Source organism: Ruditapes philippinarum, unplaced genomic scaffold (assembly GCF_026571515.1).
Source record: "Ruditapes philippinarum isolate M1 unplaced genomic scaffold, ASM2657151v2 ctg5645_1_1_1_1, whole genome shotgun sequence".
NCBI lineage: Eukaryota > Metazoa > Mollusca > Bivalvia > Venerida > Veneridae > Ruditapes > Ruditapes philippinarum.
In genome coordinates, this window is record NW_026853584.1 from 27,004 (window position 1) to 167,971 (window position 140,968).

General features: G+C 31.8%; 4 protein-coding genes across 4 annotated transcripts; 1 reads left to right on the forward strand and 3 right to left on the reverse strand.

Moving 5' to 3' along the window:
- Positions 1-50,801: 50,801 nt before the first annotated feature.
- On the reverse strand, positions 50,802-54,541 carry LOC132737262 (adhesion G-protein coupled receptor D1-like). Its single transcript, XM_060724521.1, has 6 exons — positions 54,421-54,541; positions 53,138-53,179; positions 52,889-52,957; positions 52,033-52,075; positions 51,667-51,737; positions 50,802-51,387 (listed from the first exon to the last, which is right to left on the reverse strand). Exons 1-6 carry the CDS (start codon positions 54,508-54,510, stop codon positions 51,232-51,234), a joined length of 471 nt encoding a protein of 156 aa, XP_060580504.1. The 5' UTR covers positions 54,511-54,541; the 3' UTR covers positions 50,802-51,231.
- Positions 54,542-54,939: 398 nt separating this feature from the next.
- LOC132737264 (uncharacterized) lies at positions 54,940-81,930 on the reverse strand. Its single transcript, XM_060724523.1, has 33 exons — positions 81,894-81,930; positions 81,548-81,721; positions 81,184-81,357; positions 80,791-80,964; positions 79,995-80,171; positions 79,658-79,759; positions 76,380-76,471; positions 75,871-76,074; positions 72,561-72,632; positions 72,306-72,420; positions 71,899-72,030; positions 69,725-69,794; positions 69,462-69,564; positions 68,989-69,035; positions 68,612-68,724; positions 68,169-68,345; positions 67,870-68,043; positions 65,544-65,654; positions 65,091-65,182; positions 64,475-64,678; positions 63,982-64,053; positions 63,497-63,617; positions 61,821-61,961; positions 61,048-61,135; positions 60,478-60,589; positions 59,620-59,663; positions 59,187-59,313; positions 58,731-58,834; positions 58,176-58,278; positions 57,046-57,196; positions 56,360-56,429; positions 56,095-56,161; positions 54,940-55,056 (listed from the first exon to the last, which is right to left on the reverse strand). Exons 1-33 carry the CDS (start codon positions 81,928-81,930, stop codon positions 54,940-54,942), a joined length of 3,861 nt encoding a protein of 1,286 aa, XP_060580506.1.
- A 3,518-nt stretch (positions 81,931-85,448) lies between these two features.
- Positions 85,449-120,985, reverse strand: LOC132737261 (sushi, von Willebrand factor type A, EGF and pentraxin domain-containing protein 1-like). Its single transcript, XM_060724520.1, has 20 exons — positions 120,832-120,985; positions 105,288-105,476; positions 103,686-103,865; positions 102,784-102,957; positions 100,857-101,045; positions 99,249-99,428; positions 98,481-98,654; positions 97,604-97,777; positions 95,153-95,326; positions 94,489-94,662; positions 92,312-92,485; positions 91,849-92,022; positions 90,718-90,891; positions 90,207-90,380; positions 89,935-90,108; positions 87,508-87,681; positions 87,142-87,315; positions 86,281-86,454; positions 85,755-85,928; positions 85,449-85,630 (listed from the first exon to the last, which is right to left on the reverse strand). The coding sequence occupies exons 1-20, from the start codon at positions 120,983-120,985 to the stop codon at positions 85,449-85,451; spliced, it is 3,510 nt and encodes a 1,169-aa protein (XP_060580503.1).
- Positions 120,986-125,965: 4,980 nt separating this feature from the next.
- LOC132737263 (adhesion G-protein coupled receptor D1-like) lies at positions 125,966-128,745 on the forward strand. The gene is made up of 4 exons (XM_060724522.1): positions 125,966-126,122; positions 127,373-127,414; positions 127,981-128,061; positions 128,457-128,745. The coding sequence occupies exons 1-4, from the start codon at positions 125,994-125,996 to the stop codon at positions 128,481-128,483; spliced, it is 279 nt and encodes a 92-aa protein (XP_060580505.1). The 5' UTR covers positions 125,966-125,993; the 3' UTR covers positions 128,484-128,745.
- Positions 128,746-140,968: the final 12,223 nt, after the last annotated feature.

Here is a 140,968-nt window from a genome sequence, read left to right on the forward strand (position 1 = left end):
GACATCGGCTGCTGGTCTCAAGTGTTAGGAGAAGTAGAGTACGGGTTAGTTTAGAGTTGTTCCGCCCACTGAGCCACAACTCTTCTGCCGATGTCCTGTGCCTTCTCAACGACGTGCACGTACCTAGGAGATTTTAGAACACCGGTTCTTCTTATTGTACTGCTCCAGAATCATCTCACTGGAAATATAATTTGATTGGCTCATAATATCAAAACGTCTTTTGAAGCATTTTCACACTTAAAATTATAAGCGTCTGCTGCCTAAAATTATTTCTCTTGCAAACAATTGTGAGTAATTAACCCAAAATCGCATGAGCATTTTGTAGAAATGGCTGTTATCATTAAAAGCCTCCAGTTAAAAGTTCAAATTGCTATGAAACTGTCAAAAGTGCTTTAATACTGATCAATCTTGGCAAAAATGTTGACAAGACCTTGCAAAAGCAATATATTTAAGCTATATATTTAAGAAGCGACATGATTTAAAGATATGTATGTTATAAAAGCGTATTGCGCAAAACAGAGGGACATAACATAATATTCAATTAAAATTATCATTTATTTTAAATAGCTTTAACGTTTTCCACAATATATTTCAAATATACAAGACATAAAAGTGCTTCTAGTTAAAGTAATTATAATAATATAATGATAACGTCGCTTTTCACCTGGTATTTGCGATGTTTATACTTGTATAAATTATTTATATGGCTGCTGTCAATTTTGAAGTAATTTCGTTTTGTTTTTCTCTTATAAAAGATGTTTTTTATTTCCTTGTAAAAACTCTTTACAAGCTATATGATCGTATATTTACCGTTATTTGCAACCTAGCGGCGCGAATATACTGTTTATGTAGGGGCCATATAACCTGTCAAAAATCTTATTATATAAACAGCATGAAAAAAGAAAACATACACGTCTTAATACATAAAGTAACTTACATAGTTCTTATCTGAACAGACAAATTACCAAAACAGAAATAAATATAGATATAATGTAAAGCTGTATCATATTTTCATTTTATAAGCAACCATTATACCATTATATTGTTTACTGTTAAACGATATTATATACAGGTATTTTTATCAGATACTTTCCTAACGGCATATATGTATATGGTATAGTATACAAAGTGTTTAAGCCGATCAAAATTTGCATTATTAAAATTATATATATTTATTCAAACATGGAATGATAGTTAAGATTTTAACCATTTTCTAGGAAATATAATATTTGAATGATGCCTTTTTGGGGAGATAACGTACGTGTATTTTCCTCAAAAGAAAAAGCCTCTTTGATAAAAAAAATGCGATTTTGTTATTTTAAATTGATCACATTTTTAACGTTAAGAGTATTTTTGCTTGGAGATCGTAAAATAAAGCATCAATAACCAGATAGTGGCGTAACTTATTAATGTTTAATTTGTGATATAAATGTGGCTTATTTTGTTCCTGTTGTTACCATTCAAACTTAATTAGAAAACTTGTACCGGAAATTAATGACTTGATTACCGGAAATTGATGCTTGATTACCGGAAATTAATGACTTGATTACCGGAAATTGATGACTTGATTACCGGAAATTAATGACTTGATTACCGGAAATTAATGACTTGATTACCGGAAATTAATGAGTTGATTACCGGAAATAAATGACTTGATTACCGGAAATTGATGTTGGTGACAAATTTCTTGATTTCTTTATATATTAATGTAATAAAACAATTACGTCAATAATAATGTTTAAAGTTAACGTTTACAACCATTTTTACACGAGTAAACATTAAGAAGAAATACTTTAATCATGCGATTTGTTAACACCATTATTTGATATTACATTGTAATTATCTTCAATTAAGTGAAAAAGAGAACAAAATATCCTAAACAAACGATTCATTTTTGTGTACATGTCTACGTGCCCTTTCGTGCGTGTTTATGTGTGGGTGTATTGATAAGTATTCATATGAATTATGTTTAACTGAGATAAATAAGCAAAACCTGAAATACTTCAATAAATTGTATAAAATGTGTTTGAATAGGATTTAAAAATTTTTAAAAGATCAAAAGTAGAAAGTATAAAGAAGTTCAAAAAGTCAAGCCCTAGATAGAATACATTTATACAGATATAAACATTATGATAAATATAAGCACGTTTTGTCAATGTGTTTATCTTTAATTGTAAAAAACATAAGAATATTTACTGATGACAATTACAAGATCAATTCTTTATTATGATAGATAGTTTTATTTCAATCATATTAGGCTTAAAAGCCCACGATGACATGATAATAGCATAATACTAGACAACGAACAGTGCATATACATATGAAATACATAACATAGCATGATGATAATATCGGAGAAGATCATAACGACAAACTCTTCAAGTATAAATACATTAATGTTGTGTTTAACTTACATATATATGTATAGTATCATTTGATATGAATGTAATCCAAAACATATATATTTGATAAATGTTTAAAGTTTTAAACCTATGTGAAATTATATACATTCATCAAATAATAGGTTATATACATACATGTACTGAATAAATCCACGATTCTTGCCACATTTTAAGACAAGAAACATAGAATATAATTGATGCATATTTAATTCATTTGTAATGGTTATAACATAAATATATCGGCCTTACCGAAAAGAAACTGCAAGACTGATAATATGTTATAAATTAACAATCATGTTCAAAATGACTTATTGTTATGTATATGTTCGTTTTACATATATACGTTTATTTAAGATGAGATATTTCAACACAATGAGCACATCGCATCCAATGAAATAAATATGCATACTACACAATGTATCTTTAACATTATTTATGTGTCATAGCTCTTTCGCCATAGAGACAAAAGAAAATTTATAAAGTATCAAAAGTAACCCTAGAATATATTCATCTTTTGAAATAATATATATCACTTAAATAAATACAGTATGCATAGTTTATAGAAAAAAGACATTTTACTTAACGGTATACTTAGACACTAAATTATATTAATGACTACATGATATTGTTTCAACTAACGGTATTAATAAAAAATAATTATAATTTTAACAAATAATTAAATGATAGAATTTCTTAGTTTAAAAGCTTTTTCAACAAATTATTCCTAGGTTTCTTATTACTTTTTTATTTTCTGAATTTAATAATTCTATAAATTTATACATATTTGGTCTGGTCCAGAACTTCTTGTGAATGTAAGTGTTTCTTAATTCTGTATATAATGAGCATTCAATAACAAAATGGTATTCGTCTTCAAGAGTATTGCATATTGAACATTTTCTATCGTTTAAAGGTATTCTGGTTGGTTTTGCCCACCTACCAGCTTCTACTTGTAGTCTATGAGAGGACACTCTCAGACGTGTTAATGACTGAACAAATTTATTTGCAGTAAAACAATCAAGATATGGTTGGTACCTAAAGAAAGAAATATTTCTATAAAACAAAGCTCTACTAGAATTTGATAATCTTGAGTTCCAGTTCTGTATAAATTGGTCATTTAATCTTTGTTTAACTAAGGACAAAAATATCTTATCATCACCTACACCTTGATATAACCATGCGTCAACAAAACCTAGTGAACATAACAAATCTTTTAACATTGAACACCAATTTTGCCTATTTTCATACTGTTCAAAATCATCCTTTAACAAAGAGTAAATAATGAAGACATACTTGTTTCTTCCCAAATGTAATATTTTTAACCAATATTTCATAATATTCAAAAAATGCACAGTTTATTATTTATTATGTAAATTATTAGTTATACATGTATATGATATTGATAGAGCTTGGCATAGTTGGAGTATTTTCTCAAAAAGGAATCTGTTGTGAATTTATCCATGCAAGTCCCAAAGGGACAATAAATAGTAATAAAAAGCTGAGTCATAATCCCCTGTGCTGATAAATTTAACAAAACATTATAGGAAAAGCTCGAACTACGTGTACTTATAGTTTGACATTTTCAAATGTACATCCAACCACGTACAAAAGTTTACATCATGATGGTTAATCGTAAATAAATTAAAATCAATCAAAGTTTCCCCCCGACAACGAGTCTAAAATAACACTTTTTATATTTCTATAGTATGTTGACATTTCCCTTAATTGCACAAATTGATAATTAAATGTAAGAATTTCATAAGTTCTCATTCTGCTAAATATGGCTAAAGTGGGCTACCTTAAATGAAACGAAACTGACCTGAGATATTCTGTAGAAATGAAGTAATTGATTGGACCTGATCAATCTTTAAACTTTTTAATTTCGTTAGATAAATTTTGTATATAATTATTAAAAAGCTTTTCAAGTCTTCACTAACGTTTACATTTGATGTAGCATCTACAGTTTGTTGGACGTAAGAGTACAATTTTAAATCATACAAGTAAGGTTTTCCTTGCATTAAATTAACCAAACAATAAATTGGCCTGATATTTATGAACATATACTTTGGCTTTAATCGTCGACTTTTCATAAATGATGTAAATTCAACACCATTGCTTGAAGACAATAGAAAATTACGGATTATGTCTTATACGTAAGAAATAATTGCTTTCCTACGAGGAACGTAAGCCACTGATAACAAATTTAGACTGATTATTTAATTGAATAGGGCTTTGAACGCTACACTGAGAAATATTTCCATGTAATTATTTTTGTGACATTTTGAACAAGGCTGATCTCACAATAAGGTTAAGTAATGGTCCCCAGGCATTTTGGACTAATCTGATCAGTAACTATGTATGATGAATGAGTAAATCTCTCATTATTCCATCTATAATGTTTTAATTTTCACTATCTTCAATTATCTGATAATTGAAGATTTACAAATAATCATGAATAGCCAGCGAAGTAAGGTTTTACACTGAAACAACATTTTAAAAAATGAATTTAAGAGACGACAATCTCAAATTAAATTTCCAGTACACTAAAATCATTATCTGACCGTCTTTGCTTTGGTTATGATAACTATTATTCTTTTTATTTTTAATGTATCTTTCAAATTTTCATAACTTCTGATATGAAATATCAAAGACAAACTGTTTGCTTTTGAAAATAGATTTTTATGTTAATAACGATTTAATGATTTAAGTTTTAAAGTTGTGTGATTGAATAAGCATTCTGGAGTAAAACAAAAAATATAATGTAACGTGGCATTTTTTGTTTTTTTGTTTTGTTTTTTGTTTGTTTTGTTTTTGTTTTTTGTATGAGGTACCATTTTCCTTTATTCATTCCCGCTTAGCACAATTGTTCGGCTGATTAGCAATGATAATAAAATTTAAGATGAAAATTGTCATCGATGAAACACAAGTCTGAAAAATTTTCGAACCTAAAAAAAGCACTTCGTGATTTCACGCGGAACATAAATACTGGAAGGGATAAAGCAAATCTTTAACAAATTTCAGTTTCATGTTTTTTTTGCTTCTTTTTGTACCGAACATAACTTAGCTCGAAAGTATTTTTAAATATATTGAATGCAAAGTGTTATTGTCATATACATGTACATGTTTGCATTAAAAAACACAATACCTTTGTTTTATGTTCTTACTAGCTACTTAACATCGTGCCTATGAGCATAGATAAAAGGCGATGGCCCTGACGGCATTCCGGAATGCCGTAAAGGCCATCGCCTATAAATGGTTTGATCTGAAACGCGATACTCGACAGTACAATGATGAAAACGCAAAATCACGAAACTACGATGGTGAAAACGCGACAGTACGATGGTGAAAGCACGATAGTTTAGGGCGATGGCCCTAACGGCATTCCGTAAAAAAGTTATACACTGTCAAAATGGTCTACTTAAAACATTTCAATATTGTAACATAAACATTTTTGCTCTTTCTGTTTCAGACTGTTAATGACATTGTCATAAAATCTTTCAAAGTAGCCTTTTAATATGGCGTATAATAATCAACAGATACGACAAACAAACCAAATTTTTTTTTTCATAGAAGACTAGACTAGAATAAGAAATCCCAAATAATATAATAAAACATCTCATCAAACTTCTTAACCAATTTCTTTATCATAGGTATTAATGTAGCTTGATTTAAGAATTGAACAACATTACACGTAAAATAAACGGATATGAATATCATGATGAAATTAACATGGGATGTCAATATACATAATTACATTTCTAGTTGACTATTTTAATTTGACTTACTGTTAAAAGCTATTTACAATAAAGATAAGCTTACGTTATTCCATGTGACGGAAGTTACTTCTAAATTATTAAAAACAACGTTAGTTCAACGAACTAATGGTGGAATAAATTTAATTTAAAAAAGTAAAGATAGGTCATTGGAAATCACAGGAATAGATTTTTTTTATTTTACTAAAAGTGGACGACTTTCATCAATATATACAATAAATATAAATTTAGATTAACGCAAAAATGAAGTTAAAAATTCTAAAAGTTACCAACATTATTTTTACTATATAGAGACACATAATTTACAAAAAAATGAGATGATTGGAAAGTATTTACACTGTATATCACTTTAATGTTACTAAAATGTCATTTATATTTTTTGCAGTCTGTCTACAATACGTTACATCACTTGTCTTGTTAAATTTGAAGATGTCATACCCAGGCTATCAAAATCAAAGACACACCAAAGACATATTACCCATTCCATCTTATCTATTGCGCTTTTTATTCTATGATGTCTGTGTATGTGTACGACACCTTAGAACAAACATCGTTACATTACAAATGTTAAATTTTATAAATTGTTTTAAAGTATGAAGTTATCCTGTCCTTCATTCAGCATGTTGGAAATTATTCAAATTTTAGATAAACTTTTCCTCGGCCAGAGAATAGCTATACAATATCTGTAAATCACAGAAAATAATGTAAGGTAGAAATCATGTTCTTTGCATTTGTTGTCGTTTAATGGACTTATTTAAAATATAATTTAAAATGAAGTTAGATTTTCTTTTTGATATAAATAAATTTATAAGTTAAGAATACAAGATTTGATACTATAGGAATAAATAAGACGGCGGTTTAAGGCTGATAATTGATGTGTGTCGTAACATAAGAAGTATGCGAACAAATTGTTTCAGGTGTATCAATTTTCTAAACAACAAATAATGCATCTTGACATTTATCATATTTCTTGTGAAGATACAATACGTGACATAATAGTAAATAAAAGTTCAATCTTGTTTGTCATAATAAACTGACATCGATGCATCGACAATCTGAGTCCAATACAAAGCCCCACCTAAAACTCAGTTTAATGTTAAATAGAAATATTAAATTTGTATGCTTATACATGTAATTACTGTATAAATGTTAAGAATTTAAGATATATTCCTGGATAGTTGAGATATATTTTCTGTGTCGCTTCACTTTCTTTTTGTAAAATAACAATTATCAAACTAATAATTATTGATAATGCAACAAAACCATTCGGTAAAAGTAAAACAACATCTTTCTTGTAATTAACAAAAACACTCAGTAAACCTACTTATAACATAAGATCAATCCTAATAATCTTTGTTTAATACATTGATAAGAAATTGTCATAATTAGAAGTATTGGTTGTGAAATGGCATAACAAATTTTTGTCAACATTGTACTTAAATTAGTATCTTATTCTTTAATAGAATTTCCAATGACAGCATATTCAATATCTTAATTTTCGTTAAATTGATATAATGCTCATTTTGTCATTGCCAAGTTGAGCTGAAATGACTATATATTTAAAACAATCGGTCATTATGACGGTGATTGACCAACAAATTTTACTAGAAAATGTTTTGAATAAAATATAAATTTGGTTAAAATATAACAAGACTGTCTCACTCTTTTTATAAATTGAACATCTTAGGCTGGATGGATATTTACAGAAATTTCTTCGGCTACATGATTTATCTATCGTTCATTCGAAGTAAATTACAAAATTAAAAGGACAAAATGTAAACTTATTTTGACTTTAACCTGCTCTCTATATAATATATTCCATTAGATGGACATATTGACACTTTAAACTGACAATTCCTGAATAAGCACAAGAAACGGCACAAAGATACAAACGTAAATATGAAGTTTCTCTGTATCAGTCTTAAAATGTATTTTTAAGTAGACAGTAACAATGATACAAACCTTTAAATCATACAATGGCAGGCCTATAAAGTAGGTCAATATAGCAATGCTACATAATATCAAGATGATGCCGTAAGCCACTCAGTTCTTATCAAGTACTCATTATCAATTCTGTGAGGTAAAAATATCTGAGTTGACGGAAGGCTGAAACCGTCCAAATGGAAGAAAACATGATAATCATATGTAAATTGCTGTGTTGAGATTCATGGACATGAACTGATAACCAACCGTATTATTCACGCGAATGGTATAGATTCAAACCTTTGAGACACGTAAGCACTGTCATGGAAACTATGCTAATAATAACGGTCAGCAAAGTATGTTTGACTTGCTTATATGAAGAACACTATTCCCATGTTCACACAAACTTTACATGCGCCAGGATTTATGAATGATATGGTTATAAAGAAAAGAAAACTAAACAGGTCGGCATTCTCAAAGGAAATATAAACAATACGAACATTTTATGTTAGACTTGAACATAGTATATCGCCATGCAAACAGACAAACACAACAATGTTCATGTCACGTGGTCATGATAACATAATAATACAATATTACTAGGATATTTAATCAGGCAGGAGAAAATACCTTTGTTTACAAACTTTAAGATAATGTTAACATAATTATATAATTAGATATTATTTTGCTTAATATACAGTACAAGAAATCCTCTCGACAACCTCACAGGATATTGTATATCATATTTTACCCAGTGAGTCTAACTGATATTTTCAAAACTTCCACATCAACAACAGCATGTGTCAAGTGATGTGTGGCAGCTGTAAAAATTTACAACCACTTCATCTTGATGTTATATTTGTATTGTCCTTCAAGATAATTAATAATTTCAATACTTTTTGCATTTAAGTCTGAATTAATTGACCTGTCAATTATGAATACATTATAGCACTCATTTATATAATCAATTCCACTTTGGTTCCGTTCTAAAAGATTACGAAGATTAATTTGGAGTATATGACTAATGGTTTGAAGAGTCATTCTAACTGAAAGTTTATATTCTGGTCATATCTGCAATAGCACAGTCGGTTAGGTAATTACTTAATATATTAAAAGTCTATAGTTCGGTCTATACTTTTGCCATTGTTTTTAGACTTATCTTGTCTATATTTTTGCAGTCTGTTTTAATGAAAAGGGCTTGAAAAAAGTCTAAACGGTTATGAAACAACTTCGAAAAACTGATTTGTCTGTTTTGTATTGAATTTTATGGTTACCCTATTGAAATAACATTAATTGATTTTAAGTTTAATTCTTAAACCATGCTATTTAAAAAGTGTATGGTCTTTGTCAAAATAAGTGCAAAACATATAAAAAAACAAAATAAAAGTGCAATTTAAAAACCAATCATACCTTCAATAATGTTGAAAATATAAATGAGAAAACAAACATAGACATACGCGGTCTAGATCTTACAACATGCGCAACATTTAAAAATCATAAACCGGTAGTTTACCTTTTTAATTAATTAATTAATTAAAGATAAAACGCACAAGCTCTGTTTGCCTTCCTCTTGACAACTAGCGAAGTAAGTTTGTTTGTATTGCGTACATATGCAAATATATTTTGGTGTATAAAAACATAAATAAATATTAAAAATGACTTTCATATATCCCGACATATTTGTGTTTACTGTGTCGCTTCACGTTCATCTTGGTAAGATAATGATTATCTAACTTGTAACGAGTGTCATCTTGATCAATGAAAAGCGCTGATAATACATTAAACAATTATTTTGTAATACGTTGATATAAAATTGCCATGTTTAGATGTAATGCATTTTTATTAAATTCAAATGTTATAAAAATGATTTCAGCATTTTACTGTCAATTCACTTCAACTATATTTCCGCCAAGACAGAGGGAGCGATTGAAGTTAAATGAAACAAAAATGAACATGAAGTTTCACAATCGCATAATTGTACAGACATACAGACATTTATTAAACGCAGTTCATAATAGGAAACAATGGAAATAATTTTATATGCATTATACAGATGCATCATTCTCTCTATAAAAGCAAAATGCATGCACATGCTTATGGTTTCTTTTCGTTGCATTTAAACATATTATGCTGCATCAAACATAACATAAAATCATAAAATGTAATAGGCAATAAATGTAATGACATTTATGGCATTGTTAAAATACCTACTTTCATAAATCATAGTTTTGTCAAAAGTGAAGAAAAGATTTGCTTTTTGGCTAATGTTAAAAAATCTGTGATATGTCTTTCTTAGGGAGAATGATGCTCGTTTACTTATACATTTTTATGATTTTTGGAACATATTCTTCGTTTCTTGGATATTTTAAATGTATATTTAATGCCACCTTAAACTTGTTATATTGTTTTACATCTATAGGTAATTCTTGTACCAGTTTACCAGTTTTAAGACTGGTTTGATACAGAAGCTGAGAACATTTACATGTGTAAATTATTCTTTATTAAACCGTTCACAGAGATATGAATTCTGCTTTTTGGAACAACCATTCATGGCAGATACTATTTTTTCATGTAACAATTGTCTAACGTGCTCGATCTAATAAAGATAGTTAACTCCTTTCAATATCATATTGAATCATGCAGTTGGCCTTATCTATTAATGTATTGTCGCCTGAATTTGTCTCATCCAAATCTAATAAAATTAATTTAGAATTGTTTTATCATTCATAATAGTTTATCACATAAAGCGACCTTGCTCATCAGGTGTATTCTTATTCTTCAACACACTTGAAATATTAAACTCATTACTTGTTATCAAATAAACATGTACTCATCATCAATTCTGGGAATCAAATGCTGAAACAGTTCACACAGAAGAAAACGTTAAAATTGCTGTGTTAATTCTCGAACTAAAGAAAACGTATAATTACCCTTTGAGACATATGGGCACTTTAAAGGAAACCAAGCTTATAATTTGCCTTATTACACGTATTAGTTGTCTTGACAACCTAAATAAATGCATTTAAATGTGTAACGGCTTCCGATGTATCATACACTCATGAAGAGACTCAATAAAACTGAACAATTTGTTTCTGTTTTTTATCGTTTCTATGGATCTGCCCTTTTAAGAATCATTATCTGTAGCTAGCTAGTATAGAGATTGTGTTTTTCCTAAAGACTCATTAAGCCTTATCTGCTTTCGGTTTTGCTGTTTGGCAATTAGTACAGTAACATGTATAGTCATTTAGTATTTTATATTCTATATTACATTTTGCTAACTTAATGACAAATTGCAATTGATTTCACAATCGGCGCTACTGTCTTCTAACGTGGTCTAAAGTCATGATAACTATTTTGTAAAACACAATGTTTGCCACTTCTAAAAATGATAAAGAGATATGTATTCATTTTCTAGGCTTAATGTGCCTTTAAACTTGAAATTTGCATCAATGTTATCATTATGTCATACACATGTAACATATTTATCATGGGTGAAAATAAAACTTTCTTAAGTTTACATTTAGAAATATACAGGTGATGCAGTTTATAAAGCAAAACTGATTTTTCTATGTCATTTATGGAGGACATTTGAAGAAGTACAGATAGGCTTAATAGATTATAAAAGTAAGGATCAACCAATGAAAGTGACTTAAACGGAACGCAACCCTAAACAATGTCCAGCCACATAGGTTAATTGGAAAAGTTCCCAGCATGGCACACAACACAAACTTTGTAAACTTTGAAAATGCTTCATCTTATGACAATACAAAAATGTCTCTTATTAGGTACATGTATATTCAAAATATCAAAACGTTTCGAGCTAAGTTAGAATTATGCTTTTATGACCATCGTAATAATATTATTATGTAAGTGTTGTTACATAAGACAAGTCAGTTGAACTCTTTTTTGTATACACACTCTGAATCAAAATACATTCTTATGCGGACACACAATGATATCAATTCTTAACTTCAATGTATTTTAGATCTGCACATGTACATATATCTCTGCTAATCTTCATTGTTTATATTGTATGACACATAAATGTGACAGTGATTATACATATAAAACGCTGAAGTCAATCTTTTTCTCACGCTAAAGTCTCCAAGGATATTGATGTTGTAAAATTCGATAGAAGTAATAATCTCTATTCAAGAGGCGTTGGACTTGAAATTAGCACGTTTCCAGATCTATGCTTGATAACATACATGTATGAAACTCTAGAAAACGTTTTGAAGAGTTAAGTATTATAAAGTGATACAAAGTTAGATATTTACATTTCAAAATACAATTACAATTCACATGTATATGATAAAATGTGTGAAAATCAAAAATATCTTTATTCTACTAGTAACGTAATGGCTATGTGATAAAGTAGTAAATGAATACAGGCATGTGAACCCCTCCAGCAGTATGACCCGTGAAGACTAGGCAATGCTTTCTTTATTATTTTAAGCATTTTTTTGTTATTTTCTGCGGCAATGTACAACAATCAAGCGATATGCCAGCATGGTTTGATGGTACTGATCACTTCTGTCAAGTTTCAGCAGTTTAGACACTATTTTTTCTTTTTTAGCTCTGGTGGCCATTTTGTGCAGCGGTACACAGCGTGTTAGCGATATGCACAACTAGGGTTTATTTCTTATCAGTTTTGTGAAGTTTTGCTGGAATCATGTCAGCAGTTTGACCTGTGAAGCCAGACGAGTTTGTGTGCAGTGAAGCGGTATATTTCAGCGATATGCACAACTAGGGTATGTACCAGTGATCAATACTTTTAAGTTTCATCGAAATCACGCCAAGAGTTTTAAATGCCGGACAATATTTTTTAATTTTCAGCGCTGACCGCAATTTTGTGCAGCGAAGCGGAACGTGCCGGCGATATGCACAACTAGGGTTTGTACTGCTCAATCCTGTGAGGTTTCTTCGGAATGACGGTCAAAAATATATCTCTCCCAGATATAATTCAGAACATTGGCAACGTTTATATTTTATAAGCACACACATTTTATTTTGTATGCATATGGAAGAAGACACAGACTAATAGTTTTGTAATATTTACAAAAACAAAGTACAAATCTAATTTTGAGAGCAGCATGACGTAAGCTGTGAAGTTATTCATTCAGTAGATATCAACACATCTCCAAAGAGTACATCAATATAATCCTTGTTAATTTTGTTGACAAGCAGAATATTGGAGACACTCATGCTTCCGTTTCTCTAAGACCAACTGCTTTTCGACTAAAATTCTTTGATTTGAATTAATTTCAATTTTCAAGCTGAGTTAAAAAGTTAGGATTGGCATTAAATTGTTCTATGAATTTTGTCCGGTTAGAAATGCGTATCTGCAAATGATTATTTTGATATTTTAAATGGTTGAGATTTGTTGCACTTTGAGTAGTAACCTACCGAGAACAAAGTCTGTCTTGTTAAGTTTGTATGCTTTGGCACTAAAATGCTCTATAAATTGTGTCCGGTCAGAAATGCGTGCTAGCAGATAATCAGTTCGTACATTCTCTTGTTCAAAGTTAGACATATTCAGCAATAAGTTTCTAGATCTCAATAAGTTTCTGCCATAAAAATATATTTCTAAAAGATAAGCATTGGATATTTTTATTTTAAAGAGTTATTTTTATTGATGCTTCGAATATACCTGTGCAATGTTTTTACGAAGCTTCGTATTTCACAGTGTCTCAAAGTGAGCTGAATCATGATTGCCTTATTTAAATAAAGCTTCTTGTAAATCTTAAATTTTTAGCGAAATGTTTTCAGTAACAATTCTAACTTTTGCGTGTATTTTCAGTCTGTTATTAAATATAATATTACAACGTAAACCATATGAAGTGGCGAAAACATAACAATCGAAAATGCACATATATCCAAAATTAAACATCCTATGTTCGTTCATATTTAAATTCTATGTCCACATGTGTGTTGATCTGTATATTGACTATCGATCAATTGGAAGGATAATTGCTTTTGTGTCTTCCCTTTGTTGTTACATGCTTTTGTTGTTAAGTATTAAGATACTGTCACCTCAGCCAGATTACCGGTTATTACAATTAAACTACGTATGTATGTGTATTATAGATTGTTTCATATATTGTATATCATATAGCATAATGAGCCCAACTGTGGAAGAATAACGATTTGCTGTTAGTTTTGATACATGATAACAATTGGTACTGCGCGATGCGTTGTGTGTGCAATAAGGTCTGTGTAAGTTGTATTAAATGTTACAAAACTACTCAGTGTGTATCAACTCTATGTATGTAATTCAGTGCGATGTATCAAATACAAACCAAATTAATCATTTCCTTAACTGCCTTACTCAAGTAATTAATGAAGACAGACAAGAAAGTAAATCCTGTATGAACAAATCGAATATAAGATAAGAGTTCGCTGTGTAAAAGTCACTGTACTGGTCAGTCGTTCCTCTTCACTTTTGCATATCTTATGATGTGCCAAACAGGATGTGGTGTATTTTAAATGAGCCACCTTAATGCCCAAGGTTTTAGACAAGGTGTTTACGAGAACTAATTATTTTGTCTTGTTTTCAAAACATACCTTAAGAACTTTTTATGAAATAAAACATAACGCTTCTGCAACGAATATTGAATTTGTGTAAGTCTGAGATTCAAAACTTCAAAAGCTTACATAAAGATTCGAACTGTTTATAAATGATCTTGTCTTGTCAGTTGTCGTAAGGTCAGGCTGTTTATATCGTTTTCTCATTATCAACAATTTCATTTTTATTTAAAGTCAAGTCCTTTCGCATCCAGTATTTACTATTTCATTTATGTTTAAAACTGCTTTTACCGTGTATTAACATTCTGATAGCCACGATAGACAGCGATTTAGCTAAAGAGTGTATGTATCTTATATTTCAGTGATTATTATATAGAAAGTCAGTGTTCTGATACACGAGAAAAAGGACTAACCACGCTATATATACAATGTGTACACACATTTTATTCGCGCTGTATTTGTTTGAGTAAATGGTGACTATGGAGTCGCATATGTTGTGTAACTGAAAGATCTTGCCTGTATTCTTATTGCATTTTGAATGTAGAATTGTAAGGGATATAGATTCTTTTTCATCTCTTAGTAAATGACCACAACATACAATTTTCAGATTTGCAAGTCCCGCATTTGATCAGTTACGCCTTTAAATGTCTAGCAATATACTCTTTCAGATTAGTTGTTTGCTTTTCATTAAAAAAACATGCATTTTTAAGTTTAAAGCATATCACTATCGCTCACTGTCTGAAGTAACGTCAGTGTATTAGGTAAGCTGCGAAGGAAGCATAAAATAGATAAATACAGAATCCCTAAAGAAAGCCCAACACGGCAAAATTGAAAATGTTGCAGGCTCGGTTTGATTGAGCCTGTTCATGGACGGTACTGGAAAGTGCAAGTTACCGTCCACGCCCTCTAGCACCGGCTTAAGCAGAATTCACCATTTAAACATGAAATAGTTAAATTTTGAATTTAGAAAACAATGGGCGGAACTAAGTAAAATGGAATTTTGAAAGGGGATCAGAGGTTATGAAGCCTGCGTATCACAGATAAGACGTCAAAAGACAAATTTAAAAAGCAGGCAACATATCCTAAGGGTGATTCAACATTATTCAAGTAGGAATATTGGAACCATCCAACTAGAAAATGCCGTCAAGTTGAAACTAAAAATACCATAAGCACAACAATAATGTCGTGCTGAACGATCTTCAAGGATCAAAAATATAACATCATTGATTAAATGTACGGGGAGACTTTTTGCAGCCGCCACACGGCACAAATAACACGGATGTGATCATAAAATAGATAAATACAGAATCCCTAAAGAAAGCCCAACACGACAAAATTGAAAATGATGCAGGCTCGGTTTGATTGAGCCTGTTCATGGACGGTACTGGAAAGTGCAAGTTACCGTCCACGCCCTTTTAGCACCGACTTAAGCAGAATTCAACATTTAAACATGAAATAGTAAAATTTTGAATTTAGAAACATCCGCAGATGTGTTCATACGGCGGTTATCATGGAACCATCAATGTGACACTTCCGTGCCATTCCATGTAAAGCGGCGTATGGTCCCCAAGTAATAAAAAGCGTGTGCCCTAAACGAGAAAACAATGGGCGGAACTATATAACATATATAAAAATTTTACTAATACAAATTACATAATAATTTATTATATAATTGAAAATACATCTGTAAAAGATAAATAAGTAGCTTATATATTTCTATTTATAAAAATCCGCCATGATTTAAAGCATGACAAAGAACGTTAATGAATGTTTGATTATGTAGAAATGAAAAACTGTTTTCAGACTCTTCTTATAAGTCTCTTGGGATATATGATAACATACAGTAAGATATGAGTAATTGATTTTCTTTTAGATGCGTGAAACAACAAACTAATAACATTTTAATATGAAATCGTGTACGTGATAGAGTTATCAACTTTGTATATTGGGGATATTAAATGAATGCAGGTTCAATTCTGAATTAAACGAGTTGAATGAAATTATTGTATACAAACCTCTGTAAATTATAGGTAAGCAACATTGAAAGCATCTTAAATATTTCCAAATGATGCAAAATAATGAACCTGTTACTTATTGTCATAATTAATATATCCATACTTTTTGTTTCAATACTATAAAAATGTTTTATAATGTCTGTTATTGATTAATGTGTTACTTGCTTTTCTGTAAATAACATATAATTATGTGACTTTAAATTTATCTGATATCTTCACAGTGAAAAATATGGACAACAATTTTGTTGCCAAAAGGATACAAAGCATGTGTAGACATAATCACACAATCACGCCCGTCATAAAATTGTAAACAATTATGCCAAAACAGTATAAATAACTAAAATTTTTATTTACAGCGGGCCCAAATCATCAAACACTTTACATTTCAAGAAACGAAATAATGAAGTAAATTTAAATCAAAGTAATGTTGTTTGCTGTTGTGGAAAAAAATGAAAAGAAAAGCATAACTCAGCAAGGCCTTCTAAAGAACGAACATTTCACGAATAATTTAATTGGATCACGTCATGTTGCTCTGAAAATTACATACTTTCGCATTTGTATTAAAAGGTTATCTGATCACACCTTCATAAAACATGCTACAAACGGATGTTATATACGGAAATACAGGAATGTTATTTTCCTATTGGAGATAGATAACGTATTTGCCAAACATAAATTTCCATTGCTGATTGATAACAAAGCTGAATATCATTCTGATTAGATTTTCTAATTTTCACTTAAACACTTAATATATGTCTGTGATTACATGTGATTATAACAAGACATAAGTTATTTTGGTTTAGGCATTCTCTTTGTTTTTGTTTTACTATGCATTTGACTGTTTAATGTTAAAGCTGCACGCCTCCAAATGAGCAAATATATTTCAAGAAATTGAATCTTTAGAAAAATGTATTAAGATCTTAAGAAAAGGAAAAAGATTCTATATTTAATTGATCATTTACATGCTATGTGCATTTAATGACTGATTTTGCAGTATCAATCACTATATAATTCTACCGCGTTATTAACGCAGTATTAACTGTAAAAGGTATTTATATATACTCGTATATTGACATCTTTTTTGTAATTTACTTGGATTGAAAGTGCGTTTGCAATGTGTAAATTACTTTCTGTATTCACTTTAAAATACAGTTTCAATTTTTTTATAACAATTAGCATGAATCTGTAGGCATGCTGCTTTAACATTTTTTAATATGTGAATACTTTTTACTGTTAAACCTGAGCCTGAAGTGAGCGGACAAGTTAAAAAAAACTTCAATAAAAAATTTGTAAACAGTGTATCAAATTAAAAGAAACAAGGAATTATCATAGTATTGCAAGCAATTCATAAGTCCCCTACCGGTTAGAACCCCAGCAACATTCTGATGGGCAATTGGCCATTCAATTTTACCAGTGAATGAATGACATGAATGAAGTTAAATCTTTTGAGTCTAAGTTTATCTATATCATAGTTATGTGTTAAGTTTTCCTGCCTAGTAAGGAAATTATGTGTATACAACAGATAATCAAAAGGTCCAATTTTCTCAGGATGAATAAGTATAACTAATAGTTCAACTTTTCTCTATTTTAAGTAAATTTGTTGGGAAATATCTTTAAAAGTGATCTCAGTGATCTTCTATATAACTGCAGTATATTCAAAACTAATCAACGTTCAAAACAATTTGACCTCATTCTGTAATGAGCATCGTTTTTTTCTGTCATTGTCTAACAGAATACGACTGAAACATTTAGTGAATATAGTGTTTTTGTTTGCACTAAAATTGATTTAAATATGCATGTTGTTAATACAAACTACATTATTTCCTTGTAAATGGGAAAGCAAAAACAAGTCTTGTGAGCGGTTAATAGATTTAGTATTTCTATGATAACTCTGTTGTTCTATGCCAGCTCTTTATTAATTTCTGAACAAGAAGACATTAATGTAGCCGAACACTCATCGAGGTTCATCCATCTCGGCACTAACGTTTTCTCCATCATGGTTTCGTTTTTTTCTGTGTTTTTATTTTTTTATTTTAGCACATGTACTTTCAAAGCGCGTCCATCTGCCCTGTCAGTTAAGGCACAAACTGCTTCGCTGTCGAGTACGGATCTTGGACATGTCACCAATCACGCCCTTAATTAAAGGGTTAGTTTTGAAGTAAAAATGTTGATAATATTCCTCCGTATAATTTCAAGCCGTGACTCTCTTCGCTAGGGACTCACGCGCTTTAGTACACTTTCCTCGTCTTTCCTGCCTATTTTGCAGGACAACTCCCCTCGGCTTTACTCTGGACATCGACAGCTAGTAAGCAGTTACTTGTTCTGGGTTTTATTTTTCGCCATCTCGTGTTTTTCAAATCGTCCGCTGATGACCCGTGCCTTCCTAGCGACATGCACCGAGGAGATGTAACAAGTCATGAATAATGATTTATGACTAGTTTTGTGCTTTGTTGCACGGTCTCTATTTATTTAATAATTTAGGAGTTGTTGCCCCTATCAAACCGATTGAGCTATGCGGGCTGGTAACTTTACTACGGAAAGACACACTTTTTAAGATAAGACCAAAAAGGGTGAGAACCAATCACCTTTGATGTTACAATAAAAAAAAATCATATATTAAGATATCCCGAACAACCGCTGGCGGCTTGTGCCGAAAAAAGGTGCTAAAATACTTTTTGTTCGTCTTATCAAACAAATGTGCTTTAGAAGTGAATTGCTATCTAAAGCCGGAATGAATATCTTCTATTTCAATAAAGATTAATCACCAAATTTGTACTACAGATTACTTATCAAAATATGCATTTCTTAGACTACTTTACATTTAATGCATGACACTTTTAGCTTGTGGCAACCAAAATGTGTTTTTTAGAATTTTAAAAGATGTGTTTAAATACAAAATGACAATTACAAAAATGTACGAAGATTATTTCATTGACAAAGATTTTGCAAATTTTCATCGCATATTACTAGTTCTTTTCTACTAGCGAACAACTTCCACCAAAATATATAATCAATATTGATAATTCAGCAAACAAATAAAAGAAGATAAAACAGTAATATATTGTTAAAAAATTAAAAACGGGAAAAGAGAACAATTTGAGAATGATGTTTTCTTGTCATTTAATGAAGTGTGTTATCAAGACTTATACAAACTTCGACGAGGGCTGTCTCAAATGTTGATGATAACCGCAACAAAATTATAAAAAGGATGTTTCAAATTAATGTGTAGAATATTTCAATATATAAAGTTAACATTAGTGTAACAATGTAAATTAGAATAGCAATGAAAGCGTATTTTTTCTACATAATTTTAATAAATACCCTTTTTACATTTTCTTACTGTGTAAACTGTTGGATCATATATTTCCTTTTCAGTCATTTCTTTCTACAAGCACGCCTTAAAGTCATTAATCAGGTCTGTTGCCCGCGTTTTCAATTTATCAGAACAGTTTGATAAAAGATAAAAGGGAATGGCCTGCTTTTTAAATTTGTCTTTTGACGTTTTATTTGTGAAGATACACATGCATGTCCGGACTGTAACTTTGTCATGCATGGATGGATTTTAAAATAATTTGGCACAAATGTCTACTACATCCAGACAATGTGTCGCGGCTATGGCTTATGTCCATCTGTCCGTCCTTGTGTCCCAACTTACCCAACAATCATGTCCAGACTGTAACTGTGTCACGCATTGAGAGATTTTGAAATAACTTGGCACAAATGTCTATCTTATAACAACATTCTGTCGCGTTCAGGAACCACATTCCTTCTTCAAGGTCAAGGTCACCATTATATTTTGAAGGTTCACGCTATCACAATTAGAGATTAAAGATACAATATTACAAAGAACAATATTAAGCAATTAGTTACTTTCATTCGTTTTTCTTTTCATAATACCTGCATGCTTAAGAAACCTTTTCGGGGGCATTTGTCACTTGGGTGACAGCTCTTGTTTTCTATATTTTAGTTTACTTTATCTTCTGACGAATTTCTGTTATAAATATTTTTCACATTATTTTCTTGTTGATTGTATATATTTGAATTTCAGATTCTCTTTTGCTCGTACCTTATACATAACTGTGGCCCTGGCCAGTAAGCCAAAGGAAATGTTTTTGCTGTGTATAAAATTGCTCTTTTGAATGATTAATATATAGTGTGTTACTTGCCTACTTAACAGATATAAAATGGAAATGAATAACAAAAGATGAATGGGAAAGTACTATGCGCTTCACGTACACTTACACGGACGAGAGTGACATTCTTTTTAAGAAAGTTTATTCCAACTTAAAATGTGTATAAATACGTGTCAACAGTATGAAATGACACTATTATCATCAAATGGAAAAAAAGGATTTTATGTATGTAATTAAATGGCATATTAACGTAAAGATCTGATGGAACTGTAATAATTTAGTTTTCATTTAAACATGCTCATGCTGAGAACATGATGTAGCCGAATTGCATTAAGTTTGTAATCGAAATATGTTGCACGTGTAATGTACTTTAAGATGTCATACGAAGTATTTCACATTTAGATACGGTCTCTTTCTAATACTTAGACCTGTTTCTGATAGATTTACAAATGAAGTAAATGTCTAATTAAAACAGGATTCCCTAAAGACAAAATGTAATAGAATTAGTAAATATGATGCTTTATAACTTAGAAAATAAGTATCAGGGTTTGGTGTGTCTTTTATATTATATAACCTGAGTATGACATGTTTTAAAATAACTAGACAAATGATGTAATGAAAACATAAGCAGACTGCATGGATTATACTTTTATTCGTGCAACAGAAAACCTAGCCGTTTTTGTATTATTTTGACTGGTGATGTAAGCTGGTTTCGAAAGTTAAACAGTTTTCCTTTTTCCTATCCTTGGAGCATCTCATTGCAGATTATATCAGTGACAGAATGAAAGTCAAGAAGTCAAATTTCTGTGTATATCTAGCCAATCAGGTCAGACAAAACAAAATAATTACATTTTCTCAATTTATAAATTCACCGGTGCTGAAAGTTGAATACATCAAGTCCAAATAAAGAGTGTACTCTCGTGTCATATTGTAAATATAAACTTTAGGGAATATTTATTAATTTAAGGCAAACACTACTGTAAGAGAAAACCTTAGCGTTCTGGATACGTCAGGTGGACTCTAATTATGTATTCAATATTAAAAAAGAAAACAAACAAAATCAAACATTTATAACATCGCGATGAATACATTTTGGAAAGTTATAGCGCTCGTTACACTTCATCAACTTTCCCTGTATTTATGTACATATTTCTTTTTCTGTCTTGATCACTCGCAAGGAAGGAGGTAACCAGTGTGTATCGTCAAAAAGAAATATACTTAACTTAAACTGAAAAGAATTATATTCTTATTATTTCTTTCTTATTTTGCCTAACAGACAGTCGGGTGTAGAAAATAAAAGCCAAATATAAATATAGGCCAAGTCCACTTACAAATCTGAGTGATCTCTCTTATTTTTCTTTTATTAGCCATGTCAGAATCGAAATAATATAGGTAACTGTTATCATTTTTACAGCTATTTGCCGTTTTGATGCTTTAATGTCAATGGGCTTTTTGTTTTATATTTTTTATAATCGTAATTTTAATATAATTTCAGTTTTCAATAGCGATTAAAAGGTCTTTTGCTACTGGGAATAGCAACCCCGATTTCTATAATGATGTGGTAATTTTTCTGCTGTGTATCTAGAATTAATCAACCTTCTATGAAAATAGGTTATGGCCCTTCTTTTTTTAGGACATACCGACAGTTATCATGGAACCTTCAATGCGACACATTCGTGACATTTCAGTAAGAAGTTGCGTATTGCCCCAAAAATAAGATAATGCATGTGCTATAAAAAAGAACAATGAGCGGAACCAAATAATGTTTGGGATGAAAGGGAATGAGAGAATAGCCTTTACTATATACTGTAGCCAATAAGTATCAGGACACCAAAACGAAATAGCTTTTGAGAAAGGAAATGAAAATAATCGCATGTTGGGGGCTTAATAAGTCTTAAATGAAACTCATTAGTTAACTTGTGAACTTAGATGTCAGATATTTTACGGATTTTTCAAATAGAAGACATTAGAGTTTTCCTTTATTCTGCTTTTCATTTATTCAATATACTGTACACAGCAGAAAAAGTAATTATCTTATCACAGCATATGTGAAATTAAGTGAAATTAGAAAGCAATTTAGTCTGAAAAACAACGGAAGTATTCACGCTTTCCATATTAAACTTGTCAATAAAACGAATGTTCCATTAAACTGGAATGCTTTTATCAACAGACTTGACTTGCCTTTGAAATAAACAGGGAAAAACGTTCTGTAAAAACTGTTCATTCACAATAAGTCCACAAACAAGTTTCATGTTCAGAAGCAATAAGCTTGCATAATCTAGATTACTTACAGCTGTATTCTAAGCTGTGTCTGAACCACTATTTCTAGGCTACTCAATTTTAGACGTAAGTATATGAGAATATAAGAGTGAAAATTGATTTTATCTCACATGCAACACAAATAATTTTTTTCTATCTATTTCTTGCTTCTTATATCATTTCCACCGATTTTCTGCGACAAATGGCATGTTCTTTTAATCATGACGTCATGATTTGTCATGACGTCATTAAATCATGACAGCATTATTGCCAGGTACAGTAATAAAGTAATTCTGTAAAACTTGTGACAATTTAATTCGAAGTGTGAAAATGTTTACAGCGGTTTCATGTGGAAATTCTCTTCAGCTGTTTTGAATGTCAATCTTATTTCAGAGTAATTCTTAGTTGGAGCGTTATGTACAGTTAACACCCTAATGCGCCAAAATAAAAATAAAACAGAACGGCTGTTTATGTCTGTTATTAATCTTCTATTTGCAATCATCGTTTGAAACATTATGAGATATGCATTATACTACTGTATAATTGTAGCATTAACAAACTCCATCAACGTTGAAGACAATTAAGTCTCATTCTGTCATCAACTTTTAATTAATGATTTCTCATATTCTAACGACTGGAAGATTTTGTAATTGTAGTAGCTGTCTGCATACATTTGAAACACGTGAAGTTAAAACAAACTATAGTATTTCCTTGTAGATAGGACAGAAAAGCAAGATTAAGGTAAATTTAATTAGTACTTCATTGATGGTGGAAGGAATGGCGTATTTAGGAAGAACACATTAAGGTAAGATTTTAATGTCTAGCGGATTACTCAGTAGTTTAAGTGTCATGATTCTAGGCTATTGCACCAATGCTAAATTCCTAGAAGATTTTAATTTTAGCAATATTATCACATTTATCAATGACGCCTTAGATTAAAGATTATAGAATTTAACGAGCGAGCTCAGAAATATGAAAGTTTCATGATTTTGCTTCTAGATGAATGCAGTAAGCCGACATATAAACAGACATCGAAAATGATTAATATTTTAATGTGATTATCAGATTGCAGTTATGTAGTCTTTTAGATGAGTAAGTTAGTTTCAAAGGCCGAACGTTATTCCTTTATTATTAAAAAAGTTGATCTGAAAAGGCCATTGGGTGATTCTAAAAAAGTGTGCTCTTTGAAAATACTTTTCAGATATGTTTTTACAGTTTACTTCCAACATGATAAAATGTTAAAGGAAAATATAAATTAGATATCGTATAATATTATAATGAATGAAGTTTTATTATTAGTTCTTTTCTACAGAAAGCAGACGACTTCCCACCAAATTAGTGTATATATCAAACTATTCATAAAACAGCATGAATGAAAGAAGTACAAGCGTATACTGAAGAAAAATATTAATGTGTCAAAAGGTACAAATATAAGAAAGATCCTTTTTTGTCATTAAATGTGAAGTGTTATAAAAAAACTAATACAAAGCTATATTTCCTTTCTTTATTATTGCCAAGGGATAGCCTCTCGAATGTCTTTCACAAACTCTCGCACGCATCAAAATTATAATAAAGAATTTTTCAAATAAGTTCCTTGTGTAGTATGTATAGCGTATTTCCTTACGTTATTATAATTAGTTTTGGTATTATAATTTTCAATAATTGAGATACACTTTTCGTATTATGTGATCATGTCACATGTTCCGAATATTTCTATTCTCATGCCTTTAGATTATTTTATCAAGCTGTTGACTTATATTAAAACAGTTTGATGTAAGGGTGTGGTAATGTTCTCTTTATCTTTTTATCATTTTTCGTTGTAATATATTTCACATTGTTAATTGCTAAGTAAACAGAACATTAATGGAAATGAATAAACAAAGGATGCATATGAATGCACTAATGTACTACATGCTACACACGATGTGGCATTTATTAAAAAAAAACGTTTATTAAACATGAAAAATATCATAAAATGTAAGATGTATAAGTCTATCCCTTTATACATTGTAAGTAATTATATGGCATATTTACATTAAGAGCCAACGGAACCGGAATCATTATTCTAAGATAATTATTTTTAAAATGTAGCTAGGTTTCAGAAGTCATTGTAATTTTCAGAGTAGATATTTTGTCTTCTCAATGAATTAATTTTATCTGTCGCATTGGTATAATCGGGAAACGATAGAGTCAGTTTATACTTAGAGGCGCTAGATGCCGGTTCAGGACACGCCATCTGATTTTTTTCAGTTGCAGCCGTTACTCCTGGGATATAATGATAATTGTACATGTATAACATTTACCTTATTTAACATTCAACACGTGTAGGACGTTAACCCGACTGCTAAGCTATTGAAAACCTAGAAGTTAGCTTAAACATTTATAATGTATTCAAATAAATCTGCTATAAATTGTTGCAAACAATAAAAATGAAAGTATTAAACACCAATCTTCGTCTGAGACTCGAACCTAAATATCCTTGCTCACAAACCTGTAACCTCTACACCACAAGGCAATCTGATTGTAATGGTGTATAACATCGTGATTTATAAATATAATATATCAATAAAACAGTTAATTGGTTAGTTCTTCCCTTTCTATTTGGCATCGGCCATATAACTATAATTATATGTCAACACTACTGTTTAGTATATCTCCTGATTGTTCCTCAACTTCACTTCAGTCCGTTTCCGAACGATTGTGCATTTATTTCCTTTAAACTCTACATAGTTGTCTATTTCCCCGTCGACGTTTTAGTTTTTGTTTTAAAATTTAAATTAGATCACGTAACACTATTTCTGTTCTTTTAAGGAACTCAGTAAGAAAATATTCGAAATACTCAAGGAAAAACCGAATGAATTTTAAGACCTGAATCTGTAATTCGTTCAGTCATGAAAGTAAAATTTCTTTTTAAATAGTAATTATCATAGTTTTAAATGATAGTATAGTTCTCAATACTTAAATTCTTAACTGTTGCCTATGGCCTCCTTGTAAGTTCAACGGAATTGCAACTGCGTAGTAGCAAATTCAAAACCTAGACAAACCATTATTTAATCTAAATAACAATTTAAGTTTTTTTACACTTTTTACATAAAAATTAATATTTCATAAACGATTATTTATAAGTAAGACAAAGGATAAAAAAAAATTTTGTCTATGTATATGTATTGTACGTTCCTTTAGAAGTTTAGATATTTATTATAAAATGCCTTTGTTGTCAAAATGATTGACTTTAATTTATTATTCAAGTTTTGTTTTCGAAGTAATTGTTCTTTTTGATTTTTCTTCTTTACCCAACGTGTTTACACAACGCCACAACAATAAAAAAATATCTGTGCGGCAAAGATGATTTTCTGAACTCATTCCAGCGTCTCATCGTAGAATGCATTTTCGCATAGACTAGAACATATCAGGGTCATCCAACAAGTCTATCAATAACAGTAATTCCCGCCTCCATTAGAAGCTAAAATACAGTCAGAGATCACATGACAAACAAATCTTTGCAGACACTAATCAGTTTCTAAAAATAAAAATCATGACCAGGTCCGACAACACATAAAAATTACTTATTAATGATTCTTTATACCCACAAACTGTGTATAACCGAAGAAATATTTCGTCACATAATTTACCATACTTATTTAGTGTTGCGTTTACGCGAACGATTCTATTTGAATTTTCTTCCAAATACACAACAAATTATTTTGCTTGTAACGGCGCGTACCTAAATAAGCGAGCGCTAAATTTAGGTACAAGAGTACAGTTGTTGTCAACATGCACTTTCCAATTCGCTATTCGATAAGGATTACTTACGACAATTAAATTCATTGAGATTGCTTCAGATCAATTAAATCTTTCTTGAAGTTTTTTAATTGAGAATCAAGATAAGTGAGAAAAAAACTTTAGCTGAACCCCCGTCAAATTACCGCCTTCTTCTGGTAAAAAAACTCCACCACGTGAAGAACAACAATTTTCTATCTCGCAGGCTGACATGTACATCATGTCATTAACTATTCGAATGACCAATACACCTATAATATACAGTCACTAAATTGTTCACTGACCACAACCAAGGGAAATCGGAAACGTAAAATAATTTATGAAACAATACATCTTAATATATTTCACTCTTGATGTTCCAATCGGATCTCTCCTCAAAAATCACGTGTCTTCATTAAAGTTATAACATATTCAATCAATTCTTATTAATTGAGGGGAGGGAGGCGGGCAAGTGATACCCTAAAAAGAGTTTACATAAGATAGTCTAAACTACTCAAAACATATAAACTGCATTTTCACTGATTGGTTTATGCCATACGACATATTACGGCGTGTTAACTTTAATCCCTCCTTGATTTATTTTACTACCAACCAAAATTTAAATGGATGCATGTTACGAAGGAATAGACCTACTTCGATTTGGAGTGTATGTGTTTGAATGAGATATTATGAAAAGTGTTTACCATAACAAACATAGAGGGTAACTGTAATAATATATGTTATCTAAATGTTGCAATAGCTTTGTAACTGATATACTCGGGATGTAGATACTTGCTATTAACATATAGACTTATCATACAAACCATTACAATTTAAACTCTTAGTTGAGCTAGATTAAAATATAGATTAATAATCCAGTAGCTTGTGCAAGATTTGGCTAGATACCGAATTCTAGGCCTAAAGGGTGCAAACCGTGGTGTTGAACATTATTGTATGACATAAGTTTCACGAGCCGGAGTCCCCTTCATCCGTCCATCCATCCATTCTTTTTCATTTTAAAATAAATCAATTGCATTTATGTGTTATATGTCTGATTTATATATTGTCATTTAACAATTTACGCAATCATAAAATATATACTTAGTCTAGCTAATTAAATGTTATAACGATAGTAGGCGAATTCTACAAAGCGAGCGTAAACTGTATAAAGAAAAATACTACATGATTATCTTGAAGAATTATAACTGCCGTCCAGCAATTATTTTGGATGTAAATGCAAGTTGTGTTTAAATATATATGTAATCAAAATACAAATTCAAATCGGTATCTAGCTTGAGATTAACTTGTTGATCACGTTTGAGTAAAAATCATTGTATCTCACATTCTTAATATCTAACGGTTTGCTCTTAACACCTGTCAGTTGTTAAGTGGGAAGCACACGATTGACGAAAGGTTTTCAATCTTTTGTTGTCGTTGTTCAGAATAAATTAGGATATTATTTCTGACATTACCAGACATTATCATTGCATATCAAGGTTAAATATTTTGGTTTTCTGTAAGAATTAAATCTGAACATAAATAAGAGACGGTTTAAGGTATCTCTCTTAAAACATTATGCAATTTTTTGCAAATTCAAACTCTCGTATTTACTACTCGTATAACCGAAGCAAAAACTTTCGATTCCGGAATATAAGCCTGGGGGATTGCTGTCTAAAGTAGAATCATCTTTAAATATGTTGTCAAATGTTAATCCTGACTTGACATAATTATTTAAAACTGTTCAATTATCTGATAATTTAAGTTAATGGAACATAAAACATTAGAAAGGGGAAGATGAGAGATTTACTTATTCACCATGCATAGTAAAACGATCATGAGTCAAACGTTGCCAAGCAATCATTACCTAACAATATCCTTGAGGTTAGTCGTTGTCCAAAAGGCTACATTAATAAGCAAATAAAAGGTATGTTAAGTAAAAAGCCTCATTTTATCAAATAACCCGACTCTTGTTATCAATGGTATATGTCTCCGATAGCAAAAACAATAATTTGCATCTAATTAGACATAAAGTTACAAAAATAAGTTCGAGTTCCTATAAAACATTTTGTAAATATATGTAGCTAACCTTGTAGTCGCAGGTTATTTTAAACTAATTTGTTTAATCTCTGTTTTAATTTTAATTTTAAAACTTCATTCGCATCGATTTTGTTTTCAAACGACAACATGTAGTTGTATAAGTATAACAATTTACATCACCATCGAAAAATTGTTTAGAAGAGTCAATGCAATAATGCATTTATTGACAAGTAAAAGTTTGTTTTCGCTTTTTGCAAAGTTAATCATACAAACTTTTATTTAAACCTATATTTTAAATCATACATTAAATGCAGTATGTCAAACGAATACCCTAGGCTATATTTTTGTATAATTTTAGGTCACATCGACATTGTAATGGTCATAATTATGTAGAAGATACCTCGGGTGCACATGACTAGAACAAACTAAGTCCTGTAAGCTAGCTCGATAGCTCAGATATGGGGAAAAAAGAACGCATAAACGGCGCAATAGAAATTTTTTCCAGCTCGCTTTGATTTAGCCGGGTTCATACGTCGGTTATCATGGGATCTTTAATGTGACAATTTAGTGCTATCCATAATTCAGTCCCTGATGTGATTAAACAGTGATATAATGTAAATGAGTATTTTACGTATGACATAAAGCATAACAAATATATCGTACTAAATTAAACATTTTAATAACTGAGAAAAATAAAATGCTTTTTGACTTCTATAGAACACCTAAGCTATGCATTTAGTATAGATAACATACTTTACCCAATTCTGATAGATAGAGAAATTACAATTTACCTTTGTATGATTCTTATATTCGATTTAAATAACAAAATATTTTGTCGTTCATTTGTTAACTTTTTTACGAGTACACGTTTTAAATAATGTTTAATACAAATAATTTATTTAGAAATACGTTGGATATCTGTGATCAGCGAATGATCAATAATCAAGTTAACATTTTCCTTTTATTCCGAGCCTGCAACATTTTCATTTTTGCTTTAGGGATTCCGTTTCTGTGTCTTACTTGATAAAAAAAGTAAAAACTGTTTATTCAGTGTTCAAATTAATTATCTGCAATATAGCCGACAAAAGTAAAGTAACAATGATTATCAAATATTATTTTGTTACTAAAATTCAGTACGGTGTGAAATGTGGTGATCACTCGAAGGTAATAAAATCTAACACCATTTGTACAAAGATAGATTGTATGACGGCACATCTTCCAACGCTCCATCAATGACAAGCTTACTTCATAATCTGACTATATTTACTGCTAAAATCCCATGATTCACAAGGGAAATCAATAACTTCTATTTGTCAATAATACCTTTAATGGGAGACTTTATGTACATTTTTTTACAAAACAGAATGTGTAATGGGCTTTGTTGCACCTGTAAAAAATTGTCCTGTATATCATCTTATGTTTTCATATTTTTCTGATTCCTCCAAAACCTATTATATAGTATAGTGGATTGGATACAGCTAAACCAGTATTACATTAATGGCTCAGACATTGTTGTTTTTTTGCGATTTTCTATCTATTCAATTTGTTATTAGCGCTTTCGGTGTATTTCTCCTCTCTTTGTACAAGACCAGGGTTATCCGTCAAGCTGTTCTGTTTGTCTTTCAGTGATACTTTAATTGGATGAGGATTTAACTTTATATGTGCAACTGTCACTTTTCACTTTACAGTCTCTGAGTTATTCCATTTTGCTATAACGTTTATTGTGAATATTGTTTACACCATAACTCTTAACGTTTGTAGGCATCAGCGTTAAACCTTAAATGTGTGAATATATCATTAAAGAATGATGCAGTGCATAGAAATGAAGATTTTTCACGTATGTACTATTTATATATGGAAAGGAAATACTTACCGATAACGACAATTAAGCCTACCACAGTATTTATTTTTGTGTTTTTGGACGTTCTATAGAAAGAATACATGTTTTAATTTCCCTTTTTTATGACCTTTTATAACCTTAAATAGGCATTTTTAAGTATTAAGTTTTAGTACTGGTACGTTAAGACAGCTTTTTTGTTTTGTTTTTGTTTGTTTGTTTTTAACATAATGTATAGCTACAAATACCGTCAAATTTTATATTTTACATTATACTAAATAATAATTCAAAATATTGTTAATTAGCTGTAAAAGTGTCAAAAAGACATTAAAAGAAATTTCAATTATTATTTTGATGCTCTTGGCATGAGGTGGCCAGGATGAGTATATAATTATAAAACACTTTAATATATTTGTTATCATCTTAACATGATAAAATATTGCATAGGCACAGTATTGCTTCTTAATTGTACCATATAAATGTTTTCAATAAGAAAATAAATCCATTATCGGTTTGCATTTATGTTTTTTTCTATTCCTTTTTGTATTTGATCCGTTTTCTTTGGCATTAGAAGATTACACGAAAGGGTGGCGCTACACTCTCATGGAAACAAAACTGAAGTGATAAAGAAAAGTAAAAATAAGTAAATAACAGAATCCCTACGGAACGAAAAAAAATCGACCATATTGAAAATGTTACAGCCTGTTCATGGTGTAAATAAAAAAAGAAACATTTTCATAGAGATTTAGGGATTTTGTTTACTAAAATAGTTTTAATGAGATCGAGAACTTCAAAATCCTTGCGCTACATACTGTATAAAAGTGCTACTAATCCAGAGTACTACCTAAGAACGCCAATATCTTATTTATAAATCGCATGTTGGCTTATTTAATCCACTCAAAGTAAAGAAGAGAAGACACTAAACTATTGACAGAGATTAAAGGTTTTCCTGATTGTCTATTTTTTTTAATTTATTTTAAAACAAAATGGTTAGCTTTTCCAGCAGCTACAAAGTTATTTATACGTATTATGAGTGAAAGTAAAACTGACAGCATTTTGTCATTAAACAAGATTTTTAGTGGAAGCTTTTAAATTAAGGGAATCATCTAATTAAAACTAGCTTACATATTGAGTTTGAAACTACTACATTGAAGTTTCATACATATTGTGAATCATAAATTATACACGTTCTTATTTTAAGATATTGGTAAACGTAAACATGTATCTCTGCACATAATCAAACTTATAAACGATAGATATCTAAGTGCATTTTATTACATGCTTTGCAATGGAAAGTGAAACTATATTTGATAATTGTCATAGTAGCTGGACTATATTTTAACGCGGATAAAAATAATATTTTATAACTAAATCGAATTATCAATAAATTCCGTCATATGTAAATGAAATTCTTTAGGAGAAGCAAGTAAATAAATGTATATGTTGTGTTAAAAAATAACAGAGTTCGAGAAATTTACAGTTCTAACTTAATTTCAACATTGGAACAATGACATCATGATGTGATGACGTCATGCAAAAAGAACGCAAAACAAGGGAAAATGTCTTAAAATCACTAAAATGGAATGAAATGAATATAATTTGTTTGTTTTGCATGTATGATTAAAATAAATTTCACTCATGAATACCAGCTACGCCACTCGAAAAAATATTGCATCTTGTGTCCACTCAGTGAAATATATTTTGATCTTAACTGCAAAACAAATACATATCATTTATTTCTATATTATATTTATGACATAATATTGATTTAAAAAATAACGACGTTACATTTTAACTAAAGTTGATGCAATTTTGATGCATGTTCTTTAGGTCGGAGGACTTATAATGCAATACAACGTTGTTTTTGCAAGTTACCGCCCATGAACAACACCAGTATTCAACATTTACACATGTTATGGTGTAATTCCGAATTTAGAAAATTGGACTTAGACTCTACTTTCTGTTACATGTTTTCATCTTTTAAATTTTTGCCCTATTTTACTTTTTTTTAATTTTCCATAGAATTTACCATGCACGAACATGTGACCAAAATCTGTCAAAATTTACAATAAACGCAAATGAATTCAGTTTTTTGTGTCCGCTTAATCCTAACATAAGCTAAAAGTCATCATTCAGATCACGATGAGACAGGATTCGACTGATCATATATAATATAATTGATGGGATTATGACAATTTCAAATCAATTTAAGCATCACAACGATTATTTAAAATAGCAACTTCTGTATAATACTCTATGGTATTAGAGAAAACACGGATGCAAATCACTAAAAATGCATGGTTGACTTAAAAAAAATTATGAATAAAATAAATGCTCGTTAGATAACCAAGCTAAAATCTAATTTTCATAAAACGCGAGACAAAATACAGTTAGTAAATGCATTAATTTTTGTGATTTTAAAATGCTGCGAATAAATCGCTGAAGCACTAAGACAAATACGTTTATTAGACACGTCATTGAGAGAACTTTTATGCAATTTAGAATATTTTTCGATAAAAATCTAGAGAAAAGGTGATTCCTTGGAAGTGTTAATCAAAACAAAACATGAACATGAAAATTGCAGATTCGGTTTGATGGAGTATGTACATGTTTATGTTAACTTTGCTCTCCCTATACCTCTTATGCTTCCTTGCATCCTTAAACCAACCACTGTCATTATATGTTTATTAATCGGTGTCCTACTATGTCGGTTTTGCTGGCCTTCTGTGAACGACGCCTAACTTTGTTGATCTTTGTTCTCACTATTTTAAACATGCCATAACCGCAAAGAAAATTAGCTTATGTACACATTAAAATGTTCCGTACTATGTTTCGTTAGGGCAAGCATGTTTTCTCTGAGAACCTCAAGCGCGAAGCAAGACAGTACGATGATGACTTTACCAAATGATGGTGACAGTATGATGGTGATAGTACAACAGTACGATGGACGCCTTGTGATATCGTGATTGGCAATCGTACTGACTTACTTTCTCTATCATACTGTCGCCATCGTACATATACTGTTACCATCGTATTGCCGTACTGTCACCATCGTGCTACCGTATAGTCACCATTGTTCTATCACCATCATACTGCCGTATTAAGACGACGTGTCGCACGCCACATTTGGGTCTCTACTTTAAAGGTCAAGGTCACATCATGACCCTGCAGCAAAATCGTGTCCGGCCCATAACTTCGTTATTTGAAGTCGGACTTATAAGAAATAATCACCATATTGAGACAACGTGCCGCACGCAACATTTGGGTCGCTACCTTGAACGTCAAGGTCATAGCATAGCATTGCAGCAAATTGTGTCGGGCCCATATCTTCGTTATTTGGAGTCGGATTTTACAACTATTTCACGGAAATGATCACCATATTGAACTGACGTGACGCGCGCAAGTCGGTAGATAGATCTCATTGGGTAGAAGTGCAGTGCAAAGAACAGTAACTCTAGTCAACATTGTGTCAAGTTTGAATAGTACTGAAGCAGTTTTATAGCAAGTTTGGAATTATCACACTTTGAAATTTGTCTGGGACATAACTCTGAAAATACAAAAGGATTTGCTTTTCTATGTCCAAAACCTAGTCGGGGAGCATCAACCGGTTCAACCGGATCTTGTTCCTTTAGTGCTGGCCTGTTTTATGTTTGGACCATTTGATTCTAATCCGAACTCTGATATAATCTTGTTACCTTTCAAAAACATTTGTTTAAATGTACAAAGTTTTACATAAGACAGATACAAGTATTTATTTCATGAAAAAGTTTTTGTTTGATTCTTATTTATTACATCAAATATGAAATAAATGTACCGTTCATGGTAATTGTTGTAAAACTATTCTTACGATATGAGTCACTAAATGTACATGTATGTATAATTGGGAAAAAAACAACTCCTGCAATGATTATATTGACACTATGCCATACATTCAAAACGAATATGATTTATACCTCCTCTACTTGGCGTACAAAATTAAACTTTATTGCAACTCGTTTATCATCAAAATTTATCTTAAGTTTATATTCTTTGTCTAGCAGATGTTCACTATCCTTATCGTGTACTGGCGAATTGTTTTGGTGATCTTTCAGACTTGTGTTTTTTCTAACAGTCAATTTTGTTGTAGCAGTAGCGGTGACAACCTTTTGTTTTTGACTTATCATCAGATTACAAACTCTCGAGCATATTGTATTGGCAAAGAGATCCCTCAAAGCGCATCTGAACTTTGTCGAAACAAAGTTATATACAACAGGATTTAATGCGTGATTCAAATAAAACAAGATCCTTGTAGAATACACAATCCCTAAATAACGCTCTAACCCAAGACGTCCTATTGTGCTAGGGTCTGCAAATGACAACCAAAGTCCTGCAACTCGAAACGGAAGATGACATATGAAAAATACTGTGACTATTGATGCAATAATATTTGCCACTTGATTTTGGCGTTTTCTCCGATCATTCCCAGACTGATGAATATTCATTTCATAATCACTGGCTTGGTTGAGTACCCTGCAAAGATGGCAATTAAGCAGAAACAGGGTAATGCACGGTAGGAGGAAAAATAGAAAAGCCAGAACTACGATGAATATTTCCTGCCACAGATAGATGATAGGGATTCTGCATACCTAAAAATATAAATATAACAGTGATAAGATTACTGCGGCTTAACCTTTAGTTATGGTAAGGTTAAGTCTGTTTATGCCCCCTTAAAACAAATGACTTTATTCGGTTTAATATATGAAACATATTGACTGTACTACCGGTGTTTGAATGGGTAAATAATATTTTCCAAACGTTTATTCAATTATTGAAACTATCAAACGTGATCTATTAGCTGTTAACTGCCGTTTTATTCGAACCAAATATTTAAATATTGACAGCACAATAGTAATGATTCATTTGTTTTTTCTAATCAAATTTTGCATGAAAAAATCATCGATAAAGTACTAGGTGATTTAGAATGATCTTTTATCTGATGAATTATAATAACATTTTTATTCTAGAACACTTTATCATCTGCCTTATAAATATATGTTATATCGGATCATGTATCGCCAACAACTCCCATGCATAATTCGTTCATGCTTTGTATTTATGTCTAAATACTAAATACTATCACCGTTATCATTTATTTTAATACAGACCTTCTATTATAAAACAATTCACTGTAAGTATAACTATATTCCTAACAAGTTTCAAGCTATGATTGTGGTCAAAATATTCTGTGAAATGTCGTGAAAATAAATCATTTTATATTTGGAAAAGTCCAGTTGCTATGTTAATGAGCTTGTTTACGTAAATGCGCTCACTCAATAATCTTTTTATTTTAGTATGTCTTCACAGTCTCCGCAAAAACATATTCATTTCACTTTCAAAAGCTTTTTTTTCTCCATTTTATTTATGATTATGTACCTCCATATTGTTGAAGCTTTACTTGTAGCAATAAAACGTCACAAGTTTTTCTCCCATTGTTTCACATGAGTCATTTGCGTGCAGAGTATTTACTGTCATCAAGATTATTCCCAATTGATAATAGAGTGACCCAATTATAGTATTCATATTAATTAGGAAAATCCCCACGAAAACAGAGTGAAAAGTATAAAAATTTATACTATGTACAAGATTCATTCATTTCCTTATTTATTTTAGTTAAGATTATTTCAATGCCATATTTAACAATTGTGATAACAAATGGCATGATAGTAGTCTTTGTTATCGCTTCAAAACTGTTCTCTTTAAGAGTGCTAAATGGTTATCATCAAATAAATAGTTCCGATTATTTATAACTACTCGTTCATTCCGATTGACGTAAAACATAGCAGTATCAAGTAATTTGTCTCAAGTCAATATCCGGTACTAATGTCATACATTTCCAAGTACAAGTTTTCAAGGATGTATGATAACCACAAGTACACAATAAAACGACACTCAATGACAAAATCAATGAAACCCAATGATGGAGATATTGTAGCTTAATGTAAAAACTTCGAACGAAAAAATTAATTTAGAAGAAATAAAACTTAAAAAATATTGTATATATACACATTTTGGAATAAAGAGACATGTAGTTTTATGGAATACATGTGTTATGATGATAAATAATTATGATTAATGAAGTCATCGTCGGATACTCGTGGTTAAGCAACATGTAATAAAGATAAATGTAAATGGTTTGGCCATGGGTATCCGACGATGGAATTAAGTATGATTCAAACAAAATATTTCCTTATACAGTGTAATTGGTGTCTTTATTTTTTTTAAACTTTACTATCATTCCAAATATAAATCAATTGATAAACAATTTACTTAAAAAGTTAATATTATATTTAAGACAAGTTTCATCCAGTTCTTTGATTATATTTTGTTAGATTCATTTTTTTGTTATTAAGTTAGTATTTTATCAATAATATTGATAACCTATCTATCATTCCGAATTGCAGTTTAATATACATGCATTCCATTTACCTGTATTGGCGTTCCATCTAAAAATTGTGAATTCTTAACAATTGGAATAGACAACCAAGGTAAACTAAATCCAATAGATAGCACCCAGATCACGGCGACAACTTTCCATACTCTGAATATTTCTTCATTTCTTACCTGTAATAAGTGATTTACTGAGAAAATATATTTCATGTTAAAATGACAGTCAAAAAAGTCACATAAAAATGTACATTTTTAAATCTCGATAACCAATAAAACAATCGAGTGTAATTCGTCTATTCATTAGATTCCGAAGCAAATCATAATTTAAACAAAACATCTTACATTCGGTTAAATTATTTCATAATGTCTTTTCTCGTTCCAATTATTATCTGTAATGATTTATTTCCATATTTATACAAATTTACTTTTTAATGTTATTTTTCTCACCGAAAGTAATTAACTAAAAAAGGATTTTGAAATCTCATACTGGTTCATCAATTATTCATTACAATCTTCAATTGGTATTGATGCTATAATTGGAATGCTGTATTAACAAAATATAAGTATATTATTTCATATCAAATATCATTTAAAATAAGTATTCTGAGCTATTCCCTGCGGAGAAAACTCCTCTACCTCTCTTACCTCTAGAGGATAACAAACAACTCTGTATCTTTCTATACTTATAGCAAGAATTGTCAACACTGACGCATTAGCCACTACATGCTCCAGAAAGGGTACTGCTTTACCTAAAATGAAGATTAAAGTAAATAACGACAGGTGTGTTTTTATTTACTTTGTCAATGTTTTGTTGGTGGTGGAGGTGCTTTTACGTCGTGCCAACATTAGCGCCACACTTTTTTTTATATTCTCTTGGTTAACATTGACAGAATGTAACATGTCATGGGCAGAAACATTTAGCCAATTTTCATTCTATTCAATATCGTTCTCAAATGATCAAAAAAGTATGATCAAAATGTTCTCAGCCCGATATACTTCTAGCCATATCTACATTCTACTTGAATACAACACACTTTGATCAATAGAGGGGCGTGTCATTTAGATCAAATGGATAAAGTTGAAATAAGAGCCGTCATTAAGTACCCCTGTAAGAAAGGAATGTTCCCCAAGGAAATCCATGAAGACTTCATGGATACACTTGGGAAGGAGTTTCCTTCCTATAGCACTGTGAATAAATAAGCTGCTGAATTTAAGAGGTACAGGGAGAACATTGGAGATGATTAACAGTCTAGGCGGCCAAAAGATGCCACAAACGATGAAACTGCCTTTCTATTTCTATTGTGAAGGGTTTAACAAGTTGGAGCACAGGTGGGCAAAGTGCACTGATGTAGAGGGCGATTATATTATTGAAAAGTAAGACCATTTGTTGGGTTCTCTGACAACCGGAAGTACATCGGGCCAAGAAATTTTTGATCAATCCTCGTAACCCTTCGAAGTAGAACTCCGTATGTTGGTCCTCAAAGAACTCATTGACCGCCTCCATCAAACCTTCATTGCTTCCAAAACGTCTACCACAAAGCTTGGTGTTCAGTATCGGAAACAGGAAGAAGTCTGAGGGGCCAAGTCTAGAGAATATTGGGGATGGGGAAGAATTTCAAAGCCGCAGTCAGTTGCAGCAGCCATCGCAACTTGGGATGTGTGAGCTGACGCATCGTCATGGAGCAGAACGCCTTGAGTCAGTTTGCCCCTCCTTTTACGCGCGATTTCTTGACGTAGAGATCTCATTACGTCTGCATAGTACGAACCGTGTATGGTACGACTTTGCTTTGGATAGTCAATCATGATTATCCCCTGACTATCCAAAAATAGAAGCTATCATCTTCCCTGTTGATGGCACCCGCTTGAATTTCTTCGGAGGGTATGAGCCAGGGTGCTTCCACTGCATGCTTTGTTTTTTTGGATTCTGGATCGAAGTGATAAACCCATGTTACGATCCGGTAGATAAAACAAGGTTCATCCTCGTAGCGAGACAAACATATCTTGAAGTGTCAAGCCTGGTCGGGCAAAGAACTTCATGATCAATCCTCGTACACCAAACACGTCCTATGACCGTGACAAACAATTGCCATTTGTAAACGCACATAAATTGTATGCCATGTTATTGGCAACAATAGTGCGTTTATAGTGCATAAATGCAGTTCTTAGACGTTTCCGGGATGCTGTAGAATTGTTTTACAAGAACGCTGAGAACGCTTTTTTAAGTTTCAGTAAGGTGGCATATCAACACTGCAAGAACGCCAATGGAACGCTTTAAGAACATTGTGAAAACGCAGTTTATGCTCTATAAACGTACCGGAAACGTACAAAACAGGACGTCAGTGTGACGGGTAGCTGCAACTTGCAATTTTGTAAAAAGAAAGACAAAAAATATCAGGTACTGTATTTTTCAACAAATACCGCTTATTGTCACCGTAACAACCCCATGACGGCGTGACGGAGGTTTTATTAATGATTCTTCCACACGTATAATTGGTGAAACCATTATTATAACTTGTAGTTCTCCTTAAAATTAATGGGTTTTTCTCCTAAAATAGAGAACTCTAAACTTCTCCTAACTTTCTCTTTTTATTCCATTCAATCTAAAATGTTAACACACTCCTATAAAATAATTTTTTGTCACTAAACGTAATATCGATCGTTGTTTTTTTACAAATGTAGGTTGAGTATTTTTTTCTGAATTAACAAATTAAATCAAATTACGTAATTCTCTTTTCGAACCAATTATTGTATGGATATAAAATATACAAGGAAGTTAAAATCGTATTCAGGTTTTGAAGTAGGAAAAATTGCTTAATAATATAAAGTGACACTTCCAATTGGCATGTACAATTACAGTCAATGAAAAATCAATTAACTGTTTGTTATTTTATCTTTTTCGCTGTCAGAGAATAACAATTCTAATTCTTGTTAATGTTAGGAAAACAGACTGTGATTGCATTTATACAGATTTGTCTTGCTACATTAAATAATTTTGAAAAAAATCGAACATCAATGCCAACTGTTTCCTAGTTTAAAATATAATTTGACAAAGTTTTTTAATACACCTCAATGCATAAAAGTTATAGAGGATATTGACTGAGTGTAGAATTAATGCTTTTTTATGGGTATGTGTTATGTGGTATTTTTTATTTCTTCTATTTGGCCTTTTTCAACTTTGGTGGCTCCACGATTCCTACTTGAATACTGTTTAATCACCCTTGGGATGTTGCCTGCTTTTTAAATTGTCTTTTGACGTCCTATCTGTGATATGCAGGCTTCATAACCTCAGATCCCCTTTCAAAATTCCATATTATTTAGTTCCGCCCATTGTTTTCTCGTTTAGGGCACACGCATTTTTTAATTGGGGACCATACGCCGTTTTCATGGAATGGCACTACTGTGTCACATTGAAGGTTCCATGTTTACTGCCGAATGAACACATCTGCGGATGTTTCTAAATTCAAAATATCACCATTTTCGTGTTTTATTGTTGAATTCTGCTTAATCCGGTGCTAAGGGGCGTGGCGGTTACATACATTTTCCAGTACCGTCCATGAACAGGCGCAGTCAAACCGAGGCTTTTTCACTGTAAGTTCTTAATTTCTTAAGGTATTTATTTCAAACTTCAAACATAAGTTTCTGGTCATCAACCACATCATATGTGACAATGTTTGCCTCCCTTGAACTTACATGAAAAAATGTTGTTTTTTTAATTACTTCTTTATTTCTGAATGCATCTTCTTCAAACTTTATATATACGAGTATATATATATATTTCTTATTATCATTCAAATCATTTACGAAAAGGTTCAATACTCTAGCAAGACTATTTCCAGAATTATGTCCTCCTTGAACTTAGATTTTTTTCGAGAAATTGGTATATTTTACTCTAACGTCTTCATTACTTACAGGATATACTTCGAACTCCCCCATCATAATAATATGACAAGGTTTATAAATCTAGTACCCTTATTTCAATAATTATCTCCTCCTTAAACTTTGAATTTTTCTTATTCATTCTTTTAACTTTCTTTTATAAAGCGATTTTGATATTTGAAATACTTGTTCTTATATATTAAAAAATTAATTTCTCCTGCCGAGTTTTACAAAAACTTCGGTTTGTTACACATATACTAGGGAAGTTTATCCTAACATATGTATCATGGGTTATTTATCAGTGTAATATTTATAAACCTAATTAAAATAATCTGGGGTTTTCTTTGTTCTTAAAATCATGTTATGAATGATCTTTCAAATATTCATGATCATAATGATATATGTCCGCTTGCAACTGCTATATAAAGAAATTCCCGTCCATTTAAACGGGCTTTTTTAAATAGCTTATTCTCATTTTAACTTTAAATTATATAAGTTTATTGCATAATTTTGATATGTTTATACTTATCAAATCAGGCTAAAATGTCATTCTATTATTTCGATTTCGTTTTCGTTTAGGAATAATAATTTGTTTTGCATGAGACTTCGATGTCAACGTTACAAAGTTAACGGAAAGACTCTGTTTTGCCGAATTATTATTAAATAACACGCAAGCTTTGTCTCCAGCTTATATTTGCTTCACCTTGTAAATTACAATAATAGCATGGTATCACTAATTTTCCTAATCATTACAAACAAATCATATAGTCAATATATTCATCTCATATTATATGCGTGATCTAGTATAGAGATACTGTCACCTATGACACTTTAACATGAATATTTATATCAATTTTATAATATTTATAAGCTTTTGTTATCTAGTTGCTAATGCTTTAATAGTTTGACTTTATCTTTATAATCATTAATATGTTGAGATGTACATTATGTAGGATAAATCATGCTTTAATAGTCTGATTTTATCTTTATAATCATTATTATGTTGAGATTTACATTATGTACTGAATATTTCTATTGACTGTCTAATGTCTATTGACTGTCTAATGTAAAATATATGATAAACAAGATCAACAAGGAAAGGCGGCGTTCAATGAATGCAAATAAAGTCTCACGATGCTTCTCACAAGGGACAGTGGTGTTTTTTTTTTAATAATATCGGTGTTGATATAAATGAAATTTTGTCAATCAAAAAGTTGTTGAAGGTAATCATACTGAACCTTTTACACGCTGTTTAGTTTTTTTTTCTTTGTATTATCTTTAGTTTTATTTAGTACTTATCTATTAGAAGGAGGATATCTGTAATGTACATGCAAGGTTTCACGAAACATAAAATAGCTCCGAACAAATGGTCGCAAATAACGCCACAGCTGTGGACTGCATACCTTAAGAAGCGTCCAGTTAAATATTATACCTTGACAACTGATTGTTAAGAGCTACGCAGTTATGAAAATTGAAAGTAAAGGGGAAACGTTGCAAGCTGGAAATTCCACTATGCTCTTACTAATTCTCGTTTTTTAACAAGACGGGCGCGCTGTCAAAGGGAAAGCTTACTTATATCAAGACAATGCTAACACTCGTATTTGTTCATCAATTTATTAATTATGTACCGATTTAATGATATATAAATTTTGAATAAGCAAAGTATCAACAATTGATCAATAAGTTTGAGCGCATAAACATAAATCTTTAAGTTTCAGATATTTCAAAAAGTTAAGAATTAAACCTGGTATGATTGTGATTTTATTTAGTATTTGTATGGTTAAAAAACCTAGAGTTTATTTTGCTTTATTTTCTACTTTTAATTAAAAATAAAAATAGGCACGATTATAGAACGCAAAAATTAACATGTTGACATTTCTAAGCGGATAGTGATATCTTGCAACGTTTCATAGTGTTGTGGAGGCAAATTTGTTTTTACTGCATTACAAACCTTAAAAATTTAAATTTCTTCAAAGCGCACTTGTTTTCTAATTTTTAAAGGTAACTTGTTTGATAGAACAATTCAGATTTTTAATGACAATGCAAAGCAACAATTTCTACGCCGATGCCTGTTTAGATGAATAAAACATTAAATATTAGCATAATGTCACCATAATTAGTCACGGGGAACTAATCTCTTATTACATAAAGACAGCTGTACAGTCCATTATTTGTAAACGCCGGATATACGAAATAGAGGATATTTGTTTGTTTCTGCGTCATCGAGTGAAGTTTAAAAACAGTATGACCACGAGTGGCGTAGCCACGAATGAGAATAATGTTTTTTTTATAGTTCACGTGATGAAATGAAATTACATCTTATACAACAAACTTTTTATTCTTTAAATCTATCGCTTAAAAACAAGTTTAAATGAAATTTCTTTGATATTAGCTTTAATTTTCCCCGCTGGAAGCCTCATTTTAAGCCGATTTTTTTTTTATAAATACAAGTAGTCTTGAGCTGAAAAATAGGTACATGAAATAGCGAAGATAATAATTTTTTGTAAAAAAATGAATGATCGCTTGTTAAAATAATAAGAAAAACAATTTTAGTACAAGTTAAAGTCTCACCATCCGACGTTATTTCCGTTACCTACGGCGAATTAATATTAGAACAGGCGTTATGTAATACAAGCGGCCGCCGTTTTTTTGTTAAAGTTGTTATTGTTATTTGAAAAAATCAAATATAATTTTCACGGATAAATCAGTCATCAGTAATCCACTTAAAAGCATAAAATAAAACATTGTCTTTCATTATGACGAAAATATAAATAAAAAAATTTTGCAACGAAACATGAAAGACTGATGTATGTGAATATTTTATGTAGGTGTAAGCTTTATTGAGGACGGGTAATTAAATCATTTCAGTCCGCATTAAATAATGCTTCTTATTCTAAATCATATGACTCGACTGCTTCCAAGCCAAACAAATACAAGTTTTATTCTTAGATATATTGACGAAAAACATTTATTTCCCGAAAACTATATTTAATTTAATCTTGTGTTTTAATTCAAATGAGTCTAACAGATGTACCGCATAACGATATTCAATTTTTTTTTTAAATTTCGGTAAGAAATTTAGGCTTTCTTCATTCATCATGTAGTAAAAATGAAAAAAAAAAATATGAAAAATGAATTCTTATATTTTGTATTATTTTAAGTTATTACAAATGTTTATCAAAAATAAAGTATAATATTTTTTCAACCAAAGTTTTTAACTCGTATAAAAACATCTTTTGAAACATAATAAAATACTTACACATTGCCTCTCCAAAATACCACACTTCTTTGGTAAATATATCTGCAAGTGCTGTCGGCATACACACAATAATTACAAGTATGTCAGCGACACATAAGTTCATCAAGTACATGTTTACAGTTGTCTTCATAGAGTGGCTGAACGTGATAACTATGATGACAAGACTATTTCCTAGGATACCGACTAGGAAAATGAAAACATACAATAATGTAGACGTTATGACAATGTAGAGCGGCGGCTCCGGCGGTATGTCCGAACTGTTGTATGTATTGTTGTTGCTGTCATTCAAGTGTTCCATAGATAAAGTTAATGAAATATTTTCCATGTTTTATAAGCAAGTATATAATTCCTTTAAATGTTATCAAAATTGATCATGAGATTTATATTAAATTATGATTTATTGTGCTCCATCATAGATAACAATGTCAGAAGGAGTACATCCGATTACCTTCATTGAAAATTTAAACTATTGAAACACCAATAAATTTTGTAAATAAATATACAACAGCGTCTTTCGAGTATCGGAAAAAATTCTCTGCGTTATGCTCGGCACCTCTATCCAATATTTTCATCAGAATGAAAGTGTCCTTTATAAATCTAAACAGTATAATATTTTCTTAGTGTCCTTGATAAATAAAATAAACTCATTTGAATTGCTGAATTTGCACGATTATCTAAACTTTAAGGATTTTTTCTATTTGTTACTTTCAATATGAAGGTTGAAATCTGCCGATTGTGAAATATTGCTTTGACGCTCACCCTCGTAATAGGGTGATTACAGTCATGTCTGTAAATGTGGTGTTTGTATTGATTAACTTTAAAGTTGAAGATACATATTGATGGTTTTATGTAAAAAGTGTGAACATGATGTATTCAGATTCAAAAACTTTTTATGACAAGTAATACTTCCATCGAATCTCTATTGACGTGAGAACAACGGTGATTGTCAGAAGGGAAATGATTTGTTTCCGCACAATAAAGTTTTATAACTATTTGGACATTAATCAGTTCTTAATCGTTGTTATACAAGTCATTTAAGTGTCTAGGAGGTTTCTGTTGTCAGGGTTGCATCATTATTTTATTGTTCACGAGGGATTTCCCACTTATCAGCTATTTTTCACGACAAAGTGAAGATTAGATTGTTATTATTTTCTCTATGTATATTGACAAAATATTAAAGCTCACAGGACAATAAATTGACATAAAAGTACAACATATGCTAGAGAATTGCTGAAAGCACTGATTACAATAACTATTTACGCGTTTTACTGACAGCTTGAATTACCGGAGTCTATGACTATTCTTTAAAATATTGATATATTTAAATCGTGATGATTGCCATATCAATACATCTGCGGATGTTTCTAAATTTAAAATTTTACCATTTCATGTTTAAATGTTGAATTCTGCTTAAGCCGGTGCTAGTGGACGTGGAAGATAGTTTGCACTTATCAGTACCATCCATGAACAGGCTCAATCAAACCGAGACTGCAACACTTTCAATTTTTTCGTTTTGGGCTTTCTTTGATGATTCATATTTTCTCTGTTTTGTTGTTCAATAGTCATGGTTCTCAGTTCTTGGTTATGACGAGAGATAAAATTCACGTTTGTCTTGTTTGCTTTAAATAAACATTTCTAACCTAACCTAACTTAATCCTGTTATCCTCTTGTGGGGCAAAGGGCATTACAACAGCTCTCCATCTAGGCCGGTTCATTGCTGCTGTTTTTGTTTCTGTCAACGTAATGTTGCAACTTTTCAGCTCAGCGTCATAGTTCGTCTCCAGGTGGATGTTGGTCTACCTCTTCTTCTTATGCCATGAGGATTACCACCCAGAGCTTGCCTTATGATGTTGCTTTGGGTCGCCTCAGAATATGTCATATCCAATGCCGTTTTCTTTATTTGATGATATTTTGATTGATGAATGGCGTGTTCTATTCCACAGTTCTGAGTTGCTGATCTTCTCTGGCCATCTGATATGTAGGATCTGTGTGACGAATACCTGCAGATCCTGCTCGGTGTTGTTTCCAGGTTTCTGATCCATACAAAAGAACTGATTTGACATTGGTATCAAAAATGCTCGGCTTAGTCTGAAGGCTGAAATTCTTGTTCTTCCAAATTGGTCTGAGGGTCACAAAGACATGCCTGGCTTTACCAAGTCTTGACTTGATTTCATTGTCGGCTCTTCCATTCTTAGAGACGATACTTCCTAGATTCTGATTGACGTCTTCGATTAATTGACCGTTTAGTGTGCTAGCAGAGTTGTTCAGGGTGTTTTTTCTTAAAGATTTGGTTTTAGAGGTGTTGATCTCCAGGGCTGTTGATTTTGCCGTGTTGTGAAGAGCTATTGTTTTCGGTATTGATTGGTTAGTAGACTCAAATTACCTTCAATATGTCTAGATCTTCAAGCTTGGCAGTGAGTTACCATTGGATGTCTCTAGGTGGTGTCATGGAGATTCTTATAATCTAGTCGATGACAACCAAAAATATTAGAGATGACAGTAAACAATCCTGACTACTCCTGTGTGTACACTGAAGGATGGTGAAAGTGTGGAATTATGGATGACCTGGCATTGTTGCTGTAGTATAATCCTTGCATGATCTTAACAAGTTTTTCTGGTATGCTGTAATGACATAGACATTACTAAACTGATAGCGGAATTAACTATTAAATATTTGCCACAGAAGTATTCAATAATACAACATGTATTTATACAGATTTTATTTTAGTTCGATTGTGTAACCTGCTTAGGGTTAAAAATCAGACTCTCGAGTTCATATGTATCAAACTGTTAAAGCCAAAATAACGCCTATTTTATACCTTTAAATATGTTATAGATTAAAGACTAATTAGATCCCTTACACATAAGCATCGGTTTTAGTTGTTTGGACATATGCGTCATTGTTATTGATTCTGTAAAAATGGTGTTTATTTAACTCGCATAAAATTATTTCAGATGAACATAAATGTGAAAAAGAAATGTTTAAATTGTTACTTAAAAGTCATTTTATTAATTTTACGTTCTAAATTTATAATAAAAATCATATGCATACAACAATTTCTAAAGATACCATTGCAAATTAAAATAGGAGAGAAATATGAACATGATGAAGAGGTTTTGATTTCACTAAGAAAATTTAAAAAAAAGATGGATAGTAAAACTTTCTGATATTTGAAATAAATGTCTTTTACCATCAAGAAAAGTTAAAGGGTAATAAAAAGCTAATTTTTATTGGTGCAGGGTCCGTAATCATCAGTGGTTGTTATTGATAAGCTGTAATAATCAAGTCTGAAAATACATTTACTGTTCTGTTTAATCTGTTATAAGAAAATTCTCGCAAAAAATAATAAATGCATTATCTTAATGAAAAACCCATTAAATGTATTAAACATGAATATTCAAACAAAAACGTGTAATCTGAACAACTGCAATTGTGTTATTTCTGTTTCTCATTGACAACTGCTAGTCCGATCAACGGTAGGAATTCTATTTTTCAAATAATATTAAAAAAAAGATTACATTCATAGAACAGAATAGACCTAAATTTATTTAGGACTAGCATGTAGCTCATCATCGTAACAATTCATTTATACATAAAATTATACATAATAAGAATTTATGTTTTAATTAATGACAATATTTTGGAAAATCGTAATTTATATAAGCTGCATAAAAAATGACCTCAAAATGTACTCGAAAAGGGTTTTAAGAATAAAGAAACGTTTGAATTCACAGTATGCTCTTCATTATGCTCTTCATGTGAATACGAAGTAGAAGTTTAATTACGGTTATGTGTTTGCGCTTTATTCTAGATGAAAATTCGTAAATTGTTCACGATTGTGTACCTTATATAATATGTATGTATTTATACATAAAAAGTTACATGGTGTTGTTGTTGTTTTTCGGCCTAGTTCGTAAGGTTTCTAAAGATAGTTGAATAAAGCGAATCTAAAAGTATTTGAGATAAACTAATCCATTGGTTTTGTTTCTTTAGGGCGTATTCTAACCAACAAGCATTTCTGGTAGATATAGCTTCATCACTGAGAACATTTACATCCTATCTTTAAAAAATGTCTGATTTTGGAATTTTTCATGTAACGTTTACATTATACAAGAATTGATACGATGAGAGTTGATTTATAATTTGACTTGATTTATTATTGCTTTTAAACATAGACAATATTTGTATTGGGTAATATAAGTGAATGTGATATTTTCCCCTTTATTTGACTATTTTCAAATATTTATTGTTTGTGGTTTTTGTACCAATTAGACCACATGTGTGGCCATATTTTTGCAGTTGGTTTACCTATCCGGCTTTCCTTAAAACTAACCAGTTATTACTGTTTTTTTTTTCGCAAATGACTGACTAGTAATCACACATTACTTCTGAATCAGTGGCGATAGGTACATGTCTTTAAAAAATTAATAAGCGAATTTATTACATTTGTTGACATATTTGTCATTTGCTGGATATATAATGCATCTCAATGTTATTAAGCAATTCCTCTTTTCCACTGTATAATCTATAAGTATATGACCAATGGTCATCATTTTTCCATATGAATATTGTCTCGTTAAGCAAGGTAAGATAGATATCAATAAACGGTGATATTCTTAATATAAATACAAATGTTTGGTTACAAATTGGATTATATGAAGGCTAAATACGTTGAATAAAACGTATAGCTATAGCCTTAGATAAAGACATATATTGCAACATCGCTTTAATTAATGTATTTCTATATATGCAAGAATTGTTCAAAATCGAATTGTTGTTTTAATTCATTTACAAACCATACGAAAGTAGAAACATTTTGAAAGAAAACAATTTCTAAAGCTTCTCATAAAACGACTAACAAAAAGTGGGGACTTTCTAACGCTGAATTCCAAAAAAATAAGTTCTGTTTTAATTTTTCAGAAATAATAAATTAACATATTACATAACAATGAAGATATACTGCAGCTTAGTACAATTTGTATTAAATAACTGGCATATAAATGAATAAGTACAACTGATCATGAATGTGCTTAAACATAAAAGAACATTGATTTTGGGTCTTTGAGCTCTCCTGAGCTGACTTAAGGATCATAAATTTTGGTCATGTGTTGTCATCGGTCTTGCGTTCGTGCACATTTATCTTGTTAGCACTCTACTGGTTACATGTTCGCCTCAATTATCACTAAACTTGTTCAGGACGGGTGTCCTAGCAATTGCCTGGACGAGTATGAACATGGTTAAAACATATTTTAAACTCAGTTTTGTTTTAAATGTCAAATAATTGTTATAAATATTTCTAAAATAAGCTTGTATGAAAAGTATAAATTAGGACTTCTGATTAATTTTCTTTTTAAAGATATTTTAGAGCTTGTTTTATACCATTCAACAAATATGTGTGTAGACACTGCAGCTTTGTTTTACCCTTGTCACGTTTACTATAACTGGGACAGTTCCTAAGTTTAATGTCTCAAAGAAACCTCTTACAATGATTTACTGTATTCCAAGAATAGCACAGAATGATAGATCATGAATTTAATTGTATTTATGAAGAAAGATTTGGTTTGTCAGACAAACATAGCGGAATTTAATTGACAAGGTATATGTTTTATAGAGAGTTATTATATTATCGAAAAGGAAAACACAATAGTTTACGTCAATCAATCCATTTCATTAATCTCAAAGTAGTATCCGTTGAATTTATATTGTCTAAACATAACGAAGACTTCCATGTACAAAGTTAACATATGGATGAATTCAGCACTTTTGAATAGCATCCGAAACTCCTCTCCTATAACCAGACTCGAAAACTGACCATTTTATAAATAGAGAATCCAAATTACACTGGCTCTGTAGTTAGAAGAAAGAAATTTGCCTATTGCTTGTAATGTGGTGTAGGACCATCTATAAAGATTTGTTCAGTATTTAAATCTGGAAATTTATCTGAAGTAGACGAGCCAAATTGCACCAAGCCCATGTTTGAGAAACTGTACTAAATGATTTGTAGTAATTTTGCCCCACATTAATAATACCTTCTTTGCTTAAAGTTTAAATCTTATCAGCAGGTATTCAATTTTGTAAGGTTTATGCAAACGTTAATTATTATTTTGAACAATGTCTGTGGTTTAACATCAAATTAAGATAAAAAAATTAAGGTAAAATCATTCATATATATATATATATATATATATATATATATATATATATAATGGTATTCTCTTGTGCCATTGAGAGTAATAATGTGGCTACTCTATTGTTCTCTCTATTGTTCCTTTCAGCCACACAAAAGAAAATGGCCACATAAAAGCATTACGGAATGAATGACATCACAGAGAAAGAACAGTTACCTATTGTCCCTCTAGCCACATATTTACTGTCCTGTGAGTGCGACAGACGGAAGGACGGATAGACAGACTGACTGACAGACATACTGACAGACGAAGACTATTCCTATTATCCGCTATGCGGAAGGGGATTATTTAAGACATGTTGTGTCATTTACTACATTGAAATTGAAAAATTGATGATTTTGAACTGTATATGTGCAACTTTATATACTTTGATATTATATGAATCGGTTACATCTTGTAAAGAGTTAAATAAATGATTATCTTTATAATCACAAAAAAAACAACTTTAACCTGACACTTTGATGCCGATGCATCGGCTATGAGCACAACTTTCCCAAGGCGAAGTTTGCAAGAATAATTGGAGGTAATTTGGTTATGGGCCACTTTATACAGCACAAGAAGTTTTGGCTTTTGATAACAATTGAGGAAAAAATTAATACTCGCACAATTTAAATAATATGGATTACAAAATGCACTAATCAACAACAAGGATATTGATAATGTTTTAAACTGACACATTTTACTATTTTTGTTTATATAGTTAAAAAAGCAACATCAAAACAGATACACACGTTTAAACACTAAACTTTTTACATCTTATAGTGGTTAACATGGAATCATGTGTCTTCATTTTCAAAGTCTTGCCGAAAATAAATTAGCCTCTAAGTGACCACTGGATTTCTGTGAGGTGTTTGAGCATGGCCAGTTAATTTGTCCCGTGATTCAACAGAAAATGTAGCTGCTCGTCTACCATTTCCATAAAATCCCAGCGGCGTTGCAAACTTCACATCCGGCGACGGGTATTGAGTATCAATCATCTAAAGTTAAAAGAAAATGTTTAAAATAAACAAACGATATTTAATGTAGATAAACAAACGACATTTAGTGTGGGAAAAATGCAAAATAATCGGAAACATAACAAGAAAATACTGAAAATAGCGAAAATAAAATGTAAAAAATAATCATAGCGTCATAAATGTGAAATAAATTACAGGCTAAACATGATTTAACAGTCCGGCAATTTTATTTGAACAAACAAGAAAGATGCAAAAATATTGTCATTAATAAATATAATGATATAATATAATATTACATACCTTATCTTTCCAATCATCACTGTCATTTTGAGTAGTAAAATCGCCACTATCAATAAATGATTTCCTTGGTTCTAGAATAACGAAAAGTAGAATAATAGTGTTTCTGAAATGCACTAGATTTATCAAGAACAACAACAACAACAAAAAAAAACCAGATACAAACAGATACGGTGTTAAAACGATTAACAACGGAACACATGCAATGATTTCACGAACAATTATTTGAGATGATGTTAGCTTAACACAGCATCGTAAATCATTTGAAGTGTATAATAAACCAATTTCGGTTTACAATGGTTTACGAAAGTTAGCCCGTGTTGGACCTAAAAAATTCAAAATATAAATATGGCACGTCAAACTTTTTACCTTTAAGGTCTTTCGACTTCCTTTCATCTTTCGAAGTACTCCTCTGAAAAATAAACAAAATTGATGAACTTAAAATCAACCATCTCCTTTAAACAATAAGCTATTACATTATGTATGCAAATATGGACTTTTCAGCTCTCTCATATCATATATTATAGTTTTTATATGGCATATCAAATCTGGCATTGAATACGACGGAAGTCGACATTTCTTCAGCTTGTAAATTTTTTCAACTATTTGGCCGTTATATTTTAAAAAGCGCATGGTTACGCTTAATTCGTATTGTCCTTAGAAAACATAAGGACGCAACTAAAATAGACTAATCGACTTTCATTTGCGAGTCACCCAACGTTTCCTTCTCAAAATAATAGGAATCTGGGTATGACGTCACGTCTTTGGAGGATTTTAAGAAGTCTATTTTAGGGGAAAAACAAACGGTGCAAATACTCTGAAAATCTATTATTAGGAAAAGAACAGTGAATATACTATGCTATTAACATGTTCTGTTTTACAAAAAGTAACTTCTTTGGTAATCAGTGAAAGACATTTCAAATCTATTTATAGGTAATAAAATATACTGAAATTTACCTGTTATTTACTAGAGAAAATTACGTTTCAGCCAATCAGTGAAAAGCATTTAAAAGCTTAATAAAGATCATATAATAAGACATTTGTATTATAATATAATATTCTTTCTGCTGATCTTTAAACAGCCAATAACTTTGAAAGGGCATTACTTTCGTTTTTAATAAAAAATCTATAAATAACTCTAAATGTTTGAAAAAAGATAATTAACTGTAAAATTAGGTTATGTACATATATGACATTGTTATAGGTGTAAATGTTTTACGCTTACCAACGTGCTTTTCGACGTTTCTTTAACCGATGATCTCCGTCTATTCCTAAGCTGAATAGCATTCTTTACCTGAAAAGAATATTTGAATAAATTTCACCATCGTCCATTGTAGTTTTCTGCTGAGGTTTATACAATTAAATGCTGATAAGCCTACATCATATGCTCGTTCAGAAATTCTATTTAAAAACTCTATTTTATAGTGATCTTAAATTTATTTTTCTTACACGGTTAACAAAAGTAATTACTTACCTGTTTATTTAAGAGGCAATGAAATAAAAATATAAAAAATCCCTGAAAAAGAAAGAATAACGATTTAGAATATATTTAATAATTTAATATATGATAACATTTTTTCTCAGATAAAAATTTTATAAACAGCTAACCAAACACTTTCCAAATTCCACAGTCAAACCTTTGAAATAAAGTTATTTTATTTTTCCTTATTAAATAACATTTTTGTTGTGTTTTTATATTCTTTAAAACAAATCTTTGAAATAAATAAGTGTAAATTTTAAACACATTGAAAACCATGTATTTGGACACTGATTGATTATGCCTATTATAGAAAAAAACTGGAGAAAAGCGTAATTGCAAATTCTAACACTCCTCGTGATTTTGTCACTATAGACAAAGAAAAAAGTGTAAAACTGCCAATAAGCACTGGTTAGGGACTACATGTATATGCGGCTGGTATGTTTTCTCCCTCGATTATATAGTTTACAAAGCCTCTTAAAGCAACAATAAAACGCATTTTTATTTAAATTTTCAGTTATCATAATGTTTTTTTTTCACACAATATCGAAATAATATCTCTCATACTCTAACGCCACAGATTTGATCCATATCAGTTAATAATTATTTTGACAAAACGGCGCCAATCCGTAAGCAGCGTAATGACGTCATCCTAAGTAAACAACTCATTCATAAACGCCGACGTCATTTCAAACATACAAGACACTGATGTAAACACAATACAATCCATTGTAAGATGTAAGCTTTTATTGTTGAAATCTTGATAAAATTACTTTTTTTCTTATAATTTTTTTGTTTAATAATTTCAATAATTAAGGAACAGTAGGGGGCGAAATCGAGAAGCATTATACAAAAATCGGCACCGTATATTTTCGCTTGAAAAAATAACAGAAGGGATCTTCCTTATTTTGTATTGTTATAATCGAAATAATATCGGTCTGAGCGGTGTTTATCGGCTATTTAACATTGGTTTTGTCGTTTTGATGCGGAAAAAAACAATCACTCAGGCCTGCGGCCTTTTTGGTCAATTCCTACGCATCAACACTCCAAACCGGTGTTAAATAGCCGATAAGCACCGCTCAGACCGATGTAATTTCTTAATTCATGTTCAGAGAGTAAATTAACAAATACTTTACAACTGCATCTGGTAGTCATGATTAGATATGAACGTATTATATCATTTCACATATTGTTAAATGAAGTTTATATTTTTGCCACATGACCAAGTAGCAACTAAATAAGGAAAAGACGCATTTCTATATCACCAGAAATTAAGTTACCTGAAGTCCATTTAGTATTGCAAAAATATACTGAATGAAGTAAAAACTATCATTCACGTAGAATATTCCTAGAATCCAGGACACTCCCATAACAGGAACTAGCACACACAATGACCGGAAGCTTGTTCTGCATAAATAAAACATTAGTACTTTAATTATCAGACCAGATGTGATAGGTATAATTTATCTGTTCATTGTAGAAACTGCTTAAAAGTAAGAATCTTATTCATAAGAATTACTGTTTACTCATTTGAAACACATAAAATAAGTAACCTCTTTTATGTTAACTTTATTTTTGTTCTCTATTTTCAGTTTTAAACTGTAATTATTCTACAACAATTCATTTATGTGTGAAAAAGATGATAATCTGCATGAACACGTCATGTAACCTTATTCAACATGAAAATGCAAAAATTGTTTACGAGAAAGACAAAATTGAAAGTTATTAATTGCTCATATAACTAAACTGATACTCAATATGTTCGATCTTTATGTTTTGGTAAAATAAACATTTTCATTTCATTCAAAAAATAATTTGTTGCCATTCTGAGTAATATTTACCGAAGCTGTCTTCGTCTCCATTGCTTTAGTTTTGAACATTATGCGTATCACAATAATTAAGCATATTCCATTGAACTGAAATAAAAATGAAAGACGCTTCAATTTATTTGAAATAAAATACACTGCACACTGTGACTTTCCCTCACTTCTAGTTATGTGAAAACATTTGGCAAACATGATGCTGCATTTTCATGATTTATGAAGGCCATTTCAAATATAAAGTATACATTATAGAAATGTGTCCATAGAAAAAAATGATGTCCCTACTTCATTTGCTCTCTTTGTGAATTATTAAAATACTTTTGTGCATATTTTGTAAAAGTCAAATTGTTTCGCAATCATATGACCGAGGACAAGCTTATTATTGATTAAAAACGTATTTCATGTGCCACAGTTATCTCAGCAGGTGTTTCCTATATGTCATTGGTCATGTACATAAACTTTAAGTAATTGATAAGAAAAGGACTTCGCACACTACTAGGTCCATTAAACTTAGTATTATTCCTTCTCAAGTAAGGAAAACAACAGGTACTTTACAAATTTTGTCATAGTGACCTTAGCCTTTGACCCTTTGACCTTTAAATCAGGATTATCTGCTCTTAAAGATCATCTTTCACACTAAATCTCTAGTCATTGCTTATATGCAACTATGACCATGACTATTAAGATGTGTAATTATTAGTCATTATTACCCTCAAATTAAATAGTGTTCATTATCTAGCCATAATCAACATCCAAACAAAAGCTTTGGAATGTGATGTTAACAACAACAGTGAACTTGACCTTTGTCATACTTAAAAATCAACAGTGGTTAATACATTGTTATGCTAACCACTATAGCGATTCAAAATACTGTTGGAAAAAAAGCGTTTTCTAGTTATTAGTCGAACAAGCTATCAGTGGTCAAGGCAACGGTGACTGAACTTTGACCTATTGAGCGAAAAAATAAATAGTGGTCATATTCTAGTGTTAACCAATATCCACACCAAATAGATTCCTCTTCAAATTCAAGCTATTAACGTTTATAACCTGTAACGCCAAGATCGGCCAGTCAAAGGCACGTAACAATGTTATTTAAAAACGCATACGCATTGGATTCTTAATCATACTTACAGTAATTATAAATAATGCAGGTCCAACAAAAGACCAAATCAAGCCATTTTCAACAGACAGCCAGCAACTAAAATAAATAAATAATGCGTTGCAAAGACATTAAAATCAACAAAAATCTAATAATTATAATCTGATAACAATACAAAGTTTATTCACATCAAACTTTAATAAATTGCGTGAGATGAAAACAATACTGATTTATAAAGTATTTATCAAGAACGTACAAGTATTGTTTTAAGTTGTTTAAATAAAAGTAGTTTCTTACAAATTGTCGTTGCCATAGCCTTCAGCTTGTGCAGCACCGAGAGAAATTCCCACAATAATGGCAGGTATCACTGTAAACACAAATAATTACACGTGCAAAACAAACACTTATATTATCTATCAAAAGTATTTAAACAGATATATTTTAAATGTTTACCGTTTGTACTAACAAAGCTAATATAAAGTGACTCAATAATGGTGGGTATTGTCAATATTAAAAAAACATAAACATTTGCAATAAAAGTGCAGCAATATCATTTTGTTGCTCATTATACAATAATGGTAGTGTTAAGTGTTGAAAAAGAAATGTTATAGTAAAATGTATAATGAACCCTGACGAGATACTTTTGGTGAAAAATGTTTCAATGGTTTCTTAATTCAGATGTGAGACCATCTACATTGAAACCTACCATCAATCTACAGTTTAAATACAGACATTTACGGCATTTATGTTATGAAATATCTTGAACTTTTCGATATCAATATAGTACAGGTAGAACACCCGATAAAAGTGAAAAACAAAAAAATGGCTCAATACCATCATCAGATTTATTGATGAAAAACAATGTAAAATAATGCAAAATTCTTACTAATATTAGTTTTATCTTTAGTTGAATTTCCGTATTGAAAATTATTACATAATATTTTAAAATATCAACAAAAGTCGGAATTTAAATTCGGATTTACCCCAAGCAAATATAAGCATGATTCTTATTCTTGACTTTGTTTTGAACACATAGAGTACAATGATAGCTATTTCAATGCCTTCCACCAGCATAATGCAGAACACAACCAAATATATATACTGTAACACAGCAGCAATAACAGCACATGCGACCTGCAGGCAAATACATATATGTATATTACACCGATATCAAAAAGTTCTAATACAGTTACACGCCCCCAGATAATTTTACAAATTAAAAAAAAATCAAAGCACATTTAAATGACAAATCCATAATACAAGACACACCTTGCATTCATATTCTTATCAACATACTTTTTATCCCCTTACTTCAAGTGTATGGGCTATGTTTGCAATTTGACCTGTTTAAAGTCATTTTGGGGATATTAAGTTAATTCACTTAATTTGCACACTCACATAACAACATGCTTACAAGTAAGTACATTTTCATTTTATTTATATAAACAAAAAAAGCTAAATAAATCTGGAGACGTTTTGCTTAACAAATTTCTATATAAAGAAATAAACATGCAAATTTCTACAAATTTGCCTGACAATAACTATGAAGTCATTTCGCGTCTGGTATAAAATAATTAATCATGCAAAAGTTAAAAAGCAGTATGAACATGCAAAAACAATATTCAATTTTTAAATGGATATAAAATATAATTCGTTATCACAAGAACGAGACAAAACATTTATAACTTGATATGTATCTGTGTCCAACGCTGTAAACATGTATAGATATCTAAGTTCCATTAGCTAATATACAGGTTAATCTTGCGTATGTAAGAAAAATATTGTATAAATTAATACAATGATAACTTTAAGGCAAACTGTGATCGTACAAGTAAATACAATATTTTCTAAGTTTAAGCTAAGTTTTAAGCTTTAAAGCATGACTAATTTGCTTGCCTTCAAAGGATTAATTCAAAAATTGGCCTAAAGCAGAGCTCAAGATATGTACACATAATATTGGTGACTGCATTCAATTAACATTTGTTTCGCCTTAAGAGCTTTGCTATCATTATTGTTCTTTTATTTAACTTTGAGAATTTGCTACCTTTATATATGGATCAAAGTAAATTCAAATAGATATCGTATTTAAAAGTCACGATTGATAACTTCTTACACTACTTTCGGTCCTGTCGACTCCCGCCAAAAATAGAATGTAGGAAAGTAAAAGGGCTACACACAAATTTATCAAGGCAGTGGTGCGATCATTCCGCAGATACCTTTTGTTCAAAAGAAAGTGAAAATATTTTAGTTAAATACATGCATGTTGTATTTTAATAATTTTATCGACTTCAAACAAAACAATTATAGCATTTGTTTATAATGTTATAGAGTACTTACGAATATTCCGACTTGTCAGAATAATATGTTAAACAAATCCATTTTACTGTTCATTTTTATTTCATTAATACCTAGTTATCGTTTAAGAATATTGACGATACTTTTAAAATAAAAAATGATGTTCTTTATTCAGTGATGTACATAACTTTCTTTAACAAACTTAATTAATAAAACTTTTACCCAATAGTGATACGTGCATGAATCCACACACCAAAAATCAAAAACAACTCAATAATTAGATATTAATAAGAAAACTAATATCTTAGCCTTAGATTTTGATCTTAGCCTTGGATTTTGATACATTGAACCCCTAGTAAAAATAAAGTCTTACTTCCAAAAGAAAACGTGAACGATAAGGGTAACTGTTAAACAAGCTATTGAGATACCGATACCGGTCATAGAAATTATTCGGAGTGCTTTGGATGCTGCATCTGCCTAGAAACGTAAGAATTAATGTGTTAAACAATACATTGCTTAATTACGTTCCGTTCTCGTGTTTAACAGTTATTTAGAATAATCAAAGTACATATATATTACAATACAAAGTTTTAAAGTGTGTCCTACTTAATCATTGAGTAATATCGTAAACTAAACAAAGAATACTGTAAACCTTCCTAATGTTTGATGTGCATAAATCTCATAACGTTAATTCACCATTTCATTTTTGATTATAACTTGTTAAACCCTTGCATGATATCAAGAAGCAAATTTATAATTTTATACGACATGAACATAAGTTGATACAAAAAAAAAACAAATTTAAATATATGAAGACACACAAACATACCTCCACAAAAGGGCTCATCAAAACAGCAAAGTTGGTCAGATGGTCACACTCACAAATTGTGTAGTAAGTATTTGTAGTTCTTACAACACACCCCTCTGAAGACCAAAAGCCTTGTTCAATGTTACCACTTTAAAAAACATAAACATTATGATATAATAAAAAGAAAACTTCAGCAAATTTCAGTCAAAACTGAAAAAACATAAAGCATAATTTAATGTACGATCAGTTTGTACCTAGAATTTTTAATGCCAAATGCTAACTTACAGAACAGCAAAATGATTTCTTACCGCCTTAGCACCTGCTTGAAGTAAATAAATTGGTTATCTCCAAAACACTTAATGTTATCGATACAAGAGTCATTCATTATATTTAATATAATTTCTTAAACAGTTTACGTGTTATATTGTATATATTGATATCGAAGCTTACTTACATTGGAAATGCCCAATACGAACACAATGGATTGGAGAAATTAGTCTGTAATATAGGACAGGAGCATCTATTTTATAATTTGAATTGAACAAGCGTTTATTATACATAAATACAATTGAAGATTCAAAGAGAGAATAAACATCAGTTTGACAGCCTAGAAGTAAAGGTAAACAACATTTTGCAGGATGATAACAAATGAACAATGGCTAGAAAATTAACAATGAATTGAGTCTATTAATTAATGCATGGCATTGAGAAGACTCAACGTGTCATACATGTACAATGCTACTAGGTGTTTTTGATAGACATACTAGTCTAATTAAACACTAACTATATAAATGCTAAAGTATTAACGAAAATGAACCCATTTGATATCAAGAAAATAGTTCAGTATAAATTACTTGTAAATTATGTATATTTAAGATACAGAAAAAGTAAACACAGCGAGCATAATGTATCTTAATTGAGGAAGAAAACAACATTTACATTGACTTAAACTGTTTTTTTCAATCTTTAATTAAAAGAATCAATAATCAAGAAAATTACACAAACTTAATATTTTTAGGATGATGTCATTTTGCCGTTTTGAACGTTTTGAACGAAGTTGTAAATTTATATGCTATAATAAGAAAAAGTGAGAAATTAATGCGAGTCTTTCTTTAATACTTTAATCCTGAAATATGGTAGATATTTTGCTCTGTACTGCAAGCCGGTGTAAGAACCTTATAACATACATTATTGCTTTTAGATGCGCCTTGTATATAAATTATCAATGTCGATATTTTTTTTACAACAAGAAATATTGTTTATATCTAGCGATTTACAGCTTTTCTAATTTAATAGACTTAAAAGTTCCTACCATGTCATGAGTAAAATTCAATTGAAGTAGTGGGTCCAATTTATCCGACACTGGTGGTGAAATTGTCAATGAAAGAATAGGTGCATTTATAACATCATCAGTATCCTCCGCACTGTAACAAAACAAAAGTTTGGATTCAATATATTGTTTGAGATATTGAACATATATATTAAAACATGTAATCATACTTGTAAGTATTTGTAAAATATATACTGATAGTATGGGGCACTGGAAATGGAAAGATAATGATTACAATACGATATGAAAATGAAAAATCCTTTTTTTAAAACAAACAAAACGCAAGAGTCATATAGAAGTGTCTATCATGATATAACACATTCAAGTACAGCTGAATAAACAACGCATGAATTGCATGCTTTTAGACGTATTACATAACTACAATTCATTGAACAAATGTGTACTTGCTCAAACAGAGAACTGTTTTACCGTAATACTATGTTATTCAAAAACGGGTATAATCAAATCATGGTCATTCCGAATTATGTAAATCAATCTTTCTAAATGTTCCGATATTACACAATTAAGTATGTTAAAAAAGAAAGCCAATACTTGTTATTTGTATTGTTTCGTTTGTTTGGCAAGATTTTCGACAAATCTCTATACATGACGGCTGTTGTAGCGTATTGCACTGTTTTATCTGAAATAGAGTAGAATGTGTTGTGAAATATTTTTGAGGTTTATATATTCTTAATTTTCAAAACAAAATATATTTAAATGAATGCATGGTCAATGTCTGCGGAAGCGGTATATCTTTCTTTTAGAAAAGAAAATGTTATGAGAAGAACGTCAATCAAACACTATTCAAATATTTTACTTTTTCTCATCTAATACGATATAAACAATGAACTTTCAAAGTTTGAACTATGTAATGTTTCAACTGAAATCTCTATCAGTTTAGTCCAAAACATATCCACATAAAATGCATATTATATCTCATATAGCCTCGTTTTCATTTCATTGTTCAGAAAAACCAATTGAAATGGATATCATGCCTATATAGGCTCGTGTTCATTTTCATTCCAAAATATCATCTGTATCATATGCATATCGTACTTAATCTAGTCTCAATTTTATTTTCTCGGTCAAAAAAAATTGTATTTGGTAACAACTTTCTGTCAAAATATCAAGAAATGATAATGTGAATTTAAGCGGTCATTATACATTGCTGAGAACAATACTAATTGCTTTTGACTCGCACATAGCTGTAAAACTTGTATATAATAATCAAATAATACTTTTTACAAAATAAACATTGAATAATGTGACGAAACGAATAGTTAACATATGATTATATGCAGTTTAAAAGTAGTCTGAAAAAATACTTTTGAAAGCGGCTGCTTCTAAGCGTAAACTGCTCTTGGCCTGTTTAAACCAGTTGACGTTTGCATCATCTTTGTCTGACACTGTTTTGTCTGGATCCGGAAATAATACACCTTTCTTCGAAACTTTCTTTACATCAATTGCTGTAAATGTAAAAAAATCAATGTAATTTTTGAAAATAATTTTCAATTAACGCAAAATGGTAATTAGGATATTGTGGTTTGTGGCCACATATGGAGCTGTTTAATTCACGGTTCGATAATAACCTGAAAATGTCTTGAGTAAAATCAGAGATTTTTAAATGTATCCAAAAGAGAACAATCCGTTGTATTTATAAAAAGTGAAGGTCGATTATCATAAATTTAACTGTCTTGATAAGTGAAATATCATAATAAATCCGCTGGCTTTATATTTTGCATGTAAATAAAGATTATTTTGAAAATAGAAAAACAAATATTTGTGCCTTTATTAAAAATACTCGAGATAGACAATTACAAGCCTGGCTGACTTAGCATTCATTTTTTATCTTTTTTAAACTTTCGAAGAGTGCTCAAATATAAAAGCATCTTAGCACGTAAAATATGATTCTCTATAGGTTTCACATATTTTATTTTTCATTTTGTTCTCTCAGAGTATTTACCTCAAACAGATGCAATGTATACTATGTTTTAGTGTTCGGTTGCAATATTTGAAGACATTTTCATAGTATTTTTAGGTATACTATGAAGACACTGGGATATTGAAGCCTGGGGTGTTTGCGCCGAACAAATTTTCGGCCTGAAAGGTATTATTAGCAAGTCAAAACGGGCAAGATCGCGTAAATACTGAGGATGGGGAAGCACAACGATCTTTTTCTGCTTCAGAAAGTTTTGCACTATAAACGCTTTGTGCGATGACGCGTCGTCATGCAGCAATCTGACATTGGCAAAACCTGTTGTGAGTCTTCCGTTTTTGAGAGTATTTGTTTAATTTTTGAAGAGCTTTTGTCATGTAAAATTTTTCATTAACAGATTTGCCTTGAACAAAAAACAGCAACCTGAGTGACGGGGGCCTTGAGTTGCAAACAAAATGGCATACTCTTTCTTCTTTATACTGATGGTCTTTTATGCAATGCATAGTATTTTTCCAGACTTTGCAGCCCAGATCGTGTGTTGGTGCTTTCGTATTGGCGAATAACAATGACGTGTTAATAAAAAAATGTTCCTCAACATGGACGACACATACAAAACAATAATCAATATACAGAAATGCCTTTACACCCTATGCCAAGGAAACTACGATTCTTCATATAAGACAGTATTCCAATGGCATACTCTGATATACCAACCAATTTTATAATTACTGTATACAAGTTGAGTAATGCAAGCTATCAACACAGCTAAAGTGAACGGATTTTGATGAACGCGGTATCATTGAAAGCTTACATGTATTTCTACCCAATCATTTTAATTTTCTCGAGTGTGTGTGTGTGCGTGCGCACGCGCGCGTGCGTGCGTGTGTGTGTGCGTGCGTACGTGCGTGTGTTCCATTTGCTTTTTTTGTTTTAATGTTAAACAACATAACGTTCTAGATGAATTAATATTATGTGAACATCCTTTTGTATATTCTAGGAACATACAATTTTGTATTTTCTAAAATATCTAGCTCTACCTAATTGGCTCTCATATTTTAAACATACCAATATTTTTCTTCACGATTATCGTGCCATTATTTTCGGGATCATCCTTAATTGAATTACTCAGGACCTCAGCCAAGGAATCAACTGCCTTTAGCACACTTGCTGACTCGTCGTTGTTCTCCTAGAAAATTGAAATATTTTGCTGTCCATAACGTTTTGTTTACATATTTGAATAAGCCAAATATGTGCCCCAAATTCAAAAAAGAAATCAAGTTACGAGATAATTCACAGAGGAAATAACAAATATTATGAAAATAACGGACAGGCTAATTGACAGCTAGAGTATAAAAGTGCAATACCTATTTGCTTGATCAGCATTCGGTCTACTATGCTAAATGTAAATGTATTATTTTAAAAAACAAAAAATTAAAATACCAGTTTTGTTTGATTATTATTATTTTTTTAAATTAATGTAATATAGTCACTCATTTGAACTGGAAACTTCAATATTTAATACAAAGGACGTAGACTCGCCCAATACACACCGACTGAGAAAGAGACTTCCAACTCTCCTGATTGGACTCATCGACAAGATTACTCGCAATTTCTAGGAATTCCTATCGGAGAAAAACAAAAATGTATTTAACATCGCAAGGAGAATTATCCAGTTACACTCTATGAAACAACAATGTTTTAGTGAGTGACAATAGAGTTAAACTCATCTTATTTTACTGTATTATAATATTATAATTGCTTTATTAAATAATAATAGTTATGCTAGTTGTTGTTTGATGTATGTTCTGAAAATTAAACAATTTATATTTCATACAAAATTAAATACCTTTATCCGCAAAGATATATATGAAAATTCAAATAACAAATTTCAGTAGTGAATCCAAATCTTTACCATGTGCTGAGATCATGGAGATAGCTCTCGTTCTCTTAAGACAAATCTCATTTAAATGTCTTTAATGTCTTATAATGAGATCTTTTATGCTAATGATACTAATTTTAACAAAAATTATTTTCATATCATACATCAGTAATGTTTTCATTTATGATTCCAGAAGATGTTGCCAACACATCCGCTACTGTCTCAAGCGATGCAGATAGAACACTTAATTCGCCATCAGTTAAAGTATTGTTGTTATCAGTTGTTTCATTTACGGTTGTCACTTTTAAAATTTCCTCCAAGACAGTATCAACTTCATCCCCGGTTGCATTTTTACTCAGCGTTGATACCTAAGTGTACACAATTAGTCAAATAGCACTAATTCATTTTGTATGGTTTTCAGTCATAAACTCCAGCTTTATTGCTGATGTAAGTCATTGTTAGACATAAGGTACCACTTAATTCTGATTAAAGACAAACTTGGGCGGCTGGATAGACACTCCAATCTTCAATAAGCTAACTAGATAGAAAACAAGTAGTGGTGAAAATAATCTTTCACTTTTATTTTTATGAACAGTTTGTAGAAGGGCTTACTTCAATAAATAAAACACATTATTTTAGTGACAGAATAAATGTGAATAGTCCTAAATCTTTAAACATAAAGTCATCAAAATAACAATGGAAGAAATGATTAACACACACAATTATCAACATTTTTGTCACTTAACTATTACAAGAATAAAATTGTATTGACACACTAACCTTTTCATTAACTTTTACTATCGATTCACGAACACAATCATATTGCGGCAAGTTCCACACTCCGCCAGCACCACATGTCCTAGATATCGAACCTAAAGATTTGTTGTAATTAAATATATGAGCTACAATACTTTGGATTTTAAGGTAAATATATAAAATACGTTAGCAAGATATTCTAAATCAGCTAATTTATCTATCACGACAGACTAAATTTGGATGGCTCTTTATCTTTAGAAAATAACAAAGATATCAGAACAAAAATGGAAGAAAAAAAACAACAAAATCATCAACTTTTTTATAACTGACAGTGAATTTGGATAGTTTTTCAGTGTTTCAGTAAAAAGGAGAAACTGTTAACTATACATATATGATATAAGGTCTAACTTACAATAACTACGTTGAATTATTTTCAAATGAGAGTTTACAATGAATGCTAAAAAGTATTACTGATACCTGTAAATCCGCTGTGGCAACGTTTATCCTGAGTATTTCCAGATACTGTTTCTGGCCAAGTTAGTCCTCTACTGTCTACATTCTCCTTACAAGTTTTAGGTGTTTGTACTTCTACAGGATAATGAAGAAATAATCATTACTAATTTCGTGTAAGATCTATACTAGTAATAAGTTCTATTTAAGAATAACGAAAGTAGATGATTAACGCAATAGACTGTAATATGTCCAATGAATGTCTGCATGTTTTTCGTAGTCAAATATGATGTTGTGCAAATGATGGTCGCAGACTTGATTTCATATTTACTATATGAACGTTACTTCTAAGTGTGACCTTGACCTTGAAGGTAGGTGACCGATTCTTGCGCATGACACATCGCCTCATTATTGTAAACAATTGTGGCAAGTATTTACAAAATCCCTTCAAAGATAAGAAAGTTATAGACCGGACACGACATAAACCCTCAAATAGACAATGTTGACCTTGAATAAGCTATTGTGACCTTGACCCTGGAGGTAGGGGTCTGGTTGTTGCGCATGACACATCGTCTTATCATAATAAACATTTGTGCCAAGTTATTTCAAATTTCCTATGATAAATGACAAAGTTATGGACGGGACACGAAAGTGTGACAGACGGACGGACGGACGGAAGGACAGACGGACGGACGGACGAACAGAGCCTATTTCTCTATCGCCCTTTTTTCTTCGAAAAGGCGGGGGACAACAACTGAAGACATAAGGCTTTATTTATATTTTTATCATGGCATAAACAGTAATATTCTTTGTACATAAAAAAATATTCAAGGCAATAACAGAGCTTTAACTCGGGTGTTAAATAGTAATATCTGGACATTGCAATGAGATGTAAATTGCCTTTATGTATCTATGGATCCCATAAAGTTTTGTTGAAATCAATACAGCAGTTGCAAAGAAATAGCAATATTGCTCTATATGCGTACTATATAACTAATCAAGGGCCATAACTCTGTAATGAAGGGTCTGGTCTGAACAAGGCAACATATTATGCTTATTTCATCTTGGTATTAATGGTTTCCATAAAAGTTAATTGAATTTCAGCCAGTAGTTGCAGATAAGTAGCGTGGAAACAATTATTGCTCTATATGCATACTGCATAACTAATCAAGGGCCATAACTTTGAGTTAGTGTCTGACCGGAACAAGGCGATGATATGCTCATCTCCTCTTGGTATTGACGGTTCCATAAAATTTGCCCAATATGCATAATGCATAACTAATCAAGAGCCATAACTTTGAGTAAAAGTGTCTGACCAAAACAATCCCATGATATGCGCATCTCCTCTTGGTATTGAAGGTTCCCGTAAAGTTTCGTTGAATTCCAGCCAGTAGTTGCTGAGAAGTAGCACGGCAACGATTATTGCTCTATATGCATACTGCATAACTTATCAAGGACTTTAACTCTGAGTTGAAGAGTCTGACCGGTACAAGGCAAGATATGCGCATCTCCTCTTGGTATTGAAGGTTCCCATAAAGTTTCGTTGAATTCCAGCCGGTAGTTGCAGAGAAGTAGCGCGGAAACGATTATTGCGCTATATGCATACTGCATTACTAATCAAGGGCCATAACTCGGAGTTAAAGTGTCTGACCGGAACAAGCCGACGATATGTGCATCTCCTCTTGGTATTAAAGGTTCCCATAAAGTTTCGTTGAATTCAAGTTAGTAGTTGCAGAGAAGTAGCACGGAAACGATTTTGCTCTATATGCATACTGCATAACTAATCAATGGCCATAACTCGGAGTTTGAGTGTCTGACCGGAGCAAGCCAACGATATGCGCATTTTCTCTTGGTATTAGAGGTTCCCATACAGTTTTGTTGAATTCCAGCCATTAGTTGCAGAGAAGTAGAGCGGAAACGATTTTTGTTCTATATGTATAATACATAATAAATCAAGGGCCATAACTCTGTGTTAAATTGTCTGACTGAAACAAGCTGACGATATGAGCATCTCCCCTTGATATTGATGATTCCAATAAAATGTCATTGAATTCCAGCCAGTAGTTGCAGAGTACTAGCACGAAAACGAAATTCGGACGGTCGGACGGAAGGACGGACAATGCCAAAACAATATCCCCCTCCCGATTCCATCGGCGGGGGATAATTACACCAGACTAGCCTTATGAAACTTTTCTTGCATGAGTATTTATGAATCCACCTCCGTAAGCTCAGATGGTTAAATTTTACTTGAGGAGAAAAGAAACAACAAAAGTTATAGTTGAATGGAAATTTAATGATAAAATGACGTTTAAAGTGAATATGAATTATAAATAAGTGCAATAAATTCAAATACCTTTCACGCATGTCGGGGAAGTGGAGGACCATGATCCCGTTGATAAACAAAGACGAGTTTCTCTGCCATTTAAATTATATCCGTTGTAACAACTGTAAACTGCTTCGTTGTCAAATGTCGTTCCTTCAGGTGTTGACACAATACCGTTTAATGGATAACTGAGATTACCACAATCTTCAAAAGAAAATTACATCAGAATAATACTTTATAACGATAACAATTATAAACGTTTCCAATTAGAATGACAATTTGGCAAAAGTATGAATGTTAAGTTATATCTAAATAGTAAATAATATTACCTTTGATAGAGCAAGATGGAACTGGGAAGCTCCAAGAGCCATTATATAAGCACGTGCTTGTATTAGCCCCATTAATATTATATCCAGCATTACATCTGAAATTTGCCGTTGCTTTGTACTTCGTGCCAGCAGAGTTGTCAATCTCACCATTGCTAAGGGAACCCAATCCTCCACAATCTGAAAAATGATTTACAAATGTGACAAGTTTGTTGGTTTTTACAAATCATTCTCTTTGCTAAATTGAATATTAAGTACAAAATAGACTTTCTGAATAACAATCAGTCAAACATAAAAATCCGGGAACGTTTCATTTCAATGTAGTATAATATTATGCATATATTGATACTAATATGTTATTATTAGACTCCGTATTATCTAAATGCATTTGTATAATTTACAGAAACATACTTCGGATAACTCGACTCAATAGATAATTATATTACCTTGCAAACTTAGGATTACAGCAAAATTTGTTGTATGACTGCATTCACATTCTGTAACATTTTCACTGATAGATCTACCAGTGCATCCTTCAGTTGACCAAGCACCTGATCCGCTAAAACAACATCTTTTTAATTCATTTCAGATATGAATTAAACATGAATGAAGCAAACAGTCATGTTGCCATCCAGTGAAACAAGAAAACATGAATGTGTTTGATATTTAAAATTGTTATTTTATTTTGAAATTTATCTGGACAAATATAATTTGAAAATTTAAAAGAAATCTTTCAGACAGATAAGGTTTTTTTCCAAATGAAGTATTGCAGAATTGTTTGGTTGTTGAAAATTAAAAAAAAAAAAAAAAAAAAAAATGTTACCTATTTCCGAATTTCCAAAAACTGCATGTCGCTCTTGTCAATTGTTCCTGAAAATTGATTAGCGTCATTTGTATTATCAAAGTTCCCTATTTATCATTATATTAATGCACTTTCTAACGGATCTATATTTTTAAAGTAAAACGCATATGTTGAATAGCCAAACAACAAACATCAAACAACAAATAAATCCAAATCTTTTTACAATGTTTTGCGAGGAAACGGCACCAGCTTGAATTCATAACGTCACATATTTCTTGAAAAATTGTTCTGTAAAAATTCACGAATTTGTTACATTTTTTTACATAACAAGTGCAAATTTCCGTGTGTTCCTCGTGATAAAACATATTTTACTTGAGTGTTTTTCGGATGTCTACTTACTTATGTAACATTCTTTTCTGCACTGCGTACAGTGAAAATATATTATCTGATTTCAATAACACAATAGTATGTAGTTAATTAGATATAGTACATACATGAGTCTGCTCAAATGACATTGTAATTGGCGGATCAATAGTGCCACTTAATGGAGGTAATGTGGAAAATGACAAAACTTGACCATTAAGCTGCTCGTTGTCACTGAAAATAGAAAAATGATTCAACAATTATGTAAGTTGTCCATAAAATAAGCAAAATTTTCCAAAGAAGAATCTACTTTTGACGTAATTGTATCACATTGTAACATTGTTATACTGTCATATCAAATAGTCAATTACTAGATGTGATGTTATAATGTTACCTTTTATCCGGCATTATATTTGAAATATCTTTATATATTGCAGCTGATACTACAGATTGCTGAGATGTTCCTGTAAGAAAAAGTTCGACAAAGTAATCAATCATCATTGAACAATCAAAAACCTTTCTGACATAAATAGTTGATAATAACATTGAGAATCCTTTGAGAACGCCAAACACGTTAACATTAAAATGTCGTAGGCCCAATTCGACTGACCCTGTTCATAGACGGTACTGGAAGTTGCACGCTATCATCGACACTCAATCAGAATTCAAGATTTAAACAAAAAAAGCGAATTTTTAATTTAGAAACATCCGCATTTATGTTTGTGAAGTGTAAATGCCGTTTGCAATATGTAAAATAGATAAATACAGAATCCCTAAAGAAAGTCCAAAACGACAAAATTGAAAATCTTGCAGGCTGGGTTTGATTAAGCCTGTTCATGGACGGTACTGGAAAGTGCAAGTTACCGTCCACGCCCCCTAGCACCGGCTTAAGCAGAATTCAACATTTAAACATGAAAAAGTCAAATTTTGAATTTAGAAACATGCGCAGATGTGTTTATACGGCGGTTATCATGGAACCTTCAATGTGACACTACCGTGCCATTCCATGAAAAGCGGCGTATGGTCCCCAATTAATAAAAAGCGTGTGCCCTAAACGAGAAAACAATGGGCGGAACTAATTAAAATGGAATTTTGAAAGTGGATCAGAGGTTATGAAGCTTGCATATCACAGATAAGACGTCAAAAGACAAATTTAAAAAGCAGGCAACTTATCCTAAGGGTGATTCAACATTATTCAAGTAGGAATATTGGAACCACCCAACTAGAAAATGCCGAAAAGTTTAAACTAAAAATACCACAAGCACAACAATAATGTCGTGCTGAACGATCTTCAAGGATCGAAAATATAACACCATTAAATTTTACTTTCTTTACTCACTCACAAAATTTTACTGTAAAGTACATTTTTGAAATATTCATGAAAATAAGCATGAAATTAGAGGCACGCTGTTTTAAATGTTGTGAGGCAGCTGTTAAAATGCCAACAATTTTCTTCAATTCTATGTTGTTATGTTTAAAAGGGGTCTTCGAGACTGTATCTTTCCTTTATTTGATGACCTTAGAGTTTAACACCACTTTAATGTGTTCTCATCATACATATACCCTCTTAAACATAATATGCATAAGTTATATAAAGTGAGTAAAATAAACATTGTCTTCTGTGTTTATTATATATGTGCTAGTGTAAACTACAACTCTAATTGTGACGACGAGAAAGATTTAGTCGGTGCTCAGGGGTGCTTTAGTCGTTGCTCATAGGCGCGAGAGAGTTTACATATTTCATAATCGCTTATGAACAGACTAAAACAAACAGTATTCCATGTCCACCACTAAAATTTCGTTTTTACTGTCCACGAAAGCTATACCGTTTTTAAGATTTTTAAAGATATATTATGCTTAAATGTGGCATTTAAAAATATTGATAATTGCTGTACAGTCTCTTATTATAAATGTAAAATAAAAACCTTTTGGGTACACACAGAGGTGATGTGTTACGCTTCAATGGTTACTCAATGTGAATCATAAAAAACAAGCAGTGTTTTAAAGCAAAGACCGAATTATCTTGACCAGGTACAGGAAATGCAGTTTTCAAAACATATTTTGTATATTCTCTTATACAAATCAGACATAGCTATTGAGAACTGCTTAGCTTTTAGTATATTTTTGCAATAGAAGATTTTTACTTAAAGGTCAGCGCATTATAAATAGATTTAGTTTTTTACCCATATATTTACTGAAAACAAAATGTTATACGCCCTACTAACTTTATATAGCAGTATAACAGATTCTTATATATGCATTATAATTATGAAATTGTATAATAGTAATTATCTTAAGATTTATTCACAATAAGAAAATGTATATTTTTACAAGTCAGATCCATGGTGTGCTACAACTTCTTTAAAAATTATAATATCATCAGCAAATAAAATGTTATACTCCTCTTACCTAGCAACATATGGTTATAATGTTACCAGTTTGTACCTTTTGGAAGGTAAAACAGAAAAAATTATTAAAGGAATCTAATTCACATAATATTAAAGGTATATAAACGTACGTCTCTCAAACAATTCTATTAAAAAACATTGAAAAAGAAAGATAAGTTACCTCCAAAGGAAGATGTGTTAAAAATAATTTGACTTTTTGTTGCTCGTAACCAATTATCATTGCTGGTTCCCTGTACTGCATCAAAACCAGGGAAAACAAAAGTGCTTGATGACACTGCTTTCACGTGTAGCGCTGAAATATCAAACAGATCTCGCAAAGCTACTCGGAGACAACTTGTGAGGAATTGGCATCATTAAACGCGTAACATCTCGTAACACAGTAAAACCATACTCGTAACTATTTGTGTTGCACTTGTATTCTACTTAAGGCAGAAAAGTCTAATATATTTCATGGCGGTATCGACATTGTCTTTGTATTCAATTTCCTTCTCTTTGCCATAAAAGAAATACAACTACATAATGACCTGTTCCAGCAAATTTGTTAAATTTAGAAAGTATAGATATTACCTATATTGGGTTTGACAACTGCCGGTAAACTAATTCCTGTAGAATTTACTCGTTTTGCCATTGCATTACTAAGTGTGTCCACAGAGCTTAACATTTTCTCAGTCATTTTACTACTCTATAAATATAAAAAACAGAAATATTGTAATGTTAAAATGCGCAAATTGTGATGATATTTCTTCAATTACATTCATACATTTAAATTATATACAAATCTAATCAATACAATTTTAAATAAAATAAAGTTAATTAACCTACAGTTTGTGTTATTGCATTCCAACTACCAGAGTTCTTTTCATCTATCAAGTTGCTTATAGACTCAGTAAACACCTGAAGAAGTAGAGAAAAACCTTATACATTGTATCACACAATATGAACAGCCGACGAAATGCAAACTGTACAAGTATCATATAAAAAGTAAAGTTTTACATAATTTTCTCAATTCATAAATGGCAATATTTTATTGGCAATCCATTTCAAAAGACTGCCCTTAACATCAATGGAATCTAAATAGGTATACTTGGTTGTTGAAGCATGTACGGAGTGCAAAACCGTAACGGGAAATAGGACCGTAATAAGAGTTATACGTCTTCAGGAGTTGTACTTCGAACAAAATAAAAAGTTATACTAGTATTGAAACTTTTCAATGGTTGTTAAGACTGAACTAACACGCAAAAATACGTGAACACATAATGGTTTCTCTGCTTTCAAACATAACGAAAGTCAGTAAAAAACATAATTGTTAAAAATTCTAACACTCCTCGTGATCTTGTCACTATAGACAAAGAAGAAAAAAAGGTGTTAAACTGCCGATAAACACTGGTTAGGGACTACTTGTATATGCGGCTGTTACGTCTTTTCCCTCGATTATATAGTTTACAAAGCCTTTTAAAGAAACAATAAAAACGTTTTTTTTATTTTCAGTTCTTATAATGTTGTTTTTTTTTCATGAAATACCGAAATAATATCTCACATACACTAACGTATTTGATCCATATCAGTTAATAATTGTTTTGACAAATGGCGCCAATACGTAAGCAGCGTAATGACGTCAACCTAGGTGTACAACTCATTCATAAACGCTGACGTCATTTCAAACATACAAGAATGATAAATTGGGCACTGATGTAAATATAATATAATCCATTCTAAGACGTAAGTTTTTATTGTTGAAAACTTGATAAAATAACATTTTTCTGTTTTCTCGTTTTGATGCGAAGAAATTAATCAATTCCTACGCATCAAAACTCCAAACCGATGATAAATAGCCGATAAACACCGCTCAGACTGATATTATTTCTTAAATATACATGTATTAGTGCACATATTGGTTTTGTATATACCTTCATGAATAATACAAAAACAAATAATTGCATAAAATTGTCCAAATGGGTCGGATTACAAGTTTTCACAATGTTAGCAACAACATTTCCGACAGGGTCTACAATAAACATGTTATATCATATTTATTCCAGTACTTCTCGTGCTCATTCTTTAACGACAAATACTAGACTGAATATAAAGATGACAATGATAGTGGAAATAGTTTAATAATATCTGTCATATGTTGCGGTTCGGACCGGAATATCCGTCCCGAGGTGATCCGCCCATTGGGCGGTAACGAGGCTTGCCGAGTTATCGCCAATAGTCAGATAACCGAGGGACGGATAAATCCGATCAGAACCGCAAACATATGTCAGATATTTTTTCTATCATATTCTTCCATATTCCACTATAATATTTTAAATTCTTTATCTTAATTATCAGTGGAAATTCAGGTCATTACAACCGTAACTACTTTCTTCCAACAGCGTATGAAATTATTATAACAGTATTACGTCATTCTAAGCGTGCAATTGTACAGCTTGCGACTCATCTGGCAACCCCATGCCAGATGAAATTTACGGCCTGGGTAAAACTAACGGAAACGCCAGTCTGATATGCAAGAATAACCTTTACCGAATTTTTGCTTAAACTTCAATTATTCAGAACCTCCTTTCAGAATTTGTTTTCAGTAAAGAATCAGACTTAATATAGGAACTGGGTTTATTATCATTTGCCCGCACTGTATTCTTTATTATAATTTTCTTTATGTACTGTACTATTCCTTCATAAAATATATAAACATAAGAAATTTCAAAATGAGTTCTCCATTATACTTCATAGTTATGGTTCGGACAAAATAATCATGGGTAATAAATAAAAAATATGGTTTACAGAGATTCATGGGCATTACATTCTTCCTCAATGAGATCTATTCATCTATGAAGTTTTGAATTATACTTTAATTTCAAATTATACTCCGAAAAAATATTAAGCCCGAAAAAAAAGATTAACCGTAAAAATATCAATGGGCAATAACATCAATACATCATTATTTCGTACCGCACTTCTTTATCAGGTCTATCAATATATGAAGTCTCAAATTGATAACTCGTTGTTTTTTTTAGTTATAGCAAGGACCCATAATTTAACAAATAACAAGAAACATGGCAATGCCATGAAACCAGGTTTTCAATTATCACCATTGTAGATAAATATGTTGTATTTGAAATACAAATACAAGCAACAAACAATGTAACTATGTGCAATGTAAAACATGAATAATGTAGGAGGAATTGCCACTGAAGAAGTGTTCACTATAATATTATGTATAAGGAAAAAAACAAAGGGCCATAATTAGGTCAAAAACTATCCAATCACAAAACCCCGACAATATGTGCCAGGGTGCTTGATGACAAAGCTTCTGTGAAAGTTTGAACAAAATCCGTTGAGAAATGTAGGACGAGTTCAGCACAGAAGAATTTGTTCACTATAATTATATTGATAATTCTGTATAATGAAAAACAAGTTACAAAGTAGACATGAAATAATATATCATATCTTTTTTAAATTACCTCCAAAGATGATATGACCTTTGACTGCCAAATCAAGTTAAAATCATGTAAACAGGATTTTCAATGTTAATGTCACTGTGACCTTGACCTTGGAGCCAGCCATGCGGAACATGCGTTCTGCACGTCATCTTGATGTGGTAAACATTTGTCTGAAGTTTCATCAAAATTCTTCAAAGGGTTGAAGAGTTACAGAGCGGACACAATTTCGTTTGACGCCCGCCCATCCGCCCATCCGCCCAGCCGCCCATCCGCCCATCCGCCCATCCGCCCGCCATACCCCAATCTAATAACCAGGATTTTCAAAATTGAAAACCTGGTTAACAAGAGGCGTCCTGAAGACAGTGCGCTCGAAGACAGTGCGCTCGATTATTCTCAGTGCTTGATAGAAAGATACGGGGCATAAATCCGTTTTCATTTACATGTGTATTTGTTTCATCCTGGCATAAATGAAGCAGTAAAGCACTCAATATTGCTTGCTGTATGCTATAATGATTTGATTAATATCATACTAGAACACGATGGTCTAGAGGTTACAGTTTAGTACACTTTTCATACCATTACCTTCATTTTACTATCATAAGGATACAGATAACAGGTATGGGTATGCATGAACTGCCATAGGTGTGACAATATTTATGAATTTTTGTTCCAAATTTAATTCAGATACTTACATCTGTAAGTTGATTATTGATTAAGGTTGGTGACGATGATAAAATATCTGCAACTGTCCCCGTTGATGTAATTAAGCTGCTCACTTCAAAATCAGTCAGTTTATCTTGCTCAGCAATATTTTCAGCTTGCGTGGTTACAATGTTTAGACCTTGTAAAGCGTTCAAAACATCGTGTTGTGATGTATCTTTATTTAGCAAATTTATCTGTAAAAACATCAAAGCATATTTAATCCTTGTCATGACATTTCCAACACATCTATAGATGTATAACATCAAACTTTTTGCTAACAGCTGAAAGAAACTAAAATAACCCCTTGTGTGTCTACGCGCGAATTAATTTCAGGCTTGCTTGACATTTATAATTTGGATGCGTATTCATTCAATTAATTATATTATTACATAACATTAATCTACGTTTAGTTCTAACAAAATATATATATGTAAGTTAACAAGAAGCACTGTAATTGTTGATTTACAATGACATTTAAAATTAACGGTATTGTATTTACCTTTTCCATCACTTTGTTAACTGATTCACGTATGCATAGGTACTGGAGAAACTTCCAGAGTCCATCAACTCCACACTGTCGATTAACAGTACCTAAAACATTTGATATGTAGGTAAATATAATATGTGGCACTTATATACTAATACATATATAAATTAAACAGTCATCACATTAAAACGGCATTGCACGGTCGTGCACACTATTTTGACGTGTCCTGTGACATTGTTTATTTTCGATATTTTGTCCAGCTCTACAAGTAGGAAAGATTCAAGGTGGGAAGATAATGTATTTTTCATTCTTCAGTGAGCATTTTGTAAGCTTTATGAAAGCGTTCATCTATAGGCAATATCTCCTTGGTCACGGTAAATCGAAACCTTAAAGAACACTTTAAACGACCAAATTCAAGACATTTAGGTTTGTTTACACTGATCAAGTTCCTATGCGGTAGTGGCTTTTGTAAGCTAGTTTTCACGTCCCTAAACACCGACTTAAGCAGAATTAACATTTGAACATGACATTGGTGACATTTGAATTTTCAACACATCCGCAGATGTGTTCATTTGTTTGATTTTTGTTTTTTGCTTTTTTGTGTGTGGAAATTTCATTCATTCGTGCCATGTCATTGAAAGCGGGATAGTACGGTCCGTGTGGACAATCGTGATTTTTTATTTTGTACGTACCCGCGATGCACGATGGTATGATGGTGAAAACGCGATGGTACGATGATACTATGGTAAAAACATGATGGTAAGATAGTGATATCGCAATGGCGCGATAATACGATGGTGAAAATATCGAATATATCGCGTTTTCATCATCGTGCCATCGCGATTTCACCATCGCACCATCGTGCATCGCGGGTACGTACAAAATAAAAATCACGCGTTTTCACCATCGTACCATCGCACAATTGCGCCATCGTGTTTCACCATCGTACCATCCGGTTTTCATCATCGTGCCATCGCGTTTTCACCATCATATCATCGCGTTTTCACCATCATGCCGTCGTGTTTTCACCGTCGTGCCATCGCGTTTTCACCATCGTGCCATCGCGCTTTCACCATCGTACCATCGTGATTTCACCATCGTACCATCGTGTTTTCAAATCGTGCCATCGCCTTCCAGTGGCCATGCACAAAGGTACATTTTTATCAAAAATGTATGCTTTCTCATTATTTAACCTGCACCCTTTCTATTTGCGTATCTTTGGAATCTTAGTATTTAAAACATTAAAGATAACAAAAGGCAATCGCTCCAAAATTAAACAAGAACCGGTTGAACCGGGTGATGTTCCCCGAGAAAGTTTTAAACACAGGAAAGTATAAAAAATGAACAAAGGGCAAGAACTCCAAAATTAGGCAAGGCAGAATTATGTTGTTTTTTTGCAGTGCACTTCTATCCAAGATCTATCTTTCTATAAAGTTTCGTGATGATCTTATTGTTTAAGAGTTATGTCCCGGGTAAAATGTGTAAAAATGAACAAAACGTAATAACTCCAAAATTAGACAAGACTGTGTTTAGGTTCTTTAGCATTGCAGTTCTGTCTAATGAGATCTATCTACATACAAAGTTTCACGTTTTAGAGTTATGTCCCGGACAAAAGTCAAAAAGTAAAGATAAACAAAGGGCAATTACTTCAAAATAAGGCAGGGCAGAGTTATGGTTCTTTAGCTCTGCACTTCTACCCAATGAGACCTATCTACGTACAAGTTTCATCTTCATATCTCTTATAATTTTAGAGTAATGTCCCAGACTAAGTTAAAAATGTCAAAATGAACAAAGGGCAATTACTCCAAAATTAGGCAAGACAGTGTTATGGTTCTTTAACAATGCCCGTCTACTAAATGAGATCTATTTACCTACAAAGTTTCATCTTGATAGCTCATATATTTAGTTGCATGTCCCGGACAAAGGTCAAAGTGTAAAAATAAACAAAGGGCAATAATTCAAAAATTAGGCATGGCAGAGTTACGGTTCTTGTGCACTGCAAGCTTAGTCAATGACATCTATCTATCTGCAAAGTTTCATGTTGATATCTCTTATAGTTTTAGAGTAATGTCCCGGACAATTTTCAAAGTGTAAAAATAAACAAAGGGCAATAATTCAAGTATTAGGCAAGGCAGAGTTATGGTTCTTGTGCACTGCACACCTACTCATTGAGATCTATCTACCTACAAAGTGTCATATTGATATCTCTTATAGTTTTATAGTTATGTCCCGGACAAAGTTCAAAGTGTAAAAATAAACAAAGGGCAATAATTCAAAAATTAGGCAAGGCAGAATTACAGTTCTTGTGCACTGCACATATACTTAATTAGATATATCTACCTACAAACTTTCATGTTGATACCTCTTGTTGTTTTAAAGTGATGTCCCGGACAAGAAAAGCGGACGGACGGACAGACGGACGGACGAAGCGGCAACTATATGCTTACCCTTCGGGGAGCGTAAAAAAAGAAAGTTATCATCCTTGTGCACTGTACATATGAAGTTTCAAGTTGATATACAGCTAAAAAATGCAAACATGTATTAAGCCTATATGAGCATTTTAAATAGTCTTTTAGCTTTAAATATACAGGATAATGACATAAATGGAAAATTTTATATTAAGGTTTTATCATTTTTAACTCTAATTAATTAGTAAATATTCTTAACTTCTTGTTTAGTATCTGCCGTATCAAAATCTGACATCTTTCTGTATGTGTACTGGTCATACTGACCGAAAAGCGATAGTACGATGGCGTGATGGCACGATGGTGAAAACGCGATGGTACGATGAAGAAAACGCGATGGCACGATGGTGAAAATGCGATGGTACGATGGTGAGAACACGATGGCAGGATGTTCAAAACGCGATGGTACGATGATGAAAACGCGATGGTACGATTGTGAAAGCGCGATGGCACGATGGTGAAAACGCAATGGTACGATGGTGAAAACACAAAACACGTTTTCACCATCGTATCTTCACGACATCATGATGTTACCATTGTACCCTCGTGTATTTCACAATCGTACCATCGTGTTTGTTTATATCATCGTTTCGTCGTACCATCACGTTTTCCCCATCGTACCATCGTGCTACGCGGGTAAGGACGGAATAAAAATCACAATTGTCCAAACGAAACACCGTAGGATCAGTAGAATGTCCGAAACGAGAAAATTAATAGAATAAAATTAATGTAACGAAAATCTGAAATAAGTTATGAAGTCTACTTATCACGATCAAGGCAACAAAAGACAATTTAAAACACACAGAAATACATAACCTATCCTACCAATAAAATTAGTTGGACACGCGTTGCTTCTATTCCTTCCCCCTGCGATTGCATTCCAAACGTTTCCTCTTGCGTCGGTATTTTCCGGACATCTCTTTGCACCTGGTTAACAATAAATTTAAATGTGAAGCTATGAATCAATTTAAAGGTGTTAAGAAAGAAACATGCAAGATATTTTGTTATCATTAAGGTTGCAACTATAATTGATTCAGCATTGATAATAATGTTCAGCCAAACACATTGTTTATAACTCTTGAAATCATGAAACAAAACAACAATTTAATTGAGTTTGCAAATCAATTAACTTCATATACAGTTTACTGAAATAATGAGCTACCTTTTAGCAAACAATCAGGCTTCGTTTTACTCCATTGTCCGCTCGCATCACATATTCGAGTTACATCACCAATGATATCAAGACCTTCATCACATGTATATGTAGCTGTTGAACCATATGTTGTACCATTAGAAGTAATGATAGTACCATTCATTAGATCATCTAATCTGCCACAATCTGATTCAAATAAATAAGTGTCTAAAACACTTTCAAAGAAACATTCATTTAAAACCTTTACATTATGGTAGAAATGTTAAAAAAGTCGACATTATTATAAAATTAGGTGTTGCAAATTATGTTTTCAAAAAAGAGGGATTATGATTTCTTTTGTTTCACAGTCCAAAATGTTGAGTAGATTTATTCACTTTGTATTGATACAAACACAAACCTTTTATTGAACAGATGACAGTATCCCAAGTCCCATTTTCACGACATGGTATAGCAATTATACTTGCAGTATATCCTGTGTCACAGTCAATACGAGCTATTGCTCCAAAAAAATGATTTCCTTTTTCTTGTAAATTTATTTCCCCGTTTTCTATCTTTGGTGACGGTTCACAAACTAATATCATAATGTTTCAAAAAACAATTTAAGTAAATTCTTGTTCACTGTTCAAATCAAAATAAGTCCTTTGCTATAAATTCTATATCACATGGGAATATATTATAGGTTAATCAAGACGTATGTTTAATTACGAATTTTTTCAAAGAAGCTCGGTTCAATATTAAAATAGTACGAAGCCTTCACTACATTTAAAAATGTAAAAAATCAACAGTTAATTGTAAATGTTATTACCAATTATATCGCATGTAGCAGTATCCCAGACCCCGGTATCACGACACTGTATGGTTGGCACAGAAAAATTATAACCAGTTTCACAGGCTATTTCCGCTAATGCTCCATATGTAGTATTTTCTTCTCCGAGCAAAGCTACGTTTCCATTAGACACTTTAGGGACCACACTACAATCTGAATTATAATTAAATTTTAAGACAATTACATGTAACAAAACATTTTCTTTAAAAACCTTCCTCGTAGTTATTCTTTTTTATTATTACAATGTACAACAAATAGAAACAACACAGCTTCTTTCAAAATTCAAAATATTTTCTTTTCCAAAGAAAAATGTTTGTCTTGAAGTTTCTAAATTACAAAATATTACAAAATAAGATATGATCAAAAACATACCTATTAAATTACATGTTGCAGTATCCCATTCTCCTGTATCTAGACACAGTAAAGTGTATACTGTCGCGTTATATCCCGTTGAACATGAAACATTCGCTATCGCTCCATACGTGGTATTTCCAACTTGTGTAAGAGTAATTTGTCCATTAGCGATGTCCGGAACAGCCTCACAAACTTAAAACAAATATCATGCATGCTCTACATTACATAATGGTAAACTGATGTGTGACAACAGGAATGAGTTCAAAGTGATAGACAAAATTTACCGTGAATATGCTGAAATCTTTATAAGTGTTCCTATTTTTTATTTTAAATCTCCAAGGTCATTATAATCATTAACCTTATATAATGCGTGAAAATTTACCAAGTAGCTGACATTCAGTTGCTTGCCATTGTCCCGTTTCTAGACATTGTATAATGCCTATGCTTGCATTGTAACCTGTATGACAGCTTACGTTTGCACGTGCTTTATACGTTGTGTTATTTTCTTCTAATAAAGTAACAGATCCCTTTATAACAGTAGGCACGTCCCCACAATCTTAAATTATAACATATATATAAACTAGAAGAAAACATATTTTGGATAAAATTTCGACAAACCGCTTTACATAAATTATAACTTATTCACTATAGTACAAGTTGTGTTAGCAAATTTGCCAGTATCACGGCGTGGTATGATTACCAACGTCGCATTTAAGCCAAATGCTCACAAATTACATTTGCTTCAGGGCCGTAAGTGCTTGCCATATTCCCTTTAAATTCTTTTGTTGGGGGTTTTATAAAATTAGTTTCTATGTTTCAATGTGTCAAAAAAGTATATTTTAAGTAATATGATATTATGATATTATATTGTCAGTCGAGTAATACATTTAAAAGTCTATTTCGTTTGAAACTAAAAATGTTTTATATAAAAAGAGATAAGGAAAGAACACGTAAGCGTCATACTTATTATTTCACATGAAGAATTATCCCATTTCCCGGTATCACGACACATTATGGTATTTAATGTCGCGTTATGGCCAATGAAGCACGTCACTTCAGCTAAAGCACCGAATGAGCTATTTCTGTCATCTCTCAAAGCAATGCTTCCTCTATCAATTAGTGGAGGTATTCCACAATCTGTAAGAGGGTAAATATTAAACTTTGATTACTTTATTTTATATTCCTCTTGAATATTGAAATAAGATGCGTTTTATTATCGGAAAACGAGAAAAAGATAGTTCTAAAAGATGTAACTGCATATCTATTAAGGTACAAGTACATGTATGTTAGTACTATAAATAAAAAGATATGTCGCAAACCTTAAATCAGAGATATTGTCAAGATATTAATTCAAATAATTCAAAACAATGAAAGACTACATGCTGCGTTAATACATGTCAATATACTAAAACATGAATTATTGTGACAATGGCATCAAGGGAATCTCAAGCTTTCATAATTATTTCAAGTGATCAACATTCAAAACATTACATACCAATTAAAAAACATCCAACGACATCCCATTCCCCTGTATCGCGACATTCGATTATATCAAGAGTCTCGTTTAAGCCACTTTCACATACTACTTCCGCCAAAGCTCCGTATGTGGTATTTCCTTCTTCTTTTAGGTAAATGGTTCCATTAGATATCGTTAGGACATCTCCACAGTCTGCATATATATGAACTCACCATAATAACTTCTGTAAACAAACGAATTTTCGCGACGAAAATATACCTTTATTCGCTGAAGCCATTGAAGCGACAATATAATATTTCGCGAAAAAGAGTTCGTCAAATAAGAAAAAATATAGTATGCTTATCTTCAAGCTAGATATTTCCTGATTAAGACATTTTTCTACATTCTGTTAAAATCTTAACATTTTAATTGTCTTTAAATTATTTACAGCATATTATGCACTAAAACTATTAAATGTTAATTTCGTTTCTTTCCCTTTATTCTGCTTTAAACATTGGAAAATAAATTAAATTAAAGGTAAAAGAAGACCCAATACATTTGGACAATATGTTTATTATATATGTATAAACCTATTAAGTAACAAGCAGGAACATCCCATTCTCCGGTGTCATGACATTTTATAATGTCTTTGGTTTTATTATAGCCTGTGTTACATGCAACTCCAGCTAAGGCACCGTATGTAGTATTGCCGTCATCTATAAGTGTTATGTTTCCATTTGATATTACTGAGACGTTTCCACAGTCTACAAAAACGTTTTTGATATAATACATAGATTTTATTCAGGCTCGGTTTTCTTCCAAAAACAAAACGTTCCTGTTTAAGTATAGAAACATGTTTTACATTTAAATACAATTAAAAAGTTAATGAAAACTTCAGTTTGTTTTATTCAGTTCGGATATTATATTTCCGCATTATAACAATGCGTAACGTTTCAGTAATTCGTGTCCATACTTTTCGTATCGTGTTTTATAATATTATATATTTAAAATAATAATCTTAAAAAGTGAGATGTCTAGTCTCGAGTAACTTATTTGATAGTCAAGAACTTTACAAATACTGAATAAATCAACAAGCGAACTCCAAGGTGCATATGTAGACATGCTGACCAACATTCTTGTAAACCGTCAAGCTTACAGGTCAAATACTTTTTGAAATATGCATAAACAAGTTAAAAATTGCAAATTTATACAAAGTAAAGGTCAGTAAATCCTAGGTGCATAGCTTCACAGTGACATTGATCATTATTTCTGTAAAGCTGGTTGATTCTAACTCAAGCACTCAAGGAACAAATAACATAACAAAATGAAACAGTTTTTACTAAGGCAATGGCAATAACTCTACAAATACTGGATAAATCCACAAGCGAAACCCAAGGTGCACAACTACACATGCTGACCAACATTCATATTAAGTTTCATGACTCTAGGTAAAACACATTTTATTAATTGAAAATTGCAAATTTTCACTAAGTCAGAGTCAATAACTCTGATAAAACAAATAAATTCACAAGCGAAAACCCAGGCGCTCCACTTCACATGCTGATTAACATTCATATTAAGTTTCATGACCCTAGGTCAAATACCTTTTGAGTTACGGGTAACACAAGTTTAAAATTGCAAATTTTTACTAAATCAATGACTATAACTCTGCAACTACCAAATAATTCCACAAGAAAATACCAAGGTGCACAACTACACAGGCTCATCAACATTCTTGTAAGGTTTAATGATTCAAGGTCAAATCCTTTTTGAGTTTTGTGAGACACAAGTTGAAAATTTAAATTTTTACTAAGTCAAGGGTAATTACTCTAAAATACTAAAAAAACCCACACGAAAATACCCAGGCGCACAACTAAATATGCGTATCAACATTCTTGTAAAGTTTTATGACTTTAGGTGAAATAATTTTTGAGCCACGTGGGACCAAAAATAAGAACGAACGGACGGAAGGACAGACATGTGGAGGGACGAACGGACGGACAAGGGAAAATCTAAGCAGGACCCCAAACCAAAACAGAACAGGGCGCAAGGAAGGGCACGGACAGGCTGATCAACAAAGTTTCATGGCTCCAGGTCAATAAGGTTTTGAGCTACGTGCGACACAAAAGAGAACGGATCTACGGATGGATGGACGGGTAGACGGAAATTCTTTAGGGACAGTAATAATTTGCTCCATTTAAAAGCACGACGGAATGAATGACATCTAAGAGAAAGAACAGTTACCTATTGTTCCTCTAACCACATTATTACTGTCCCGAGAGAGCAGATGGACGGATGAATCGACAAGGGTAAATCTAAATATCTAAATCCCCCCGTTGGGGCACAAAAGTAATCAAACACCCGAGCAATGATGCTTTTTTGTTGAATTTTACGTCGCATCAGCACCTTCCAGCTTTACTGTTTCAGAACAAACCTTAAGTGCCCTTCCCTTATTTAGACAAGAAAGGGCACCTGAGTAGTACCACCGACGTTCCGAAAGCAAGCTGAATAGCTTTCTTTCATGAAAGAATCCACAGTCCCTGTTGTGATTTGAAAACCCACAGTGATGATAGGCAAGTGGATGTATGACATATATGTTGGGACCATAATAATTCAGCTAGCCATTCAATACATCTAACGTTCGGAATAATTATTGATTTCTTGAATTGTCACTTCTTCATGTTTGTTTAAAATAAAAGCGCCGTAAGATTTATGTAGCTAGACGTTACTTCCGCTTTTAGTTGCTGTTGAATAAATTATTTCATATCGCTCTATTGCAAAATAAGAATTATATTTAATATGTAAAACAGATTCTTTAATAAGTTAATCATATACCTAGTATCTGACATTCAGTTGTTTCCCAGAGTCCCGTTTCTAGACATTGTATTATGCCTATGCTTGCATTGTAACCCGTTTCACAGCTAACGTTTGCAAGTGCGCTATACGTTGTGTTATTTACTTCTAGAAGAGTGACAGTACCTTTTGTAACAACAGGTACTTTTCCGCAATCTTAAAAAGAAAAAATTATGAATTATCATAACAAGTTAAAAATTGCAAATTTATACAAAGTAAATGACTTATTTAATTATTCTTACTCATTTGACACAATATATCATATTGCAAGTATACTTACCAACTATTTCGCAACTAATTTTATCCCATTTTCCAGTGTCAAGACATTGTATTGTTTTTGAAGTAGCATTATAGCCTTGTTCGCATGTAACAATTGCTTCTGTGCCATAAGAGCTCAGTCTATCCACTTTTAACTCTACAGCGCCATTATCTAGCTGTGGAACATGTCCGCAATCTAAACAATGAGTAAAATACAAAGTTGATGAAATGACTTGTAGGAAAATAGTAGGAAAGACTTCAAACACCATGAATGATCATTTAAATAGGCAACGCTAAGAAACTATAAACTGATACTAAATATTCAGAATTTAACATTATTAACATGTTCGTAAACTAATAATGAGAAAGGTTTTTTTCCGATCAAACATAAAATATGATTGGTTTCTAAAGTATTTATAGATAACTTTACACCCTATGTCGTCTTTTTGATATGTTATTATTTGATAATATACTTGTACGTACATATATTTTATTATTAATTAGTGACTGTGGTTAATCTTTTACAGCCGGATTTTATATCACCATACCTAACAATTTACATTCAGTAACATCCCATTCCCCGGTGTCCAGACATTCTATGATATTTAGCGTCTCATTATAACCTGTGTCGCATATCACTTCTGCCAAAGCGCCGTAAGTCGTGTTTCCATCTTCTATTAGGGTTATGCTTCCATTCGATATTGATGGTAGGTTTCCACAGTCTGTTAAAATAACAAAAAGTAAAATTAGTTAACCCGACTGATCAAAGTTAGAAATGTGCGTGTTTTTATATTACCCCTTACAGTAACATTCCACTGGTAATTATAGCAGCATTTTGCCTAGAAATCGTCACGGTTGATGTATATTTTAGACATATGTTACTTTACATCGTTTCACTGAATTAAATACAAAGAAATTTATCAACAATACGATATCTGTTCAACACCTTTAGAAATGTGATACAAGTGTCTGTTTTCACATGTAAAATAGCCATTAGAATATTGACACGAAAAAACTATTAGACTTATAAAACAACACTAAAGATTTCTTTTTTTGCATTACTTTATTCATAATAAACATAGTTTATGTATTGTGCTTCTTTTTAATAATAACAATATTTACACATTCCGAGCTTTAATGACTCGAACAATGAAAAGATTTGAATGATAGGGAGTCTGGAGGATAAGGTTTCTTGATTCAATATAAAACCAGATTTGTGAAAATATTTTGCCTTGCATATAAAGTTTCACCTGATCATGAATATAATTTAAGGAAGTAAATTAGGTTTCCTTTCTTTTCTTTCTCATTCATTAAACAAAACTGAATTAAACTATTAAAAGCAATTTCACCTAACAACTGTGTCCTTACGTATATCAATGCTTCTGTTACGTATAGGTGAATCAATTTACCTATTGAATCACATGTTGCATTGTCCCATTCGCCTGTTTCTAGACACAGTATTGTGTCTACTGTCGCGTTATATCCTGTTGAACATGATACACTCGCTATTGCACCATACGTGGTATTTCCATCTTGTGTAAGAGTAATTTGTCCATTAGCGATGACCGGAGCAGCCTCACAATCTTCAAATAGAACTCAGATAAATTACATTTTAAACATAATCTATACAATTGCGTTCATTTCATGTATGACTTTTACATATTTATAAAAATAAATACATGTAGGATATTTTAATTTAAACATTTTTATCACTAAGACAAGTATTTCAAATTTAATAATTTCTTCATCCATTTTTTTAAATGATTAAAAGTTACCTAATATTTCACACTGTGGAGTTTCCCATTTTCCTGTTTCTAGACAAAGTATTGTTTCGGAGGTTGCATTGTAGCCAACGTTACATATAACCTCGGATAATTTACCATATGTAGTATTTTCAGCTTCTTGTAATGCCACAATCCCATTTAAAACGTCTGGCACAGCGTCGCAATCTGGTCAGTAATGAATTCATATTTATGTGTTGACAACCCATGTGCGAAATTCCAGATTATTTGCAAACTCCGATTTTCAAGAATAATAAATTTCATTGTGTGTAATGACCCAAAACTAAAAATTGGGATAAGGATAAAAATCGCAGATAAAATCGATTTTCAATTTGATACTGAGTATTTCATGTTTTTCTTATTTCTCCGTTTTAAGTGCAAAAGTTAAAATTTGTAGGAAATATTAAATTTTATATATTGTTTATTTTTTTTACTTTGTTTGATACTTAAATGGAAAGTCTGTCAGAGCACATGGTGACTTTGAAGTTTAAGTGTTGGAGAAAAATCCTCAGGTGCCCCTCCGTATATCTTTCAGGCACGAGCGGAGCTACAATAAGCTAGAAAGATAGCTTCCTAAAATAGCTAAAATTGTGTCCATGGGACAAGGGTGCCCCTACACTCCAGTGTTTTGTCAATTTACTGACTCTTAGGTCAAATTTTCTTGGGCTACACGTGACACAAGTTGAAACCTGAATTTTATTCACCAAATAAATGACAAAAACTCTACAAATACTGAATAAATCCACAATAAAAATCTAAGGTGCATAACTGCACATGCTGACCAACATACTTTCAGGACTACAGATCTAATACGTTTTTAGCTATGCATGAACAAGTCAAAGATTCATACTAAGTCAAGGGCAATGACTCTTTTAGACAGAAAAAAATCCACTTGCAAAACCTCAGGTGCACAGCTCCACAGTGTTTGATCATCATTCCTGTAAAATTGGTTGATTCTAATTCAAGCACTTTAGGTACATATGACACAACATTTTTGGAATGGCTTTTACTAAGTCAAGGGCAATTTCTCTACAAATACTGAATAAATCCACAAAACCCTAAATTGCATTGTTACATATGGGACCAGTATTTCTGTAAAGTTTCATGACTCTAGGTCAAAGACTTTTTGAGATGTACATGCACAAGTACAAAATTCCAATTTTTTACTAATTCAAGGACAATAACTCTATAAATACTGAATAAATCAACAACCGAAAACACTGGTGCACAACTACACATGCTGACCAACATTCCTATAACGTTTAATGATTCTATGTCAAATACCTTTTGAGCTAAGTGCGACAAAAAATGGAAATTGGAAATTTCACTAAGTCAAGGGGCATATTTTTTACAAACCAGAATACAATGGAATAAATCCACAAGCAAAACATCAGGTTCATAACTTCACAACCTGAACAACTTTGCATGACCCTAGGTCAAATACTTTTTGAGCTACGTGCGATACATGCTGAGCAACATTCCTGTAAAGTTTCATGACCCTAGGTCAAATGCTTTTTGAGCTACGTGCGACACAATTTGAAAATTGCAAATTTTTACTAAGTCAAGGGCAACAACTCTACAAATACTGAATAAATCCATATTTAAACACCAAGGTGCACAACTACACATGCTGACCAATATTCTAAAATTTCATGGATCTAGGTCAAATAGGTTTTGATCTACGTGCGACACAAAATAGATCGAACTGATGGACGGATAGACGGATGTTCTAACGGGACAGTAATAATGTGGCTACTCTATTGTTCTCTCTATTGTTCTTTTTAGCCACATAAAAGAAAATAGCCTATATAAGCATTACGAAATGAATTACATTACAAAGAAAGAACAGTCGCTTATTGTCCCTCTAGCTACATTATTACTGTCCCGTGAGAGTGGATGGACGGATGGACGGACAAAAATAAATCTAAATGCACCCTCCCCCTATAGTTGGGGCACAAAAAGTAATCCAAAACCCGAGCAATAATACTTTTTTTGCTGAATTTTACGTCGCACCAACACCTTCCAGCTTAACTTTTGCAGAACAAATCTCAGGTGGCCTTCCCTCATTTAGGCACAAAGGGGCACCTGAGTAGAACCACAGACGTTCCGAAAGCAAGCTGATTAGCTTCCTCTCATAAAAAATCCATAGCGGTATAGGCAAGTGGATTATAACATATATATTGGGACCATAATAATTCAGCAAACCATTAAAACATTTAACATTTGGCACAATTATTGATTCCTTGTATTGTCACTTCTTCATGCTTGTTTGAAATAAAAAAGGCTGTAAGTTTTATGTTGTTAGATTTTACTTTTGCTTTTAGTTGCTGTTGAAAAAGTTATTTCATATTGCTCTATTGCAAAATAAGAATTATATTTAATATGTAAAACATGCTTTTCTTTAATAAGTTAATCATATACCTAGTATCTGACATCCAGTTGTTTCCCAGAGTCCCGTTTCTAGACATTGTATTATGCCTATGCTTGCATTGTAACCTGTTTCACAGCTAATGTTTGCAAGAGCGCTATACGTTGTGTTATTTACTTCTAGAAGAGTGACAGTACCTTTTGTAACAACAGGTACTTCTCCGCAATCTGAAAAAGAAAATTATGAATTATCATAAGTTAGTTAATGACTTATTTAATTATTCTTACTCATTTGACACAATATATCATATTGCAAGTATACTTACCAACTATTCCGCAACTAATGTTATCCCATTTTCCAGTGTCAAGACATTGTATTGTTTTTGAAGTAGCATTATAGCCTTGTTCACATGTAACAACTGCATCTGCGCCATAAGAGCTCAGTCCATCCACTTTTAACACTACATTGCCATTATCTAGCTGTGGAACATTTCCGCAATCTAAACAATGAGTAAAATACAAAGTTGATAAAATGACATGTAAGGAAATAGTAGGGAAGACTTCAAAACATGAATGATAATATAAATAGGCATGTCTAAAATGATACTGAATGTCGCAGAATTAGACATTTATAACATGTTTGTAATCTAATATTGAGAACACTAATGTTTCCGATCAAAAATAAAATATGATTTTCTTCTAAAGTATTGTTAGATAGCTTAACACTCTCGGTCGTCTTTTCCATATGTTATTATTAGATAATATGCTTGTACTACATATTATATTATCAATTGTGACTGTGGCTAATCTTTTAAGACGATTTTTATATCACCATACCTATCAAATTACATTCAGTAACATTCCATTCCCCGGTGTCGCGACATTCTATTACATTTAGCGTACCATTGTAACCTGTGTCGCATGTCACTTCCGCTAAAGCGCCGTAAGTTGTGTTTCCATCTTCTATAAGGTCTATGCTTCCATTCGATATTGATGGTACTTTTCCACAGTCTGTTAAAATAACAACATGTAAAAGTAGTTAAAAGATTGAACAAAATAATATTGTGCGTGTCTTTATATTATCGTTTAGAGAGTGACCATTCCACTGGTAATTTAAGCAGCATTTTCGTCTAGAAATCGTCAAGGTTGATGTATACTGACATCCAATGCTGACATCTTGACTTTTTCCCAATTAAGCAGCAAGAATACTAAATCTAATTGTTTATATACGTAACTACGAGTATGTTTAAGAAAACAAGCAAATTCTTAGATGTACAACTTCACATGCATACCGTTTCATGACGGTCTTAGTCAAATACGTGAATTACGCACAAAACAAGTTGAAAATTGCACATTTTCTATGTCAAGGGCAATTACTTTACAAATATATCGACAAGCGAACCCTCAGGTGCAAAACTACACATGCTGACCAACCTTCCTATAAAGTTTCATCACTCCAAGTCAAATACCTTAAATTTTGAATTATGCGCGACACAAGTGGAAAAAATCAAACATTTTTTAAGTCAAAGGGAATTACTCAAAGCACAACTTCACATGCTGATCCATATTCCTGTAAAGTATGTTGACTCTAGGTCAAAGGCAAATGTATGTCAACTCCCCCCAAGAGTTGGGGCAAAAAAATACTAAATTATGTCTCAAAGCACGTTCATTATTTTGCAAGAAAGTTAAAACATCTTTCTTCATGTAAGCATGTACAATGACGCTACCTGGCTTACGAAGGTCGATGGTCCTATTCAGGTACTCGTTCGTGCATGAAACAATGCAAAGAGGTTAACCTGAGGAATTTTTCCATCGGTAAAGCTCGAAAGCTACAATATGACCTTATAGCGTTGGTGCAACATAAAACAATACCAAAGCAAACAATCAATGTCGTTACAATCAGCATGACACTGTGAACTTTAATCTTTTTTCGCTTAAATGCCTAGATAAAACAACGCAAGTACACACCAACAATATCACAAGTCGTGTTATCCCATTTCCCATTATCGCCACACTCTATGGTAGGTAAGGTTGTGTTATAGCCGGTGTTACATCTAACTTCTGCAATAGCACCATAAGTGCTATTTACAGCCTTGTTTAAGGTTATGGATCCACCATTAATCAACGGAACAGTTCCACAATCTGAAAACGTGTTTATCAAACATCAAAACATCTATTCTACTTTAAAAGGTGTATTATTCATTTTCAATACAGTTTACCCATGGTATTAGTAACTCATAATATAATTACCTTACCAAATTATATAAGAACCACATCAGCATTATGGAAATAATCTTGTCTATAAAAATCAATCTTGTTCTGACCAAACTAATTCTTTGCAAATCATATACGAAATGCACAAGCTTTTATGAACATGTGATTGGTGTTTCCTTTTATCAATTTTTGCATTATTATGCATGTATAAACTTGCCTTTAAGATCACATGTAGGTTTATCCCATTCGCCAGTATTGTGACATTCTATAATATCTCGCGATTTGTTATAACCTGTGTCACATATTACTTCAGCTAAAGCACCGTATGAGGTATTCCCGTCTTCATTAAGTTCTATGCGTCCATTCAAAACTGATGGGACATTTCCACAGTCTAAATAAAAAACCAAAGAAAAACATTACTTGTCCTTGTTGTGAGTTACCTGCTCATGAAAAGGCCAAACATAGACAGATCACTTTAAAAGGAAGAGATGTGACCTATATTTTATTCGTTATCTCAAAACATTGCTTCATTTATGATTCTCTTTAATAATGCAAATTTTAAAAAGATTCTTTTCACTTGTTTAAATTGTCCTTCTTTGTGTAAAAACTTGAAAAAACTGTAGATTTTTATTTTAAAACAATTAACATAGTAAAATTGAAATTGATAATGATAAATAAGTACAACGAAAAATAAATATACCCAACTTACTGATCAGGAATTGTTTTATTGCAACACTTTCACTCTCATAGATTGCATACAAGTACAGAGGTATTATAGTGCAATCAACGTGACTCGAGTTTGATAAAACTGACAATTTTTCATGAAAAGATTGAAAAATGTACCTATTTATCAATCGACTGACGCTAAATCAATGGTCATCACATACAGTTAACAAGAACCGGTTGAACCTGGTGATGCTCCCCGAGACGGTTTTGGACACAGGAAAGTATAAAAAATGAACAAAGGGCAAAAACTCCATAATTACGCACTGCACTTCAATTCAATAAGATCTATCTATCTATAAAGTTTCCTGATGATATCTCTTATAGTTTCAGAGTTATGTCTCGGGTAAAATTCAAAGTGTAAAAATGAACAAAGGGCAATAACTTCAAAATTAGACAAGGCATTGTTTAGGTTCTTTAAGCATTGAAGTTCTATCCAATGATATCTATCTACCTACAAAGTTTCATGTTGCTATCTTTAATAGTTTTAGAGTATGTCCCGGACAAAAGTCAAAAAGTAAAAATAAACAAAGGGCAATAACTTCAAAATAAGGCAAGGCAGAGTTATGATTCTTTAGCACTGCACTTCTACCTAATCATAGCTATCTATCTACAAAGTTTCATGTTGATATCTCTTATTATTTTAGAGTAATGTCCTGGACAAAGTTCAAAGTGTAAAAATAAACAAAGGGAAATTATTTAAAAAATAGACAAGGCAAAGTTACGGTTCTTATGCACTGCACACCTTCTCAATGAGATATATCTACCTACAAAGTTTCATGTTGATACCTCTTATAGTTTTGAAGTTATGTCCCGTACAAAGTTCAGTGTCAAAATAAACAAATGGGAATAATTCAAAAATTAGGCAAGGCAGAGTTACGGTTCTTAAGCACTGCACATCTACTCAATGAGATTTATCTACCTACAAAGTTTCATGTTGATACCTCTTATAGTTTTAAAGTTATGTTCCGGACAATGTTCAAAGTGTCAAAATAAACAAAGGAAAATAATTCAAAAATTAAGCAAGGCAGATTTACGGTTCTTGTGCACTGCAAACCTACTCAATGAGATCTATCTACCTACACAGTTTCATGTTGATACCTCTTATAATTTTAGAGTTATGTCCTGGACAAAGTTCATAGTGTCAAAATAAACAAAGGGAAATAATTCAAAAATTAGGCAAGGCAGAATTACGGTTCTTGTGCACTGCACACCACCCTAATGAGATCTATCTACCTACAAAGTTTCATGTTGATACCTCTTATAGTTTAAGAGTTATGTCCCGGACAATGTTCAAAGTGTCAACATAAACAAAGGGGAATAATTAAAAAATTAGGGAAGGCAGAGTTACGGTTCTTGTGCACTGCACACCTACTCAATGAGATCTATCCACCTACAAAGTTTCATGTTGATACCTCTTGTTGTTCAAAGGTATGTCCCGGACAAGAAAAGCGGACGGACGGACCGACGGATGGACGGACAGACGGACATTCTTACATCTATTGTTATGAGAACAATAGACCAAACCCCATAATGTAGCTCTGGTTTGTACGGAAGGACAGACGGACGGACAAGGCGGCGACTATATGCCCCCCCGAAATTTTTCGAGGAGCATAAAAACTGTAAAGAAATATCTTTGAGATTTACAATTTGATTTAGAAAACAACACACCAATAATATTGCAAGTGATGTTGTTCCATTCCCCTGTGTCCTGACAAACTATGGCGTTTAATGTTGCGTTATAGCCTGTGTTACATGTTACTTCGGCTAAGGCGCCGTATGAGCTATTTCCACCCTCTTGTAATAATATGTTTCCATCATTTATAAACGGCACATCTCCACAATCTGCAAACATAACGTCAAATATTGAAATTATATTTTCTTATGACAATCACTTGTATCAAAACGATTAACATCCCTTTCAAATGCTAGAATTATACATGGGCATAACAATGATAACTTAAGAAAATGCATTTTAATGTTTTGTTTATTTGTTTTTTGTTGTTGTTGTTGTTGTTTTTTCTACATAAAGTAAATATTTTCATCTATATGATTTAATCATTTTCAAAAAACAAAACAAAAAACAACAAAAAAAACAACAACAACAAAAAAAACAACAAACAATTTATGCAGTTAAAAACATTCGTTAATGGGTAATACTTAATATCATTTAATTTATCTTTTAGGGGATTTTAATAAGACTTGCTGTCATTGACAAGACGGAAAATCCTTCTTGTAACATACATAATACATAATAACAATGCTGATATCATAAGAGATAAAAATAGCATAGATATTAACATTAAGACACAACTTATTATGTATAATTACAAACCAACAATAGTGCAAGTCCTGTTATCCCATTCCCCTGTATCAAGACACTGTATAGTATCTGACGTTGTGTTATAGCCTGTGTTACATGTTACTTTGGCTAAGGCGCCGTATGAGCTATTTCCCTCCTCTTGCAAAAATATATTTCCATCATTTATAAACGGCACATCTCCACAATCTGCAAAAATAACGTCAATTTTGTTACAAATGACTTTTTTTTTGACAATCAATTGCATCAAGACGAATGACATCCCTTTCAATTGCTTTGCCATTATTGTAAAGAATATTAAATTAAGTTTCAAATCGGGAATATTTGATGTTGTTGTAATTTTTGTAAAAGATCTATTAGCTATCCAATCAATTCACATAACGTCGTATCTCATTCTCCAGTAGAACGACATTCTGTCACATTACGTATATCTATCAATATACGTCACCGTTGGTATCTCCACTTAATGCTCACATTGAATCCACTAAGTATGCAAATCATAATGTGACCCCGTCTTTTTGTATCATTAGCTCCACCACAGTTTTATTACAAGTTCGCCGTTTCCCCATTACTCCGTCCATCCGTATAGACACTGTATAGTAATATCAATTTGATAATTTCACTGTTTTGAATTTTAGCCCCTTATGTAAATGACGTAAATGACGTCACGTTGTATTATTATTTGGCGCGCTTTTCATTCAGTGTTAGGTTTAATGTCTTTTTAAAACGTTTCTTTGCATATAATAAAAAGAAATTTGTTTAGTTTAGTGTAAGATCGAAATATATTTCACCTTGTGAACAGCAAAAGTTCATATTTCACTCGTGGCTGCGCCACACGTGAAATATACCTTTTGGTGCTCACTCGGTGAAATATATTCCGATCTTACACTGATCTAAATAAATATACTCTATGTATTCGTGTGATAAATATATATATATTTAACTGAGGTATATCATCCACATTCTAGGTAATATTTTGCGTACGTTTCAATGTTTATTATTCGGTAAATTTGTAAATTTACATAAGTGTTAATTGTTGACGACTTAATTTTTTACGTATATCTTACGGATGCAAGTTCAACAATTAATTCAATTTGATTTTGGCGGGTTATTTCCGCAATCTGAGGTGGTATACAGGTATATAAAAACAATACAAAGTAAAACGGCCAGATATTTCGTTTAAATAAAGTATATATTGTCATCATCACATTTAATTACTCTCGGAAAACTACTGATGTAGCAATAGCATACATTTGTAACATTGTTAGTTTTATGAGTAATAGAGTGCATTACATCATTTATATTTAAGGGGATTCATTAAGTCCAAAACATAACACGCATGCGATTGTCATTTTTTATGTTGTGCAATCGCAATGTCTAAATATATTGGTCATAAAACCATAGAAAAATATAAACTACGACAAAATGTATAATATCTTGCCTTTGAAGTTGTTATTAAACGTTTATCATGAATTTATTAAATGCACACGCATATGCCACTAGAAACGTTAGAAATATATTACTTTATTTTAAATACATATGAATTGGTCATCCATTTCCTATCCGCCATGTCCCTGACATAAGCGGTTTAACAAATTGGTTCCTTTTTCCTAAAGAATAATAATAATTGTCATATGTTGTGGTTCGGATAGGACTTACCGTTCAGAGGGGACCCGCCTATTGGGCGGTAACGAGACTTGCCGAGTTACTGCCCATGGCGGGTCCCCGAGGGACGGGTATTCCAATGCGAAATGAAAACATATGTCAGATGATTTTCTTGCATTGTCTTCCATATTTCATCATATTTTAGATACTTTTCCTTAATGTAGAAATGTATGTCATAACAACCCTTACTATTGTCTTACACCAGCGTATCAAATTACAACTTCATTCAACACGATGCAATTACGTTATGTACGTCATCCTAGGCATGCCATTGCAACCCCAATGCCTTATGAAATTTCCGGCATTACTAAAATTAACAGAAAGACCTGATATGCAAGAAATTAATATCCATCCAATCTGCCGTTATTTGCAAAATAAAAATCGTTATAAATACTTTATTCTGTGGGAAAATTCATTTATTTGCTGTGTAGAAAAAGGAAACCAAAGTTAGTGTCTTTTTTGTTTATTTATTTTTTACATTATCATTATTTTTATTATTTAATTTATTATTATTATTATTATTATTATTATTATTATTATTATTATTATTATTATTGTTGTTGTAGTTATTATTATTATCATTATAATTATTATTCACTGACAACTTTCATTTTAAGAAAAGTATGCTGCTTTATGAGTTAAATCATTAAATGAGCTATGAGTTAAAAACACACATTTCGATTTTATTAAAACGGCAATGTGATATTTATAGGACCAGGGATTAAAATATATTTGCTATATTATGTAGTGTAAATAATACACTGTCATATATGAAAAAGGATTAATAGATTAACTACGCACCAACAACAGTACATGTTGTGTCCTGCCACTGTCCTGTTATCTGACACTGTATGGTATGTAATGTTGTGTTATAACCCGTATCACATGTCACATTAGCTAGAGCACCATATGAGCTATTTCCGTCAATTTGCAAAGCTATGCTTCCATAATCTAATAACGGAACATCTCCACAATCTGTAAATACGTTATCATAAACTTATAAGGAAATGCTTTTTGTATCAGAACCTTTTCTTCTTTTTTTTCTCATATGCAATCCCCACTTTGTGCCACACCAGTTAAATCCATTACATTCTAATCTAAATATGTTTTCATAATCATGCGATCAAACCAACTAAATTTGAAAACTAGTACAATTTTTAAAATCCATTATCTCAAAATGAAATGTATACAGAATTTATCTACCCATCAAATATTTTATGCTGATTCAAATATTGTAAAGATTACAAATTTACAAAAAATAATAGTATGTTACGCTGCGCTAGCGTTGGCACCCCAAACATGCATGTATAAGCTGATTTTTTAAACCATGGAATCACTGCAAAGAAACTAAAATTTGAAACCTACGGTACACACATTTTTAAAATCCTTATCTTAAAGATGAATGTAGCAAGGGATTTATCAACTCCATTCTGAATATTTTATGGCCTGATCCTCCAATAATAATTAGTAAAGTAACTAATTTACAGAAAATCTAGATGTAAATGTTTGTACTAGCTGCACTATTCGTTTCCGTTTTTGGCTTTACTTCTCCAAACATCTGAACATGTATTTGAAATAATGAGTGTATTCTAACGTGGAACTAAAAATATAAAAGACAATGATAATAGGTCATTTTATATTAAATAAACATACTGTCGGTATTGAGCACAATTTTTACCTATTTTTTTACAAGTAACACTTTCCCAAGTTCCGTTACTAAGACACTGGATATATTCTTTACTCGAATTGTATCCATAGTCACATGTCACGTTTGCAACAGCACCATAGGTTGTGTTGTCACTGTCAATCGGCATAATTGTCCCCCTTTCTATAACCAGTACTGTTTTGCAATCTGGAAATAAAAGAGATGTGTAATAAGTTTAATTGTAGCTTTGAATATGAATTTAGTAAAATATCGTTCGTCGAGGATTTTCTTAAGGTGCTACTATCATACACACATTTTGATTTTTTAATGATTGTGAACGTAAAGAGTATAGACCTATGTTTAAAGACAACTTTATATACAATTCTTAGAAAGGTAGAAGATAATATTTGTAGAAAATTATATTTTTATTTAACACTCAATAATATTGTACGTAAACAGAATCAAATGATATCATTGTTTAGCAATGATGTTGTGGTGCAGGATTCGATGTTGCAGCAGTTGATGAGAAATTATACAAGCATATTTCGTACATAAAAAGTCTTTTAGAAATGTCCTTTTTTACAATTTAAACAATAATTTTGTAACTACATGCAACTAATTCATAGCTTTATACAACTCTGCGTTACTTTTAATGTAATTTTTCCCGTCATTATAAACAACACACATGCACATGAATTTTGCAGATATTATAAAATACCACAGAGGGACATCATTGATAGGGTCAACATAGAAATATGCTGTATAAACATTGCAGTTACTTGCTAAAATTATTGTGAATACCTTTCATTAAGCATGGTTCATATTTTGACCAGGTATCAAATTCCTCACAAGTTATCACAGAGTCATTGCTTTCATAACCTTCTATACAAGTTAATGTAGCGTTTGCTCCATATGTCGTTACTCCTTCCTCGTCAAGTATAAACTCTCCATTCAACGTATCGTTTGGTGGAGATCTGCAGTCTAAATGATTTCAGAAACAAAACAAATTCTTAGATTGATTACAATATGAAGCAAAAACAGTCAGAGGAGCAGCACGCTCCAGTATTCTAAGTGGTAGATTAAAGTGTTAAAGCAAATAATACAAGGTTGCATAATTTTGTTGAACTGGTAGACTACTTATAACAAAGTAATTCATGTTGGAAGTGAAAACTTCAAAAAGTTTTTTTTTTGATAAACAAAAGATAGATATATAATTTCTTTTGAAGGTAAACTTGCGTTTAGAAATGCATTAAATGTTTGACATTAAAGAAATGTTTAATGTTGCAGTGAATATGTTTAATATTTTTCGCTCAAGCCGACACTAACGTCACACTTTCCAATTAATGGTCGAGCTAAAAAGGTTAACCAACGCCGACGATGATGCCGTCGACCAATGGGTCATATAAAAGTGACTTCATAAATTCTTTATATGAAATAAGCTCTTGTATTCATTTGTTTCATGTTGTACTAGACATTGTTTAGCTAGATTTTATCTCTGAATTGAAGCAAACATGCACTTTGTTGTCAAATGTTTCTTAGATAGTACCGCTGCTTTTTTAATACTTCTTTAACACATGGTCCGTAATAGTAAATATCTAATAGAGAAATAAAGAATCCCAAAAGAAAGCTCATCACGACAAAATTGAAAATGTTGCAGGCTCGGTTAGATTGAGCCTGTTCATTGACGGTAATGGAAAGTGAAAGTTACCGTCCACGCCCCTAGCACCAGCTTAAGCAGAATTCAACATTTAAACACGAAAATGGTGAAATTTTGAATTTAGAAACATCCGCAGATGTGTTCATACGGCGGTTATCATGGAACCTTCAATGTGACACAGTAGTGCCATTCCATGAAAAGCGGCGTATGGTCCCCAAGTAAAAGAAAGCTTGTGCCTTAAACGAGAAAACAATGGGCGAAACTTAATCAAATGGAATTTTGAAAGGGGATCTGAGGTTATGAAGCCTGCATATCACAGATATGACGTCAAAAGACAAATTTAAAAAGCAGGCAACATATCCTAAGGGTGATTAAACAGTAATCAAGTAGGAATACTGGAACCACCAAAGTTGAAAAAGGCCAAATAGAAGAAACTAAAAGTACCACATAACATGTATACACAACAATAATGTCGTGCCGAACGATCTTCAAGGATCGAAAATATAACATCATTGATTATATGTACGGGGAGACTTTTTACAGCCGCCACACGGCACAAATAACACGGATGTGACAATGAAATAGAGAGGTAAAGAATCTAAGTAGCAGTTGATATTGTAAGATGTTCTTTAATATATTTTATAATGATAGCTAGCAGGTTTTTTCTGTCACTAGATAAAGAACTTCCAAAGATAATACAATGTTAAGTTTGTATTACTTGCTAGAAATAAATGTCTATAAAAGATTCCAACCTGAGATACTGCAGGTACGTAAATCCCATGTACCTGGCTGTCGACAGAAGATGAAACCAAACTTCGACAAGGTAGCATTTATGTGATATCCTTTGTCACATTCAACAACAGCTCGTTCACCTAACTGTGTATATCCCTCATATGCGAGAATAGTATTACCATTTAGAACTTCTGGCACGAGTCTACAATCTTTAAACAATAAATGTAAAATATAATTATTAAAGTAGTTTGTTTAGAAAACGAAACAAAATTAATTGAAATAGTTTACGACTTTGCTATTGCATTTAGAAATACCTTGAAATTCATCTTGTCTGTCTGAATTAAAGCTTATTCTCCTAGAAACTATGTCCTGTAGTAAAGTCCCAAATAATTTACTTGCATAATATGCATAAGTAGAAGAGTGGTTAGTATGAACCTTACAGCTTAAACATACTTAAATTTCAGGAACGAGACAAATATTAAAATAAAATAAACGATTTGGAAATCTAGCGTTATATATGCTTTAAATTGTTAAAACAATAATTTACAAAGTGATCATTACTATAAATAAACACCTGGAAATTGTGTGTATTTTTATGTTTGTTTCTTTTTGCTTTTTTTGTGGATTTTGTGTCGTTATTATTTTCTACTACTATTATCAGTTTACTTTTGTTATTTATGTTAATGATATGATTTAGAATTGATAGATCAGTTCTTATATATTTAACATTCGAACTATTAATGTTCATTTCTGTACATTAATTATTCCTTAAAACTTTAAATCATTATATTAGGTATGCTTGTATTAACCGTAACATTTTGTTATTAGACACGTGGCGGCGTCTAGTAGATATGTATTTGTCCATATAGCAATGGGGAATATATTAGACTTGATTTTGTGTATTTCATTTATTTATTTTTGTTTCAACAAAATCACACTATTTTCAAATTTTCTAATAAGAAAGCTTTTCTGGTGTACAACATGTCACAGAGCTTTAAGGGATTAGAATAAACGTTTAACTGAAGTGATAGTGCCATGTTTCAATATAATATTCTTTTTATCATTATCTAATTTTATCTTCATAATAAATAACGTGCCAATGAACCATTCTATAGTCGATCGTTCTAAAACTTAACTGTTGAGAGAGGTAACGATTGAGGCAGTGTCACTCACTTCATTTGCTCCGCCTCTGTTGAAGTTTGGCTCCGCATTAAATTGTCACAAAATTTAATATGATGTTCCGTATGCTAGCATTTAGTCTTCGTTGACGGGGCGGAAGGAAACCAGGACAACTTTGATCGATATCACTTGTCGAATCATTAAATTACAAGTTACAAAGCCCTTACCACGCCCACTATCAGAGAGGCGGTTCTCCCTCAACCATAAAGAAAGTACACCAAACGCTGCGCACCGGTGACGCTACGGCAAATTAGGGGAGATCAATGCAGAACAGTGCGTCCTCATATTGTCTTGAATTTATTTTAAGTATACCAATCATTTCAATTTTATTCGTTATCCAATTTATTTTGCTTCGACCAGACGTGTCAATCTTTGTCGTAACAGACAAACATCTCAGAATTTGAGACATGGCATCATTTTGTGAATTTATGCATAAAAATATGCAACTTAATTATTAAACAATCAGCACATACCACGAACATGGAGAAAAAAAAGATTTGTGCTTCGGATATTCAACTGTATTAGGGAACAATTTTCAATGCCGATTGACTGTTCACATCATTTGGCGGCGTCTTTGTTGGGCGGCATCAAGATTAACCTTGTTTATTCTTTGTAAGACCGATTGGGTCGAGTGTTTGAAACTCGCTTCAGACCAATGTAGCAATTGTTAAATCCAATGTGACAGACCAGTCTTCTTATGTTTATTATAAATACCATAATTATTATATATCTTATTCGTATATGGCGCTTTATTAACATTAGTCTTACCTATTTTTTCACAAGTTACAATTTCCCAGGTTCCGTTACTAAGACACTGGATATATTCTTTACTCGAATTGTATCCAGAGATACATGTCACTTTTGCAACAGCACCATAGGTTGTGTTGTCACTGTCAATCGGCATAATTGTCCCCCTTTCTATAATTGGAACTGTTTTGCAATCTGAAAATAAACAAATTACAAAGATATTGATAACTTTAAGTGGGGCCTTGTATTTGAAGTCAATAAAATATGCTTCAATGAGTATGTTTCTAAGTTACTGGAATAGAAAATTTGTGTTTATATTTCTAAGTTAATGGGATAGAAAATTTGTGTTTATATTTCTAAGTTACTCGGATAGAAAATTTGTGTTTATGTTTGAAGGGTAAAATGGCTTTATCTAACGAAAATTTTAAATGAAGATTATAAAAAAGGGTAAAATTATTTTGTTCCCATAATCTTTTAGTCAACGTTCAATCGAGTCGTCACATACATACAATGTTTCTGGTATTTCACACACATGAATATTTTGGTCGTAAACAGATTAACATGTTACGGAAAATAATATTATGCTGCTATTTAAGTAGATTTTTTTTTGGTTTAGCGACAATTTTGTCAAGATACATTTGCTCTTGAAAATAAAATATACAAATATGTTTTTATTAAAGTACTTTGGAATTATTCTGTATTTAAATTCAAGCAATAATTGTGTAAGCTAACTTCAGCAAATGCATAGCTTTATACTCCATTGCGTCAATTCATATGTATGAGATAACATCGGTATTATTTACACATTTACATGCATTTTGCAGATGGCTTTTAATAAAGCAATGAGGAACAAACTAAATATGATGAACATAGAAAAATGCTGTATAAACATTGCAGTTACTTGCTACAATTATTGTGAATACCTTTCATTAAGCACGGTTCATATTTTGACCAGGTATCAAATTCCTCACAAGTTATCACAGAGTCATTGCTTTCATAACCTTCTATACAAGTTAATGTAGCGTTTGCTCCATATGTCGTTACTCCTTCCTCGTCAAGTATAAACTCTCCATTTAACGTATCGTTTGGTGGAGATCTGCAGTCTAAATGATTTCAGAAACAAAACAAAATTCTTAGATTGATTACAATATGAAGCAAAAACAGTCAGAGGAGCAGCACGCTCCAATATTCTAAGTGGTAGATTAAAGTGTTAAAGCAAATAATACAAGGTTGCAAAATTCCGTTAAACTGGTAGACTACTTATAACAAAGTAATTCATGTTGGAAGTGAAAACTTCAAAAAGGCTTTTTTTGATAAACATAACATAGATATATAATTTCTTTTGAAGGTAAACTTGCGTTTAGAAATGCATTAAATGTTTGACAATGAAGAAGTATTTAATTTTGCAGTGAATATGTTTATTATTTTACACTAACGTCACACTTTCCAATGAATGGTCGAGCTAAAAAGGTTAACCAACGCCGATGATTATGCCGCCGACGAATGTGTCATATAAAAGTGACTTCATAAATTCTTTATATGAAATAAGCTTTTGTATTCATTTGTTTCTCGATGTACTAGTCATTGTTAACCTAGCTTTTATCTATGAATTGAAGCAAACATGCACTTTGTTGTCAAATGTTTCTTAGATAGTACCGCTGCTTTTTTAATACTTCTTTAACACATGGTCCGTAATAGTAAATATCTAATAGAGAAATAAAGAATCCTTAGAGAAAGCTCAGCACGACAAAATTGAAAATGTTGCAGGCTCGGTTTGATTGAGCCTGTTCATGGACGGTAATGGAAAGTGAAAGTTACCGCCCACGCCCCTAGCACCGGCTTAAGCAGAATTCAACATTTAAACACGAAAATGGTGAAATTTTGAATTTAGAAACATCCGCAGATGTGTTCATACGGCGGTTATCATGGAACCTTAAATGTGACACAGTAGTGCCATTCCATGAAAAGCGGCGTATGGTCCCCAAGTAAAAGAAAGCTTGTGCCCTAAACGAGAAAACAATGGGCGGAACTTAATCAAATGGAATTTTGAAAGGGGATCTGAGGTTATGAAGCCTGCATATCACAGATATGACGTCAAAAGACAAATTTAAAAAGCAGGCAACATATCCTAAGGGTGATTAAACAGTAATCAAGTAGGAATACTGGAACCACCAAAGTTGAAAAAGGCCAAATAGAAGAAACTAAAAGTACCACATAACATGTATACACAACAATAATGTCGTGCCGAACGATATTCAAGGATTTAGAATATAACTTCATTGATTAAATGTACGGGGAGACTTTTTAAAGCCGCCATACGGCACAAATAACACGGATGTGAAAATGAAATAGAGTAATAAAGAATCTAATTAGCAGTTGATATTGTAAGATGTTCTTTAATATATTTTATAATGATAGCTAGCAGGTTATTTCTGTCACTAGCACTAGATAAAGAACTTCCAAAGACAATACAATGTTAAGTTTGTATTACTTGCCAGAAATAAATGTCTATAAAAGATTCCAACCTGAGATACTGCAGGTACGTAAATCCCATGTACCTGGCTGTCGACAGAAGATGAAACCAAACTTCGACAAGGTACCATTTATGTGATATCCTTTGTCACATTCAACAACAGCTCGTTCACCTAACTGTGTATATCCCTCAAATGCGAGAATAGTATTACCATTTAGAACTTCTGGCACGAGTCCACAATCTTTAAACAATAAATGTAACAATATATTAAAGTAGTTTGTATAGAAAAAGAAAAACAAATAACTTGAAATATTTTACGACTTTGCTATTGCATTTAGAAATACCTTGAAATTCATATTGTCTGTCTGAATTAAAGCTTATGCTCCTAGAAACTATGTCCCGTAGTAAAGTCCCAAATAATTTATTTGCATGATATGCATAAGTAGAAGAGTGGTTAGTATAAACCTTACAGCTTAAACATACTTAAATTTCAGGAACGAGACAAACTTAAAAATAGGATCAGTGATTTGGAAATCAAGCGTTATATATGCTTTGAATTGTTAAAACAATAATTTACAAAGTGATCATTACTATAAATACACACCTGGAAACTGTGTGTATTTTTTATGTTTTTTTTTGTTTCTTTGTTGTTGTTGTTTTTTTTGTTTGTTTCTTGGTGGGTTTTGTGTCGTTATCTTTTTCTTCTTTTATTATCAGTTTATTATTGTTATTTATGTTAATGATATGATTTAGAACTGATAGATCAGTTCTTATATATTAACCATTCGAACTATTAATGTTCATTTCTGTACTCTTTTTTTTCAGTTTCGGGCGCCCAGTTAAGGGGTAACCCCATTTATAATCCCAATCATTGGCATAATAGGGATCGAAGAGCATCCTCCTATCAGCCTTACAATAATACAAGTATATATTTGATTTCTTACAAAATAAGAAGCAGTACAGATAATGTGAAAAATATACAATTCGCAAAGGTATCATTTACTTGTCCGAAAAACGAAAAATGACAAGGTTCAAAAGCGAATTAACTCTTTATGAATTAAATCTATAATTTCAATTGAGTTGCGTCCCATACATAAAAGGTAATATTCATACAAATTACAACTATTTTAAAAATTTTGTCACTGAATCGTCTTTATTTCTATTTCTACATTTGAATTCAAATTGGTATTTTATATCATTGAACAAATTTCTTAACAAAATAGGTATTGGTTGATATGAATAATTATGCTTACAATTGTAACGATATTTCCAAATTGCCCATTTTGTTTCGAATATAACAGTATTGATCAATTTATCATTAATTGCATGTTCAAAAGATCCAAAAAGTGCAGTAGATTGGAAATTTGAAAAATCATTTTCCAAAATTTTAGCGGACTTAAGTTTTTGAATTACATGTCCAAACATTCTTAGAAAAATCAAATTCCCAGAAGAGATGAAACAAAGTTTCTCTTGAGATTTACATATCCAACATTTACCGTCAGATAAATTCATAAGAGACAGCTTGTGTTCTGTATAAATAACATTGTGTAACAATTTCCACTGAAATTGTACAGCTTTGCATGAAGAAAAAGAATCATAAACGTGGCACCATATTTTACTCCATGGTAACTCCATATTAAGTAAGGTTTCCAATTTACTTTCAGTTTTCAATTTACCAGTCTTTTGATTCCATATATGAGATATTTGTTTTATTTTAATATTTTCAGGCAATATTTTTGTTTGCGTCTTGCTCGTTAAGACAATATCGTCTAAGTGAGTGTAATTCGACACTGTTTCATAATGATGTTCTTTTAGCAGTTATATACATTTTAGGAATGCTCGATTTGAGAATATGCCATTCGGCAATCCAGTTTCGCTTACATTTTTATTTCCTTAAAAGAGTGTCTATGCTAATAAAATTATTATTTTCAAAGTCCAAAATATCCTTAAAAAAACAATATATTACTTTTAACAAATGAATTGAAGTAAAGTGTTTTCTTGCGAAAACGAATTTCAGAGTTATAAAAAAGAAATATATTTTTACATCGGATAGAGACTTTGGCTTAAACTTCGCTTTAAACCGACACCAATTTTCGAGAGCGGATTTGTAAAACGTACTTATGTTCAATTTGAAAGGTAAATTTTCTAATGAAGAACATTTACATAGAAAATACTCAATTTTATCTTCCCCATTAGTATCATATTTTTGTAAAAATATTTTCCTATTGCGTTCCAGTTCTGTATGTCAGAGTGTATAATTTTGTATATTGTTTTAGTATCCAGACTGGCTTGAATATTTGAAATATTACAATAGTTAAGACCTCCGTCTTTCAAGTCAAGGAGAATTGTGCTTTTTGAAACTAACGGTCGCTTATTGTCCAAAAGAAAATCGCTCATAGTTTTTTCGATTTCTTCTATGTATTTTGTCGGTATACCGCGCGTTTCAATTTCAAAATTAATAATAGAAACTACATATGTTTTCAGAACAAGAATTTTCCCTTTAAAAGTCAGGCCCCGAGCTTTCCATACTTGAAGACAATTTTTAATTTTGTTTATCTTTTTCATCCAAATTTCGTTCGTATCTATATTATAGCCGTGACAAATTCCTAAAGTTTTAACATAATTTCTCGTCCATTTTATATCTTTAAATTTCGGAGTCCTTTCTTTTGATTTTCCAATAAAGATGCCTGTTATCCTTTTTCATTTTGGCCCCAGAGGAAATTTCATATTCTTTTAAAGTAAATATTTCTGGAACTGAAGACTTATTCTCATAGCCATTTAACGAAGGCAATTTAATGCCGTGTATATCAATATTATTTCTGATTGCACAAGCCATTTTTTTCTGCTTGTAAGATATAGAGAAACGGCGCTATTGGACAACCTTGTTTAATAGAGCGGGGAATTTGAAAATATTCAGAAATAAATATGTTTGTTTGTATAGCTGTTTCAGAGCCGACTAACCACATTTGAACCCATTTTCTGAATTTGTCTCCTATACCATACCTTTTTAAGCAGATATCTAGCCAATCCCATTCTACCCTATCAAAAGCCTTAGTTTGATCTAAAAAAATATAACACCATCTTTCTTTTCTAGATCAGTGTAATCTATTACGTCTGTATGAGTCTGTTTGCCTCTGAAATTTGTCTATCCTTAATAAAACCTTTTTGATCTGAACGAAGCAACTTCGATAATAATGGTTTCAATCTTTCTGCTAAGCATTTCGAAATAATTTTGTAATCGACATTTAGAAGTGTAAGTGGACACCAATTCTTAAGATCAGATCTATCCCCGTTTTTATAAAGCAATGATAAAACACTCCTGTGTTGTGAATTTGATAAATTATAGGAACCAATAATTTCTAAAATTACTTCAAGAAAGTCGTTTTTTATTAAGTACCAAAATTTTTGATAAAATTCTGCAGTGAGGCCGCCCTCACCGGGGGATTTTGTGAGTTTAAAACTCATAATAGCCTTTTCAACTTCTACCTTCCGAAAATCTGAATCAAGGGCAAATTTCTCATCATTTTTTATACTAGTAATAATATTAGAAACCAATTTTTCTGCCGAACGGATATCAATTCCTTTAGAAGAAAAAACTTTCTTGTAGAATGCACACTGTTCTTTTAAAATTAAATTTATGTCGTTTTTAAGTTTTCCAGATTCAGATTTTATTTGCGTCCATATTTTTTGCTTGCCCCTCTTTTTTTCTAAGTCGAAGAAATACTTCGAAGAGGTTTCATTTTCAGCAATGTGTTTGGCTTTTTCTCTATTTTTGAGTGCTTCGAGCTCTTTCTGATAATAGAAAGTCAATTCCTCTGATAATATTTTTGATAATATTTTGATTTCAGTTTGGGCCTCGGCTGAATTGGTTTCTTTAAGCTTTGTGATTTTTTCTTCTATTACTTTAATTCGTCTTTGTGGTTTTGAAATGTGTGTTGTATATTCAATTGCAAGCGTTTTAATTTTATGTTTTGTCATATTCGACCACTCGCGTTTTGAGTTAAAATCTGCTTTATGTTTTGACAAATCTTTCCAAAATGTTTCTACGAGCTGAACGTATTCAATATCTTTTAAAATACTTGCATTCAGTTTCCAGAGACCCGGAGCCCTGTGAACATTATCGATTTTTAAAGTCAACGAAACAAGATAATGATCTGAATGTATAAAATGTTGTATTTTTGGACTTGATACTTCGCTATCAATTATCTTTGAAGTGAGAAAATAGTCGATCCTTGATTTGGACTCGTTTCGCATAAAAGTATATTGCTTAATGTCAGGGAAGCGTTTTCGCCAAATGTCTTCCACATCTAACTCACGAATCATTTGTTATAAGTCATTTAGACCATTGTCTGCTTTATCATATCTATTATTTACCGCAATATTTTCTGTCTAGTTTAGACAATAATTGAAATCCCCGCCAATTATATGCGTTTCAGTTAAATGCATTAACTTACTCGAAAGTGAGTTAGAAAAATCTTTGCGCTCCGTTCCATTGCTCGGGGCGTACACATTCGTAAAGCGAAATTTTTTCTCATATGCGCACAATTCAAGCGAGATGTATCGACCCCCGTCATCTTTTTCATTTTTTTACCGGTATTGATAATAACGGTTTGATCAAGATCGCTACGCCTCAGATTCCGTTGTTATTGTTATAAATACACCAGTAAAAGTCGCCACCCCATTGAGTTCCCCAGAGCTTAGATTCGTTATCATTTTTGCAATGCGTTTCTTGCAAAAAAATAATATCATTTTTTTTTTATTTTCAACCATTGAAATATCAGAGATCTCTTCTTGTTATCTCTTAACCCGTTTACATTAATAGATGCGATGTTATATGACATAGTTAAAAATATGATTTTTTAAATAAAATAAATCCATGATATTTTTCGAGATAATATCAAACAAGTAAATTACATCTGTATCACCGTTAAACATTACGATTTGGTCTTGTGAGTGTACTGTTTAAAGTGTGCCACTCTGATCTGTTTTCCATTAATGAAAAACGAAGTCATACTGTACAATTGGTCTGCACCACATTTTGAAATATGATCACTATCATCATACAGAGATTGGACTATTTTATTATTTTCTTTGAAAATTTTGTCATTGTCCAAAAAGTGATATCCATTACTTTGACAAAACTGTTGATTTTTTTTATTTACAAATTTTGCATCAGAATTGATACGCATGCCTGCAGCGCTATTCCCCATTCTCGGAATGATGCTAGAGAACGCAATTGGGCAATTTGGCCACTTTTTATTGGCCGCAGTAAGTGCATTTTTTGCTTTTTGTACAACATTATTTTTTACATTCCTAACAATATCATTTGTTCTAGGATGGATTATCAACCGACTTACATTATTGTCTTTGACTGAGTCAATCACGTCTTCACAGTTGTTTAATGATAATCCTGGTACAGATTTATTTTGAATATTTTCTTCAGTTATATAGAGTTTTTTGTGTTTAAGTCCCAAATAATGTAAAAAGATGAATTCCTCAGGTCAGGTTTTGAAGATGTATCTTTACAAGAAGTTGGAATATCCAATACGGATGGAGATTTTGGAGTTTCGTCGTCTGAGCAGTCGGATGTTAAAACTTGAGTGTCTGTTTGTGAGATTGTTGAAAGCCACGGGTTCTCATCTACTTCGGAGGCGTATCCGCCATGATTCTCCTTAGGACATTCATTTTGCGAATGACCTTCCTCATTGCAAAATCTACAAATGATTTCGAACGGACAGTCCTTTCTTTGATGATCATTTCTTTTACAATTGTAGCAAAGTTTATTTCGTTGATTTTCAATTTGAGGAGGATTGTGTCGCCTATCAGGCTTGTTTTGACATTTAAAGTACGGATGAGTTGTAGCGCCACAATGTTTACATTTGGTTCTGTTGTTGTCAGCGAATAGTCTAACGGTCAATCTACCGATATCTAGTTTGTGTGGTAGTAACGGAACACAATTTAAGATTTTAGATATCTTGAGCCGTTCTCAATGTCCATGCCCTTGATTGTTCCATGTGAAATACTATTTTTGATTACTTCTCCGAATTGAGACAGTGCTTGCATCAAAACACAATCGGGCATTTCATACGGTGCATCTTTAACGGTTACGCTTGTGATGATTTTTCAACGTCTGTTATGTAAATATAACGGTTTTGAATTCTCAATCCATGTAAAATGACCTTGCTTTTGATTTCTGCTGAACTCAATGTGATAATACATTCACTTTCGGTTATTTGTATTGATTTGATATCCTTTTTATCAATAAATGTGATTATTGAAGATAACACTTCATCGTGTGTGATTCGATTTATGAATTTTGTTGAAAAATGAACAGATAATGGCCTCCACATTAGGTTTTCTTCTGATTCCGCCATCTTGACCAAAAACGCAATTTCAAAGAACAAAGGATTTTCACAGATCCAGCGGGTAAAATGATAGCCAAGAGATTCAATATCCCCTCTCAGAATAGAACTATTACCCTTCACAGTTCATTTCTGTACTTTAATTATTCCTTAAAACTTTAAATCATTATATAAGGTATGTTGTATTAACCGTAACATTTTGTTATTAGACACGCGGCGGCGTCTAGTAGATATGTTTTTGTCCATATAGCAATGGGGAATATATAAGACTTGATTTTGTGTATTTTTTTATTTATTTTTTGTTTCAACAAAATCACACTATTTTCAAATTTTCTAATAAGAAAGCTTTTCTGATGCACAACATGTCACAGAGCGTTAAGGGATTCGAATAAACGTTTAACTGATAAAAAATATCCAGGAAGAAATGTTAGTTTTCAGAATAACGTATTCTTTTTGTAATAATCGACGGTCGTATATCGTAATAAAATTTGTCACACTTAAAACATGTAAATGAACAAAAACAAAAACAACAAACATCTGTAAAGCTGATAATATTTTGAAAATTCTATACTAGGAGCCAAATACGAGAACTAAAATCAACAAGGAAGGGTAATATTCAATATTTAATTTCATAGTTGCAAAGCTGAATTGCTTTTAAACGTCTCGAATACATTGTATACTATTAACAAGAAGAATTCTTATAGTACCATGTTTCAATATAATATTCTTTTTATCATTATCTAATTTTATCTTCATAATAAATAACATGCAAATGAGCCAGTCTATAGTCGATCGTTCTAAAACTTAACCGTTGAGAGAGGGAACGATTGAGGCAGTGCCACTCACTTCATTTGCTCCGCCTCTGTTGAAGTTTGGCTCTGCATTAAATTGTCACAAAATTTAATATGATGTTCCGTATGCTAGCATTTAGTCTTCGTTGACGGGGCGGAAGGGAACCAGGACAACTTTGATCGATATCACTTGTCGAATCATTAAATTACAAGTTACAAAACCCTAACCACGCCCACTATCAGAGAGGCGGTTCTCCCTCAATCATAAAGAAAGTACACCAAACGCTGCGCACCAGTTACGCTACGGCCAGTTAGGGGAGATCACTGCAGAACAGTGCGTCCTCAAAATCATTCGAACATTATGCAATCCGTACCAATATTCCAGTGGACATATTCTCGGCACATATTGTCTTGAATTTATTTTAAGTATACCAATCATTACAATTTTTTTCGTTATCCAATTTATTTTGCTTTGACCAGACGTGTCAATCTTTGTCGCAACAGACAAGCATCTCAAAATTTTAGAAATGGCATTACTTTGTGAATTTATGCACAAAAATATGCAATTTAATTATTAAACAATCAGCACATACCAAGAACATGAAGAACAAAATGATTTGTGCTTCGGATTTTCAACTGTAATAGAGAACAATTTTCAATGCCGATTGACTGTTCACATCATTTGGCGGCGTCTTTGATGTGCGGCATCAACAGTTACCTTGTTGATAGTAGCTATCCGAAACACAGCAAATATAAGATTTTTTTGCGCAAACACACTTTTACCGGTGCACTAGGCCTGGGGTTCAGAAAAAATAATCATCTCATGAAAAAGATTAAATTTGTATGAAAATATCCGTTACAATGCGGAAATATACCGTTAAATTAGGACTGCTACTTATAGTCATGTTTGTTGATTTAATATTGATGTACGGATGATCCTAGGGCGGAGTTTCTCATGCAAACAGAAATTGTACTTTCGAATTCGCAACAATAGGTTGCATATTTGTATGCTCATTAAACTCATTTTGGTTGTCTGGACACCAAAATAAGATCTTGAGTCGATATGAAACACAATTCATTAATGAAATGTCGCTTTTTCTTTTTTATGAAATATATTTAATGTTACTTTAAGTTTAAAAGTAAATGCATGAACAATATACTAAGAATGATACAAATTAGCCAGCCATGTTAGTTGTTTAAAAAATTACCATGTACCTTTATAGCAAATTTGTTGTACATGATGCTTATGGCGTTTTTGGTTTGATTTTGTTCTCGGCTGCTCAGTATCTTATCTGCAATAAATATTCTCCGTCTAGTCATGCAATTAGTTGTTTGTTTTTATGGAGTAAAGTTAAGACTGGTATGTGCTAGCCTATACAATATAGTTTCAATAAAAGCGCGTGTCTTATATCAGGTATCATTGTTTACATGACAGTAGGCATGAAAAGTAATACGTCGAAATGCCTTTATCCTCGCATGATATAATCTATATAAAGGTAACATTAATATTCACCATATGAAATGATAACGAAAGAAAATAAAATCTTCCCCAAATAAACCAAAATAAGGAAAAAAGAATAAGAACACAATTAATATGCTAACTCAAGCATAAGAAAAGGACGCGCAAGTTACTTTCTTATACAATATTAAACTTTCCCGTTCACTGAGGTTCAAAAGCATTAAAACATCAATTTTGAATTTCTTATAGGTCTCAACCGGTAAGGAATTAGACCCAACCCGTTGTAGTCTAGAAGAGTTGTTCTTTAAAATTTTGAAGTGGCCAAATTTAAGTCATCTCTAGTAAGATTGGTCCTACTTAACGTATATTTATTGCATGTGTGTAGTTTTTGAAAATTGAGTACCGCTCAAGCCGGTGCTAGGGGGCGTGAGGGAGTTTGCACTTATTCATTATCCCAAATGTACAGACTCAATCAAACCGAGTCTGCAATTCTTATGTTATTTTGTTGTGATTAATGCTTTCGAGGGATCACTTTGTTTCCAGATTTTTTTATACTTCACAACAGCAGGTGTCAAGTGCCGTGTGGCAGCTGTAAAAAGTTGCCCCGTACTTCACTTCAGTGTTGTTATATTTTTCTGACCCTTCGGGATCATTGATGCCAGCACTATTAAGTGTTGAGAATTGAGTACCGCTCAAGCCGGTGCTAGAAGGCGTGAGGGATGTTTCACATATTAATTAGCCCTCATGTACAGACTCAATCAAACCGAGTCTGCAATTCGTATGTAATTTGTTGTGATTAATGCTTCCGAGGGATCACTATGTTTCCAGATTTTTATATGATAACTTTAAAAGTTGTTGTGTGTATTCTCCAGGAACTTATTTGTTGGCGTAAGGATTAAAGATGTACTACCCACCAGCAGTCAGGAGTTTTTAAAGGGGTGAATTTAAACAGTGTTACAACAGAAAGAAGATTTCTGAAAAAGTAGATGGCTAACCTATTATATTTTGGGCCTCATTCGACTTAGATGGTGTTAATGACAGTATATAATTTATCAAGAACAGTGGAATCCAGAATTAAGCCTCAAATGTGACTGATTTACTATAGAACAAAGAATACGAAAATTCACCGGGCCGAGTCCAAGTTGAAAAATGAGAAAAATGGAAACTGGTTGATGGATATTGATGAAACTTTGCATCAGTGTTTTGTTTATGAATATAAATCAGGAAAATAAAGGATAAGTGACACGTTTGAAAATTTGAAATTTTATTTCAAATTTTAAATTTTGACATACATAAGTATAATGCAGTTTATAAATTGATAAATGCATCTTAAATTATGGATAAACCATGCATTGCAAGGAACTGGGGAATGTGTGGTTTCAAATTGGTTACATTCAATTTGGTAAAAAAAAAAGTGATTGGCATGCTCATTCAAGAGATCTTAGGGCCCCAAGAAGCACCTGCCATGGGATCCGAACAAGCACCAAAGTAGCCTTTTGCTCATATTGACCACACATTATATGCATTGATGTTTCAGCAAAGGATTGATGCTTTAGTAATCAGTATGTGAATATTCAATATTGTCTTGTATTTAAATGAAGCAGAACTGACAATTGAACAAGACAAAAGTGATTTACATGTTGGAAATATAGGCATTTTCAGTGTAGTGAAACTTGATGTTTTGCTGTGATGCAAAATGTATTTGCTAATATATACACATAAAAATTTTCTAGTCATTAAACGGTGTACTTTATGGATAATTGGCTCATTTAGAATAACACAGTTGATGTGATTCTTGTTGTTGTTGTTGTTGTAGCTGCTACAGCAGTTTAATTAGGTTAGGTTTATAATGTCTAAACTGCTATTTTCATGCAGGCATGCATTTTTAAGCACATAACAATGATATAAGCCCTCCTGTGTGAATTTCAAGCCATTGATTAATTAAGACATTATTTATTTTCTTTTTTAGATATCCAAATTACAGCATAAATGCCTCTTATAATTTTCTTCGACATGTACTAGTGTTGCATATTTTTTTCAGACCGTGCAGTTACCAAGCCTGTGTTTGAGTACAGGACCATACCTTATCCTGGTAAAGATCTATGGAAGAACTCCTTCAGCTCAGTTTGGCAGCAGTATTGCTAGGACACGTTGAGAAGGTAACAACTTATGTCTAGTTTGAAACTTCAGCTATTAACGGTAACGACTTCTAATGCTCGGGTAATATTTGATAGATATTTTGATTTATATCAGGAAAAAATGTCTCTAATTCTGACTATATTAAGACTTTTCAATGATTTAAAGTGGGATACAGTATTGCCATCGTTTTTAAGCCTTATTTGTGTGAGAGTTGGCTAATCTTACTTTGTCAGGTGACATAGCCCATGGCGATATGGTAACCTCTTTGCTAAACTAAAGATTGCCTCTGTTTGTCTTTATTGATATCTTAAGCAAACAATGTAGGGTATATATCTTGGTACTTTACTTTATTTATCATGGTATATAGGTAAAAATCATAATCAGTAAGTTTTATTACAATATTGAAAGAAAAGGTTATTAAAAAAGCACAATTTCATTTAATTGTGATTACTTGTATTTTAACCCAAAATTTCATGCTCTCATTAAAAGAAATGGAGTTTCTTTTACAAGTTTAGAGCAATAAGGTCTTATTCTTTCATAAAAATAATTAAATGACATTAGCGGGAACATTAAACTTTAGTTTCGAAGAAAATCCATTGACAGAATCAAAAGATATAATATAAATTTTTGCACAAAATTCTATTGGCCGAGCCTGATTTTTTGCATGAAGGTTCATATTTAAGAAATTGTACTGCATTAATGTAATTTGTGAGAGACATGTCAAACCTATATGATTGTACTTGTATTACACTAAATTACTAGGAAATGAGTGTTACTTAAATTTTGGATTCATTTAGGTCTCAACCCGGTACGGAATTAGACCCCATCCGTTGTAGTCTAGAAAGTAGTTCTTTAAAGTTTTGAAGTGGCCCAATTTAAGTCATCTCTAGTAAGATTGGTCATAATTAAAGTGTATTAATTGCATGTGTGTAGTTCTTGTGTGTTGTATGATGACTTTGAAAGTTGTTTTTTGTGTATTCTCCTGGAACACATTTGTTGGCGGAAGGATTAAAGATGTACTACCCAACAGCAGTCAGGAGTTTTTAAAGGGGTGAATTTAAACAGTGTTACAACAGAAAGAAGATTTCTGAAAAAGTAGATGGCTAACCTATTATTTTGGGCCTAATTCAACTTAAATAGTGTTAATGTTTAAAGTTAAGACAGTATATAATTCATCAAGAACAGTGGAATCCAGAATTAAGCCTCAAATGTGACTGATTAACTATAGAACAAAGAATACGAAAATTCACCGGGCCGAGTCCTATTAATAATAACTGGTACAACTGGTACATTTAAAACGGATTGATGTACAGAAGTCAATAATGAATTATACTTTTAAGGATATTCAAAATCGTATTTTGTGTTTATCATAGCCCTTTTCGCTTATCATTGAAGGGTCTTCTTCTGCATTAAAAATAACTTTTCTGGCGAATGATCTCTAAAATGGTACATGGTACATGAAAATATACTTCAAATACTTTTATGTCAAGTAACATCAGTAAAGTCCCTTCAAGGTTCTTTCATAATAGTTCATGTCAAGTAATCTTCATTGTTTTGTTTCAATACTTTCTTTTGTGGCCATTTTAATCCGCGATATTTTGTTTTGATGCATACATTGCAAAAAGTCGAGTTTGAGCCGAAAGCATCGACGTTTTATGCGGGAAATGTACCTTTAAAAAAGTCGCGGCCGAAAACAGTGCGATGGAGAAACACGACAGAACGATTGTGACAGTCCATCGTACTGTCGTATTGTCACTATCGTACTGTCACCATCGTATTGTCGTATTATCACCATCGTACTGTCGCTTTGCTGTCAAGCATGGGCAAACATTTCACTAAACATGGCTTGCGAAACTTAAACCGGCGTTTTATAAACAATTCTTTGCTAAACTAATCTTTAGTTTATCAAAGATCAACTATGAAGGAAATCGAAAGTTTATCAAAGATCAACTATGAAGGAAATCGAAAGTTAACAGAATCAAGAGATATCTACTTAAATAAAGAGCTTTGAAATTATGATAAAAAATGTACACATGTGTCTTTATAATTTGTATATCAACAGAAAGGAATAATCTATGACTCATTTGTAAAACATAGTATTTTCTTCAAAGAACCTGGATTATTTTTATCAACTTCAATTTCAAACTACCCTCATCAATACAAGAATTAACATGTATGATAGGCCATTGTTAAAATAAGACTTTATGACACGGTCAACGTTTTCTTCCATGTTTTTTTATTTAATTATACGCATGCCTAACAGGAAGGAGACAGAACGACAGTCCGATGAGGACAATACGACAGTACGATCGTGACAGTACGACAGTACGATGGTGACAATACGACAATACGATCGTGACAGTACGACAGTGCGATGGTGACGATACGATAGTACGACGGACTGTCACCATCGAGCTGTCGTGCTTTGCGATCGTACTGTGGTATTGTCACCATCGTACTGTCGCACTGGCACCATCGTACAGTCATGTTTCTCGATTTTTGTTCTCAGAGAAAACGCGCTGGCCCTAACGGAGCATCGTAGCAATCCGCTCCGACACGCCGATAGTGAAACATTTAAAGCGCGATTTCTACGCCATGTTTATATTACGCTAATGCAATGATAGTAAATAGAGTAGGTCTGTGATTTTGTGCAACAACAACAACAATAAGTTTATATATTTTTTCTATGCTTAGATACGACTTAAAATCACATTTCTTCAATATTCACTTGAATATAAAGTTTTTTATATCTTTCTTTTAATGTTATACATTTTTTTAAAGTTTACTATATACGATCTATAAAAGCGCCCTTATTTCAAAAAGTCCATGTATACAAATATATTTTTAGTATAAAGTAGCAAACCTAGACTGTTTATAATTAATGTTTCATTAATTTCGTTTATTGGAAATCAAAACAATAATATTCAGCATATAATTATTAAGTACGTGCATCACGTGCATTCTCAGAATTAAATAATATAATATATAAACTAAAAGCAAATAATAAAGTAAATATTTTCATGTTGCGAAGAACCATAAGCTAAACGGTGCGTGAGTATTTATCGTTTGTTTACTTTATACTTTTTTACAAAGCATAACAAACAAACACTTAAAAATCAACAATTACATCTAAGTATGAAACATATAGATGTTAAGTTCTTATACATGTACAGGGAGAGGATATATAGCTGATCTTATCTTTCTTCATTCATTTCTTTTCACCGTATGCATAGTCATAGAATGTTTTAGCAGTTTAAAATCATTCACAAGAACTTACTTTGATGTTACTTTTATGTTGAATTTTTATCAGTTAATAAGGCCAATGTGAAGAAAGGTCTCTCTTCATTACAAAATGGTAACAATTTAACAGAACCTTTTCATGGATGATCATGGTCACTACAAATTTCCACCTATCTTCAGAAGCGTCCAAGAGACAATGATAACTGGACCAGCCTCATTTTAATGCTTCCGTTTCATTAAATAAAAAGCAATAGATGTTGCCCGAAACTCGACATCTTAACAAAATTTTACCATTATAATTGTACAGCGCACTACTAAGTGTTTACCAAGTTGTCACTGTAAAGGTTTATTTGTACCCCCATACTTCCCGAGTTCCATAGTCTACTTATCTCTAATATAAGTATGTCCTTCTCCTAAACGAAGAATTCTAAAACGGTTCACACTTCCTTTGTAAAACAGTTGCAATATTACACGATTTATGCACAGTATGAAATATAATTAGAGAAAAAGAATCCCCTAAGAAACACAATACGACAGAATTTAAATGTTGCAGGCTCGGTTTGATTAAGCCTGTTTATGGACGGTACTGTCAAGCAGAATTCAACATTTAAACATGAATTTAGAATCATCCGCAGATGTGTTCATACGGCGGTCATCATTGAACCTTCAATATGACACAGTAGTTCCATTCCATGAAAAGCGGCGTATGGTCCCCATGTTATAAAAAGGATGTGCCCTTAAACGAGAAAAACAATGGGCGGAACTAAATTATTTATTAACTATATATTAACATTATTTGAATATATTACCGGTAATTTGTGGAAATGTTAAAGAATTACACAATATTAGAAATCTTCGAACAATCGGGAACTATTTTTCTTCCCTGAGAAGGTTTGAAAATTAATGCGCCTGTCAACTGACAATTTTTTTACGCAGTGATCCCTCCCTAATTTTTGGCGTTAGTGTACTTATAAGGGAAGTAACCGCTTCGAGGAGTTCGTGACGGACTACTTGCGGATTTTGCAAAGTCTGAAATTTCTTTTTTTTATAATTTATTTTTTTCTCTGTGATTGTCAGTAATAAAGTGTACATAACATATAATAAACTTCTGTCCAGATAATACAAAAGCTTGGTCTGAAATTTCGCTACCATTATTTGTTTTGTCTGACGACCCAAACAAATAAAAACGTGAAGTTGGCAGTAGCAGTAGCACAACAGCAGCAGTAACAAAATTATGAAACGTGAAATTGGCAGTCGCAGTAGCACACCAGTAGCAGTAGCAAAATTTTAAAACGTGAAGTTGACAGTAGCAGTAGCACAGCAGTACAACAGCAGCAGTTTAATATATTATTTTATTCAGAGTATGCACGCGATGCACGTACTTCCCATAAATACTAATTTTTGAGTTTGTGCAAGATAATAATGAGCACTCAAAGCCGAAAACGACGGGTATTCAAAATATATACATCTAAAGAATACAATACAACTGAAATGACAAACTGCATATATATGTACGTACATTTTGTAATAACTTTCTTTTGTAAAAAATATTTTATACGTTAGTTTAGAGATAGTGAACTAAAGAAAGATATATTATATCATTACCTGTTAGGTTGTCTGTCATATTCTCTATAAACGGTTGTGTAAATGGTTGTGATGTAGACGTTGTTACTACAGTTAGTATTATCAAGATGACAGAACTATAAGCTCCAAATATTAACGTAATATGTTCGTAACGAACTTTAAATAAAGCCGCCATTATATTTTGAATGCTTCAGACACTTCAACTATAGATGGCTTTAGAGCATGCTTAAATTAATTACCACTGGCTATAAAGTTTGATTGATTTTTACCAATAAATCGATTGGTAATGACATTTGACACTAATGTCGACATCTAAACAATATCCATTGAATGTATGATTTAACTCGTACCAAAGTAAGTATCTATTCATTTACCATCTACATACATGTAAAAAGATAACTTCAAATTATTTGTTCAGCTTGTAAGATAATAGAGTTAAATAATCCGGCAATGTTCTTGTGATTTTGAAATGCTATTACACTCTTTCTTCATTTAAATTAGGTTAAATAGTATAGCACAATAACGCATCATTTGAATCCATTCTTTTCCATAAAACAATAATTACCGAGAGTTAAATTAAAATAAAATAGCCGTTCAATAGAATGTTAGGTATATTCGTAGATTGCACCATTACCGCCATCATTCAAAACCAAAAGATCACTAGATTTAAAGCTACCGAAATGTGTGTTCCAATGATTTTCAAATGTCTTTGTGAATTATACTCTCATTGATTATACTAGTTTGTCATGGCCTGATGTTATCTTTGAGGTCATCATGCGTACCCGTTTTAAACATGTTTTAACCGAAAGTGCACCACGTAAGCTTGTAATAATTCCGAACTTTGATAAGAGAATTTTACCAAACCTGCTACCCATGTAAAACGAAACTTTATAAAATACTTTCATTTAAACTTTTAAGGTAAAACGTGTATTTCATATTCTATTATAACTTCTATCATGATAGAAGCCATTGTAATCGACTTCAATCTAGACGTAACCTTATCCATTGAGGAAGGTTGTCTAGCTGATGTTTGACATATAATGACTCATTTTATTAAAAATACGATTAAGTGGTAACTCTCCCCTTTCCAAGCAAAAAAGCTATTTTATCAAATAAATTTGTTAATCTATCTACATCATTAAAGACAGCCAATGAGGTTCCAAAATCTAAAAGCATAAATCTTTGAATTTCTTACATAGATCAGCTAGGTACAGAAGCGATATGCAAAGAAGAAGAGAAATATACCCAGTCGTCATTTTGAAAATTGCATATTGTTCTTTTCTCTTTCATTTCAGTCTTTTCACAGTGAGAACTGTTAGGTCACGAAAAAGGAGTAGGTAAGGATCAGAAATTCTGCACACAAGTTTAGGCAGATAGATATATTTATTTGCATATATATATCAGTTAAATGAAAATACCTTATACAACAAAATAAATTCTGCTCATTCAAAATATCTTATACAAAACATCATTCAAACAAAATTATCACACTAAATAACACATACTTTTGGTCAAGATCTACATGAGCTCGAAAAATTATTTTCAGTCCAGTCATGTGAAAAAAACTCACTGAAGTCCCTTTAAATCTTATCAGAATTAAGAATATTATTGATTAAGTAAGCGATCGGTTGCTTGCTTATGTTAGAGCATATTTCATTAAATATAAGTTAAGTTTATTTTAGATTGTAAGCTTTTTATCCACTTTATTGAATTACTCGGTCTGCATACACTTGCAGTGTTAAAACTTGTGACTAGTTTACCCTTGAAGTTAGCACTTATATCATGACCGCATATCAAAATAAGTACGGTAATATACAAGAGGCACGAGTTACTAATATCATTCATACTGAATAGGAGGTACAAATTGTTCCAAATAGAGGATACTGAATGAGTCTAGATTCAATACTGAATTTATTGAACAAGTTGAAATTTTTATGTAATATCATTTTATTTAAAAGGACCTCAATAATGTCAGTAATAAACCTACACGAATATAATATTCTTTTCATCACATACCAAAAAAGACTGTTTACAGTGAATTAATCTTTTTTTATTGACGCGCATATAGCGAAGATTTTTGGACCATTTATATGGTCCTATATAAACGGTTGTTTGTATACTTAAGGACAATGAAAACGCACGGTCGGGATAATTGCATTTTAACAAGGAAAATATATTTCTTTTAAATATTTGTTCACAGTTTCATAAAACCGAATGCATTCCGGTCATTTCGATACCAAAGTTATGAAAAATGATTGTATTTTTAATGAAGTTATTGCATAAAGAAGAACAGTACCCGCAAAATCAAAAGTAACACTTTTGACTAATTGTGATAAAGATCACAACGGAAAACAAAATGAACCAATTCATGGTTACTTTATAAAAATGAAATTATTTATTTTTTTTAAAAACTGTTGATTATTAACTTGTTTTGCACACCTTTCCTAGAAAATGTTAGGACACAAATGAGCAATTAAAATCTTAATGGAAATGAATATTAAACTATGCCAATGGTCAGTTTTAGAAACCGTGGAAGCTCACATAGAGACATCTGCATATACACACTTTTTCCCTCTATAGAAGGTGCTAAATAATATCAAACACTACTGGAGACTTGCTAGTAAATTGTATGCAATGTTTCTACAAAGAAATAACCGCCTGGAGTAGATCTAGGACAGATTCAGTCTGGTTTATCTTACAAACAAAGCGCCAACCGTTTTGGTGTCCATCAGTCGACACAATTTCTCGTTTTCACCAGCGTTTTCGCACTAAACTACGGTCCGAATGGCGTCAGTTTCCACAGGCGACTGTCCGCACCGTAAGGTCTATGAGGCGACGACATTGGAGGAAATTGTTGTTTCAAAAGATCTCGACGGTGACATTACGAATAGACATTTATGAGCGACTTTGTTTTGGATTTTTATTTTGGTTTTTGCCTTTGTTAAGTTTGCATTACTGTAATGAAAAAGTGTGATTTTGGGATTTTCACCTCAGGTTCTTCGATTTACTGTTGTACATTTGATTTTAAACATTTTGAATTATTTTCAGTTGTTAAGTTTGCGGTTTGTATTAAATCTATAATATATATCTAATGGATTCGTTAGTGTTTTGTTTTCATGTAATAAAATGATATAGTGCGGGCGTGCGTTTTCATTGTCCTTAAGTATATATATAACTCGAACCGAGCCTTTTCAGTATCTTCGTAACGAATTTATAATACTGCAAACATTCCTTATAAGAGAAAAAAGGGGAAATCATTCATAAATCGACTGCAGCCGTGTATATAGATTATATAAACATCACTAATATTCAGTGAAAAACGACGTTACAAACTTGCTGTATTGTTTGTATAACGTAAATGGAGTCATGTCAAAGTATATGCACTGTCGTGCAATAACATTTTCATGAATTCGCAAAAACGGTTCGGGTATGTCATAAAACTCAGATAATCAGAAACGATTATCAAAAATACAACGAATATTTAATACATTATATATAGCGTAGTACTTAATTCCAATCTGACTGAAGAAGTTCTACTTATATCTTCCATGTAGATCTGATGACCACCGTATATGTTTCGGCTTCTTTATAATTCGAATTTCCCGAGAAAGCCTTTTTAGCCATGCAATCAAACAGGTTTTTACAGATGTATCAAATACTGTTATACGTTGAAGTTAAACAAATTGTTGATTTTGAATAGAATAAAAAATTTGAAGTAATTCTTAACAAATTAACTCGAAATAAAGAGTCAATTTTTAATGGGCAAGATTGTTTTGCCAGCTTACCTTTCATCTATATGGACAACGCCATGTTTGTTCTCGAAATCGTGAAATTTACCTACTCAGTATTGGTTTTCCAAGGGTTAAAATAAGAAGCCGTATCGCTTTCAAAATAATGAAAGCTCGCCAATGGCTGGTTGTTTGGAAGATCATCATTATGCGTAGTGTCATGAGCTGATTTTAATCAGATTGTACTTGTTTCGGTCAGTCAGTTCACTGGAATTTCAAAGTTTCAAAGTATTGACTATCACTGTTAATCACATACCTGTGCCGCTTTTGTGACTGAGTTAAAACGGTATTGCTCGGCCGTGTATATAATTTTGACGTGACATCATTTGCATAAAACAAACATAGCGTAAAGTAGCGTTACTGCAGTACACTATAAGCGCGTCAATGAACTGAAAATTTTTATACTGTAAACAGTTCGTTTTGGGAATTTATCATTAGAATATTATATTCGTGAAACTTCATTAGTTAATTTCTTGAATACGTTGAATAAAATACGAGTACAGCGTCTTGCATATTCAATATATAGATGGTTTCAATACTGATTTATTAAATCTTGCGAAGCTCGCATGATATAATTTTATTCAACGTATTCAAGAAATTTACTAATGAAGTTACACGAATATAATATTCTAATGATAACATAATATAAAGAACTGTTTACAGTATAAAAATCTTCAGTTCATTGACGCGCTTATAGTGTACTGCAGTAACGCTACTTTACGCTACGTTTGTTTAATGAAAAACCAATACTGAGTAGGTACGATTTCGAGAACAAACATGGCGTTGTCCATATAGATGAAAGGTAAGCTGGCAAAACAATCTTGCCCATTAAAAATTGACTCTTTATTTCGAGTTAATTTGTTAAGAATTACTTCAAATTTTTTATTCTATTCAAAATCAACAATTTGTTTAACTTCAACGTATGACAGTATTTGATACATCTGTAAAAACCTGTTTGATTGCATGGCTAAAAAGGCTTTCTCGGGAAATTCGAATTATAAAGAAGCCGAAACATATGCGGATTGTTATGCAATCCACTGTTAATGATCGCTTGACAACGGGCATCCCACATTTTTTCATCTGCTACATACTTCTTATGACACTTGTATAACAACGATCGTAAATAAATAAATATTTATATTGACGAACACTCACTTATACACATACTATTGACTTTTGCAAATTTAAGCAACATATTCTGATGATAAATGAGATTAAGTTGGAAACATTCTACGTAAGCTAAATCTGTGTAATGTTTTTGGAGACAAAACATCGTCTTTTTGAATCGCCATCTCATAATGGTTGGACCAAAAACAAGACCGTTTTCCATCAGTACTTTAATATTTTAATTTATGACTACTTATGTTAATATAACACCGTATATCATATCATTTCATGGCAGCATTACGTTGCATATTGGTGCTCATGCCGTTGATGGGTCTGACCTGGGGGTTTGGAGTACTATCTTTGAATAGTGACACAATTGCTTTCCAGTACATATTCGCTATTCTTAACAGTTTCCAGGTATACAACAATTATTTTAAATCCTTTTGATATATTTCATTAAAATACATCATTTAAATGTAAATAATGAACAAGTGCTCTCCATTTATTGACTTTTAACCTTCATAATTCGTGAAATGGGATAACTAAAACATAGTTTGGAACAATCTAGTCAAAGTTTCAAGAACTATGTCAAATTGTAAAAAAGATCTACAATCAGCAAATCTGAATATGTAATATGTCCAGACTTTAACTGGTGGCAACACTTTTGTTTCACGATGTTCAGCCGGTGCCCCGTTAATTTTGATCATTGCTCTTTACGGATCAATGAGCTAAATGTTTTCTAAAAGTTAAAAGCACAAATATATTAACGTGGTCTGATTCTTATCTTTTATCATACGAATAGTAAGTTTATTATTTGAATATTTTTGCTATATTTATTTCATGTATTAAATGCACAAATACAACCTGACAGAAAGACGATTATTATGAACGAATGTGATAAATAAAATGTCATTTTAGTCATATTTATGATTTAGTTATGTATATATATGTTTTAATCAAGAAACGGAATAATTAAGGATCATTGGAAGAATACTTTGATCTTGTACTTGTATTTGCTTTCATTTATTTTACTAACGCGGATCAAGCAAGGCGAACCCGCGCCTCCAGTGATCTTGACCTAGCTAAATCCAAAAAAAAGTAGAACACTCTAGTTAAGATTGTTTGATTGGGTTTTACGTCACATCGACACAGTATAGGTCATATCGCGACGTTCCAGCTTTACAGGTGGAGGAAGACCTCAGGTGCCCTTCCGTGCATTATTTCAGGCACGAACGGGCACCTGAGTAGAACCATCGACGTTCCGTAAGCTAGCTAGAGTGCTTCCTCACATGAAAGAATTCAAAGACCCTGTCGGGATTCGAACCCACAGCGATGAGGGGCAAGTGGTTTGAAGTCAAAGACCTTAACCACTCGGCCACGGACGCCCCTCTAGTTAAGAACAAACACCAAACCAAGCATTTAAATTGAAGACGCTCTTCATGTTTTTTAGGAATGTGTGAGCAGAAATACATGTGTATTTGGTAAAAATGTACTTCCTTATTTATATGTGTTCTGTTTTCGGACACTTGACTATAAAACACATGTTTTCCTAAATGTATGTGTTTAATAGTATAACGATGCCACCATTATCAAACGTATTCAGGTTTTAAATTATTTATTTCCATTATGTATTTATGAAAAAATTATAAAAAGAATATGATTTACAGGGACTGCTGATCTTCATATTTCACTGCGTGTTGGACAAAAAGGTAACCGTTTCTATTTATTTGCTAAAATTGGTATCATGACTGAATTTTGCAATCTTGGTTGTATCATTTTTGTTCCTTTTAAGTTTCAAACCGCAAGACACACTGAACACTTTAAATATCTAAAACATCATTTTAACTGCTATAATGAATCATACGTGATAGCATATTGACTTGGCGCGCTAACAAGTGATGTAACAAGACGATTCCTAGGTGTTAAGCGATCTTTTTTCTCCTTTCATTATAGCTATACTGTTACCATCTTCGTTTATAATGTTATTGCTCTCAGTGGAGCGACCTGACCACATTAATCATCGCACTGCCACGAAACAGTTAAAAAGCTAATCCAATAAATTGTATCTTCTTGCATTATGACTTGATGAAGTGAGTTCAAAACATTATTTATATAAAATAAAAATGAGATTTCAAAATTCTTTAAATTATTAATCCTAAATTAAAATGTGGATAGCTTACTTATTTTGGTGGGTCTTAAAACCAAACCGTGGTTAGCTAAGTACGTACCTTTGTTGAAAAAAAACAACATTAATGTAAAACGACTTCAATTGCAGATAAAAGATGCATTTACAAAACAGAGACACAGATGGCTTCAGTCGACGCAGAGTTTCGGAGTTTCTGAAGGAAAGAGAAGCGTAATTATCATACTTTTCATATTTTAAAGAACATTTACATATTTTTATCTGTTTCTTTTATATTATAACAAAGTCTGCTAAGTCAATTCAAAAAGTAGATTTTGAATAATTTTTCTTCTCAAATTATTAAATTGATTGTTTATTAAAATTCATTAATTATTTTATTAACCGTTAACCTTCTAGCACCGAAAATAACTTAACTTTGTCACCAGTAAAGAGACAGGCCAGCCTGTACTTCCGGGCAGTCTGACCAGTATCTATACTAATGTTAGATCTATATCATTTGATACTGAAAACTCTAAACATTGAATCGCTTAGAAAAGAACGTAAAATTTATATTTGTATTTTATTATGCCTAGGGTCAAAATTAGTTTATATTTCGTATTTCTTTTAAGAAAACACAAGACACTTCCATTTTCTGAAAACCAAGAAGAATCAATTCATCGATGGAGTATTTCAAAATGTGATTTGTCGGACATATTGGCCATTCAAGACTGGGCTACATCTAAAACAGCACTTTGTATATTAAAGCTTCTCGTAGATCATAATCAATCGATGAAGTACTTCAATATTTGTCGGACGTTTACATATTCACATATTCCATGAATCCATCGATGCAGTATTTGAATCACCGATATTTCAGACTTTGGCATATTCACAAAATTCAAACCATCGATGTAGTATTCAATTACAGCTTTGTCGAGCGTTAGCATATTCACAACTATTCATGAATACAGCTAGTCTTTCAAATATCAGTTCGTCTGCATATGCATAGCAATGGATCCATCGATGTAGGTTTTTCTTTAAAGAAACATCTCCATTCTGTCGGACGTCTATTTATTCACACATTGATCTGATCATTGGTCGACAACATATTCTCAGCTCTACATATCTTGTGGACGTGGTTTTGCAATTAAGCTTTTTTTTGTATTCATTTTCTAAGTTATGTCACAGTGATTCATCCTTTTCTAAATAAATTTGTGTGGATTAAATGAAACTGTGTTCTTGTAAGGATAAATATATACACATCACCGCTGTCATACATTTTGGAGTTTAATCCCGATATGAAAAAGTGTTATGGTACCGGTATCTTGAAAGATATTGTTTGTCACTTATAGTTTGTAATGCTACATTAGTCTTTGCAGTTATAGGCTTGATTTCTAAAGCTATCCCAAACTAAATAGTATCACACTATTTGTAACCGTTTTGTTCTCTTTCAAAGACTTTTTAACAGATGAACAGTACATAACAAAGGTTGACGGTTGCAATGCAAAATCATGAATTTATTGACTTTGTGTATCATTTTCGAATTTACAAAGTTTCTAGTTTAATATATGCGTGAAGTTACAATAAAATCTCTCATTAACCAGGCGAGGAAAGAAATTTAAACACACAAGAAAAAGAAATTGAAACAAAAACTAACAATGACCATATGGTTTACTTATATCAATATATCAATATTTATATTTGGTGAGTAAAACCGGTGCTATAATTCAACCAGTACACAATAGATTTCTTTGAAACTTAATAAAGTGATAAAATGCTCGTTTATTTGTAAGCCTTTTTTGCATTGACAGTGTATGGGTCTTTTTGAGACGTCAGTTATATTGCATTCATTTTGAATCATCCCACATATAATGATTATGTTAATACAAAAATTCAAATCATTTAATATGTTCTTCGTTCATTATTTAGATAACAGTTCTCCATTTTTATATACAATATGACAAGGACCAATTAAAAAAATAGCAACAACTTTACAGTTCACCATTGTTGAATCAAATATAACATGGAAAAATAAAGTTCACTTTTGTAGATATTGTAATCGAGACATGTATTTTAATATATTAAGGTATGACATATAAATGTGAAATAACCGGACTTATTTTCCGACCACACAGATTCATTTTACAATGTACGCGAAGATATATTATATATGAATTCTGACATAAAGAAAGTCATCACAGAATAATGTCTGTTACGGAACAAGTGGAAATTGCTGCGCGTGTCTGTTTAAGAAGTGTTCTAGCATTTAGTGTACATTCTCACTACTGGCTTATGAATATCATAAAGAATATTGAACAAGAGGAGACTAAATGAATTATTCGAGTGCAAGCTATTTTTTGTCATTGGATAAACGAGTATTTGTTATGATATAATTGTGAAATTTATAATAGACTAGGACGTTCATAAAAAAGAAAGCGTTTTATCCAATGTTTTATTATTTTGATAAAATATTATGTCTTCATGATTTTCCCGATTGTTTACAAGAGATTTGGATTTCCGGTTTATGTGTTCAACTAGTTTATTCTATGCATCAACATCGATACAGTCGCATTTTTAAAGACACATCATTGATGCCATGAATATTATAAATATTATTATCAATATTTATAGTAGACTCGAACTTTTGTGTAAACCCCTATTTCAGCATTTTTTTTAATTCAGACAGACGAATGACGATAAAAAGACAAATTTCTTTGAGCTATTTTCATAACATGTGAACATTAAAATTTAAGATATTTAACTAATAAAATAAGAAAGTAAACAGTAAAAATACAGAACTCATCTATGCAAAACCATGAAAACCACACTCAGTGGTGTTATAAGTTTTGTCTATTATAGTTTTTGTGTGAATCTCGACGCACACACTATTCGATTTTGTCAACGGATGTTTCATTAATATTTGTCGTAATGTTATTTCAGATTATAGAGCATTTCGTTACTTTTTGCTACATATTATAGATGGTGTATATGAATAATGTATATTTCCATGGAATTTTGAAAATAAGAAACAGATTTTTTAAGTCATTTTACATTTCAGGCTGGGTTAACAACTTGAACACGTAAAGGGACTTTCATTTCGTACACTTATTTGTTTCATTGCTGAATGGACACATATTGTCCCAAGAAAAAAATGAGCATGAGCCAATTAAAGATGCCTAGTAACAACAACAGCAACAAAAAGGTGGTAGCGAATATTGAAAAATGCCACATGGCTGAATTCTGATGCCACATGGCTGAATTCTGAATTCGGCCATATCGCCACTACAGAAACGTCCTGTAACATTTATGTTTTCAGCCTTGCACATTTACTCCAACGCAAAAACTGAAATGATCACCATTGAGAATGCCTGAATATTCTGTAGGGTGTACAAAACAAATTATTGTTCATATAAGATAAATGACCTCATCTTCTGTCATCATTCAATTAATTGAACTATGTTTAATTTTCAGCAGCATGGCTCCAGATTAATACCTATTTTCATGAAAAATATGAAAGTGTATTAAAGATAATAATATTGTCAAGTGAACAAAGAAGTTATATACATATTCCGAACAGCACCCACTTAAATTACTTTAGAAATTAAAAAAAAACAGGTAAAAATAGGCAAAAAAGTTCATACTGCGTTAGACACGCTGAAGAATTTTGGTAAATATTTGGCAAAATCACTCATTCATTGCATACAATATTTATTCAATATTAATACTTTTTTAGGATGTTAGTTCCTTAATTCTGTTTTTCAAAATTTGTTTTCTTGAAAATGTTTGGCTTATTTGGAGGCATGCATCTTTTTGAAACATGTTTTTATTTTCCTATTATTTTTTATTCCAAATCGGCAGCGCAAATGTTCGTCCCTTGAAAAAAAAGCTTAGAGTTTTTCTTGCCAATAAAGAAATAATATCTGTCCGAGCCTACGGTCTTCATGGGTGATCAATTCATACGCATTAAAACTCCAAACCTGTGATAAACATTTATAATTTATTTGTCTTTTGAATTATTTGCCTAGACGAAGGGAGATAATAATCATTGTAGTTTTAAAGTTATGTAACAAAGTGTTTTTTCCACTTATGCTAAAACTGATTAGGTTGTTATTAAGTAATGTTTATATTACAACTTTACTTGTTTAAAGATCCTGTATGTTGTAATTAAGGATGTAACAACACTTAAGTGGTATTTTATATATGTATATAATTCTTCTTCTGAAACAGCTTTAAAACATCCTAGAATGTATTAAATATGTACTGCAAGTGAACTTCTGCATTATAAGTAATCATTTAAACATATGCATTCATTTCTTTTTGAAAAATTCGGCTTCGACTTTCTCGAAAATAAATTTCTAATTGACTCCCTTTATTTACATGGAATGTAAATTCGGTATGTAAATTCGGTAATATCTTTACAACTAAAGCTTTTTGGAACTGACAATAATTAATTCAAAATTAACACCTAAAGGACATAACTGGTGACATGTCCGGTCCCTATTCGACAACGAAAGCTGTTTTTAGCCTTAACGGGCACATCGAACCTCATTAAGGAAAGAATACATACATGAGCCGCGTCACGACAAAACCAACATAATGGGTTTGCGACCAGCATGGATCCAGACCAGTCTGCGCAACCGCGCAGTCTGATCAGGATCTATGCTGTTCGCTATCAGTTTCTCTACTTGTAATAGGGTTTGTAAGCGAACAGCATGGATCCTGAACAGACTGCGCGGATGCGCAGGCTGGTCTGGATCAATGCTGGTCGCAAACCCATTATGTTGGTTTTGTCATGACGCGGCTCACATAGTTTCATGAAATACCTGGAAGTTAAATATAACACTGATTCGCTATAGAAATTGCATGTAGTTTATAGATATTATTAAATGTTAAAATATGTTTAAATGTTACACAGAATTTATCAACACTTCCTGAAATGATTATACATAACTTTTGTATATTAAAATGTATCGAATTCCATTAAAATTATGTACTTACAAAACTGATATAGTGTCTTTGAAATCTAAGACGAAAGTGGTAGGCAGCCGACAGTTCTGATAGTGTTCTGTAATGACAACATCCATTTTATTAAATAAAAAAAAACTGTCAGTACACCCAATAAAAAGTGAATATTTCAAATTATTGGAATGTCGATTAGCAATTAACATTGGACTTAAAGGCTTTTGCAGATTGTATATCTTATACATTTGATTTTTTTCGCAGTCTAATACACTTCTTTGTATGTATACCGGGCGAAAGTCTGTTCCTGGAAGCGATGCCAGGGACACCAATTTTATATAGCTATATTAAAAGAAAAATCAAACAAAATGCACACATTACGTAATCATTAAAGTGATAAACCGTTCGACAAAATATAGTAAGAAAGCATAATTTCAAAACCTGTGGGGTAGTGGATAGTGTACGGATGTCTTGAAATATAAATGCCGTTGCAATGAAACTTGTCAAGTTGATATAGATGACCATGCGGAACATAAATGTAAAGTTAAAAGTGCATTCTTCAAGCAATAAGGAAGATACTTGATATGGTCAAGTATGTGTCTGCACTCTCGTTTTTCACACAGACGGTGATGCCGACATCCAATTGAGATAAAAATAAAAAAAATATATGAAAGAATACTTATCTTAAGTACCAATTATACATTGGAATGTAAATAAAGTATTAAATAGAATTGTTTTTCCTTGATGACATGGTGTAGAACTTGGATTGTTAACTTTGAAGCATTGATATTAATGCAATCGTGTTAAACACACAAACTTCAAATTAAATTAAACCAAATGGATGGTGTTCTGATGGATTCTGATTAAATATCTTCATACGATGTTTAAGTTAACTTTATCGTCTTTTGTGATACACGTCATATTTGTTAAATTTGGAAGTTTTACGCCGCCGACAACTTATAATGGTAAGTTTATCGTGATTACTCTTGTTAACAGATTGTTTTTTTTCCCGCGTCATATATAATGGGACAGCATCGTGTAATTCAAAATATACAAAAATTTACTCATCTAACAGAAAGTAAATTCATTTCTTGTCTTAAAGATGAATATTGTTTGCACAATTTATATGTGTCGTCAAGACTGGTAGATAATTAATACATTATTTTCAAATAGGCTAATAACACACTTACATTGTTAAAATAAAAAAAATCTATAATCTGAAAACAACATTTTATAATACCTTCATATCTCTGGTATATAATGCCTTAAGCCTATAATGTTCTTTTTATCAACTTTTCCATCATACACGCAATTTATGGTCGGGTAAATTAAAAGTTTATTACAAGCAGTGGGAGTTTGTTCGTTTTGTAAGTATTTGTTTAAAATGAACTACTGACTAAAATATAAGACTTGGACAGTAATTGACTTGCATTAACTGAAACTTGAAACTTTAAGTTGAACATCTTCAACGCCATGAGTATGACCTCGTCCGGTAAAAATCCCATTTTGTTATCCACACTTTCCCACAATTTCCCCGCAAAATAATAATAATAAAAAAAGAGACAAACGTGCATGGGAAAATGTGCAAGCAGCATGCCCGTTACTGATAGGAAAGGCTAATGGGTTTTCGCAAGGGTAAGGCTTAAATTCGGCCTAAGACAAAAATTAATGACGATTGTAGTTTCTTTACCTAGAAATAAATAGTAGAAAAGTTAATCATCTATCATACTGTACATAGGTCTTTGGTAGTGACACCTAAAGCCCGAAATGCGAACACGAATAAGCACGTGATCATGTTTTCACAAATAGAATAAAATGAGCTAGATTTTTTTTACATTATTGCATTTGCCAGGCAAATCAATTAGGTCGATAAACTTTGATATATATATGAAAGTATAAAATCCTGCGGGTTTGCAAAGAAACCAAATTATTTTGGGTTCAAAAAGGGAATAAAATATAGAATTTCATGATACTAGAGCCAATATAAGAGTTCATGTTCAGATCAAGACCAATAAAAAGTACATTCTAAGATCGGGATAATATATAAGTGTACATTTTAAGGTTGGATAATTGCTATATGAGTACATGTTAAGATCCATATCAATATTACAGTACACAATTAGATCAGAATAATATATCTGAGTACATTTTAAAGTCTGCATAATTAATATAATAGTATATGTTAAGATCAATATTAATATTAGAGCACCGGTAGACCAGAATCTATTTAAAATTACATTTCAGTTTAAACATATTTTATTTCTCGGAATATATATACATGTTACAATTTACAGTATACAGAGAGCGATTTAAATTTTCTTAAAAACAGGATTAGAATGAAAGACGTCTTATGAAATTCTTCTCCTAAATACATTTTAAGATAAAAGTACATGTACGTGATAAGATCAGGATCAATATAAGAGTAAATGGTATGATAAGGTATCATATAAGAGTTTAATTTAAGATCAGCATTATTAAAAGATTATATGTTAGGACCAGAATCAATATTTGAATTAACTTCTACTCGTCAATGATCGAAATATATTTCACCTTGTGAACACTTTAAGTTCATATCGCTCTCGTGGCTGCGCCACTCGTGAACTATACCTTTTGGTGCTCACTCGATGAAATATATTCTGATCTTACACTGAACTTAACAAATATCCTCTATTTAATTAATATATAACCATTTGGAACCGAACATAATAAGCATTTGTCACTAGTATAGATCTAGGCCAGCTTGTACTTCCGTGCAATCTGCCCTGTATCTATACAAATGATAGCTCTAAATTTATAATGTAATACATTTAATCGAAACAATATTTGTATTTTATATGCCTAATGACAAAATCAGTTTATCCTCGTTTTTCTTTTAAGAAAACACAAGATCTAACTAAACATTATCAATCAGTTTGTCACGACGTTTACATATTCTTAAGATTCAATAAAGCCATCGATGTAATATTTGGATTATCGATCTCTCAGACTTCAGCATTTTCACAAAATTCAAACCATCGATTTAGTATTCAATTGTAGCTTTGTCGAGCGTTTGCATATTCACAACTATTCATGAATCCAGCTATTGAGTCTTTCATATATCAGTTCGTCGGATGTCTGCATATGCATAGCTTTCAAGAGATTCATCGATGTAGGTTTTTCTGTAAAGAAACATCATCATTCTGTCGGATATCTACTTGTTCACAACTTTCAATGAATTTTCAAATCATTGATCATTGGTCGACCGCATATTCTCAGCTTTACACAACATCTAGTGGACGTGATTTTGAAAATTGAGCTTAATTTTTTTTGTATTCATTTTCTAAGTTATGTCACGGTGATTCTTCCTTTTCTAATATGTGGATTAAATGAAACTGTGCTCTTGCAAAGATGAATACATATTCATCGCCTCTGTCATACAATTTGGATTTTAATCACGATATGAAAAAAAATGTTATGGTACCGGTATCTTGATGGACATTGCTTGTCACTTATAGTTTGTAATACTGCATTAGTTTAAGTGTTAATGATTATCTGTCACATTTATAGTCTTGCTTTTTAAAGCTATCCAAAACTATATAGTATCACACTATTTGTAACCGTTTTGTTCTGTTTCAAAGACTTTTTAATAGATGAACAGTACATTACAAATGTTGACGGTTGCAATGCAAAATCATGAATTTATTGACTTTGTGTATCATTTGAAAATTTAGAAAGTTTATAGTTTAATGTATGCGTGCAGTTTCAATCAAAATCTCTCATTAACCAGGCGAGGAAAAAAATTTAAACGTACAAGAAATAGAAATAGAAATTGAAACAAAAACTAACAATGACCATATGGTTTACTTATATCAATATATCAATATTTATATTTGGTGATTAAAACCGGTGCTAGAAGCCACTGCTATATAATTCAACCAGCATACAATAGATTTCTTTGAAACTTAATAAAGTGATAAAATATTCATTTTATTTGTAAGCCTGTTTTGCATTGACAAAACATGGGTCTTTTGACACTTAAGTAACATTGCATTCATTTTGAATCATCCCGCATATAATGATTATGTTAATACAAAAAATCAAATCATTTATGTTCTTTGATCATTATTTAAATCACATATCACCAGTTTTGAATAAAATATGACACGGACCAAGTGAAAAAACAACAACATCATTACAGTTGAATCAAATATAACATGGACCGAATGGAAAAATTAGGTTCACGTTTGTAGATATCGTATTCGAGACATGTATTTTAATATATTAAGGTATGGCATATAAATGTGAAATAACCGGACTTATTTTCCGACCACGAAGATTCATTTCACAATGTAGGCGAAGACATATTATACATGAATTCTGAAATAAAACAGTCATCGCAGGATAATGTCTGTTATGAAACAAGTGGAAATTGCTGCGCGTGTCTGTTTAAGAAGTGTTCTAGCAATTAGTGTACATTCCCACCACTGGCTTATGCAGTATTATCATTGAATATCATAAAGAATATTGAACAAGAGGAGACTAAATAAATTATTCGAGTGCAAGTTATTTCTTGTTATTGGATAAACGAGTATTTGATATGATATAATTGTGAAATTTATAATATACTAAGACGTTCATAAAAAAGAAAGCGTTTTATCCAATGTTTTATTATTTTTATAAAATATTCTGTCTTCATGATTTTCCCGATTGCTTACAAGAGATTTGGATTTCAGGCTTATGTGTTCAACTAGTTTATTCTAAGCATCAGCATCGATACAGTCGCATTTTATAAGACACATCATTGTTGTCATAAATATTATAAATATCATTATCAATATTTATAGTAGACTTTCCTAGTTTTGCTCGAGCTTTTGTGTAAACCCCTATTTCAGCACTTTTAACAAACTTATTACCCACCCTCGTATTTTTTTTTAATTCAGACAGACGGGTGGCGATTAAAAGACAAATTTCTTTGTGCTATTTTCATAACATGTGAACATCAAAATTTAAGATATTTAACTAATAAGATATAAAAAAGTAAACAGAAAAATTACAGAATTCATCTATGTAAAACCATGAAAAGCACACTCAGTGATTTTATAAGTTTTGTCTATTATAGTTTTTGTGTGAATCCCGACGCACACACTATACTATTTTGTCAACGGATGTTTCAGTAATATTTGTCGTAATGTTATTTTCAGATTATAGAGCATTTCGTTGCTTTTTGCTACATATTATAGATGGTGTATATGAATAATGTATATTTCCATGGAATTTTGAAAAAAAGAAGATTCTTTAAGTCATTTTACTTTTCATGCTTGTTCAAAGAGTATTGTTAACAACTAGAATACGTAAAAGAACTTTCATTTCGTACACTTATTTGTTTCATTGCTGAATGGACATATATTGTCCCAAGAAAAAAATGGGCATGAGTCAATTAAAGATGCCTGGTAACAACAACAGCAACAAAAAGGTGGTAGCGAATATTGAAAAAACGCCACATGGCTGAATTCTGATGCCACATGGTTGAATTCTGAATTCGGCCATATCGCCACTATACAGAAACGTCCTTTAACATTTATGTTTTCAGCCTTGCACATTTACTCCAACTCAAAAACTGAAATGATCACCATTGAGAATGCCTGAATATTCTGTAGGGTGTACAAAACAAATAATTGTTCATATAAGATAAATGAACTCATCTTCTGTCAACATTCAATTAATTGAACTAAGTTTAATTTGTACATTTTCAGTAGCATGGCTCCAGATTAATACTTATTTTCCTAAAAAATAAGAAAGTGTATTAAAGATAATAATATTGTCAAGTGAATAAAGAAGTTATATACATATTCCAAACAGCACCCACCTTAATTTAATAAAAAACAGGTAAAAATAGTAAAAAAAATAGTTCTTACTGCGTTAGTCACGCTGAAGAAATTTGGTAAATATATGGCAAAATCACTCATTCATTGCATACAACATTTATTCAATTGTGAATATATTAAAACTTTAATAATGCTAGAAAAGAAATGATATCTGTCCGGGACCGGTCTTCGTGCTCTATTCATACGCATTAAAACTTCAAACCGGTGATAACGTATATAATTTCTTGAATACATTAAAGCATATTAAATGGCATCATATTCTAGAGTCTCTTTTGAATTATTCTGCCTAAACGAAGGGAGATAATAATCATTGTAGTAGTAAAGTTATGTAACAAAGTTTTTTTTCCCACTTCTTCTAGAACTGATTAGGTTGTTATTTAGTAATGTTTATATTACAACTTTACTAGCTTAAAGATCCTGTATGTTGTAATTAAGGATGTAACAACACTTAAGTGGAATTTTATATATGTATATAATTATTCTCCTGAAACAACTTTCAAACATCCTAGAATGTATTACATGTGTGCTGCAAATGGATATCTGCATTATAAGTAATCATTTAAACATATGCATTCATTTCGACTTTCCCCCTTTATTTACATGAAATGTAAATTCGGTAATATCTTTACAACTAAAGCTTTTTGGAACTGACAATCATTAATTCAAAATAAACCCCTAAAGGACATAACTGGTGACATTTTTCCGGGGTCCCTATTCGACAACGAAAGCTGTTTTTAGCCTTGAAGCGCACATCATGAAATACCTGGAAGTTAAATATAACACTGAGCCGCTACAGAAATTGCATGTAGTTTATAGATATGATTAAATGTTAAAAAATGTTTAAATGTTTCACAGAATCAATCAAGTAAACACTTTCTGAAACGATTATAAATAGCTATTGTATATAAAATTGTATCGAATTCCATTAAGATTATGAACTTACAAAACTGATATAGGGTCTTAGCGGAGAATGGTGTCCGACAGTTCTGATACTGGTAAGTAATGAAGTCTTTATGAAACAACATCCATTTAAAAAAAACTGTCAGTACACCAAATACAAAAGTGAATATTTAAAAACCTCCATGCTGGATATTTCGTGCATTGTTTCATGCACGAGCGGCACCTGAGTAGAAACACCTTCGTTCCGTAAACTAGCTGGATAGCTTCTTCACATGAAAGAATTCAAAGTCCCTGTCGGGATTCGAACCGACAGCGGTATGGGGCAAATGGTTTGAAGTCAACGACCTTAACAACTCGGCCACGGACGCCCCTAAGAAATAAGCAAATCGGTATTGGACTTTTTCCGCAGTTTAATACACTTTTTTGTACGAATACCGGGCGGATATCTGTTCCTGGAAGCGATGCCAGGGACACCAACTTTATATAGCTATATTAAAAGATAAATAAAACAAAATGCTCACATTACGTCCTCATTCAAGTGATAAATCGTTCGACAAAATATAGTAAGAAAGCATAATTTTAAAACATGTGGGGTAGTGGATAGTGTACGGATGTCTTCAATGTCTTGAAATATAAATGCCGTTGCAATGAAACTTGTCAAGTTTGATATAGATGACCATGCGGAACATAAATGTAAAGTTAAAAGTGCATTCGTCAAACAATAAGGAAGATACTTGATATGGTCAAGTATGTGTCTGCACTTTCGATTTTCACGCAGACGGAGATGCTGACATCCAATTGAGATAAAATAAGAAAAAAATATATGAAAGAATACTTATTAAATATCTTAAGTACCAATTATACACTGGGTCGTAAATAAAGTAATAAATAGAATGGTTTTCCTTGATGACATGGTGTAGAACTTGGATAGCTAACTTCAAAGCATTGATATTAAAGCATTCGTGTTAAACACACAAACTTCAAATTGGATTAAACTAGATGAATTCTGATTAAATAGCTTCATACGATGTTTAAGTTAACTTTAGCATCTTTTGTGAATACGGCTTTGTTAAACGTCATATTTGTAAAATTTGGAAGTTTTACGCCGCCGACAGAAAATGGTAAGTTTATTCGTGATTACTCTTGTTAACAGATTGTTTTTTTTCCGCGTCATATAAATATTTATTTTCTATTAACCTCAAGTTAAATGAAACGTTTAGGACTTCACTTATATATTTTTTTGATATGGGACAGCATCGTGTAATTCAAAATATACAAAAAATACTTATCTGACAGAAAGTAAATTCACTTCTTGTCTTAAAGATGAATATTGTTTGCACAATTTATAATGTGTGTCGTCCAGACAGGTAGAAAATTAATACATTATTTTCAATTCATCTTTCTATTATAGGCGTAAA

What these genes read in the sequence shown, in the direction of transcription:
- LOC132737261 (XM_060724520.1), bottom strand. Translation starts at nt 120,985, where the DNA reads ATGGCGGCTTTATTTAAAGTTCGTTACGAACATATTACGTTAATATTT. An exon ending in TCCACAGTGTGAAATATTAG is followed by an intron (nt 87,316 to 87,507) that starts GTAACTTTTAAT and finishes TTCTATTTGAAG; the next exon opens with ATTGTGAGGCTGCTCCGGTC. An exon ending in TACTGAATGTAAATTGTTAG is followed by an intron (nt 85,929 to 86,280) that starts GTATGGTGATAT and finishes CTCATTGTTTAG; the next exon opens with ATTGCGGACATGTTCCACAG.
- LOC132737264 (XM_060724523.1), bottom strand. Translation starts at nt 81,930, where the DNA reads ATGGCAAGCACTTACGGCCCTGAAGCAAATGTAATTT. An exon ending in AGTTGTCAAACCCAATATAG is followed by an intron (nt 72,031 to 72,305) that starts GTAATATCTATA and finishes TTGATATTTCAG; the next exon opens with CGCTACACGTGAAAGCAGTG. An exon ending in AGAAGCAGCCGCTTTCAAAA is followed by an intron (nt 61,136 to 61,820) that starts GTATTTTTTCAG and finishes ACTCTATTTCAG; the next exon opens with ATAAAACAGTGCAATACGCT.
- LOC132737263 (XM_060724522.1), top strand. Translation starts at nt 125,994, where the DNA reads ATGGCAGCATTACGTTGCATATTGGTGCTCATGCCGTTGATGGGTCTG. An exon ending in CTATTCTTAACAGTTTCCAG is followed by an intron (nt 126,123 to 127,372) that starts GTATACAACAAT and finishes TATGATTTACAG; the next exon opens with GGACTGCTGATCTTCATATT. An exon ending in ACTGCGTGTTGGACAAAAAG is followed by an intron (nt 127,415 to 127,980) that starts GTAACCGTTTCT and finishes CTTCAATTGCAG; the next exon opens with ATAAAAGATGCATTTACAAA.
- LOC132737262 (XM_060724521.1), bottom strand. Translation starts at nt 54,510, where the DNA reads ATGGGAGTGTCCTGGATTCTAGGAATATTCTACGTGAATGATAGTTTT. An exon ending in CAATACTAAATGGACTTCAG is followed by an intron (nt 53,180 to 54,420) that starts GTAACTTAATTT and finishes TTTCTTTTTCAG; the next exon opens with GGATTTTTTATATTTTTATT. An exon ending in GTGATGATTGGAAAGATAAG is followed by an intron (nt 51,388 to 51,666) that starts GTATGTAATATT and finishes TTTTAACTTTAG; the next exon opens with ATGATTGATACTCAATACCC.